This window comes from Hesperophylax consimilis, chromosome 22 (assembly GCF_061612785.1).
Source record: "Hesperophylax consimilis isolate HC1 chromosome 22, BYU_Hcon_1.0, whole genome shotgun sequence".
In the NCBI taxonomy this organism is placed as follows: domain Eukaryota; kingdom Metazoa; phylum Arthropoda; class Insecta; order Trichoptera; family Limnephilidae; genus Hesperophylax; species Hesperophylax consimilis.
Window position 1 is genome coordinate 21,374,559 of NC_142857.1, and position 126,402 is coordinate 21,500,960.

General features: G+C 34.8%; 1 protein-coding gene across 1 annotated transcript; it reads right to left on the minus strand.

Moving 5' to 3' along the window:
- Nucleotides 1-4,229: 4,229 nt before the first annotated feature.
- LOC149413228 (uncharacterized) lies at nt 4,230-87,834 on the minus strand. The gene is made up of 10 exons (XM_089645442.1): nt 87,676-87,834; nt 21,445-21,630; nt 21,147-21,256; nt 19,817-20,038; nt 17,257-17,430; nt 15,020-15,536; nt 13,934-14,187; nt 8,310-8,439; nt 6,846-6,983; nt 4,230-4,408 (listed from the first exon to the last, which is right to left on the minus strand). The coding sequence occupies exons 2-10, from the start codon at nt 21,506-21,508 to the stop codon at nt 4,230-4,232; spliced, it is 1,788 nt and encodes a 595-aa protein (XP_089501568.1). The 5' UTR covers nt 21,509-21,630; nt 87,676-87,834.
- Nucleotides 87,835-126,402: the final 38,568 nt, after the last annotated feature.

Sequence of the window (126,402 nt, forward strand, 5' to 3'; positions counted from 1 at the left end):
CATGCTTACTACTCACGGGCTTGTAGATCACTGAAGTTAGGAATGCAATATCGCATTTATTTTTAACGCCCCACCGAGATATTTTTCTGCATTGAGGTATATAAATAGAGACATAAGCGTTTCAAATTATGCCACAAACATCTGCTAATTGATCTCTTCGAGATATCACAGGTTTTAGTTGTTTTCGAGCGCTAGCCAGGTATGGGTCTCTAGCGATAACTGCAAAATGCCGACATGAACCCTAGGATACTGTAAAAGTCGTTCTGGAAAGATGGGAAAATAATGGTGTAACCTTTTATCGATTAGTAAGGCTTCACCATAACCAATATATGTGTAAATTGGATATTTTAATCTTTAATGTAAAAAAAACTCAAAACAGCGTGAAGGGTTGCGAGTAAAAAAATAGTTCAGGTGTCTCTGGGGACGTTATAAGTGATTTCTTTAACGTGTTCATTCTAGGTACTAGCAGAGCACGTGCAGACATGCTGCGCGTCCTCCATCACTCAACCCCCATCTAACGCCACGTGCTACTGGCACACAAAAAATTGAATTAATTGCAATTGAATAACATACGAGCTATTAGCATGCGAGTTACACCTACCACCTACCAGAGGCACGCTGAAGACGGCTACTGGCATGCTTTTGAGAGAATAACTAGCATGTACATCCGCGGCTTAACGCATAATTAAAATATTTTTTACTAAATTAATTTTATTCACTTCATTTTGTAGTTGTGACTGAATAATTACATTAATATCACCCGGACCAGGATTGGTGGACATGAAACTATTAAGTACTTTAAAAAAAAATCCAAAATTATCAACGGATATGTTGTTATGCTTATATCTTTGTGGATATCCTACACATTTGATATACTTATATTTCATCAAACACACTTTTGAGCTTAAATCAACAATTTGTCAACATATCACACAAAATCTTTTTTATGATTATCGAGTGAGCCCAAAAAGTTTTCAAGGATCATTGCTGTTTTAAAGTTTTGAATGTTCAACATAAAAAACTTTTTGGACACCCATACATAAAATCTAATTCTATACATTTATACATTTCATGTTATTTATTGATAGTTTAAAATAAAAGTCACAATTTATTCTAATAATCACGTGGTGTATGCTTAGCGTGTCGACGAACATTATAACATGCATTTATTGTTGGCTATAGAGTTAAAGAATTTTTAAAATCTCTTCAATATACAAGATTTTCCAATAAGAGGTGTTATTTTGATATTCAATCGTAAAAGATCAATGGTTTCGTTGCTTGTGTGGCACGTAGCGCCGTCTTGTTGAAATTAAAAGTTGTCCAGATCAATACCATCCAATTCCAGCCATAAAAAACATTAATCATCTCTCGATATCGCAATCCATTCACCGTAACTGTTGCTCCAGCCTCATTTTAGAAAAAGTAAGGTTTAATGACTCCGCTGGACCATAAACCGCACCAAACAGTCACACGTTGAGAATAGACAGGCTTTTTAACAATAACTCTTGGGTTTTCCGAGCCCCAAATGCGACAACTTTGCTTGTTGACGAAGCCACCGAGGTGGAAATGGGCCTCATCACTCAAAATGATTTGCATTTGATGCAATCAAGTGAATTTTAATAATTTCAATGTATTGTTGAAGCGTGTATCGTCCCATTTTTATTAATAGCGTAGTTTCTACTTGTCAAATGTCAAAAAATGACAGCTTTAAAAGTAAGATCTACCGAAATAGCGGGCTATTCAAAATAACAACTCTTATTGGAAAACCCTGTATTTATAACGTCAACAGAATATTTCGACTATAATAATCGATATTTGATCGATGAATATAATTCATGGTGTCCCGAAATTAGTGGTGCAAGTGGAGATTAATGAATTTACATCACATTTGGAGTCAGTTTTGTATTATAACTTTTCTTGATTTGACCTTTCGTTTTCGAGTAAATCGAGTACAAAGTTTGAATTGTTTGACCCAGCTCTAAAAGTTTTTTAACCTTTTAGTTGCCGAAAAAAAATTTAAATGCTTAGATCGTAAAAAAAATTGGGTTCTTTATGACGTAGATTTACAAGTTTTCAGCTTGCAATTTCCAGTTTCCGGACACCGTATAAAATATTACAATAAATTGTACATAAAATTACGTAATAAATTTGAAATCATGAACATCTGAAATGTGGAGGTACGAAAAGATGTTAATTTTATGATTAATCACAAATATATACATTTACAGGATCACTTATTTAAGATAATATAGATATAGGGTACACGAGGAAACCATCTATTCAGCTCTAGTCATGATACTTGAAGTATCAGTGACTGTCACAACTGCAAACATTCACAGCCATGATATTTGGCCTAATTTACGAAATATAATTTGTCTGAACTTCTGTTTTTTTAAACCATGCAGACATTAATCCTGAATAATCTGACAATAATTCGAAAATCTCTTACAGTAAGCGGAAAATATTGCTTGTGGCGTGATGGAGGACTTAGCCAGCCGATGAATTGAACTCACGACGTCTGGGTGGGATCCAGACGGCAACTCAGCAACTAAAACGTCTAAAAGTTAGTCCTACGTGTAAACAGGTTGATGTTTAATTTTGCTTTGAATTTAAGGGTCATTTTCAAAATTGGAGTCAGTTGTGTGAAAAATTATGACAAGCGACCTAGCTACAATACAATATTTTATTATTTCATAAATTTGAACTGATTTGTCATTTGTCAGAATATCCCGTGATTTTTCAGAGGTCTGCGCTAAAAGGTCACCATAATAGTATGATCTATGCAGATTTGAAAGAAACTGAAGTGGCCAATTTAGCAAAAGACTTAGGCAGTCAGTTCAATGAAATTGATTTTTTGTTCAAGAAACGAAAATGTTGGGTCATTTAAAGTGGAAGTAATAGAAAATTGAGAGAACTTGGGTCGCACGGTCACGCACATTACAATTCTAACGGTTCATCTCTCACTGTAAAAGTAATCAAGTTAGCCAACATCATCATTAAATACAACATTATTTAGTTGGCAATCAAAATTATAATGTGCGCTCCACGCTCTCGGTGAGACTACCCATAAATAATCTAAGCAACAACTGCGCTATACTTGCTTAAATAGGTAGCATTAGAGATCTCTCGTTTCCCCAGACATCTCACCGAGAATAAAGAGCAGGTATTAGGGCCAATCAATATTTTAAACATGACCAATCAACCAATTTCCCAAACCATTTTCTTTTGTTGACTACACAGATCATAGCTATGATCTGCGTTTGGCCATCAAGATCATCATTAAATACCATTTTCTTTATCTGGCCATCAAGATCATCATTAAATACTACAATTTTTATATCAATATCATCAAATAGCATACCTAATCATCATTAAGCCATTACCAATCAATATCATGTTCTTTAGTTGGTCATCAAGATCATTAATCATCAGTTGACCATCACAAAACAAAACCATTTACTTTAGTTGATCATTGATCATCCATTGGTTGTCCATCACTTACCAATATAATATTCTTTAGTTGGCCGTTAATTTCATTAATAATTAGTTGGTTATCACAAATCAAAAGCATGTTTTTATTTGGCATCAAGTACATTAAACATCAGTTGGTCATAGTAATCAATAACATATCTTTTGATTTGCCTGTATCTTCAGTTGGCCATCAAGATCATTAAACATCAGTTAGCCATCACGAATCAATACCATATTGTTAAGTTAGCCATCTTAAATCAATACCACTTTCTCTAGTTGGCCATCAAAATCATTAATATAATCGGTTGGCCAACACCAATCAACACCATATTTTTTATTTGACTGTCAAGATCATTGATTATCAGTTGGCCATCAATACCATACTGTTTAGTTGGCCATTAAGATTATTAATTATTAGTTGGCCATCACCAATCAATACCATATTAAGATTATTAATTATCAGTTAGCAATCACCAACCAAAACCATATTCTTTAGTTGGCCATTGAGATTATTCATAATCAGTTGGCCATCACCAATCAATAAAAAAATTCTTTAGTTGGCCATCAAAATCATTGATAATCAGTTGGCCATTACCAATTAATACCATACTGTTGATATAGTTAATCGTATGTTGGCTATCACCAATCAATACCATATTGTTTAGTTGGCCATCAAGATCATGAATCATCAGTTGGCTATCACCGATCAATACTATACACTTTATTTGACTACCACAATCATCAGTCGGTAATGACCATCATCGGTCCGGCGCGAAGAGCAGCGGCAGCGCGGCGGCGGGCAGCGCGAGGAAGAGCGCTCGCAGTGCCCAGCGCGCGCACAGCGTGTAGCGCGCCAGGAACGCGATCGACAGGCCGAGTGCTCGGAACGATAGCGCCAGCGCGGCACGCCCGGCCGGCACGGGCTCGTCAACGAGTGCTAAGGAAATAATGTTATATGAAATTAATTCATGTTGAGTTTTGGGTTGTTATGCCGTGTTCCTCCCATTGATGTATTCTTTTTAGATAAGTCGAAAAAATAAGTTTTAAGCTTTTTTACCTCCAATTGATCTTTAACTCTCCCAACGCTCTCACTTAAACTACCGAATCCGGTCCACGCACACCGATTATTGCGTTCTAGTAGACGATTAGATTATTATTTAAATTTACAAATCTGTATAGTACGATTACTGTAAAATAATGACTAGCCATTTAATAAATAAAGATTCGAAATTTTAAAATTTGAAATTAATGTCATATGGCATATATTTTGATCTAGTAATGTGTAATTTCTATCACCTAAGAAATTCTAAAAAAAGTACTATAGGATGCATATGTCTTTTACTGATTTATAAATGTGGAAATTCTAACTATACAATTGTAAATGTTCTCCAAAATGCCCTGGAAAGAATCTCAGACTTGCGATGTCCCGAAAGAAAACAATCATCTATTCTGAATGTAATTACTAATGTATCCAAATTGACCCTGGTAATAAATAATTACATCTTTGCGATTCTTTCAAGGATAAAGAAACCATCCTGTCACTTCGAATGCAATCAACAATGTTCCCAAAATTTGTTTTGACAGCATCGCCATTCCATTGTAAGAATATTATGTACGAAATACACAATTTGGCTGTCCTGAAACGGGAATCCTCCCCAGTTGGACAGACAAAGGTTCATTTTGTTCTGTATTGTTTGTAATTTATATATATAAAATAAATAAATAAATAGTGGAACATGTTTTGACGAGATATTAGTAAGCAGTAGCGCCTCTAATTGTAGCTCTGTGGTTCCTCCTCCTTTGTTTAGCCAACGTTTCAGACAACCTGGAACTATTTATTGGATAAAAAACATGAAGTGGTTCGCCACGTATGGGGACTTAGCAGGTGTGCCCTGTTCGTGGGGTGACATCTGTCCAGGTCTTAGCGGCGGTTGCATCTGCCCACCTACTGCAGGGTGGGCCGGATCGGGAGAGACCGGTTGATATACCTTTTCACCTCTCCAGGAGACCTTTTGCCTTGCATCGCGGTGGGAGGGATGCATATACGTCCGTCACCCCTGGACACAGTGACTCCCAGATTCCTTTCCACCCAGCACAAATTCTTTCTTCCTTGAACTTATTCTCCTCCTTTTCCCCTAAACGACCCTCTTCACAAAGATGACACAGGCTCTGAGAGAAATTATTTTCCTCGTGTGTGAAGCTAATGAATAAAGTTCAATAGCTGTTATTCTTTTGGCCATGATAATCTCTGAAATCTCAAAATCTGAATCAATAATACATTGCTTCAAATGGCAATAGTGATATTTATTGACCAGATATGAATAGTCAGATACTTAACAACCTTCACCCTCCCCATCTCCTTCCCTTTCACACTCCGTTCAATCTTCAACCTGGCAACATAACCCCCCCATCGGGACCAGGGCCGGCTATGGGCCAAACGGCGCCTGTCGCTCGTAAAAACCTCAAGGGCGCTGTGTTAGGTGTTAGGTATTATCAGCTTCTTGGCTCCATGGCGCCTTAGGCCGGGAGTACATGTCCGATTTTACTTTCCGATAGCCTCATTTACATACGCATAAGTTTGCATAGAACTGAAATAAACGTGCTACATTTTCTTCCGAGTCGTCAGAGGGTTGCCAATTCGAGGAGATATCTCCAAATGTGAGGAATTTCTAATATTTTACAAGAATTGTGTATTTTACCCAACACTGGATACTGGACATTTTTTGATTATCCTACCATATTGGAAAAAAAATCAGAATAATTGTGAAAATGTAATATAATTTCGTTTTCTTTATCAGCAAATTTCAAACAGATTTCTATTTTTGAAGCCTGAACGAAAGAGAAAATCTGAATATAATTAGATAATAAAAAATAAATGCTTATATAATTTTGTTTCATTTTGGAAGTAGAATTACATATGAGTATTATTACTCGTGAGGAATTGTTATTTTGTTCTCCCCAATTTAGGGATTTTGCGCACTTATTGCGAGTATTTTGAATGGCAACTCTGCCCACAGGTGAGTGCAACTTCTATGCTGAACGCTAGTCAGTTTGCAAATGAGTATTGTCAATGGATAGGTGACTGTTGTGTTTTGCTAGTTCAGCAACGATTGAGACCAGAACCTGAAACGATTATCGGTGTAATGTCTGTTAGGACCAGAAAGCAAAATCGGAAATCTATTCCCAGCCTTAGCAAGTTGGCACCCGAAGCCTACTAGTCTAATTGCACCTGCCGCAGTCAAGAATTTGGGACAGTAAATTCTTAAGAAATCTTATGGGTAATAGATGATTTAAACGAGGATGGTGGTAATTAGTGACTAAACTACTGTCCTGAAAAAAGTGCCATCCGTAGATGAACTAAATGGTGTACTAACTGGGCAGCAGTAGGTCCCAGACCGCCCCGCAGCCCGCCCAGGCTGCCGCCATGACGGGCGGTAACTGCAGATCAGCACGGGCGGCACGCCATGCGCCCAGCGCTAGCAGCAGGCACGAGTGCCACACCAGACCGCCACCTGGAACAACAATTATATGAGAACATCAATGGGAATCATACAGGGATAGAGTCATTTCATAGGGGGCAGTTGAAAGGAGAAAATTCATTTTTCAAATGTTCATTTTTTAATTCAATTCAATTCAGTTTATTCATTTTACATACTTGTTACTTTTACATATTTGGTAATAAGAATTCTTACATTAATATAAACAGTGTGTATATCAACTTTACCAGTAATAATAGAGCTTGCCTTTTAAAGGAATCTTCATTGATGCTAAAAATGTCTATATCCGAATTGATTCTGTTCAACAGCAAGATTGCTCTCCCCACAGGCATGACCATTGGCAAGTTAGTTCTGCAGGCCGGGAGATTGCCATCGGGAACATAGAAATGAATGCTCTCCATGATGACCGAGTTTTCAAATTATCCACGAATCTGTCTAAAGAAATGTGTAGCAATGCGCACATTCCTCCTGACCCGTAGATAGTTCATTCCGAGCATACCCAAAAGAAAGTCAGTAAGATAGAGCCACGGGCAGTAAGTAAGTAAGTAAGTTAATCAGTAGTTTCGCCAGAAATCAAAAGCATCAATATAATTCTGTATATTATGTCACTGATTAAAACTTTAAAATTCTATTAGGTTAATAAGTATGTTAAAACTATATTTTATAGTATATATGTATTAAATAATTTTATAGTTTTAATCAGTGACATAAATACAAAGATGCGTTACGTTCATACTAATCCAGAAAAAATATTGTATTCCAGTTTCTAGATGCAAAGCGAATAACGAAACGCATAAGAGAAGGAGAGCCAATAATAATGTGTAAACAGATGAAATAGCTATATATAACAGCTTGCCTAGTATGGAACGGAACGCATTAGAAGGGATAGGCATTCAAAGAATATGTGTGTACGGTTGAAACAGCTGTATTATTATGAACGCCCATCGTTTCTCTATGCGTGCACCTCGAAACCAGCAGCGGGCTTGAAAAAAGCTTTTTGATTTTCTGTTGCTATTTTGTAGATAAATTAATAAAAATTTACAAAATAAACAAAACGAATTGTTCATTGAATAGGTCCCTGCCAATCTGCGCTGACAAGAGGCAGGACAAGAGCAGTACGCTTCAGGCACCAAATTTTCAAGACGCCGGCATTGATTATAACCAAAATGGGCTTTGATTTTATTTTTCATAATAAAACGGCAAACGCAAACATACAAATCATCAAAATATAATTGATTACAGTGATCACCTACCGGCTAGTATCTACTGGTTTTTTCAAGGGTCTGACTGGTTTGGTTTTGGGCCAGCGCCAACAAGAAGAAGAAAACAAGGCGGACAAACCTGCGACAAGTCTCCTTCTCCCGTGCGCCAGAAGCATGCTGAGCGTGGCAGACACCAGAGAGCGTAGCACGGCCACCGCTGCCAGCACGCTCCACACTTGGGATCCTCCTGCCACGCAGACCACGTACCACTAGACAAAAGACAGAGCCGTTCGATTGTGAATTAAAGAACTACCCTCTGCCGTGTACACTACATATGCGCAGGCACAACACACCCGGACAAATAATTATATACTCATTGCTTAGTATAACTGCCTTAATTATTTAATTTTAATAAATTAACTTTACTTTATTTATTTTATTACATTTCGTAATATTTCTTTTAAATTTGATTAATTTATCATAATTTCAATACATTTTAGTCCATTTTATTTAATTTAACATAATTTTAATACATTTTAGTCTATTTTATTTAATTTAACATAATTTCAATACATTTTATTTAATTTAACATTATTTCAATACATTTTATTTAATTTAACATAATTTCAATACATTTTATTTAATTTAACATAATTTCAATACATTTTATTTAATTTAATATAATTTTAATACATTTTATTTAATTTGATATAATTTCAATACCTTTTATTTAATTTAACATAATTTCAATACATTTTGGTCCATTTTATTTACATTCACAGTTTGTCACATAAAATCGTAAAATGGTTGCCTCAGCAAGAGTAAAGCACCCATTGAGGCTCACATTAGCAAATAATTATTATTTTTTTATTTTTTTTTATTTAGTAGCTATATTATACATTTTTTTACATTTTTATAAGAATATATATATAAAAAATAGATGTTGATTATATTCATAGTCCTCCTCACTAGGAGATCCTGTGCTGAGGGGGACTAGGTTTTGGATAAGTTATTCAGCGACTTCTATGGTATGACTCCATGTTTTGGGTAAGGGTTTTAATACTTATGAAATATCAATAAATAAATAGGAATGAATGCTTTTGGCTTTTTTGTGCCGTTCCCGTGCCGCTGTAGCCGTCAGAATTATAAAAGCTTCCAATGTCATCCTATTACCCTCATTACCTACATACTCCCAGTATCATCTCCAAACTTACAGTTTTCTATAAATTTTAAATGACTTTGTTGAAAATTTTTTTGAATGTACTTATGTATTTACAAATGTGTTTTTATGAAACTTCTTTTTTCTGAAATTTTTTTTTTCAAAAAAATATCGCGAAATCCTTTTATTCGGGCATTCCAACCCATACTAACCCGTCCATTAATTGTCTCGCCCAGTACGACGCAAATGCCAAAACTCGGTATAAAAAACCCAAACAAATCTTACGTAAATTACTTCCCTAATTGCAGCCATGTTTTCATTGCAATTTTTTTTTCCCAAAAATAAAAAACCAAAAATAATTTTCCAACAACTAATTTAAACTCATGATGAAAGAGAAAGGGGCCTAATTGGCCAGGAGCTCTGTATGCCAGTTATACAAAAGACAAAAGACATCAATATCATACTCCCAATTGTGTTTGACTCAAACACATCTAAATAGAATGTATACCTCGTGTATACCTAAATATTATTTAAGTTTTAAGACCGCCAAGTAGTTTTTAAAAGAAATTTTATAATATATTTGTAAAATCATAACTAACTAACTAACTAACCATCACGCCGTTTCCCCGCAGGGGTAGGCAGAGAGGACGGACCGCCAAACAACTCGGTCTTGGCACACACTCCTTGCCTCATTCACATTCATACATCGTCTCATACATACTCTTCTATTATTCTGACTCTTGACATGGCCCGACTCGAGTATCTGATTCACTTGATCGTGCCATGTCTTCCTCGGGCGTCCCCGACTTCTGCTACCATTCACATTTGCATCATATATCCTCCTTACACTCCTATCTTCGCTCATTCGCTCTACATGCCCAAACCATCTAAGCGTCCCTTTCTTAATCTTACTCATTACGCTTACATCAGCCTTGCACTCTTTGCGGATCTCCACATTCCTCACACGATCAAACATGGTTTTACCACACATACGCCTCAGGGATCTCATTTCAACAGCATTTAATCTACTTTCATCCTTTCTTTGCCAGTTCCATGCCTCACTTCCATACATCAAGGTAGGTACCAGCACTCCGTTGTGGACTGCTAACTTCGCTTCTTTGGACAATTTTTTGTTAGCGCCTACGGCGTTTAGTCCTCCATTAACGGAATTACCTGCATTTACCCTTCTTTCGATATCTCTGTCAGCCTTCCCATCTCTCGTAAACATACTTCCTAAATACACAAACTCATCCACCTGCTCCAAATATTCCCCATTCACAATTATATTGCACACTGTTTTCGTACTCTCTCTTTCAAACACCATTACTTTAGACTTACTTACATTCATCATTAACTCATTCTTCATGCATACTTCGTTCATCCTAGACACGAGAGACTGTAGATCATCTATACTATTAGCAATCAGCACCGCATCATCAGCATACAACAGGCAACATACTTTCAAATTATTCAAATTCGCGCCCAATCCCACCTCTTTCAATTCTTGCATACAATTATCCATGTATAGATTGAATAACCACGGTGACATTACGCAGCCTTGTTTAACACCTTTTGTGATATCAAACCACCCCGTAAAACCACCGTTTACCCTAACACATGCAACGCTTCCCTCATACAGAGACGCAATTGCCTGAATCAGATTCGTATTCACTCCATACTTGGACAACACCTTCCATAGCTTTTTCCTGTCGACTCGGTCGTATGCTTTTTGTAAATCTACAAAGGCACAGAAAAGTTTCTGGTTTTTTGCCAGAAACTTCTCAGTGAGCATACGCAATGAGAAGATCTGGTCCATGCACCCCCTTCCACTCATGAAAGCACCTTGCACATCCCATATTTTATCCTTTGTTTCCTTTCTTACTCTTTCAATCAAAATTCTACCATACAGCTTGCCAACTGAACTAAGCAGGCTAATAGCCCTATGATTCCCACATTCCATACGTGACCCTTTACCTTTGTATAATGGCATGATCACAGCCCTTCTCCAATCTAAAGGCGTGTAACCTTCCTTTAAACATTGGTTAAAAAGATTGCACAACCATGTGAGAATTACACGGCTACCTCCTTTAAAATATTCAGCAGCAATATTGTCAAACCCAACAGCCTTACCATTCTTCATACATTTAATCGAGCTTTCTATCTCATCCATGCTAATTTCGGTAACATTCACTCCATCGTCATTCATATCTGATTCGCCACTGGAATCACTGTCATTCACTTCGCTTTCGAAGACTTCCTCGAAATAATTCATCCATCTCTCTTTTATTTTTTCCTCATTCGTCAACATTTTTCCATCTTTTGATTTTATCACTTTCATGCTTCCGTTTTCTGGGCCACTCCGGGACCTTTTGACTTCTTTCCAAAACAACTTAATGTTTTCTTGGAAATGGTTTGTCATTTTCATTCTTTCTTCCTCTTCCAGGCGTTTCTTTCGTTCTTTCACTCCAACTCTTACTTTTTTCTTACATTCCTTATATACTTCTTTCGCTCGATACTTCTCTTCGCTGGAAGCACTGCCAGCCGCAATCAGACACAACCATGCTTTCTTCTTTTCTGAGACCAGTGCTTTAATCTCATCATCCCACCATGCATCACCTTTCTTCCTACCTTGCGTACTTATTCCACAAACCTCCCTAGCAGATTCACAAAGACACACTTTTATGTGGTTCCATGTTTCGTCTATGCTTAGACCATCCATTTCCTTCGCATTCAATCTTATCTCTGCACAATTCACATACTTACTTCTCACATTATCGTTTTGCAGTTTTTCTATTTTGACTCTTGTCGGAGCTGGTACCGTTTTCACTTTAGAGCGCCAACCGCGAAAGAGGTTTACTCTCGACACTACAAGAAAGTGGTCAGTTTCGACCTCAGCCCCTCTGAAAACTCTTGTGTCCTCGGTAACAGCTCTCAACCTAGAGTCAATTACTACAAAATCAATAATTGACCTCTCATTTCCTCTTTCCCACGTATATTGGTGGATACCTTTATGATCGAAGAAAGTATTCGACACAAACAGGTTCCACTCTAAACATACTTCAAGCATTCTGTTCCCGTTGTCATTCGTTCTTTTATCCCCAAACATACCTAAGACCGAATCAAATCCGTCACGTCTAATTCCCACCCACCCATTCAAATCGCCTGCCATTATAATCCTTTCGTTCATATTTTTTAGTCTCATTACAACATTCACACCAGTCCAAAAATCATCTTTCACTTCATCGCTTTCAGAATTAACAGGGGCGTAGCAAATAACAAGAAACACCCTTGTCAAACCGATTTTAAATCTGATCCACATTATTCTCGGACTTACACATTCATACTGCAACATACATTCAATCATTCTGGGAGACAGTAGCGCTGCAACACCTTGACAAGCCCTCTCCGTATCTGGTCTCCCAGACCAAATGACGAGCCTATCATTATGCTGCATTGTACCGCTACCTTTTTTCATACTCTCTGTTATACAAAGTACGTCCAAACATTTGCTCACCATAGTATCACACAGTTCGTTCATCTTTCTTTCCATTCCTCCTCTAATGTTCCATGTACCAATTCGACATTGATCACGTTCCGTCCTCCTCTTTGCGCCACCGAAGGGTTGGCGATGTGATGGATAGCGAACCTCATCGACATCTTTGTCGGCCATTCCCTTCCAAGTACTACTTAAACATCTTAATTATACAACTTATCATATCGTTACACACATAAAACAAATAATACATATTTATACGCTTAATATAACATTTAACTTAACAAATAAACTACCACTAAAAATAGTTATTTTATCACTATATAATTGTTTTAAAACACTCCATGTAGACAGCAAACCAAAGAGCGCGGGTTCATTCCGATTTCATCCTTCATTTCCGATGTCATTATTCCACGCGCGGAAGGGCACGAGCGGTGGGGAGCGGAGGTTGCGGCAGGGGTTGCATGAGTCGCCAAATGACTCTTTTCTTGTGCGGGTTCAGGGTAGATTCCGAGAAACGATGATTCTGTGGCCTAAGCAATGTCATATGGCCCACATTCTATAACGGCACTGAATAAGCACTGTATGCGTCGGACAGCGGGGTTTGCAGTATTGGTGCGGGTGGACGAGGGGCAAGGGGCAAGGGCCGAAGGGATGATCACATCTGGTGAATGTTCAAAGCACTGATCTCGTATTATAGGCACAGGAATTCACACATCTTAGGATTAACAAAATTATTTGTCACCTTTTCTTAAAGTCGTTATACGTCCACACTGGTCACAGTAAAATTAGTTTTTAGTACACTTAAGCAACTTAAATACAGTAAGGAACATTTATTGACACTTTTAAGGGCGGAATATATGAAATTTCACTTGTAATTGTCGAAGAAAGACGAGACCGACCAAAACGCGTCAGGCTGCTCCGAGAGCCCGACCTATTAAAATCATAAAACCAAATAAATCCCTTGGCCACGCAATCGAAAAAATCTTACCAAGTTTTTTTTATTCATCAAATGTTTCTTTTCTACCCTGCGCATTGACCAGTGGCCAATTATTCTTCTGGATAAAGTAGAGTGGACCATTCACTTTATCGTAAAGACCTTTTATCTTACCTTCAAAAAGTGTGCATAGAGAAACCCCTGCTCCAGCCCGATGAAGAAGGCCAGCGGCCCCGCCAGCCGCATGCGGGGGTCCGTGATGGCCATCAGGGCAGCTCTCCAGGGCAGGGGGCCCCCGGCGGGTGAAGCGCCCCGCCCGCGCCCCTCGGTCCAGCACCACAGCGAGAGTAGCGAGGCCAACAGGCAAAAGAGGCTTAGGCAGTAGGGTATGTCGTCAATCATGGAGATTTCTTCCCGGCAGTCGGAACCTTGAACAAAAGAGACTCGATATGATGAAATTAAATGCAATTTTTACTATGCTATTTTACTAAATCCCTTCTGTTATTTCGTGTTGGCTGGGATGGACTAACTGTCTAAAAAAACTGCCGCTTTCTGATGAAAACCATCAAGAGGAAAACTGGAAACATTCGGAAAGACTTCCAAATCTGGGAAAATGCCAGTGAGAAGAGCGAGGTCAACAGGCAGTAGTGTTAATTGTCGATTGCGGGATATATTTCTTCCCGGCGGGGTGCGACTGTCGGAACCTTTAACAAAACAGACTTATCGTCAGATATGATTAGAGATTTTCACTGCCAAGTATTATCGTGATTATAGGTTACTATGCCGTGTTGCGCTTTTCGCTTCTTCTGCCAAAGTTTCAGAGAGTCTGTCAATATTCTTCGTCAGGGCAAAACAAGGCAAGACAGAGTTTCACAACACATTATAATACGATAAAAATTTCAAACCATATCAGACTATTTTATTGCATAGCATCCTTTCCATTTCTTCGTGCTTGGTTAGAAAGACACGCACAGGTATCGACCTAATAAAGAAAGGTCAGCTTCGAATGGGTGAGAACCGCCAAGAAACTGTAAAGCTGGAAACATTGGAGGAATTTTTATTGCTTTCCGTAGCTAAAAACCAGAATGATGAAGATTATAGGACAGAAACAATTTCGAGAAAAGATTAGGGAATTGACTCATTTCAGGAAGGATGACACCAGAACAAATTACTTAAAACAGCATCAATGGTACAAGAGAAATATAAGTGGCACAACATAAGTAGCATAACATAATAAGAAAAATGTAAAGTCGTAATTACCATCTGGAATATCATTGCCCGGGCACCCCCTCGACCCGCAAGCCTCTTCTCTCCACCCTTCCAATTCCTCTTCAGTTTCAATGGGTATCCAAGTCTTGTCCGTGGCATTTTGTTTCGATTTGGATTCCTCCCAAACAAACACACTTTCAACCAGAATGCTAGCGTTATTCAGTCCATAAAGTTCAGAACTACACGGAGGAGAAAGCAAACAGTTAGTATTGTTGAAGTTGGCTATAATACTTGGACTTGAAACTACTTGACGAGATGGAATCAATGGTAGCATTAATGCTGCGAAGAGTAGACCAATATCCCTGGCTATTCTTGAGGCTCTGGTCAGGCGCCGGAGAAGGGTTCTCCGCTCTGATTGAAGGCCGGAGACTGCTCCGTGGGGGTTGTGAGGAGGAAGGGTCTGGAAGTTTCCCTCGCAAGCCAATTCTCCGAGAATAGAGTCGTGGGCAAGGAGGAGAGGCGTCCAACAGAGTCCGGCGGCCAGGTAGAGAGGGAGCAAGATGTACAACTGCAACAAATAAACTGGATTAACTTACCAAAAACAACTACCGGTTTCTGATTGGGTGAGAACATGTTTGAGAGAGGCCAATGTCCAAAGCAGGATGCTAAAACTCCCACAGCATTAGCAGGCGGTAATAATGATTCTGGGCCTCGGTCAGGGGTTTGCAATCGTATTTATCTAACTCTCAATCCCTGTATTATCGACAGCTTTGTGCCATCTATGGGTAACCTCTTAAACTACTATCTAGAAAGTCACAAATATTATTGGTAACTAATAAATTAAGTTAGTAAAACCTAACAATACCGAAGCAGTATAATATTATGCTAATAAGAAAATAAAGCATTAATACAAAGTTGAAAGCATTTTTTTTTGCTAGTAGTAAAGATATGACCCATAGAGGGAAAAATAAAAAAATAAAAAAATATTTTTAAAATGACTTAGGACGGGTTTTTTCGGAGAATTTCAACAATTCATCAAATTTCAAAGTTCATTTTCGGGTTCAGTGAAAGTCCTATTCTAATTCTGTTATTATATCATACATTATAGGCTAGTTGTTTGACAGAACTGAAAAATAACAGAAATTGAAAAAATCTTTCACAGAACTTGAAAATGAATGTGGAAGTTTGATGAATTGTACAAATTCTCCGAAACAACCCGTCCTTAATATCGTTGTTAGGTTAATAAAATAATAATAAAAAAATAGGTTAATAACTCGGCTATCAATTACATAGAAACCGCACAGAAAACGATCTTAAAGGTAATACTAAAAAACATAGACTGACTGATACAGACCAAATATTCAACAGCTGTGACGTACTAGATATACCTACGCCAATTATTCGTTAAAACACTACTTAACTACATTTTTGACAAAAAAAATAAATTTCAACATACACAAAATAACACTAACAGACCAGTTAGACTAGCCTACAAAGAAAACATAAAAATTCCGACAGTAAATTCAAGTTTTGGACAAAGACACTACCAATACCATGCTATAAAAGCTTTCTACAGTGTAAAACTTGAAATTAAAATTGAGGAAAATAAAAATAAATTCACACACAAAATGGATTAAAGAACAAAAAAGACAATATTACCAAAATGTCATAGCATAAAATAAAAACAAAACCTACACGTAACACACAAAATCAATATAAACACACATCACTCACAAACACACAAGATTATTTTCAATGTATTATTTTTTAATTTTAAATATATTATTATGTATTATGTATTTTTAATTTTAAATGTATTATTTTCTCTTTAAATGTATTATGTAGATTATATTTTCATATTATTTTCGACTACCATAATACGGACATGTGTCTAGTGTGGTAGTCGAAAAGCATGTAAAAAACCTGTATCCAAATATATTTTTATGAATAAAGAAAAAAAAAATTATAAAATGAAGGCGCACGGGCAAGCCACCCAGTGAGGCCAACATTACTGGAAAACTTAAAATGTAAAAAATATTGTACCAAATAAAATAAAATAAATAAATTAAAAAAACACTCCGTTGACTTCACTAAGTTTTAGTTTCATTGGAACAATGATGATTTTAAATATCAACACTAAAGGGGCCCGATGCCTCTTGGTAATCGGAAGGACTTGCTTGCTGTGCGGTTTGTAATGGAGGAAGATAGATTATAGGAAGCACAATAAAACATTAAAAAGTCCTCGATACAAGGATACAGCAGGTGATGCCAAGTAATGGTGAGTGTACCTCCGGAACGAGATGCGCCAGGAAGAACACGGCCAGTAAAAAGTAGATTACGGTGAGCGCCCTGCACGGGGTGGCCGCCCTGAGCAGCGCGGGGGAGGCCAGGGCGGACAGTGAACTCGCCCCGTGTAGGGCGGACAGCAGCACCGGCCCGTTAGACCACGGACTCACGGATCCCTGAAAAAAATGTTCATATTAACTTATGTTTTTTTCACCGCACTGCCAACACGTATGCAGACCTTTTTGATATTTTCAAAACCTCACCGTCTTGCATCAAGGCAAAAATACTTGGTTGTGAATGTAACTGATATGTTTGTGAAATGTTAAATGTCTGTTTGTACTGCATCATACTGACATGTTCTTCTTTATGTGAAACATATATATGGTGTTCTTGTACATATACATTCCACATATATACATACAGGTGTATCGGCACGTACCCGACAAACTTTAACCAGCTATTCCTTAGCATATTTGGAGTAAAAAATCTTAAGTGCACTTTGCTGTCCGGTAACGTTTTTTTTTTAATAAAAAATGTACTATTCACATTTTCACCACATGTCACCACTGTTTTATCCTTTGTCAAAGTTTGAAAACTATCTGGCAATATTTTATTCGAATTCCGTTGAATATAATATGAAAACCATCTGGCAATATTTTATTCGAATTCCGTTGAATAATCTACGCGTGTACCTATATTGGAGCGCTTTTACAATCACAAGGAAATGGCACGACACCATTCGTCGCATTTTTAACTATTATTATTTAGTGTGTGCAAAAGAGCGAAGACGCTTTTCGACATACTTGCTTATAACAGCTGTTGAACACGAAAAGCAATGCCAATGACATTGATGTAGTGTGGAAATTTTTAATTTTTTTGCTTTTAATTGAAAAAAAATGCTACCGGACAGCAAAGTGCCCATAACATTTTTTACTCCAAATGTGCTAAGGAATAGCTGGTTAAAGTTTGTCGGGTACGTGCCGATACACCCTGTATATGTGAAATGTATATGTATAGCATCTATATAAACTGCTTGCTTCAGATGTCTTATAGTGTTGGCTAACGGATGTATTATTTTAATGAAAAATGTTATTTTCAATTGTCAAGTCTCTGATAGTATTGAATTGTTGAAGCTACTTTGCCATACCCGCCGGCCATAGTGGCCAAGTGGAGATAAATTTGATTGTAACAATAAACTCACTACTATTTGCGCTTTTATAACATATTGCTAGAATATATCAGTTGGCAAGTCACCTTTTCTGTATATTTTATCCTGTTTAAATGAAGTGCTTTCTATTATTGTAGCATTCTATATGCCTTAAGAAAATTTCAGCTGTATCACATTCAATGTCGTTTTGTATAGATACATATTGTTGTGTTCTTAAATGTAATAGGTACTAATATTCGCCTATGTACCACTGTTCACTTATAATCTCATGTATCACATTATTGTAAAAGCCTTTTATGGCGTTTAATAAATAAATAAATAAATTTTTGGCAATACAGCTCCCAAATCTCCAAAGAAGGAGGTGTTCCAGTCGGATGCAAGCTTAGGGTTAGTTTATCAAAAATATGGGACAGTGTATTTTCTAAAAAGCCGATCGTTTATTCAATAATCTAGTTTGCATAAAAACTTTTTCGACTGACATTGTATATAATCAAAATCACTCGCTGCCATTGTGCTAATCATATACTTTTCTACTTGAAATTTGCACTTCCAAATTACCCAAGGTTTAAAGAAACAAATGACATAGCGTTTGTGCAACGTTGAAGAAAAATGAGTTATAAAGTAAAATAAAGCGAAACCAAGATAAATGAAGCGGAATGAAGTGAAGTACAATAAAGTGAATTGAATTGAAGTAGAGTGAAGTGAATTGAAATGGATTAAAATGCAGGGAAATGAAATGAAATATAAGTTAAGTGAAGTGAAGTGAATTGAATTGAAATAAAGTGAGATGAAATTAAATCAGGTGACGTATGTTCGGGATGCGCCTGCTCACAAGCTGCGTGAAGTGCCAGATCGGGAGAGGCTAGTTTGGAGAGACCCTTTGAGCTATCCAACTGGTGTCTCGACTCGTCGCCTTGCGCCGCAGTGGGAGGGATATATTCATTCGTCCGTCACTCCTGGACACACACATTCTAGATTTCTACCAACCTCTCATACCTTTTCATACCTTTTCATTCCCAGAACTTCCTCTCCTTCCTTTCCTTAAAAATACCCTCCACATAGCTTCCCCAAAGATGACCCTGATAGGCACTGAGGGATATTATCTTCCTCAGGGCCTCCTGCGTGGGGTTCATGTAAAATATAAAACTGAAGGGAAGTGTAATGAGGTGAAGTGGAGTAAATTGAAGTGAAGTGAAGCGAACGGAAGTGTTGTAAAGTGAAAAAACGAAGTAAAGTAAAGTAAAGTGAAATGAAGTGAATTGAAGTGAAGTGAAGTGAAGTTAAGTTAAGTTAAGTTAAGTGAAGTGAAGTGAAGTGAAGTGAAGTGAATTGAAGTGAAGTAAAGTAAAGTGAAATTTAGTGAAATACAGTAATATCAAGGCAATGAAGGTCACCTGTAACGCCATCAGCGGCAGCAGGGCGGCGGCCGCAAACGCCCTGGCGACGCAGGCGACCGTCGCGCGCCGCACCCAGGCAGCGCGCAGCTCATCCTCCCGCCGCGGGGCTCGCGCGCCCCCACCCCCGCCGCCACCCCCTCCCCGCACGAGGCGGCGCACCGAGGCCGCTCCCACCGAGGACGAGCATGACTCGCGGCGGCGGCCGGCTGCGGCGTGGATCTGGAAAAGTTACGCACCAACCTTGTTGACTAAATAGGACGAAGAGAGTGAGGTTAAGTGTATTATTAGTTGGATATCATCATATATACATCCAACATAGGTCACCCTAAGTTTGACGATGTAGCAGTAGTGTCCATTTTCATGGAAGTAAGATTGGTCCAGGTCGTATCATATTGTAAATTTAAAGAACTTAATCTCCATGTCTCATGAACTGAGGTAAGGGTAAGTACCTGATAGATGGTTTTTTTCTACCCGATGAGTGACCCTATGGCAACTTATAGGGCTGAAATACTATCTTTTTTGTCTGTAAGAATTTTTTTGTAAATTTATATATTATTTTTAACGTTTATTTTAAACATAAATAAAAGTTTTTATTTTTGTGACTTTATACTTTATTTTTTGTATATTTGTTACTTGGGATGGATAGGTGGGATTATCATAGGGACTTGAACGCCCGAGACATGCTATGCTCGGGTTTGAGTGCAAAGGAAGTTTGAATAGAAGGATTTGGCTAATTCTACCATGTGGGTTTTCAATGGGGGGATTTTCGTGCCTGAATTAATTATGCTATTTCGGACGAACCAAGGGCTTTTGGTGTATCTTCTAAGTGTGGCGTTTTGGAATGATGCAAGACGATTTGTGTTCCCCGTTCCCCATATGGGGTATTTTAGAGTAATTTTAATGTGTTTTGTCCATGTAAGTCGTTTATCAAGGATCACTCCAAGATATTTGGCCGATTTTTGCCATGGTATATGGTCGTATACATCGTTATTTCCTCTCTCGGGGCCTGGCCGCTCTTTCTACGGGACAAAAGACAGCCACGCTCTTTGAGGGATTCAGGTCTATACGCCATCTATCGTACCAATCTTGAAGTATGTCAATATATCTTTGTAGTCGGTAAGTAATCATCCTGGGTGAACAGTATCTAACCATAACTGTAGTGTCATCTGCGTACAGAGTCTTATGCGAATTTGAATTCTCAGAGAGGTGTGGTCCAGGTCTTGGTGGCGAATGAGTCAGTCCACCATCTGGATGGCAGGCCTGATCGGGAGAGGCCGGTTGAGGCTTTGAGGGTTAAACATAGTTTTGAGATGATTGAAATGTTTACCTCTAGAAGTGCCGGGGTCAAAGCTTGTCCAGAGTCCAGTCTGAAAGCTCCCCTCTCGTACTTGCCTCCCTTCCCAGCCGGAGGCCGTACCTGTAGGCCAGTGGCTGCGCCTAGGGATGTAAAACAACAAACACATCGTTAAATGAAATGCATATAAACTACCTGTTATTATGCTTGTATCGTGTACAGGGGTAGTTCGGTAGTCGAGTTGGCCGGGGATCGCAAGGAGTTTCAACGAGATCTGACGTGGTTAAGTTATCAATTTGAACAGGTTGACTGAGGATGGTTGGTGCCTTACCAAAAGACCTGCGTGGCGCGTGCCTGGGGCTGTCCAGGTACCGAAGCTCGGGTAGGCTGCCCATGTCCCTGTGGTGTCTGTGACGCGGGAGACTGTGCCCATGTCACTAGGGCTGAGCCCCCCCGGGGGCGGGCCTGGGGCCCATGGGGGCCTGCTACCCGCCGCTGCGACCGCCCATCTCCGCCTCTGCGAATATAACAAATTATTTCTTAGTCATTGGTACAACGAGAACGTAGAGACCCACATTTCCTTCCCCATTGCTTTTCAACCTCACAACTTACCCCATTGGCGTATTTTAACTAGTTATGAAGACCGTTAAAAATGTACGAAATATATAAAATTAAGTTTTCTAAGTCTGATCGTCGTACCAAAAATATCTGTTGTTAATTTTTTCCTTCATAATTATTGACTAAAAAATATCTAAAACCGAACATTCGGAGTCCAAATTTTCGAGTTCACTAGTCAAACTGGCTACAACATCATTTTGACATTGAAAACGCCAATGTCTAGTAAGAGGGCTGTCACCGATGTTGGCCTTTCGTGATATCATTGCCGCCATATTCACGAACAAAAGGAATGTCGTTAGGGTAGAAAATCAAAAATGTCACATCATAAAACGATATTGAAAATTTATTCACAAACGTAAAAATAACCCGAAAACTTATTCGCCAACGTAAAATAAACATAAAACTTATTCACCAACGTAAAAATAATCTGAAAATTTATTCATCAACGTAAAAAAACACTGAAAACTTATTCACCAACGTAAAATAAACTGAAAATTTATTCACCAACGTAAAAATAAACTGAAAACTTATTCACCAACGTAAAATAAACTGAAAATTTATTCACCAACGTAATTTTTTGGAGGATAAAAAAAACAGTGAATATACCCTAGTCGAGATGCCATATCGTCTGCAGCCGTGTCATATGTTATATCGTCATATAGCCGCCTCGAGAAAATTGGGAGCAGTTGGGACACTTGTGCGGTATTTATATAAAAATAATTAATCACCCGCCAGTTGGGGGTGCCACAGTTCCACGGCTCCGGGTAGTTGGGACTCTTACGCGTTATTCAGATAGAAAAACTTGATAACGTGTGTTAATATAGCGTAGAAGATCATATTATAATCAGAAACAAAAAAACTAATGCTCTTTTCAAAATTCAACCAATTTTTATTAAATTTCGGTAGAAATAATTTATTGACCACTCTTAAAAGGAAATAAAGCGACACGGAGAAGTTCAAGGCAATTTAGCTCTTGTGACGGGGTTAAACTGCGACAATTTGTCGGTTAAATAATACCAACAAGACTAGGCTTTTAGCGGCGGGGCAATTAGGCCTGAAATCCCCTGGAGATATGCGAAACTGACTCCACATCGTGCTATGTTATTAGTTTATTAGGCAAGGGTAATTTTTGTGGTTTTCCGTATTTTCTGAAATGGTTTATTTTAGTGATGGACGTACATCCAGATGTTGAATATCGAAACATTATTATAATCGAAACGTTGATACTCAATACATGTTGAAAAACCAAGCTTGCTGGTAATCCAAATTATATGTTGATAACATAATAATGGAAGAAGTACAATACAACAACTCATACCGAAGACTTTTGGGTTGTCCAGGAACTGCAATGCCATTGAGATGTTTAGAGCCCTATCAGAAAACGGATCAGCACTGAATTTCTGACAGGGTCCCATTTACAAGCGATGGAGCCAATTCCTGATGTCATAGATATCCTTAACTTTATACATAGTTTATTTTATTTTATTTTCTATGTATTATCTTACAATATTTTTACTTTTATAATATATTCTATGTATTATATAAAACTCACGAGATTGTAACACCCTCTATGAGATCTGGAATAAGATTTTTGTTACTGAAATAGGTATCTCTACAATCGAAACAATTTGATAATTGCAACTTCACTCGATCGTCCACCTATTTTTTTTTAAATAGATTCCAACCTACTGATGAGATATGTCGAAATAAGCGTGTTGTGGGCGTGCCCGTGTGCCCGAAGTAATGTAAAATTCATCCTGCTTCCAGCGATTTTGATAAAACATTGTCTAATTTCGTAAGTCTTTCTAGAACATCCAATCAAATTGATTATGAATTAAATTATGTCTAGGCAACAGGCTAGAACCTTCTAGCGAGTTGGCGTAATGCGCCAGACCAACTCGCAACGTATTGTCGTAGGTAGTTCTAGACGTCACGAGTGGGTAGTTCACTCGCAAGTAGGTACTCGTAGACAGGTAGCTCGTGTTGTTTACTTTTAGCGAGACAATCTAGATGAATCTACGATCGCTACAGGTCTATCTGTGGTCAGGTAGTCAAAATACCTTATTTAAATGGTCGACACCAGTTTCTTTCATATCGGTATAGATCATACATCTACATAATTTACATTTAGTGACTGGCATCAAAAAATCGTCTTCGAAAGGCTGTAATGTTTAAAATTAAAATAACTAAGGACGGGTTGTTTCGGAGAATTTGAACAATTCATCTAATTTCAACGATCATTTTCGGGTTCTGTGTGTTCTGTGACTCATTCAAGTGCTGTTATTATATCATTAGATAGAACTGAAATAATAACAGAACTTGAAAAAATCTTTCACAGAACTTGAAAATTAACTCTGAAATTGGAAGAATTGTCTAACCTGTCCTAATTGTGTAAACATCCATAATTCAACTTCATATTATGCTATAACTTTTTTCATGATTCTTAAAATGATCCATCATTTCAGGGTGAACACGTAATTTTTTGAATGATTGATCATTTACCGAATTAATATCTCGATTCTAAAAGCATTCGATCATCTCGAAATTATAACTCGATTATGCACACACTCATCCCTAGTTCTATGGCTCTGAATTAATGTTATTTTGGTACAAATTTCCAGAACTGCGCAGAGATTACCACAATATCTTTACATTTAATATTCCGTAATACCAACCATGACACTTCCGTAACATGACTAAACGAGTTATTTTATTAAATTACCAGCGCAGATCCGTGAGAAATTACGAGAATATTAAAAATGAAAATTTAAAATAAATAAAAAAATCTAAAATGAACAAATTGGCACAGCCGAGAATCGAACCTAGATCAACTGCTTGGAAGGCAACTATCCTGACCATTACACCACCAACTATTGTTTTGTAAGAACGGCAGAATAAATTCATTATACAGGGTTTCCGGGGGCAAAGTGCCATAACTTCTTGAGGTAATTCTACACGATGGTAGAAGTAAAAAATGGAAAAAAAACTTTTTTCGATATTACAACTTTATTTATTTCTAAACAAACAATTAGTGCACTTTACCCCCGGACACTTTGTATGTACTTATTTTTTTTTATCCAAAATTATATGGTTTTATTTTAATGATTACTTGTCTGTGACGGAATGTATGGGATTGTATAGCGAGCGATATCATGAGATAAGCCACGCCCACTTATATTTTCATATTATATTTCTCGATTCACAACATATTTCTCTTGAACACTAAAGTCAATAGTTCATTCAAAAACTCATAGTGTATCTTTAAATGAAACATAGCCACTCGTCGAGAGATTTTCGCTATATTTTAAACGAGTCGTGTTTTAACCTTCCAGCGGGCGCGTTGAGAAATTTCCCTTGAGCGGGCGCTTGTCGTAAATTTTACGTCATCAAGTTTTCTCCACGTAAGTGGTGTTTTCTTTATACAAACGTTAGGGAATTTCTTTAAGGATATGAAAAATCATAATAGGCAGTACTTAAAAAAAATATTTGACTTTCTTAAAAAAAACGAAGCAACACTCTAAACATGTTAATATTTCAAAACAAAATATTGTATCGACCTATTTAGTCAGAATCAATATTCTCATCTTTACAATTGTTACAAACCACCTCAACTGAAGAATGGTTCTTGCATGTAAAGGACTGGCAACGGCAACACTTCGTTGATGCTGAGGATCTTTTTTTATCCAGTGCACATAACCGACAAACACCGCATTTTGGAAAGCTTCTTCTATTATCGGTTCAACTGCCCTACCGTAATTCACTTTGAGAAAAGCATTTATATCTTGCGGTAAATGTTTGACATTTGATTTGACTCTAGCATAGCTCGAAGCTTACAACTAAGTCGCAAGAGTGGGGGAAGCGATAAGGCGCATTTGTCGTAAATTTTACGACAGCGCGCCCGCTGGAAGGTTAAATATATTCGTTCTTTTTTAATATTAGCGCGCTTCCTCTAACCTTCGTATTTACATATCTCTCTTTCAAACCATCTTCTTCTTCTTTTTGAACGCTTACTAGTGAGCCCTCTTTAACCTAATGTACTATTTTCGCCTTTTAACCTTTCCCTTTCCCGTAGACTTCGAAGTTTGTTTGAAAGCAATTTCCACCTGCAAATAAGCTATGCCTTTATACTTTAGTAGGTATTAACAACTCAATCAATCTTAGTTAACTTCATCATAGCTATCACACAGATGCATAACTTAGACATTTAAACTTTAATTTTAAAAAATCAACGCGTAAAGTAGTAAGTTTTTAAAGTACATACAGGGTTTTCCAATAAGAGGTGTTATTTTGATATTCAATCGTAAAAGATCAATAGGTTCGTTGTTTGTGTGGCACGTAGCACCGTCTTGTTTAAAGTAAACGTTGTCCAGATCAATACCATCTAATTCCGGCCATAAAAATGTATTAACCATCTCTCGATAGCGCAATCCATTCACCGTAACTGTTGCTTCAGCCTCATTTTCGAAAAAGTAAGGTACAATGACTCCGCCGGACCATAAACCGCACCAAACAGTCACAAGTTGAGGATAGAGAGGCTTTTCAACAATAATTTTTGGGTTTTCCGAGCCCCAGATGCGACAATTTTGCTTGTTGACGAAGCCACCGAGGTGGAAATGGGCCTCATCACTCAAGATGATTTGCATTTGATTCACTCAAGTGAATTTTAATAATTTCAATGCGTTGTTGAGCGTGTATCGTTCCATTTTTATTAATGGCGTAGTTTCTACTTGTCAAATGTCAAAAAATGACAGCTTCAAAAGTATCATCTACCGAAATAGCGGGCTATTCAAAATAACACCTCTTATTGGAAAACCCTGTACTATGCATGTATTTTTATTAATAGAATTAGATGTTGGAGAAAATATATGCATACATAGTTTTTTTGGTTTGACTGAGGATTAAACCTCTGGACTGGAGGCAATCGTAGCAACAACTGAACCAAATCCCGATCGGGTAAAACCGACATTTATTTCTTGTATTAACTGCTGTAGTGTCTTATTTTTAATTTTAGAGAAATGCATGTATGTCCGCGTGTGCATGCGTGATTGTCACCATAAGTTGATGGAATACATTGTCATAACTCATTTTAGGACAGGAGGAACTTACAATTCATATGTAGGACGTAGGAGGTAGTAGGAACAATTTTACAACGGTATTTTGATATCAAATATAAGTTTCACATTCAATACAGCATAAAAATTAAAAATTAAAATAATGACACGTTAAGTAGAACAAACAACAATAGAAAACAAGTACAGAAAGAAAAAAAAAACATGGATAAGATACAACAAGAAATGACAACACAGTTACATATTTTCATTTTTAAATGTAGTTAAAAAATATTCTTTTAAAGCATTGCTTTGCAATTTTTTATTATGGTGGATGTGTTTGTACATATCTGGAAGCGAATTATATAGTGTATAGGCAATATAGTTCAGTGATTTTAACCCATATTTTGTAGTGTGTGTTAATATGTAATTAAAAAACATTTAGGATGGGTTGTTTCGGAGAATTTGAACAATTCATCAAATTTCAACGTTCATTTACAAGTTCTGTGAAAGATTTTTTCAAATTCTGTTTTTATTTCAGTTTTGTCAAGCAATTAACCTACAATGATATAATAAGAAAATTTGAATAGGACTTTCACAGAACCCGAAAAAGAACGTTGAAATTTGATGAATTGTTCAAATTCTCCGAAACAACCCGTCCTAAATGACTATATCATGATTTAGGGTTCGAAACCAATACGCACTGAAGTCGGTTATAAATGTTCTTTGGAATGCCGAATATTTTTTTTATTTAAATTAAATCAAATAACTAATAAACAATGACAAGGTATGCGCTCTTAGAATATTCAAACACAGTGTTTAGTTTAAACTTGCTGTCCCCTTTCCGCTAGACATAATAAGTAGGTGTAAACAGGGAAATTTATTAATATTTTAAAATCATTAGGTTTATGCAAAACCTATATTGATAGATATGTGGGTGTATCATCAGCCATTGTCAATATTATCCTGAATGTAAATTAATATGTTACGTGGGCCAATAAAAAAATTACATGAAAAGTAAGATAAACAAATTGTATCAGCAAAACTGACAAAAATAAAACAGTAAATAACATTGCGGATAATCACGAAAACTGAGATTATTTTACTCACGATATCATATGCACCCGACCTAACTGGAACCGATATGAATAGGACTCGCTGTAAGCTTCCTATAATATTCTTTTACAACCCTCTTGCCAGGCCAAGATGCCAAACAAAACTTCTGTAACCAAGTGGGTCTTCCGACGACCCCATGCATTTTTCCGACTTATGGGCTTTTAAACTATAGAAATCCTAATTTTTCAGTCAATTATTAAAGGTAACTAATGCGCAGAAACACGTAAAATACTAAAATGATATGTAAAGTATTTAAGCTTATATAAGGAGGATAGTAATTTTGGGTACTACCTACTCCCCCACTTGGCTGCGGGATAGATAATATCAACTACCACAACACGGGCATGTGCCTCGTTTGGTGGTCTAAACATTTCTAATAATTATAATTACCATTTCACTGAATAAAGAAAACTTAATATATACATGGTTTTCCAATAAGAGGTGTTATTTTGATATTCAAAGAAAAATGCCATTTTTTAATATAAATGATCGAATGTTTATTTCATTATAAAGAGGAAGATATGCCGTTAATAGTGAAAAATAACATCAGTCAAATGACCACCACGACCACGCCTACAGGACCATATCCTTTTCATGAAATTTTCCATAACTAAATCGCAAAGTGGCTGCCTTATGTCCTCGATAGCCTCACGAATTCCATCTTTGAGGTCTTGAATCGACGCTGGGCTGTTGGCGTAGACCTTTTCTTTCACGTGGCCCCAAAGGAAGAAGTCGCAAGATGTTAAATCACAAGATCTCGGTGGACAATTGACCTCTTCGAGAGATAACACGGTCCGGAAACTTTTCCCGTAAAAGATCAATGATTCCGTTGCTTGTGTGGCAGGTAGCGCCGTCTTGTTGAAAGTAAACGTTGTCCAGATCAATACCATCCAATTCTGGCCATAAAAATAATTAATCATCTCTCGATGATTTGAATATCAAAATAACACCTCTTATTGGAAAACCCTGTATATACTTTCTGTTCCACTTCCGCTAGTGACAACAAGTAGGCGTAAGAAAAATAAAGTGGCTTTCCTCGCCGGTGGAATAGTGTACCCATCCACAATTAAATTGGAGTCAATAATTATTAATTTACAATATATTTAAAAAAAAATAACAAAGTAGTATATACCTAGATATTTGCTATATCGTTTTATTAAAAATATAATTATTCAGTTTGTTGAAGTATTGTATACGTAATTCCTTGTGTATAAAAACATAGCAGTAGATGATACTGTTGACATTTCCCTCCGTGGCATAAATGAATTAAGGTTGTGGCTGTATCGGATTAGGGATGCATGTTCCACCCCCAGTGGCCCTGAGCTCGCCACCCCTCCCCCGCACAAGTGGCGCAACTGGAATAAACAAGTGGGCATCAGGGGGGGATTGGGTAATCACTAATTATTTAGATTGGTTGGGGATTCGCTTGTAGCTATCACAAAATCAACTTATATGGCTTTCAAATTTGAGATATTATACTTTTTTGTACATTTGTAGAACACACAAATATCATAATACCGGATGGGGCAAAAGTAATCATCCTATTAGAAAACGCTATAACTTTTGCAAATGGCGCCAAATTTCAATTTGGTTTTGACATTTATAAAGTAAACAAACGCAGAATATAAATCGACAAGACTTGAATCGGTTTACTACGCAAGAACTCGGAATAACAAGCAGTACCAAAGTTTATCGTAAAAAAATTACAGAAAAAGAACATCGGGTGATTGCTTTTACCCCACCTATATAAAGAAATAACATTAATACTATGCTATGATTAACATAGAATCCAAATAATAACACCTGATATTTTAAATAAAACAAATAATTATATGTAAAAGTAAGGATTTATAAATATGTATTACGTATTTTTGTTGCAAACCAGTAATTATAACAATTATCCAGTTGTATCTATAGAAAAACAAAATAATACATTTTTTTTAGATTTTTATTATGTTTTCCGAACCGCATATAAAACCGCACATTCCGAAACGATTCCAACTGGCTACAACGTCATAATGAAATAGGAAACGCCACTGTCTGGTAAGACGGCAGTCAACGACGATCGGCGTCGTGACGCCAACGCCGCCATATTCACTAACAAAAAGGAACTTTATGGCTGCAAATCAAAAATGCAACATTTTGTCTGCTAAATAAGCAATCTTCACAGTAAAAATAAGACGTAAGAGACTTTTCTAAAGGGTTTTCCAATAAGAGGTGTTATTTTGATATTCAATTGTAAAAGATCAATGGTTTCGTTACTTGTGTGGCACGTAGCGCCGTCTTGTTGAAAGTAAACGTTGTCCAGATTAATACCATCCAATTCCGGCCATAAAAAATCAATAATCATCTCTCGATAGCGCTATCCATTTACCGTAACTGTTGCTGCAGCCTCATTTTAAAAAAAGTAAGGTCCAATGACTCCACCGGACCATACAGTCACACGTTGAGGATAGAGAGGCTTTTCAACAATAACTCTTGGGTTTTCCGAGCCCTAGATGCGACAATTTTGCTTGTTGACGAAGCCACCGAGGTGGAAATAGGCCTCATCACTCAAAATGATTTGCATTTGATTCACTCAAGTGAATTTTAACAATTTCAATACGTTGTTGAAGCGTGTATCGTTCCATTTTTAATAATGGCGTAGTTTTTACTTGTCAAATGTCAAAAAATGAGAACTTCAAAAGTAACATCTACCGAAATTACCGGCTATTCAAAATAAAACCTCTTATTGGAAAATCCTATATAAATAAATACAGTACTATACTTTATACTTTTGAAAATCACAGATAAAATAAATATGTCTACCAGTGACGAAAAGATAAGGTACTAGAATGAGGTAATATTACAAAATATAAATGTGGTTCGAATTAATGAAGTTACTGTTTTTTTATGTTGTGTAACATGTTCAGGGTGTCAAAAAAATCAATATTTTTTTTTATTTCTTCGTGAGGATTATTAAGATATTTTATCTCTTTGTAAATAATTTTGTACATTTGTTGTTTAGCAAATAAAGGAGTTTTGTCGTTATATTTATTTTGTTTTAAGGAAATCTACAGTTTGAAGTGCTTGATTTATACATGCCTAATGATGAATTATTAATTATTATGAATGTATGAACCGCGCGGCCTCTTTCATACAAACTTAAATTTGGATTTGAGGCAAATTGGGTATTGATTTGAGGCCATTTGAGACCCAACCTAACTAAATAAAAATGTTTTAAATCAAAAGGTATGAAAATATCTATTACGAATATGTGTTATTTTATTTATTTGTCTGTTAAATTGCAATATATACGTAATTAAAATTGGCATAATTTTAGAAGGAATTTTGAATTTTTTTTGCGAGTTAATATCATATATATTTATTATCATACCTACTTTCTACAAAAAATATATAAAAAAATTTTAGGCAGAAATTTTAATTTATATACTACAAATTTCGTGTTCCAACGTAAATCGAACGTTTGTAATTTAAGTATATTCCCCTAAAAATGCTTTTTCAATCATTTAATATTTGAACATATTTTTAAGAAAATATTAAAATTGAAAAAATACATTTTCATCAGAAATCTGTCCAGCTTTTTGTTATTTTTCTCTGATATAAATTTATTTTCTAAGGGTAGGCACAGCTTTAAAGCCTTTATTGTTGCACGCCACTGTAGTTCAATGTTATGTATATGGTAATACACTTTTTTACACTAGCTCCACACACGAGGCCCTGAGGAAAATAATTTCTCTAAGCACCTATGCCATCTTTGAGGCTGCTGTGTGTAGGGTATTTTTAGAAAAAGGAAGGAGAGTAAGTTCTGGGAAGGAAAATCTATAAGGGTTGGATAGGAATTAAGGGACAGTGTGTCTAGGGGTGACTGACGTTTGGATACATCCCTCCCAGCGGTGGAAGACGATGGGTCAAGAGAGTCCTGCTGGAGAGGTCAAAAGGTCTCCTTCAACCAGTCTCTAATAATCCGCCGTAGATGGGCAGACGTATCGACCGCTAAGATCTAGACAAACCTCACCCCATGAACCAGAACACCCTCTGCTAAGTCAGCAAAAGTAGCGTATGCACCTATGGCAGGTGGTGGCTGGTTATCTAATAAATGGTTCCCGGGACGGCGGTATCAATACCCGCCTACCAAATATAAAACGTATAAAGTCTTCAAGGATGCCCTAATAATTCTATTTTATTTCATTAGGTTTTACGCCCAGCCGGGCTTTAAAACAGAATATATATGGTAAACTATAGAAAATTATACAAAAAATAATAATTAAAGCTAATGTGATTATAAAATAATATTAGTAAAACATGTAACAGTCACATAAAAATACTATGGAGACTAGAACAATACTACATATAAGACAAATCCATAAAACTACATTACCAAAGCTGCCCTAATTTGTAGGACTCAACAAAGTGCTGGTATAGATTACGCTTGATTCTATAAATGGAGTCCATAAATATACCAATAGTACCCCTATACTTGTTGCCCAGATCACGCATCCTATTGGTCAGTGAGTGTGTCTGATAGTTGGTTGTGTATGTATTGCAGAAGAATGTAATAATAAAAACAAAGTGAGCCAGTGTCGTGATGAAGGCTTAGGATTAGTCCCGCCCTGGGCCAGACCGGGTGGGCGGCAAGTCTGGTCGGCGGAATGGGAGGGCGGTGGTTGGTTCCACCTCGAGTGGCCAAGACGTAGTTCGTTATACCGCATGTTTTATTCAGAAGCTACGCCACGTCTGATATAACTCCAAAACCCAACAAACAAACCAACTAACAACAGACACACGCACACCTTCATTATACTCGGACAACTAACTAAAAAAATAAAACTTAGGAGGAAGCTACAAGCCAAAAATGTGTATATTCTTTGTTTACATTATATCATAGGCAATGGCATTAAAATCGCCTGACAAACGTTCGATTTCAAGCACAAAACTGGTTTTTATTTATTTTGTAAATAATTTTATAAGAAAGCCAAAAAGATAATCAATTGAAACTGTCGCAGATAATCTTAGCTATAATACTTTATTTTTTAAAAGTTGTTTCCTTTAAGCCTTTATACATTTATATTGAAAAAAAATTTTTTTTAGTAGTTTGCATTTATATTTTTTATTGAGTAATTTATTTTTATATTTGTATTCTACTCAAGCGAAGCGATAGGAAAACTTTCAATTTATCTAAAGCATATTTTTTGGTATTCATAATGTACACCAATTCGTTATAAAGATTAATCAAAATAGTGATTTGGCACTAAGCTTCGCCTTAACATCATAATGTGGAGAGGCAGAATCGTCAAGAAAAAGGATCGCATTATTTTTTTATTAGAATTTGAATAATCGAATTGGTTTTAGTTTTTGTTAAAAGAAAGACAAACATTCCCGGTTTACGAATAACCTGAAAATATTCGAAAATCTCCTACTACCACCACAGTAAGCGAAAATATTGCTTGTGTTGTGATGGAGGACACAGCCAGCCGAGGAATTGAACGTGCGCGGCTGGGTGGGACCCAAACGCGATGCCAACTCAGCTACTGACCGGTCATATTTAAAGTAGCTGACGTGAAAGTTTACGTTTTGTATTTAAACTAGTTAACGAGTACCCGGTGTTGCTCGGGATTATGAATGTTTTGGAGTAATTTTTAGGTTGTGAATTCTAGTGTGCTCGAAAACTAGGTCTATTTTTAAGGTGGGGATAATATTATTCTATAGAAATGAAAATGATAACTTTTTATAAATATTGGTTTCACTTGATCATGCCATGTCTTCCTCGGGCGTTACCATTCACTACTGTATACCACATTGTTACTATTAAAAAAAACATTATTTTTGACTCCGCATCTCACTCCCAGTAAGTCCAAATAAAAACGACAAAATCACATGAAAAAGAGATTTTTTTTTATTTTTTTTTTTATAAATTATTTTTTATTTTTAATAATATGTTTACATGGTACATAATTCATTTTACATCTTGGGTCTTTTTACTACTCTTCCATTGAAAGCATTTGCTTGTGTATGGAAGGGGAGTGTACATAAATGTTGTTGTTAGTTAGTACTTAAAATAATTCACTGTACATAAATGTATGTTTGCTGTAGTATTTTTTTTTTTTTATAGTAGTGAAGGATAATATATTAATATAATAAATTTAAAAAGAGAAAGGAAGTTATGGAAAACTAAGGATATTTGTGAGATTAATTAAGTGACAGTAGTTTTTTTTTTCAGAATATTTTTAAAGTGTCTCTTGACAGAGAGCAGTATTCGGGTTTTATCATTAATGCTTCTGATTTCTTCTGGTAGAATCTTCACTGAACATTAAAACGGCCACCATCTTGAAACAGAAAAAAATTTACACACAGACGAAATGAAAAATAGTCGAGTTAAAACAGGACTTCGCTATGCTCAATCAATAATGCGTAAAAAATTACATGTCCTAACTGGGATCTGGGAGATTATATACAAGATCATTTTCCAAAAAGAGGCAAGATAGAAACAAACTAATATGCACGTTTAGTTGTCATCTTTTTCTTAGTTTAAAACTGTATTCAATAGATAGGGAATAAGGAACTATAGTGAAAAGTATTATGGCTTAAAAAAACATAACGATCAATAAACGCTGATTCTGTTCTGAATATATAAGTTTTATTATATACCAGCTGTACCCCGCCACGCATTGCTGTGGTTCAGTCTGTCTGTGCAGATAGAGAAACAATAGAGAGTGTTGCTTTTACGTACAACAGATGGCGCTGTTAAAAAAAACATGTTTGTCCAATAGATGGCGCTGTTTTAAAAAAATCAACATGTTTTTACCTCGCTCAGCTGACATCTTCACAATATAAGTATATAAAAACACACGCGTATTTGAATGCAAAGTTGTGTAAAAATTTCAAAGCAATCTGTGAAGAACTTTTGGAGATTTTTGATTTTGAACAAACGAAGATTTACATTTTAATTATATGGATTATTATACGTACAATTAATATTTAAAAACGAATAAAATACTATCACATTAAAACACACCATTTGGTTGGTACGACTAAATCTGCAAATTCTGTTATGTTCTGATATCACTACAAGTCTACGTGAGTAATATATCAACGGTCTACAAGGTCAAAAATCACATAATTTCTTTCCTTAATTAATGTAGATTTTTAAACACCGGTTAAAATCATTTAATGTTAAGAATAAAAAAACATATCGACTCCCATACAAAATGCAGTACCGGTTGAAAAAAAAGCAGGTTTTTTTTTAAAAAGCGGCGATTTTGAAAGACACGAAAAATTAAAACATTGAAAATTATTAAAACTAGCAATATCAATTCAAAAAAGGATATGATTAAGAAGGTAATTATTGGTAAAAAAGGGGACTGCAGTTCCTTTTTATTGAAGCCTCTATCATGTCTTTGAAAGGTTTAATAAGCTTGCGTTAAAACAAATCACAAATCAGAAGTAACTAGAATCAACAACAATCGCTGCTTTTCGCGAACTGTGGTTGCTCGATGGCACTGACTTAATTACGTGACACTTTAAACTCCGACGTGCACCACGGTACTGTGGTCGGCCTTGTTGTTGATCTCATTTCTCGACTCGTGGAGTTATTACGTAGACGGGAACGTGGCGAGGATTATCATTATTTCAGTGTTTGTTTGTTATTCTATCATAATAAAAATAATGAATCTTGTTTCCATGATGGCCTTTAAAAGCGGTGCAACATAAATTCAGTATTCACTGTCGCGAATTTAATAAAGAAAACACTTTCTGGTACCTACTTAGAAAAAGTACTACTACTTTTTAACCTAATACAATATTTTTGTTTTGTATTACCTTCTAAACATTAGCAAAATTTAAATGATTTAAAGTATTTTACGAAAGTTAAATAAGTTACCATGGATAAATTATATTTTTGATTATTTAGATTGAGATTTTCGCGGCCAAAAGTATTATGGTGATTTATTTTTGGGGTATTACGCCCTGTTGCGCTACCTCCAGCTTTAGCCAACTTTTGAAACAGCATTACAGTGTCCATCATCAAGACAGATGTGTAATTTAACACGGCGTAATAAATACCCCAAAAATAAATCACTGTAAAAGTTACTTAAAAATTAATAAAATAAAATGTGGGGTTTTTATGAGTATGTTTGAACAATAAGAATAATGTACTTTTTCTCGGAAGATTTTTTTAAAATTTGTATGGGCGTTTCAGGCTAATAATTATTGCCTATTATAATAATTTGTTATCCTGTGTGCTATGCACAAAAACTTTGTGAAAAAATATCATTCATAAATAATTGGTTATAGGTAATATGATCGTAATCAAATGATTGTTTACAAAATGATCATAATCAAATGACTGTAATCAAAAGATCGTTTAAAAATGATCGTAATAAATTACTGTAATCAAATTATCGTAATCCAATTACATTTTAGATGATCGTTTCCAAAATAATCGTAATCAAATGACTGTAATCAAAAGATCGTTTACAAAATGATCCTAATCAGATAACTGCAATAATAAAGATCGTTTACAAAATGATCGTAATAAATTACTGTAATCAAAGATCGTAATCAAAATGATCGTAATCAAAATGATGGGAGGCAAATTATAAGCAAATAATCGTGTCTTTGTGTCATGTTAAAGTAAAAAGATTTGTTATAATTTACACGTAATCATTTATTTGATGAGATAATGTGCAGTTTACGATCAAATGAAAATTAATGATCATTTATGATCAAATGATAGTTACGACCTTTTTAATAAGATCTTTTGCATACGATATTTTTGTTTACGATCATTTGATTACGATCAAAACAACGGTTACCTACAAATGACAGTAGAGTTCTATGCGCCTTAATATTTTACCAATGCATTAAAAAGCAGCGTAAAGCTCTACAGATTGCCTGCAAACAGGCGCAGCAATAAATGATACAACTGAAGGTATTAGGTACAATACTAATTATTTTATTTTATAACTACGTATTCTTGCATTCTTTGTTTTACGTATATATTTTCATTTCATGTAATTCGATTTCTTTTCTTATACTCACGACAGTAATATTCGTCAGCATGCACAACACGTTGGAGTCTATAACTGTAAATTCGGGTATATTGTGAAAACTGAAGTGAAGCAAAACATGTGTTTTCTTTATTTAAACATTAATTTTATTTTAAATTTAAATAAAATAAATAACTTTGTACCACATAAAAAAAGATCGACATGTTCCAAAACCAATCGTTTCTTCGTCAGGATAAACGTATATATACAAATAAATTAATGCATTTAATTTTTATTTGGGCAGTGCACAGTGGTTCTTATTTTTCTGTACTGTATTGTAAAAACTAAACGTTATTTTACTAACCATCAAAGAAGAAGACAATACTAGCAAATCCAAATGAAACAAGACACAGAAAAAAAGTAATGGTTGCAAATAAGAATCCAACCCAGGATCTCTGACTTACCGGACAACACCTTTAAACACTCCGCCATTCTTACTTCTTTTTTGTCATTTATTTTATTATTTATTATTTAATTCTTTTACTTCTTTATAATCTTATCAAAATACAAGAACCTTAATTTATACTGCAATGTGTTAAACATGCAACATTTATTTTACATATTATATTATACTTATGATAAAATCAGAATGCTATTGACTTGCCTACCAATGGACAATGGACAATATCAGCGGGAACATAACACGTCAATCGGTTTAATTGTTGGCAGATGAATCATTTAAATGCGCGATCAATTTCATTCATTAATTTCCAGCTAATAATAAAAACTAATTTTAAAAACACCCTAATATAATTTAACGTTCTTATTCAAAATACTTAACTCTAAATTCGACTGTTGTGAACTCCTGCAACTTATAAACATACATACACCCACAGTAACAACACGACAAAATACAATATTCTACAGCAGCACACATAAGCGTAACTACATTGCCCACTCTCCGATACAACGACTTCACACCATGGGAAATCATTACTTGGGTGATGTTGACATATTCAATACCAACTTGGCAAGTTTTGTGGATCATTTAAAACATTTATTTCAACAATACTCCTAAACACATCATGTTAACCTACAAATAGCTGTAGTTTTCTGTTTTTGTTTCTTGTGTTTGTATGACTTGTTGCATAGCTTTTATCAAATGTAATTTTATTCTTATTTTTTATGTTTCAAAGTATTTGTCAAATTAAAATTATACTACCAACCATGTAAAATCCCCTGGGCGTTAAATAAATAAAAAATAAATAAATATAATAGAACTTCCTCCTTCAGATTGTTAATGTTAATTTTAGTTATAAGTTTCTACGTATGTAAATATATATTTTATTAAGATAGTAGTTATAGGCCTTAGTCGTAAGTCACTAGATATAAGTCTTAGATGTAAGACAGTAGTTATAGGCCTTAGTCGTAAGTCTCTAGATATAAGTCTCAGACGCAAGTCACTAGTTTTAAGTCAGTAGTTCTAGTATTAACTATTTAAGAAATATATTTGTACAGCGCCCTTGAGGTGATTTCTCACAAAAACGGCGCTATATAAACTAGCCAAATATTTTTATTATTATTATATACATCACTACCAAATGCAAAATAACTTAAATGAAATAAATCAACGAACAAATTGTTGATTGTCTTCTAAAAGTCATTGTTGAAAAATAAATATTGGAAAAACTAACCCTAAGGTTGCATACAAACTTAATGGAACAATGTTACAACAAGAGCTAGGAGTTACCATATCAGAAGACTTAAAATGGGAACCGCATATCTCTGGGATTGTCAAAAGAGCAAACTCAATAACACATTTAATCGGGAAAGCCTTACTTGGTCGCAGTTAATCGGACTTGATGTTAAACATATATAAAACACAAATAAAGATATATATCTAATAAAGAGAATACAGATATCATTTACAAGAATACTAAGAATTTTAAAACTCTGGCAATATGAAGATAGATTCAAGGAAATAACAACATTAAAAGAAAGAAGAGAAGATAATAATAATAATAATCTTGATTGAGATTTTCAAAATTTTATCTGGAGATTATAGTTGCCCTGGCAACTAAGAAATCTTCACTACCAAAAAAAAAAAAATTTCCGTGGACAACAAAGCAAAGTGGACTAAAAGCAGTGACGTTGCAACAAATCCTAGGAGTTACCATATCACAAGACTTGAAATTGGAACCGCGCATTGCTGGTATTGTCAAAACAGCAAATTCAATAACATATTTAATTTTGAAAGCCTTCCTTAACCTAACATCGGACATGATGTTAAAATTAAACGAAACATATATGCGACCTCTTCTGGAATATGCTTTCTGAGAACATATTTTGTGAAGGTGTAGATCTTATATAAAGAGTACCTACAGAGACGATTTACAAAATATACCAAAATATACGAGTCTTAAAAGATCGGCAATATGTAGATAAACACAAAGAGCTAAAGTTACCAACGTTAAAAGAAAGAAGAGAAGAGGGTGACCCGAGTAAGACTTTTATCTGGACATTGGAGCCTGATTATCTTCTTATTTGAAGAGAGGAATGGATTAACTTATTTGTAAATTTAAAACATCTCAATTACTGTAAAAGTTATTGCGAAAACAGGTATGAAGATATCAAATAATAATCTGCTCATATAGTTAAAAATAAGCTGACGTAGGACAGTGGCTTAGTGCATCTGATCGGCAATCAGAAGGATCCGGGTTCAATTCCCGTCGGCGGCATTTATTTTTTACGGAAGAATTTTTTTAAAACTAAATTTTCTGTTTCAGGCTAATAATTAATGCTTATAATCATTTGTGCTTCGCATAAAAACCTTGTAATGTAAACATAAGTTTATCTTTAATAAAAAAAAAATAATAGGTATATTTGTTAAGCTATTTTCTCGCATGGATGGTTTTACAACTGTTGTACTTGATATAATTTAACAATTTATTTCTAAACGAATAAAACAATTAACTTAATTGGCCATAATTATTCAAAGGTCGAGTTTTATATTTATTAAACATTAGCCGTGACATTGTGAACGTACCCATTTCACGCCATTTGAATTCAACGAAAAAAAAATTGATTTCCTCATTGATGAAAATTTTATTTATGATGCAATTTATATTATTTACTATCACTTATTTAGTGGAGTGCAATTATTTTTTAAATAATTATCATTAACTTACAAATACTTTCCTAACTGAATTGATGAAAAATTTAATTCTAATGGCCTGTATTTTATGAATTAAAACACAAATTTAAAAAATGTTATTTATTTTTGGGGTATTAGGCCCTGTTGCGGTACCTCCTTCTTTGGCCAACGTTTCGGACAGCATTACAGTGTCCGTCATCAGGGCAGATATCTACTGTCCAAACGTTGGTTAAAGAAGGAGGAAGGGTAACGCGGCATAATACCCCAAAAATAATTCACTACAGTACTTTTGGCCGTGAAAATCTCAAAATCATATTTAACAAATAAACAAGCTCATATCCCTACTATTTATTTGCTACAATTTTTGAATTAAAACATTATTTTTCGGTTTCATTTGGTATTTTGTTTAGTTTTTAATAAAAAAAGGCCGCGCAGCCGTTCCTCTTAAGGTAATTGATATTTATTTATTTATTCATTTATTTATTTATTATATAGTGAAATAAAACCAATTATGGATTTCCTCCTTGTGACTTTAACTGAGACAGCATAATATGAAATAAGTTATTTAAATAAAATATATAAAACAAAGATTATATAAAACGAAAAATTTACAAAACAATAGGTACTTTTATAGCCATGGAGAGAGGTTGTAGGTATAAATCAAATCATAATAGAGATATAAACAATAGAGACATAAACATTATTCACATATATATTCAGATATATGTAGTATGCCACTAATTATTAGTATATCGAATACCTGACCGGTTAGTAGCTAAGTTGACAAATGCGTCCGCTTCCCAGCCTGGTCAATGCTCTCCTAGCATTACCGGAAATTTTTACACTTATTACGATGTTAGTAGGAATGTGGGAATATTCAAAGGTTATTTGTAACTTGGGGATGTTTGTCTCTCATAAAAAAAATAGTGAAAATAACTGGAGAGAGACAGCAGGAAACTGGCGTGATTGGAGTGGATTATATCTAACCCGACAGTTGATTGACGCGGTTACCTCTGCAGTCGGTGGCCCGCTATTGTAGATTTTGTGGTTAAAAAAAATATAACGATTAAGAAAAATACTTCTGTATTTCCCCTACCATTGCCGCATACAAATTTAAATGTGTCAATGACGCTGACTAATCATTATCATTATTATATCAATATAATTGATGAAGTAGACCCTTTGATCTCTCCAACTGATATCTCGACCCATCGCCTTGCGCCGCAGTGGGAGAGATATATTCATATGACCGTCACTCCTGGACATACTGATCCCTAGATTCCTTCCCAACCCTTGTACCCTTTTCCTTTCCAGAACTTTATTTCTTTAAGGCGATGCACTACGTCGTGTAATATTTTAAATTGAGCCGCTATCAATAACAACCCTTACGTAGATGGCGATAAGGTTTAAATTCCCGCTTAACACCATCCGCCTGTTTTGATTTATGCAAGAAAAAAACATGGCCAAATAGTGCCTTTTATTTTATTTTGTGGATGTTAAGGCAAAAATATTTTTTTTTCGATTATTTTATAAATAACTTAATTTGCCACATTATACAATAAAATCATAACCGAAAATGGGTTCGTAAGTAGGAGATTTTGAATTTTAAAGCCGTTTTCATAGGCCTTATACATTATTTTTTTCTGGGCTTATAAAAAGACTTATCTAAAAATTACTCGATTGTTTCAAAGGCCAAGATGTATTCTACTCGCAGTATTTAATTAAAGCATCTGAAACATTTCTAGGCGACCAAATTTTCAAAGCAAAAACACATGATTTTGCATTACTACGTATGGCATCGCCTTAAAAAAAATAGCTAGTACCTACCTACACTGGTCAAAAGTGTTTTTCGTACAAAAATACATTTTCCATAGACTATACAATCAAGCTTGAATCTATCAATTGGTGCAGAATTTATAGTTTTGGGTAGCGCATTACAATATTGTAAGGTTTTCCAATAAGAGGTGTAATTTTGATATTTAATCGTAAAAAATCAATGGTTTCTTTGCTTGTGTGGCACGCAGTGCCGTCTTGTTGAAAGTAAATGTTGTCAAAATCAATACCATCCAATTCCGGCCACAAAAAATCATTAATTATCTCTCGATAGCGCAATCCATTCACCGTAACTGTTACTCCAGCCTCATTTTTGAAAAAGTAAGGTCTAATGACTCCGCCGGACCATAAACCACACCAAACAGTCACACGTTAAGCATAAAAAGGCTTTTCAACAATAACTCTTGGGTTTTCCGAGCCCCAGATGCGACAATTTTGCTTGTTGACGAAGCCACCGAGGTGAAAATGGGCCTCATAACTCAAGATGATTTGCATTTGATTCACTCAAGTGAATTTTAATAATTTCAATGCGTTGTTGAAGCGTGTATTATTCCATTTTTATTAATGACGTAGTTTTTACTTGCAAATGTTAAAAAGTGATAGCTTCTAAAGTAACATCTACTGAAATAGCGGGTTATTCAAAATAACACCTCTTATTGGAAAACCCTGTATTAATTTGTACAGAAAACTGCTTTGTGTATTGGCTTTGTCTTTTTTGGGTAGCATAATTTCGTTGCGCATTATTGTGTTTTTTGTGTGAATGTCCTTGTTGTACATAATTTTCTTTGAAAAGTATTTTGGTAATAGGTTATTTATTATTTCATGTATAAATATCATCGTGTTCAAATTAGTTATCCAATTTAGTTCCTTTATCATTTTAGTTAATTTTGAAAAACTATTTGGCTTATTATTCTCATTGCTATATTTTAGACTTAGCAAATTATTTTGTTCTCCGTCATTACATAAGAAAAGAATCGTTGCGTAATAGTTAAAACGTGGAGAAATAATGGAGTTGAATGAAAAAAAAAAGTTTTTTTCAATGTGAAAAACAATTACGCTGGCAACATTGATTTTCATACTATCGCAAAGCTCAGTGACAGGATGAAAACTTTTAATTGGCTTCCTTTGTATGTTGAAACTAACTTACTTACAACGGGAGCTTTATAACTGTGACGTAAGCCACCGGCTTATTTTTGTGTATGGCAGATAATTTTAAAACATCGATTGATATTAAATGTAAAGTAACTACGAAGATTTATTAACAAAAATCTTTAAGAATTCATTTTGTCAAGTTTTTAAAAATGTTTTTTTTTTTTACGGAGAATTGAACCTTCCTCCCCAGGAACTGACTCGAAAGAGTGAACAGGAGACATACCCCAAAAATCACGTCGAAATCTAAACGACGTATGTGAAGAAGCCGTGCACAAAAATATGAGACCCTCGGCCCTACTATTGGATGGACTTACGGTTGAATTTGCTCTAGTTAATCATAAATACAGTTGAAATTTTAACGAAATCAGTGATAAAGTGATGTAAAAGCAATGATCGGCTCGCGGCCCAGCATACCGGACGTACGGTCGAATTAGTTCGAACAGGCATATAAAATTGATCTTTCCGTGGGGTTTATTTTAATTATTTCTGATGAACGTATTACTGAAATCTGAGATGTTTCTAGAGGAATCCCTCGGGAATATACTAATTCATCTTCTTGAAAAATTAAATCTGGTGCTTACCGCTAATTTTATAGTAGAAAAACGTTTTATTGAATTTTAAAACCGTTTACATAAAATATTTTAATGGTAAGGTGTGCTGTTTTAATTATTCTTAAAAATAAATAACGTTAATCAGTAGGGATCGATCTAAAAAAGTATTTGTTATCGTAACCCCCGTTATTGGAGTCTCGTATTTCCTTAAGCTAAATACTAATTGGATGGTACCGAGATATACTTCGTAAACAAATCACTGTCAATTTTTACAATGTCATCTGTGATGTATGGTAATAAGTTGGGTATTCAAGCGATAGATGGCACTAGTCATAAAGCTTACTCCAGAGTCCGTCAGATGTCGCTAGAGTGTAGCAATTGCCTGTGGAATATTATTGACAGACAAAAAGGTTCTAGAAACAGAGAATTACCAACCCTCGGGTAATGAACAGTGTAGCTAAATCCAGACTTATTAAGTAAATAAACACAATTATATTAAAAGAACCTTTTACTTTATCAAAGAGTTCCCAACACAGAAATCTGCAAGTAGAGACATAACAGTCATCCAATTTCAGGGCATCCATGTGTGTGCGTGAATGCATTGTCATCGACAACGAGTATATTTGCCGAGTTAGAGCTTGATCGGAAAAATTAATTCGAGAAGTGGGTTGATTTCCACTTCATTAATTCAATAATTGAATCAAATAATGTTAGTATGTATACTATATAAGGAAATTATTTAATTAAGTTAACAGTTACAGTTTAATTACCCTTGACAGATCCGATAAAAGTTGTTATTTTTCGTATTATGTATTTTTCGTTGCTACAATAAAAATTGACTGTTATTTGAAACTGTTACACTGTTATAATTGTTTAATGAAAGTATAAATACATAAAGCATTTTAGGATTGCGGTGTGACCAATCAATTATTATTGTCATGGAAAGACAGTGTTTAGTTGAGTGGTCGACATTGAACGGAGAAAGTGAAAGGGTGCGGGTTCGTGTCCTTCCCATTGCATTGTTAGTTGATAAGGAAATATTACCAAATCAAGCAGAAACAATCTGACAGCATTTTGGTTGAGATTAAGATATTAGAGTAGTAGTACAAAGCTATGCACTACGTCGTGTAATATTTTAAATCGAGCCGCTATCAATAACACCCCTTACGTAGATGGCGATAAGGTTTAAATTTCCGCTTAACACCATCCGCCTGTTTTGATTTATGCAAGAAAAAAACATGGCCAAAAAGGGACTTTTATTTTATTTTTTGGATGTTCAGGCATAAATATTTAATTTTTTCCAATCATCTTGTAAATACCTTAATTTGCCACAGTATACAATAAAACCATAACCGAAAATGGGTTCGTAAGCAAGATATTTTGAACATTAAAGCAGTTTTCATAGGCCTTATACATTTTTTTTCTGGGCTTATAAAAAGACTTGTAACTGGGCTTTTAAAAAGAGATGTAAAAAATACTCTATTATTTCAAAGGCCAAGATGTATTCTACTCGCAGTATTTAATTAAGGCGATGCCATACGTAGTAATTCAAAATCATGTGTTTTTGGTTTGAAAATTTGGTCGCCTAGAAATGTTTCAGATGCTTTAATTAAATACTGCGAGTAGAATACATCTTGGCCTTTGAAATAATCGAGTATTTTTTAGATAAGTCTTTTTATAAGCCCAGAAAAAAATAATGTAAAGGCCAATGAAAACTGCTTTAAAGTTCAAAATCTCCTACTTAAGAACCCATTTTCGGTTATGATTTTATTGTATAATGTGGCAAATTAAGTTATTTATAAAATGATCGGAAAAAAATAAATATTTATGCCTGAACATCCACAAAATAAAATAAAATTCCCTTTTTGGCCATGTTTTTTCTTGCATAAATCAAAACAGGCGGATGGTGTTAAGCGGGAATTTAAATCTTTTCGCCATCTACGTAAGGGGTGTTATTGATAGCGGCTCGATTTAAAATATTACACGACGTAGTGCATCGCCTTAAAGCATCTGAAACATTCCTAAGCGACAAAATTTTCAAACCAAAAACACATGATTTTACATTACTACGTAGTGCATCGCCTTAAGTATTATACTAGAAATTTGTGTAACTCAATTTGGGTGGCCGGTGTGGGTATCACATTTATTGGATAACCATGTGGTGCCGTAGGTCATTTATGGGTTGGTGATTTGTCAGGAGTGCCCGTGTTCATTTGATGAGTTGTGTTCAGGATGCGTCTGCCCGACAAATGCGTGGTGTGCCAGATCGGAAGCGGCTGGCTTGGTCCAACTGGTCTCTCGACCCATTGCACGCAGTGAGATGGATATATTCATATGTCCGTCACTCTTGAACATACTGATCCCTAGATTCATATACAACCCTAACACCCTTCACCTTCCCAACCGTCTGGAGCCAGTGAGACTGTGGCATCGAAAATTTTTGTTCCTGAATATTCATTTAGACTTTTAAACAAAGTCAATAGGTATCCAGAGATGTGCAAAATGGGTACCCAAAACCATTTGAAATGCAAAATGGAAATGGGTCAAAACTTTTCCATCTGAAAATGCAAAATGCAAAATGGTTTTTAGAAAAGCATTTCAAATGCAAAATACCTATTTTCAAAATGCATTGAAAATTCAAAATGGTTTCTCAGGTCAAACAATTAAAATAATTATAGAATTTTTAAACAATTTTGTCATTTAATAATGGACATCAATGTAGAACAAACATATTACACGATGGTAAATCCAAAAACACCACGACTTCAGATTATGAAACCACAAAAAATTTGAGCGGGACTAATGTTGCCAACGTAAAAACGTAGAAACTGCTATCTAACATTTAATATTACAGCGTCATGGCCCCATGTTCAGTATTTGAATCAGTATTTTTTGTAATTGTATCACTCAATTGCCAGGGCTTCTACCAGGGAGCAACTTGACAAATGTAAATTATCTCTCATAGCGAGGTTGAGGACCGACTGATATTTGGGGCTTATGAAAAAAAGATGAGTGGAGATAGTAGGAAGAATGTACCAAAAAAGCATTTCAAATGCAAAATGCATTGAGAAAAGCATTTAAAATGCAAAATGCAAAATGGTTTTTAGAAAAGCATTTAAAATGCAAAATGGAAAATACCCATTTTGCATATTGAATTTCCATTTGAAATGGATTTATTTGAAATAAAGCACATCTCTGTAGATATTCCATATAAATAAAAATCGGCTATGCTTATCCGAGACACTATTTAGGTTACAAACGGATTTTATACGAAATTTGATATCATTTAAAAAAGGTGGTTGTCAAAATATGTAAAAAATTAATTGCACGTTAATATTGCTAATTCTGAACTTAAAATATGATATTTATAAATGTGACGTTTAACAAATAGGTATCAATGTTGAGTAGTTTAATACGCTTGTCCTTGTAAGACAAGATATCCTGGGTTCGATTCCTAGTTGAGAATGCTGATTTTTTATGTTTCTGTGTATTGTTCTATTTCTTGTTTCATTTAGATTCATTTGTATTATTTTCTTCTTCAATAAAATAAATATTCGCTTCCAAAATTGCATTACTTTAATTGTTTTAAGCTTTTAAATGATAAATCTTTACTAGGAGAATAATAAAAAAGTGCTGATGTATCAATTTTAATTTGGAAGAGAATAAGGGGGTATTTCACTATGTCGGGCTAAATATCTGACTAGCTATCCGTTGGCTGGCTTTAAAGATCAGAATAACTTCGTTATTCAATGGCTACCGTTTCACCATTGTTTCCGAGCTTCCGGATAGATAACACTCGTAATAGTCTGGCAACATCGCAAAATGTTTGCAGTTACTCCATCTACTGCCACGGCTGTCATGCGTCACAGTCCGCACACCGCAAAGTGTGCATTTTTTTGGTTATGTTATGTTGATTATCAGGTCATTTTAGATAGATTCGTGTCGAATTAATACATTGTTTCTTATTTTGAATACAATCAAATAATTCAGGATGGATCATACAAGCATTCAAATTCATTCTACAAAATTCGACTCACTTCTCAGCTGTTAAACTCGGAATGTTTTGAGGCCATCTTTGATTCGAGGAATAGCGCCTAACGTGAAGTTCGAGCACTGATTAGTCAAATCTAACTTTAACCCGAGCGTTAGCGTTATTCAGATATAGTGAAAACGAAAAAATGACTAATCCGCGGATTAGTGCTTAGTCAGAACATAATCAGAGATAGTGAAATACCCCCTAACTAGTCCCGACTAACTAGTCCCGACTAACTAGTCCCAACTAACTACTCCTGACTAACTAGTCCCGACTAACTAGTCTCGACTAACTACTCCTGACTAACTAGTCCCGACTAACTAGTCCCGACTAACTAGTCCCGACTAACTAGTCCCGACTAACTAGTCCCAACTAGCTATTAATTTTAGGATTTTTATGTTCCGACATCGTTACAAACCATTGCTATTTTATTAAAAGTAGGAAACCCATCGGTTCATTCGTTAATGGCCTGCAATCCCATTTTTAACCGGATTACGAATAATCTGAAGATTATTCGTAAAAACTTACCCAATCTGAAGATAATTTTTTAATACATTAGTAATATTGTTAATCAGTAAATTTTCTCCGAACATCCCCAACTGGGGTAAGTTATGAGGATGATGGATATGGAGAGGTGAAGAGATGAAGAAGAGAAAGGTGGGGATATACCTGGCTATTCATATCTGGTCACAAATGCATAAGCCATTTCAAGCATCGTTTCAATTCTGAATAGTGATCTTTCACCAGGGCAATACTAAGAGTACATATCTACTCGACTGTTATGTAATCAATTAAAAATTTACTTGCGCACGCCGGGATTCGAGGCCGTGACATCTTGATTCATAGTCAATAGCCTCACACCCCAACCGAGGAGACCGTCAAAATGTCAAAGATCGTCTGATGTCTTTTACATATATGATTTTTATGTAAAAGTTTAACAAGCACTATTTACAGGTGTCCGGGGGTAAAGTGAGCTAACTTCGGGGGGTGATTCCAAATGATTTTAGAAGTAAAAAAGAAACGCAACATTTTTTGAAATTAATTTGTTTCAAGGTAGTTTTTTAGGTTAAAAAAGTTGAATTGTTTTTATTGGTAAATAAACATTGGAATTTCAAATAAAATGTATTTATCTTTTTTATTTCTACCATTATGTAAAATTACCTCCCAAAGTTAACGCACTTTATCCCCGGACACCCTGTATATCACGTGACAAAAAAATACCCAGAAAACATAAAATCTTTTCCGTATCTCTAACCATTACGTATTGAATACAATATGTACGCCGAACATAAGATTCTACGTTATTCCAGTCACATAACATTACACTATCACTGACTGAATCCAGCGAGCCTTTGTTCCGGTTCGGGAAACGTATAACGTAGATATAGCGTAGGTCGTAACGTATAAGGTGTCGCGTAACTACGTCAACAACGTTGATAGGTTGGTTCTACGCTACAGACTCTACGTTACCTGGTACCTGCTATTTCCTGTTCCTGTTTCAACAGGGTTGAATTGGAAATTATTTTTAAGGGTACCTCATTCGGGCGGTAATATTAAAATTATCATAGTAAATTCACCATTGTTGTATTTTCTGTTAACGTTTAAACTAGTACAGGGTTTTCCAATAAGAGGTGTTATTTTGAATAGCCCGCTATTTCGGTAGATGTTACTTTTGAAGCTGACAATTTTTTGATATTTGACAAGTAAAAACTACGTTTTTAATAAAAATGGAACGATACACGCTTCAACAATGCATTGAAATTATTAAAATTCACTTGAGTGAATCAAATGCAAATCATCTTGAGTGATGAGGCCCATTTCCACCTCGGTGGCTTCGTCAACAAGCAAAATTGTCGCATCTGGGGCTCGGACAACCCAAGAGTTATTGTTGAAAAACCTCTCTATCCTCAACGTGTGACTGTTTGGTGCGGTTTATGGTCCGGCGGAGTCATTGGACCTCATTTTTTTCGAAAAGAGGCTGGAGCAACAGTTACGGTGAATGGATTGCGCTATAGAGAAATGATTAATGATTTTTCATAGCCGAAATTGAATCGTATTGATTTGGACAACGTTTACTTTCAACAAAACGGCGCTAAGTGCCTCACAAGCAACGAAACCATTGATCTTTTACGATTGAATATCAAAATAACACCTCTTATTGGAAAACCCTGTAGTAGGATTTAGTAGGATCTTCGTGCGAACTATGTAGGTATAAAAGGGTAGTATCCAACATGGCCACCATTTTGAACCAGAGATGTAACATACAAACAAGACTGACAGATAAAATGCCAAGCGGTCAAGTTGAAACAGGACTTCACTGCGCTGAGTCAATAAAAAAATGTAACATATCATCAAATGAAGAAAACAAGAAATGCCCAATGGGCGAAAATATAAAGATTTCCTCTTTTCAGTTTACCTAAAAAAGTGACCTATTAGTAGCTAAGTTAATAAATACGTCAGGTCTCAAGTCATCACTGCAAAACCCTAATTTTCCAAGTAGAAAGAATTCAAATATTTGTCAGATTATTCCTAATAAGAGAATGTTTATCTTTTAAAAATAGAAACATCTAAATTCTTTCATCAACAAAAATACTATAATATAACTTCATTGGTTTGTGTGGGACATTAATTATTTTGAAATCAGTAGAGATTACACTTCTATTACTTATATCTTCAGTGGGACCATCGGAACATTTTCTGATATACCTTATGGCCATAGAATAAAGAAGACCGAAAAAAGGCATTGGGAGAAAAGCCAAGACTGCTAAAAAAAACTAAATGGGCTTGAAGGACCTTACGATAGAGTACCTTCTATTGATGGCTCGTCCACCAATAGCGGACGTGACGATTGGCGTTATGTCTTCTGCACCGCGACGCATAGTGGGCTGAAAATCGCCTTTCATAGACATAGAGACTTGAATTTTCAAGGGTATTTTTTTTGGCTAGAAATGGATTCTGCTGATCATTACTATTCTATAAAATTTCGTACGAAGCAATTGCGTGAAGGAAGGAGTTGTCATTTTTTTATCACTTTTAGGCTTGCAGTGTAGATAAAATATTGTAAACTAGACAAAGCATACTCATATGAAAGTATTTAAGCATTAAAATGAATCATCAACATTAAAAAGTGTTTTTTTCAACTTTGAGGATTTAAAAAAAAAAATCACAAGTTGCGCCACAATACGAAGTATTTCAAAAAAATACAAATAAATAGTAGTATATCTATGTGTAAGGATAAAATGGCCAACCTTATGATTCCAGAGATAGCCTCATTTTTAATGTCAGTGCCATACAAATTTTTCTTTAAAAAATGATAACTCCTTCATTTGTACACGCAATTGCTTCGTACGAAATTTTATAGCATAGTAATGATCAGCAGAATCCATTTCTAGCCAAAAAAAATACCCTTGAAAATTCAAGTCTCTATGTCTATGAAAGGCGATTTTCAGCCCACTATGCGACGGGCCGAGCTAGCCGGAACCAAAACATTCCATTCCTGGTTGCCGAGATTACAAGTCACGAAGTGCTTCCGTATTTGCTCTCCACCTTCTCGTTAAAATATAAAAAAAATAATTATGAGTGTCAATTGATTGTAAATAACTTTATAAGTGTTCTTATATGAAATAGTATTCCACCCCTAGCACACTATAGGTTATTAGAGCCAAAAGATTCTAAGTCAGTAACGAACAACATTGCTCTCCATTCAGATATAGATTATGGAAGGCATTTCCAGTGTTTTTATTTATTTTTCTTCTTTCTTATTGACTTAGGCCCAGCTATCTAGTTCTCTTCTGCCCGCCACCTGTTCACAATTTCCTACTACGTAGTGTCAGAATTTGTTGCCGCTATGTGGTAAGATAAGCAGATACCACCAGATACCGGATAACTGATTTATTACTGCTACTAAATATATCTATATACAGAACTACTCGATCGAAAATTCTTTTTATTTACAACAACAATATCAGGACTGAGTCATAGATACTCACGTGTAACTAGATTACAATCATATAAATATTGAATACATTTACGAGTCGATATAGACAATACGGCATTGGAACCCCGATAATGATAAAAGCATGCTCTATTTTTAAGCTGTAGATATTCAAGGATTCTTTTAGTATATTATCTTGTTAGCTTATCCGGCACTTTTATTGTGAGGTCAATTTAACCTTTAAATATAATATATGTCAAGTATTTGTGCATAACTGGTGTGCACTGCTCTTTGACCAAGGTAAGCTGTTTCTTATCAAAGGTTAATTTAAATAAGGTGTTTTTTTGTAGACAATAGAGGCAGTTGAATTATTTATATTTTTGAAGTGAAACTTCTTTAGGCGCTTAATGAATTTTCGGGGACGGAGTAAAACCGAGTCACGATCGAAACGAAAATGCGGGTACCCCCACCACCGATTAAAGTTCATTTGATCTAGTCAAAGTTTTGAAGTAACATATAAATGCTTCTTAGCTCATCCCGACAACTGGCGTTGGTGGTGTAATGGTCAGCATAGTTGCCTTCCAAGCAGTTGATCCGAGTTCGATTCTCGGCCATCGCACATTATTTTTTTGTTTTTAACGCCTTTTTCATTCAATATCTTATTTTTTAGTAGGTCAGAACATTTTTTAAAAGAAAATAATATTGCAAAATAATAAAAACACTTATCTCACTGTGATAAAACATTACTCCGCTAGAGCGCGCTTTGCGTTATTGTGTTGGATTAAAATTATTATCTAATCCGTATATTATGATAATTGTATTACATTTATTTAATTAATTTATTTATTTTGATAATATGTAATAATTTTCAAAGTTTTGAAGTAACATATAAATGCTTCTTAGCTCATCCCGACAACTGGCGTTGGTGGTGTAATGGTCAGCATAGTTGCCTTCCAAGCAGTTGATCCGAGTTCGATTCTCGGCCATCGCACATTATTTTTTTGTTTTTAACGCCTTTTTCATTCAATATCTTATTTTTTAGTAGGTCAGAACATTTTTTAAAAGAAAATAATATTGCAAAATAATAAAAACACTTATCTCACTGTGATAAAACATTACTCCGCTAGAGCGCGCTTTGCGTTATTGTGTTGGATTAAAATTATTATCTAATCCGTATATTATGATAATTGTATTACATTTATTTAATTAATTTATTTATTTTGATAATATGTAATAATTTACAGAAAAAAAAATTTTTGGAACTATACATTAATCGAACGTCATTCATCTATAAGAAAATATTAGAAAAAGCAAATCCATGCTTCGTCGTTGAATTATTTAACCTCTAATTTTCAAACTAACCTAAGAGAGAAAATAGAGATGATGAAATGAAAATAGAGAGAGAGGAATACTAGAAGTTTCACTTCTGTCTTGCGTAGGCTTGACACACCCAGTTTTTTTTTTCTATTTCTAATTAAAAACACATGTATGTTTTTTTCTTCTTTTTTTACATTAGCTCTACATATTTCCCTCAGGGCCTATGTCACCTTAAGGCGATGCACTACGTCATGTAATATTTTGAATCCGCTATCATTAACACAGCTTACGTAGATGGCAATAAGGCTTAAATTCCCGCTTAACATCATCCACCTGTTTTGATTTATGCAAGAAAAAAACATGGCCAAAAAGTGCCATATATTTTATTTTGTGGATGATCATGCACAAATATTTAAATGTTTTTCGATCATTTTATAAATAACTTAATTTTCCACATTATAAAATAAAACCTTAACCGAAAATGGGTTAGTAAGTAAGTACTTTAAAGCAGTTTTCATAGGCCTTATACATTATTTTTTTCTGGGCTTATAAAAAGACTTATCTAAAAAATACTCGATTATTTTAAAGGCCAAGATGTATTCTACTCGCAGTATTTCATTAAAGCATCTGAAACGTTTCTAGACGACCAAATTTTCAAACCAAAAACACATGATTTTGCATTGCTACGTATTGTATCGCCTTAATGGATGAGAATTTTTTTAAAGGAAAGGAAGGGAGATCTGGAATGGAAAAAGGTATAAGGGATGGGAAAGAATCTGAGAATCAGTGTGACGAGAGTTACAAACGTATGAATCCATCCCTCCCATTGCAAGGCGATGCGTTGAGAGAGTCTTGCTGGAGAGTTGATCTCCCTCAACCAGTCTCTTCAAATCTCACTCGCCACACGGTAGGTGAGCAAACGCATCTAGTCAATCCTTACCACACGAACTAGGGCACCCCTGCTAAATGACCAAACGTAGCCAAACCACTTGGGGTGACCTAAGGCAAAGGTGTTGGTTATCCACTAAATAGTTCGCGGGTCAGCGGTACCCATACCCGCCTCCCTTGTAATAAATTGTATCAAGACTACAAACGATTAAAAATATCCAATATACAGGGTGTATCGGCACGTACCCAACAAACTTTAACCAGCTATTCCTTGCTGTCCGGTAACATTTTTTTTCAATTAAAAACAAAAAATTATAAAAAAATCCACACTCCGTCACTGCCATTGGCATTGTCAACACGTGTGTTCTCGTGTTCAACAGCTGTTATTAGCAAGTGTGTCAAAAAACGTCCTCGCTCTTTCATACACACTAAATAATAATAGTTAAAAATGAGACGAATGGTGGCATCCCATTTCGTTGTGATTGTAATAGCGCGCCAATGTAGGTACGTTCGTACATTATTCAACGAAACTCGAATAAAATATGGCCAGATGGGTTTTCAAAGTTTGACAAATGATAAAACATTGGTGACATGTGGTGAAAGTATGAATGATATTTTTTTTGTTAAAAAAAAATGTTACCGGACAGCAAAGTGCCCATAGCATTTTTTACTCCAAATGTGCTAAGGAATAGCTGGTTAAAGTTTGTCGGGTTAGTGCCGATACATCCTGTATAGTACGGCTTAGGTAGGTACGTACATTTTCTAACTATTATCAACATTTATTTTATGCATCGTTGCTTAGGTTGGGGAATTTCAAACTTCATTCAATTCAATTCATGTAATGGATATCCAAGGGGTTTTTCAATAAATTGCATTAATATACCTACATATAGCAAACATTATCCTATAAATGCAGGTATCATATAAAGAAGAAGCATTTATATGCATTCTTTTTATATAAAGGAGAGTGTTTGTGTGTGGAAACCCTGTGGATTTGATTTTTATACAAATCTTCAGTTTCATTTCATGATTTATGAAATGTCGCATACTACTTGACCTTCAAAGCAAGAGGAAGGTCACTATCTATGTGAGATTTCGTAAAACTATCTCCTCCCCTTTTCCAGCCCCTTAAGCAAATTAAAGCCCGGGCAACATCGGGTGCTTCAGCTAGTAAATAAATTTAAAAAGGAGTTACCCACTATTTGAACAAGCAGCAAACAAATGCTATATATGTCCGTATCTGATAGTATTATTATCTTAACGACTGTACAGTTTAGGATTGTTGTAAACGGAAGTGGCGCCCTCTGTTATTTTCAAAAAGAACCGTAGACGTTTTCAAACCGCGGCAGCGTGTTTTATCTGCTAGTTTGGATTGATTCTGTTCAACAACAAGATGGCTCCCCCAACCGGCATGACCATTGGCAAGTTAGTCCTGCAGGCCAGGAGATAGAACAGTCTATGCTGTCGGTGACGGAGATAACTATCGGGAACATAAAAATGAATACTCTCCATGATAGTCGAGTTTCCCAAACATCCTCGAATCAGTCTGAAGAAATGTAACCATACGCACGTCCCTTCTGACTTGTAAATGGTTTGTTCCGAGCATACCCAAGAGAAAGTCAGTAAGATACCGCCTCGGGTAGTAAGCCTTCAATCACATTTTATTACCCACCATCAAATCGACTGCCCCCATGCAATTTTAAGATGGCTGGAACATGTATAGCGGATGGACGGATAAAGGATTGCCAATGGAATAACAATTTGATGCGCAAGTGGACGGAAAGAGGGGACAACTCACGAAATCATGGTACAGTGAAATACTTGAGTCGGGTCGTGTCAAGTGTCGAAATATTAATATTAGGTACCTACGCAGTCAAGAACCAATTTTCCGCTTCAGATAATTAAAAATATATTGGCTAACTAACGTATTAATCATCACGCCGGGGTAGGCAGAGAGGATTGACCGCCAAACAATCGGTCTCGGCGCAAACTCATTGCTTTATCCAATTTTTAAGACGTATAAATAACCAGCTGACGTATATCCGTACTTGCTCGGGGCTATGAACGGTTTGGAGTGATGTTTTGAGGTTTTTATTTCTAGTGTACCTGCAAACTTAGTGCAATTTTAAGGTGGAAGTAATTGTATTTGTTTCATCGTATTAAGAACAACTAAAAACTTTAATTCTTTACAAGCTATTAAATTATTATACGTATCTCTAGTAAGAAGACTAATTGAATATAACTCAGTAGTTTGGTCTCCATCTTACAAAATTCACATTAACAACATTGAGCGAATACAAAAAAAATTCTACTTTTTATAAATTTTAAATTAAATATCCCTGTCGAAGACTTAAAATACAATTTCTTATTAAATACTCTAAAAATACATACACTAGAAGATAGACGTAAAATAAACGATTTAACGTTCTTATTCAAAATACTTAACTTTAAATTCGACTGTTGTGAACTCCTGCAACTTATAAACTGTTGTTACCCACAGTAACAACACCAACCACCAGTAATACACCAACATACAACACGACAAAATACAATATTCTACAGCAGCACACATAAGCGTAACTACATTGCCCACTCTCCGATACAACGACTTCACACCATGGGAAATCATTACTTGGGTGATGTTGACATATTCAATACCAACTTGGCAAGTTTTGTGGATCATTTAAAACATTTATTTCAACAATACTCCTAAACACATCATGTAAACCTACAAATAGCTGTAGTTTTCTGTTTTTGTTTCTTGTGTTTGTATGACTTGTTGCATAGCTTTTATCAAATGTAATTTTATTCTTATTTTTTATGTTTCAAAGTATCTGTCAAATTAAAATTATACTACCAACCATGTAAAAGCCCTCTGGGCGTTAAATAAATAAATAAATTTGATTGTGCCATGTATTTCTCGGGCGTCCTTAACTTCTTCTACCGTACACTTCCAAGTTATACATTCTTCGTTCATCAGGTGCGCCACATTCTACCATGCATAAGTATTTAATTAATTTGATCGTGCTGTGTCTTCCTTAGGAGTTCCCGACTACTTCAACCATTCACTTCCAATTCATACATTCTCCTTACACACCTTTCTTCGTTCATGACTTCCGCCTCATTTACTTAACATCTGTCTCATGCCTTTGATTCATGCTTTCCTCGGGCGTCCACGACTATTTCTTTCATTGACTTATGTAGTGATGAAAACCACATTGTTACTTTTGAAAAACAACATTATATCAACGTTTATTCGATTCCGTATCTCATTCCAGCCAAGAGACAAATCTTTCTCTACCATTCTAAACACTCTCTAAACATACCTGGCACTAATAAGAACAAAGTTTGAAATTTTCAGCGAAATGAGTTTTTATATATATTAAAAATTAATAAAATACTTCGTTTTAACCACTTTTATTGTTTATTACCAACATGTTTCATGAGCAACGCTCACTTCTTCAGGGTTTTTGATAAAACTAATTATAAATAATAGACATAAACAATGGTGTCAATAGATAAAAAATAGACATAGACAATGGTGTCATTAAAAAATAATAGACAAAAACAATGACAACAATGAAAAGATAAAACGGATAGGGGAAAGAGAGGCAATATGGAACAATTTACAAAGGGAATAAGTTTAATATTGGGTCATTTAAAAATAATTTTTGATTGTTAATAATATTCAATTTTGCGTTCACACTCTTTCTAATCTCTAAAATTTCTAGTTTAGTAAATTTCAGTTAGATAAACTAGAAATTTTAGAGATTAGAAAGAGTGTGAACGCAAAATTGAATATTATTAACAATCAAAAATTATTTTTAAATGACCCAATATTAAACTTATTCCCTTTGTAAATTGTTCCATATTGCCTCTCTTTCCCCTATCCGTTTTATCTTTTCATTGTTGTCATTGTTTTTGTCTATTATTTTTTAATGACACCATTGTCTATGTCTATTTTTTATCTATTGACACCATTGTTTATGTCTATTATTTATAATTAGTTTTATCAAAAACCCTGAAGAAGTGAGCGTTGCTCATGAAACATGTTGGTAATAAACAATAAAAGTGGTTAAAACGAAGTATTTTATTAATTTTTAATTAAAATGGTGCCACAAAATAAGTTTGCTGAGTTAGAAGAAGTTTTATATATATATTATGTATAATATTATATTATCGTTATTTTCTTTATTGACAGCCCTACATTATTGCAATTGATTTCAATACATATTCCTAGAGTCAAATGAACTAAAATATCTCTCACATCAATAATAATAAGCCAAAGATGTTTTTATTATCCAAAAGAGGCGCCTACGAAAAACTAAAAACTCTGATCACCGGGATTCATTTAGACCAGTTTTTAAAAATCTCAAAACTTCTGACAGTGACGGACATATATATAATAGAGTTATGCCTGTTAGTTCGATCAACTCCAGAAAAGTTCCCATAAAAAAACTCAACACATAAACACGCTACAAGGTTCACAGAAAACTTATTAGTCCCAAAATCAAACGAAAATATATTTCAAAAAGGACCACACTACATGGCCATTAAAGTATATAACAACCTTCCACGTAGCATCAAACAAATAACCGACATACTTAAATTTAAATCATCACTAAAATCATTTCTTTTAAACCAATGTCACTACACCAAATGAATACCTTACATAAATTAAATACCTCTGTTTTTATTTTTATTTTTTATTAACATACATTTGTTAGCATGTAATTGTTGGGTTATGTAATATAATGTGTACTTGATGGGTTAGCTGGAAGAAATAGAATGTAACCTATAAGCTATACCCTTTGTACTCTGTATTTTTGTGCAATAAATTATATATTTTTTTAATTTTTTGAATAATTTCAATACCAATTCAACTCCCACGTAAACACAGGCTAAGTAACCAATATTCAAAAGTAGTGGATATTTTTAACAGCACTGAAAGAAATTAAAAAAAATAATTTACCTTTTTTTAAAACAGTTATCAATTTACATTTTGTTCGCCTGATTGTAAATTTTAGTTAATTTAAACCGTATTATATGTTTAATCCTGTCTTGAATGTTTTATTTCGTATAAATGAATTTACTTCCGTTATTATGGACTCTCGAAATGGCCCGACTCAAGTATTTAGTTCACTTGATCCTGCCATGTCTTCCTCGGGCGTCCCTGATTTTTTTTTTATATGAATACCGCACAAGAGTCCCAACTGCTCGCAACCGCCTGGAGTGAGACTGTGGCAACAATCCATCCATGACAATGACAACCAATGCGACTATGGCGTCCCCTATAATTGTGGTATGTTGTGCGGCTGAAAGCTGTGAGAAGGGGAAGGAGATGGACAAGAGGAAGGTGTGGTATTACCTGGCTATACAGATCTAGTCACTAAACACTGCTCAATAAAGTTTTATTGACAAGATCAGTATTTAAAAGCTTCAATTTTTATAATTTAACTTTTACGAAAAACGTCTGTTTTTTGGCTAGATTCGCGTATTATTAATTTTTTTAAATTGGATTCGAGGGCTAATCAAGTCCCCAGGGGATATGGCACTCTGAATTTTATATAATAATTAAGACGTCTCTCGCCCGGGGCAAGCAAAGTTAGACAGAAATATTAATTAAGCATTAACGGTAAATAAATTAAAATTAAATGGTAAGATATTAACGAGGGGCGACTGTGGGGTCTTATTTCATATCAAATATTAGAAAGACCAAAGTAAACTAAATGGGTTTTTTAATCAAAAGGTATGGCATAATACAGGGTTTTACAATAAGAGGTGTTATTTTGATATTCAAAGAAACTTTTCCCGTAAAAGATCAATGGTTTCGTTGCTTGTGTGGCACGTAGCGCCATCTTGTTGAAAGTAAACGTTGTCCAGATCAATACCATCCAATTCCGGCCATAAAATCATTAATCATCTTTCGATAGCGCAATCCATTCACCGTAACTGTTTCTACAGCCTCATTTTCGTAAAAGTAAGGTCCAAAGACTCCGCCGGACCATAAACCGCACCAAACAGTCACACGTTGAGAATAGAAAGGCTTTTCAACAATAACTCTTGGGTTTTCCGAGCCCCAGATGCGACAATTTTGCTTGTTGACGAAGCCACCGAGGTGGAAATGTGCCTCATCAAGATGATTTGCATTTGATTCACTCAAGTGAATTTTAATAATTTCAATGCGTTGTTGAAGCGTGTATTGTTCCATTTTTATTAATGGCGTAGTTTCTACTTGTCAAATGTCAAACAATGATAGCTTCAAAAGTAACATCTACCGAAATAGCGGGCTATTCAAAATAACACCTCTTATTGGAAAACCTGTATATTCTATCCACCGAAGCGGCAAATCGACAAAAAAATGTGTCTTGGACACAGTATAAAGAAAACACACAAGAAATGCAATGTGGGGATTGTTTTGTGAATGAAAGTCTGGTCAATTGAGCCTTAAATTTCCAATACAAACTGTTTTTCACCATCATTGCAGTCTTGATCCCATACCGACATGGTTATTAAAACAATGTTCTACTGTTTTAGCTCCATTCCTAGTTCACGTTTTTAATAAATCACTTAGCACGGGTGACTTTCCTGAACCACTCAAGTCAGCTGTAGTTACACCAATCCTGAAAAATTCACAACTAGACGCCGATAACTTAGGTAATTATCGGCCCGTTTCAAACTTACCATTTATTTCAAAAATCCTGGAGAAAATTGCTGCTGCAAAAATAACCAGTCACTTGAATTCAAATAAATTATTCGCAAAACGTCAATCTGCGTACAGAAAGTTCCACTCAACTGAAACCGGACTACTTCTTATGCTATCAGACATAACTCTGGCCGTAGAGTCAGGTAAGTTATCACTTATCTCACTCCTAGACATGAGTGCAGCGTTTGACACGATTGATCATGAATTTCTCATTAGGAGATTAGAGGAAACATTTGGTTTGAATTCCGACATAAAAAATTGGCTGGTATCCTACTTATCCAATCGCTTACAAGCCGTGAGGGTTGGAAATAAATTGTCCAACTTCGCAACACTTTCTTCAGGGGTACCACAGGGATCCGTTTTGGGTCCACTTCTCTTCATCCTTTTTACAAATGATGTCGCAAAAAAAAAATCGAGTCATTTGATCTCTTGTCTCACTGCTACGCTGACGATCAGCAAGTTTATTTTTACTGCGCTCCAAATTAAATCAATAGTCTCAAAATCCGTATAACTGAATGTCTAGAAGCAATAACTCGTTGGATGTCTTCAAACAAGCTGAAGCTCAATCCATCTAAGACTGAGTTTCTCTGGGTAGCCACAAACAAACGTCGACATTTCATAGACAATTCACCTATTACTATTTCCGGCAGCGATATCATCCCAAAAACAACAGTCAAACTTCTCGGTGTCAATTTAGATTCAGACTTTTCGTTTAAAAGTCAAATAAATAGGACTGTAAGCACCGGTTTTTTTCACCTAAGACAACTCAAGTCTGTCCGAAGAAACCTTCCTTCAGAAGCAACAAAACTACTTATCAACTCTTACGTAGTCTCACGTCTCGATTACTGCAACGGCATTTATGCCAGCCTTCCAAAATATCAAATTGACAAACTTCAATCAGTGTTTAATGCAGCAGCACGGCTCATAACCGGGGTTTCAAAATATTCGCACATTTCAGAACACCTTCGTAACCTTCACTGGCTCAAGTGCCCTGAAAGAATCCAGTACAAACTGAGCTATCTCTGAACTATGCTTCCCGGAAAACACTGGTCTGAGGCAGTCAACGCTTAGATCAGCAACATCAGCAGCTGTAGGCAGACTGATAGAACCTATGCGCAAGCCAAATACTAAGTTTGGTGATCGCGCTTTCGGAGTATCTGGGCCGAAGGTTTGGAATAAACTCCCTCCGGAACTAAGATCCATAACAAGTCCAATAGAATTCAGGTCTAAACTAAAAACTTACATTTTTAAGCTGTAGTACCCTTAAATTAAATATACCAATCCTAAGAGAAAGTCCAGTTATATTCATTTTTTCAATTAAGTCCTAAATCCTGTATCTAAATTTCGCCAATAAACAATTAGATAATGTTAATTAAGTGTTAATCTCAAGTGACCTACCAGGTAAGTATTGTACTGTATATTTTCTCCATAAATAGTTAAGTAATAACATAGATCACTGTAGAAATGTATTATAAATTTGTACAGCTCCCTTGAGTTGTTTTTGCACAAAAACGGCGCTATACAAGTCATCCAAGTATTATTATTATTATTATGGCGATTCACGATGCCAGAGACTGAGAGACAGAGCGCGTGCTAAATGGGCTAGAACCAAAAGGATGTACATCGGTATGGATCACATCAGTGGATAACATCAAAAACGTAGAAAATTGGTATTTTTGTGAACTCTTTGCTTTTTATATCCTTTTTTGTTTTCTATTTGTCATAAATATGAAACCTCTATCATATACTCTAATTATCCAACTAAAAAAAAATCAATTTTTTAAAACATTTTTTATGCAAATTATGATAATATTAATATATTGATGTATAATTGTTTTAGAGAAATTTGCAGAAAAACATTTAAAATCACTATTTTACTATATCTGTGGTTGAGTGGCATAATCCTAGGCTCTGGCCCTAGAGTTAGTGGTTTCGAAACCAATTATAAATCAATGTTTTTATCAGTCAACGACATAATGTAGGTCACTAGACTCTCTTTGTCGTCAGGATTTTTGACCTTCGTACCATTGACCTAATATAAATTTGATGTACCTACATTATCGTACTCCTGAACAACTTACCTACAATAATGTTTGCCTTCAAGACGTGAATAAATAAATAAATATTTAATATTTAATGAAAGAATTAAAATTCTCCGACTTAATATTTGTGTTCAAAATCGTAATTGGTAGTATAGGCAGCCCTAATTTAATATAATATCATATCATATATATATCTATAATATCATATATTTTCAATAAATATTAATTAAACCTAGAAAGTCTACTTAGAAGTTTTGCGTGTACCTGCATCTCTTACTTTAATATCATTATAGGATAGTTGCGCGTGAGGTTTAAAATTGAATAGCCTTAAATGTGTACCCTTCACCCCCCTTTGCCCCTTGTCCCCTTTCCTTGATCCGGGCCCAGAGACAAGGAGTATTGTTATCAGTTGTTATCGTTGCATCTTACCCGCGAACATTTCGTGTCATATTGAAACCCGCATATGTTTGAACTCGGCTGTGATTATTTTGGAGCACAATCGTCCAGTGAAACGTTTTTACCCGCCGCAGTGAATTTCACTGTGTTTTTGTTTGTGTTAAGTGAGTGAATGTTAATTGTATGCAAACTGATAAGAGAACAGAACCAGCGGCTTAAGGAGAACGAGACCAGGGTAAGTCTTTGGCCTTTCCTACCCATTTTCCTCTTGCAAAACACTAAGGCAATTCAATTCGTTTTTATTTGTCTTAGTCTATATCGCATCCGCAATACCGCAACCCCCCGCACAATTGCGTACGAAAGATTTGCGCATAACCATCAAATTGGTCCTTCGAGCCGGATTATATTGTATTACTTTCGTCCGCAATTGCAATCTATAATCATTATTTGTACCAAAATCATGGCATTTGCATTATAAATGAGTTAAAATTTAGTTCGTCAAATAGCTATATTAAAAACGAATTACATTTAATTCCTCGTGGCAAATTATAGGTTGACAATAATTTAATCGTGTATGTAGGTACCTGGTTTAACGCAAGGAATCGTATTGTGTAAGTAGGTACTTGTATTCAATACTGAATTCTAATAATACGAGTACATACTTCGCTAGCGTTAAGTACGTAGGTATGTATTAACGACCGCTAATAATAGTTAGTAAACAAAAATAATAATTCAGTTGTTATTGAGTTTAATTTGGAAACACTTATCAGAAGAATTGTTTACTTTGATCAATTACGCTAGCGTTAATTAAATTATAGCGTTATTTAAATTATAATTAATTATTTGGGTTAATTATTTATTGCTAAATACATAATGGCCACTAAAGAAAAAAGGTTGAGATTACTGACGGCTCAGCGAGATGCGTTAGATGCAAGTCTTACTAAGTTATTTGAACTATCAAATAAAATTTCCGACTTGAGTATTCTAGAGGAGTTTCTTTCGTTAGTTGAAACTCTAGACTTGACTAGAAGTAAGTATGAGGACATATCTCAACAAATAAATATATTAAATTTGGAAATCGATTCAAACTTTGAACCTGATTTTGAAAGATGGTTCAAGTTCGACGATATGTACGGACATATCAAAAGAAAAATATCGTTAAATCGGGAAAACACTTCGCGGGTGGTTAGTGAACAGAAAAAATGTAGTGTAAAACTCCCACCGATTGAATTGGCATATTTCGATGGGGAAATAAAAAATTGGCCCATATTTTATTCAAGTTTTATTAACACCGTACACAATAACGATACACTTGCGAATTCAGAAAAGTTATATTATTTGTTGGGAAAAATTAGTAACCGTGTTAAATCAACGTTCGCCGGGATCATTTTATCGCCGGAAAATTACGAAATTATTTTTAACTCGTTGATCGATAAATATAACGACAAAAGAGTAATATCTTCTGCATACATCGATCAAATTTTGGATTTTAAATCCTTTGCTGTTGCAAATATTAATAATCTGGAATCCTTCATTGATCATTTTGCGTCAGCTGTGGCAGCCGTTAAAAATGTAAATTTAGATAATTTGTGTGACTTTATTTTCTTACACATTGCATTGAAAAAACTTGATATGGACTCGGTGAAAGGATTCGAAACATACAATCGGGAAAATGAATTCCCCTCGTTTGAAGACTTGGTGAAATTTGTGCGTGAACAAGTTAAGATCTTGCAAAGAACCGGTTCTTCAAGGAAATCGGGGGAAAATAAAAGTGAAACGTTAAAACGGTCACGAAGATCGACGTAAGCCTATATGAGTGCTGGTAGTGAGGAAAATCGTCAGCCTATTAAATGTTTACTTTGCAATAATCTATCGCATGGAAATTTGTTTAAATGTTCAGAATTTAAAAAATTGACTGTAAGGGAACGGTTCAATTTTATCAAAAGCAAGGGATTCTGTTTTAGGTGCCTTAGTGATAGACATAAGGCTAGGACTTCATTCAAATTCAAATCAAAATTGTCATAAGTGTAATGACAAGTTTCATCATACAATGTTACATTTTGAAGAACAGGGTGCATCACACAAGGGGCAGTCAGACTCTCAAAATGCCCAAAGAATTGAAAACCAGAAAGCTGATCAATTGAATGATCCGAAACCGGGCTGCTCCAATTCTGATGTAGCTTTGTGTACTTTTTCAACTGTTCGATCTCATAATCTAAAGACTCATTGTACTGTATTGCTGGCTACCGCACGAGTGGGAATAATAGACGCACAGGGAAATGAACATCTCGTTAGGTGTTTATTGGACAGCGCATCTCAGAGCAATTTTATTACTCGGGATTGTTGTAGAAAATTAGGATTTTTTGAATATCAACGCCCGTCTTGTTCCACCGTTAAGGGTATTGGAGGATCGTCTAAGCCCATTACAGGCTCCATACAGACCGAAATTTACTCTCGTTTCAATCGAGCAATAGATTATAATAATACTTCATTGATTGTGAATAAAGTTACAGAGCGCTTACCTACCGCCAAAGTTGATGTTCCTTCATTGTCATATTTGAATGACTTACCGTTGGCGGATGAGTCATATGGAGAACCAGGAGAAATTGACATGTTGCTAGGAGCCCAGCTCTTCCCGCATCTCCTGTTGTCAAAAAGGGTTCAAGACCCTTTTCAGAGGCATAATCTGCATGCTTTAGAAACAGTTCTAGGATACGTTATTTTGGGATCAGCACCAACTCGGGTTGAGGATAATGTTAGCGTATCTTGTTGTGCCATGCTAGAAGAACCAGATGATATTTGTCTCAAAAGATTTTGGGAATTAGAAGAGGTAAACGTACCGTCTATTAAAAGTCCTGAAGATCGTGAATGTGAGGAAATATATCAAAGAACAACCACAAGAGATCCTGAAAATGGAAGATATATAGTAACTTTGCCATTTAAAGGGGATGTTTCAACCCTTGGGGATTCATTTGCAATGGCAAAGAAACGTTTTTTATGCCTTGAACGTAAATTGGAAGCCTCTCCAAAATTAAGAGAAGCTTATAATAATATTATCAATGAATATTTAGAGAAGGATTATTTGACTCTCAGCACTTCAAATTAAGGAAATGAGATGCCTTCATACATAATTCCGCACCATGGAGTTGTACGAGAGGATAAAATCACGACCAGTTTGAGAATAGTCCTGGACGCTAGCGCAAAAACAAGCACTTCCGTGTCATTGAATAATATTTTATATAGTGGGGAAAATTTACAGGGAAATTTATTTAATATAATTATGAATTTTCGTGTATTCCCAATAGCTCTTTCAGCTGATATACGCAAAATGTTTTTGTGTATAGGAGTGAAAGATAGTGATCGGAGATATCAACGAATCTTGTATCGCTTCTCGCCCAGCGAAGATATTAAAACTTATGAGTTTAACCGCGTTTGTTTTGGTCTTACATCCAGCCCATTTCAAGCTTTACGCACTATCAGGCAATTGGCCTCCGATGAAGGAGAAGCTTTTCCTGAGGCTAAGAAAATTATTGAAGAATTTTTATATATGGATGATTTTGTATATAGTATGGAAACTGAAGAGGGTGCAAAGGAAACGTCCTCTCAGTTAATCGCATTATTGAAGACTGGCCAATTGGACCTTGTCAAGTGGACCAGCAATTCGCAAAATGTTCTGGAATCTATTCCAGATTCGCATCGCTTATCAGCGATAAAGGAATTTGATGAAGTAAGCATGCATAAAATATTGGGCTTATACTGGTCACCAAATTCCGATTTATTCTCGTTCGTCACTTCTACACCTAAAACAGGTTGTACAAAACGAAATATATTGTCTTGTGTCGCAAAAATATGGGATATTATGGGCTTCATCGCGCCTGTCGTTTTATATGCCAAGCTTTTAATTAAACAATTGTGGCTACACAAATGCGATTGGGATGATGAGCCTCCCGACGATATTGTAAGGATATGGACGCAATTCTGTGAGGAACTTTCCTCACTGAATAGAATACAAATTCCGCGTCATACTGGCATCACGTCCAGTAGCATCGTAACCATTGTTGGTTTCGCAGATGCCAGCGAAAAGGCATATGGAGGTATAGTGTATTTCCATGTCCAAAATCATGAAGCAATTTCAGTACATGTTGCTTGTGCAAAATCGAAGGTTTCTCCTGTGAAAATTGTTTCTCTCGCACGATTAGAACTTTGCGCTGCATTAATACTTGCAAAATTAATGCATAACGTAATAGAAACCTTAGAAAAACGCTTGAAAATTGAAAATATATACGCATTTACTGATTCCACTGTAGCACTTTGTTGGATTCAGTCTTCTCCGCACCGTTGGGGGACATTCGTGGCTAATAGAGTTGCTAAAATTCAATCTGAATTATCAGCTACCTGTTTTAATCATATCGCAGGCACAGATAATCCCGCTGATTGTCTGTCACGAGGGCTTACCCCCAATCAGATTTTAGATCACCCGCTATGGTTTCATGGCCCACCGTGGATGAAATTTAGGCCTGAACGGTGGCCCATTACCACATTTGATGTCAACATGGTCACAGAACCACCCGAACAGAAGTCTATTTCGTTAGTAATGACTTCTGGTTTAGAAGAATATGATATTCTAACCCTGTCAAAGCGCTTTTCCTCGTGGAATAAATTATTACGATGTTTGGTTTACGTATTTCGTTTTCTTAAGGTGTTGCCATATCGAAAATATATACGTTGGTCAGATTTAGAGTTCGTTGAGCTTAAAATATTGCGCGAAATACAACGAGCGTACTTTCCCGGGGAATTGATAAATCTACAACAAGGAAAGACGTGTAAACCCGTATTTCAACGTTTGAGACCGTTCTTGAATGACGGAATCATAAGGTTGGGAGGTCGTTTAGTTAATTCGGATTTAAATTATGATCAAAAGCACCCCATAGTTCTCCCGCGAAAGGATCACGTTTTAAATTTGTTGGTTGATCATTATCATAAAATTCATTGTCACTCGGGTCCCGCATTATTAATGTCTATTTTGAGGCAAAAATATTGGATACTGTCAGCCCGTAGTTTAATTCGAAATCGAGTACATAAATGCAATTCGTGTTTTCGGCTACGCCCTAAAACAATTGCACCTTTAATGGCGGATCATAGAGATTGTCGTGTCATTCAGTCTATAAAACGATTTACGCATGTGGGTATAGACTTTGCCGGGCCTTTAAGGGTAACTGTATCACGCGGACGTGGAATTCGTTCTCAAAAGGCGTATATTTGTTTATTTGTGTGTTTGACAACAAGAGCTATACACCTTGAATTGGCATCAAGTTTGAGCACCGAATGTTTTCTGAACGCATTCAAACGATTTCTTTCTAGGCGTGGTCCTGTGTCAAATTTATACTCAGACAACGGAACTAACTTTGTAGGAGCCAAGAGAAAATTGAATGAATTGCACGCATTTTCGTCATCTTCACATTTTGGTGAAGAATTCGCAAGTATTTTGGCCAATAATAGAATAAGCTGGCATTTGAATGCGCCAATAGCACCCCACTTTGGAGGAAATTGGGAATCCAATATTAAAAGTATGAAGACTCATCTTTTTCGGGTAATAGGAGATCAGATTCTATCGTTTGAAGAGGCAACTACAGTACTTGCACAAGTAGAAACCATTCTGAATACGAGGCCATTGTGTAGAACGCTCTCTTCAGACCCCTCCGAGCCCCTTGCGTTAACGCCAGCTCACTTCTTGACGACAACTCCCTTAAAACACCTGCCCGCCATGGAAATCGAGAAGGATAATTTTAACCTTCTATCGCGTCATGATTTACTCGATAAATTAATTCAATCATTCTGGAAGCGATGGAGATTAGATTACTTGCATACTTTGCAAGTACGTCCAAAATGGAATACTCCTACTAATCCAGTAAAGGTCGGCTTAGTAGTAATAGTGGGAACTGAAAACGCCCCACCATTACATTGGCCGTTAGCTATTATTGATGAAGTTTTCCCCGCAAAAGATGGAGTAATTCGTGTTGCTCGTGTCAGAACAGTGCTGGGATCTTATATTCGCCCAGTAATACGGCTATACCCTTTGCCAACTCAATAGTAGTCTAGTAGCATTAGGTTTAGTCAATGTAGGTTAGGAAATTTAGGATAACTGTAGGTTATGTTAATTTGTTTATATGATAAATGCCATGACAATGCGGTTTTAAAAGGGGTGATTTCGCACCCTTTCAAGGCGGGGGGGATAGTTGCGCGTGAGGTTTAAAATTGAATAGCCTTAAATGTGTACCCTTCACCCCCCTTTGCCCCTTGTCCCCTTTCCTTGATCCGGGCCCAGAGACAAGGAGTATTGTTATCAGTTGTTATCGTTGCATCTTACCCGCGAACATTTCGTGTCATATTGAAACCCGCATATGTTTGAACTCGGCTGTGATTATTTTGGAGCACAATCGTCCAGTGAAACGTTTTTACCCGCCGCAGTGAATTTCTCTGTGTTTTTGTTTGTGTTAAGTGAGTGAATGTTAATTGTATGCAAACTGATAAGAGAACAGATCCAGCGGCTTAAGGAGAACGAGACCAGGGTAAGTCTTTGGCCTTTCCTACTCATTTTCCTCTTGCAAAACACTAAGGCAATTCAATTCGTTTTTATTTGTCTTAGTCTATATCGCATCCGCAATACCGCAACCCCCCGCACAATTGCGTATGAAAGATTTGCGCATAACCATAGAGTTTCTGATCATTTTATACTTTCTGATGTCATTGCATTTGATTTATTGTTTTTGGTATATTTATACCGTTGTTATTAAATAAACAAAAATATACGATTGTTTTTATTGTACCGGAATACCTATACACACAAACACTTTTACTTTTTTGTTATTTCGATAAAGAAATGTTGAAAGGCGTGATTTTTAATACTATTTTTTTGTATATATTATGCCGTATTGCCATTCCTCCATCTTTAGCCAACGTTTAAGAGATGTATCACATTTGTCACATCTGTCACAGTAGTCGCTGCTGTCACATATATCACAACTGCCATATATGTCACGGCTTTTATTCTGCCATACCTGACACATCTATTACTCCTTTAATATTTCTCACATGTGTCACACCTGCCACATCTGTCACATCCCTCCCATCTGTCAGATGTAGCACATGTGACAAATCTACCCTGATGGACACTATAAAGCTGTTCCAAATTTGACTAAAGAATGAGGAAATGTAACACGGCATATTAACCCAAGAACAATAATAGGTACTTAAGACGATGACATACGTAGTAATGCAAAATCATGCGTTTTTGGTTTGAAAATTTGGTCGCTTAGAAATGTTTCAGATGCTTTAATTAAATACTGCGAGTAGAATACATCTTGGCCTTTGAAATAATCGAGTATTTTTTAGATAAGTCTTTTTATAAACCTAGAAAAAAATCATGTAAAGGCCTATGAAAACTGCTTTAAAGTTCAAAATCTCCTACTTACGAACCCATTTTCGGTTATGATTTTATTGTATAATGTAGCAAATTAAGTTATTTATAAAATGATCGAAAAAAATTAAATATTTATGCCTGAACATCCACAAAATAAAACAACTTTATAATAAGTCACTTTTTGGACATGTATTTTTCTTGCATAAATCAAAACAGGCGGATGGTGTTAAGCGGGAATTTAAACCTTATCGCCATCTACGTAAGGGTTGTTATTGATAGCGGCTCAATTTAAAATATTAAACGACGTAGTGCATCGCCTTAATAATCTATATTTTTTTAATCAAAATTTTAATCATCTACAGTTATACCGGTTTTCTGAAGGTTCGTGCCCTATCTGCACCTGGCCCATTGACTCGAGAGTCAAGGTTTTTATAGACTTCAAAGTCTAAAGACAACAGGTAGCAAGTCCCACTCTACCGGTTCTTGAATCTCGAAGACAACCTGTCACGAACTTCCAACTCGTAACGTAAAAATATCGGAACACGCGAACATCGATCTTGTGATATTATTATACTGTCCGTTGCTTAGCCGATCCTTGGCTTAAGCAGTATAAAGCCTCATTCACTAAATAAATCTTTAAACGCGATCCTATTTTGTATAATTCTTTTTAAGATGAATACCCCACAAGACTCCCATTGCTCTCAGCTATCTGAAGCTGGAACTGTTGTATTGCCACTTCAGTACGTTGTGAAGCTGATGGCAGTGGGAGGGGAAGAAAATCGAGAATAAGATGGTTGGGAAGTAGGTACCTGGCTGTTCAGATCTAGTCGCCAAACATAGCTAAAGCCACTTCAAATAACGATTCTGTGCAATTATGTGGTCTTTCACTAGGGGGATTCTGAGAGTGCATCCCACGAATCTCGCGATTCCATAAATTGGCGATTCGTACACAGATCATTTCATTTAAAATTCTTATACTTTCGTATGGTAAGGGGGTCAGAGGGAACATCTAGATCAGTGAACCAGTCTAAGGTCTCAGACGTCACCCTGTGAACCTCATCGATCCCGCCAGGGAATGAATGTAGCGGGCATTCTTTGACCAAAAGTTAGATAGTCTGCACCGTACCCCGTAACACATTGCCTGACTCTTCAAGGCAGCTGTGGGAGGACCTTATCCTATTGATCACGGACCAGAGTTTACGAAGCAGTGAGAATCCAGGCTGTCTCTCAGCGCGATCGGGCGCGAGATGGGCATTTTTCAGATCGGCACCTAGTTTCCACCTATCTTCTGAAGTGAGAGGTTAATAGGAGGATTCTCTTTCATTTCAAATAATATAATGTCAAAGTCCATGTTGGTGGCTTTCTACGAAAACATTGAATTTATAATTATGATCTTTACCCACTTAAGTGATGAAGTGTTTCTTGTATTACATTCTCTTTTGGTTAGCGCCTACATTAATGCGTCAATATCTTTCCTTCGGCGGCAATTAATTTAGGAAAAAAATCTCACATTCATTTTGTTGATTTCAAGGTAAAAATTTAAGCCAATAAATTATCAGCCAAACGCTTCGGTTTTCCCCAGAAGACTGAAAAAAAAATCCTTTCCTGGAAACCATAAATCTTTTTTGTTGGGGGTGCTTCAAGGATCGTAGGCCCACACGCCAATGACTGATGGAAATGTAATTTTTACAGTACAAAAGAAACTACATTTTACAAACGAAACATACAAAAAAGGGCGTATGTATTGTACGAATATCTATATATGGATTCTGTCAAGGCTTTCGAAATTTCGTTCTTCGAAAACCGGAATAAAAACATCAACAAATAATGTGTTATTCCTTCTACAAAAATTCTCAAATAATTTGTGAAGCCGAAGAAAATGAAGCAGAGAAAAGAAAAAAAAGGAAGTGAATGTTTGGAGAGTACTTGGCTATCCAAATCTAGTATTACAAGTAGTGATTTAAAGAACGATGTTTTAATGTTATTGTGCGCATTGAAAAAAAAAATATGCGTAATATTTTTTTTAGAGACTTAGGTTGTTGACCAGTAACCTCTGATCTCTAGAGCCAAGGAACCTGCCGTTCTGTCAAAGAGCTTTGTATACATTTTGTAGATTAATGCACAAATACTATTTTACTAGATTACTCTGCTTTATATATGGGTGGTAAAGTTCGTTTCTAATCAATACTGGATTGCAAAAAATAAAATAAAATCAATTTGTAAAACTGCATTTTTATTTTATTTATTTATTTTAATATATTCAACTAATATCGCGTCGATACTTGTTCCACTATTATAACGCGATTAGCGGTGCGCGTAGACCGGATTCGGTAGTTTTAGTTAGTTAGATCATTGAAAGAGTTTGAGGTAAAAAGCGGAACCTATTTTTTCGCTTCATGCCTCAACTAAATTATAATACATCAATGTATATGAACCGATTTTTATAAATAAATTGAATTCGAGTATATAAAAGAAAAACCAAAAATTAAAAACATATCATATTTTTTATTTTTTTATTTTTCAAAAAATAAATAAATAATATATTATATTGTTAACTTATAAAAAAATAGTATTATTTATTTAAATTTGTATTTACTTAATTATAATATAATGTTTTTGGGTTAATTAATATCGCCCTAAATGAGAAAAACTTCATTATGCAATTATTTTCTCTAGTTTTCGTTCAAATTAAAAAAAATATATATTCGACATCTTCAAAAACTTTTTCTCTTAACGAGAGCGTTTAGTTTTTTGCAGTTAAATTGAATATTTCATAGATCCCTAATCGAAAATATATTCGCTCATCTAAAAATACTAAGCAAATTCCATGACGCCATAGCTCACCGCTATGATTTTATTTACTGATTTAGATAGGTACATTTAGCTTCTTATTTTAAAAAATCGACTGACCAAAAATATTTATAATTTTTGTTGTTGTTCGAATAACATTAAGAAAATATCTCATAAAAAACGCATACAAAAAATAGACACCAAACCATCGAGTGTCTATACGAATGAAGTACGAAGATCACCTTGCCATTAGTGCGACATTTTTCTCAATAACAGTATATTGAATAATGTTTTAATGTCACAAGTATGTTCTTGATATGAAATATCGTATCAGTGACATTGTCACAAATCGTTAATTATTTATAATGTGTTTATAATATATCAATATTGACCACTATAATTATTTCGTATTCAAAATTTTACTTTGGACAGATTAATAATATTAATTATTTTCAGGTAATTGATATACTTATTAGATATATTCATGATTTATAGCAATGTGTATTTTATATAACCTCGATGGTGTTTATAACGACCGGTGAGTAACTAAGAAGGCAAATGCGTATGGTTCCCACCCACGCATCGTTGTGGTAATGCAAGATAGGGATAATTGCACCAAAACCATCCGAATCACAAAACCATAAGCAAAACATCAAAAGAAACTCAATCAAAGCAGCCTCTTAACTTGTATGGGATTTTACAAAAAAAAATCGTTTTAATATTTTTTCAAAAGAGGCTGATTTGATTCAGCGTCTTGGCGTTGTGATCTAGGAGGTTTTGGTAAGTGGTTTTGCTTGAAAGCGCTTTATCGACCTAACTACAAAAAATGTAGAAAAATACAATAAATGTAACTAACTAACTAACCATCACGCCGTTTCCCCGCAGGGGTAGGCAGAGAGGACGGACCGCCAAACAACTCGGTCATGGCACACACTTCTTGCCTCATTCACATTCATACATACTCTTCTATTATTCTGACTCTTGACATGGCCCGACTCGAGTATCTGATTCACTTGATCGTGCCATGTCTTCCTCGGGCCTCCCCGACTTCTGCTACCATTCGCATTTGCATCATACAATAAATGTAATGAATTTATATTTTTAATTCTTTAATATATCTATTAACTTTGTGAAAGTTAATATATTAGTCGTCGCCAAGACTTGTTCAAGATACCACACGGCAGAATAGATGTTCTGTCACAGCATAGCTTGACAATAGGAATGGTGTTAAGGAATGAAAATTCTTAGTTACAAACACTTGTTTTAAATTTACCCCACATTAATTGTTATTTTATCAGTTGCGTAAAATTTAAAACACGTCTAATTAGTAAGGCATATAGTAAGATATATAACCAAGGCGAAACATAATGTTAAATTACTATTTTTGTTTACTACGAATCGGTTTACATTACAAATACCAAAAAATATGTTTTGGATAAGTTGAAGCTTTTGATATCGTTTCCTTTTAGTGGAATTAAAATAAAATTACTTTACAAAAAATATAAGTGTAGACTACTAAAAAAATATACTCATTAGAAATATAACAAAGCAATATAAGAAATAACTTAAAAAAATACAGTATTATAGCTAAGATTATCTGTGACATTTTCCCTTCATTAACTTTTTCTTTCTTATAAAATTTTTCACAAAATAAATAAGAATCACGTTTACGCAAAAATCGAGCGTTTCCTCACTGAATTTTAAAAACTTACGTATATTTTATAAGAATATACAAATTTATGACTTGTATACATATATTGACTTTCCTCTTAAAAGTGTTTTGTATACCCGTCTTCCCAAATGTTAAGAATGCTAAAATAACAAATCATGTAGTTTTAACGTATAATATTAATCTGTCTTGTTTGTCTAGAATTATTTGTTTTATCACTGTTAAATTAACCACATTGTATTGTTCACGCTTATCTTAACTGAAGCTCTGTTCATTACTTGTGGGAAATTAAACCTCACAATAAAATAACAAACATTCTGTTCTTATTAGATAATTAGTTATTTTATGTTTTTAGTTTATTGATGTAATAACAATTCAGATATAAAATTAGTTTTCATTTTTCATCAATTTAAAATATATTCTTTCGGTTTTTGTAATGGTTAGTGCACTTGAATAGTAAATTCGCATTGTAGCATAAATATAGCATTGGTGTTACACATATTTAACTAATTTATAATAATTAATAAATATTTATCTACAAACACGTTGTAATACACTAAAGAAAATTGATTTTTAACGCCTGAAACACCTATATAAATTGAAAAAATACATGCCGCCGACGGGAATTGAACCCGCAGCCTTCTGATTGCCAGTCAGCTGCTATACCAACTGCGCTATGTTGGCTTATTCAAAACACGCCAAATTATTCAATAAGTACTGGTATTTTTCATTCAACAATTATTGCTCATTAGATTTTGCACAAGAAAACAACCAATTTTATTTTTGTAGGAAAAGTATTGATAATGCCAAATCTCCTACTAGATGGCGTCGACCACAGACATAGGAATTAATAGACGAGAAGATAATGGCGAGGGGTAAAATCAACTGTTGAAGAACGAAGGGAGTGAAGCTGACTGTGATTCGTCAATAAATCAATCTGACAGTAAATAGGCATCTCGCATTATAATATCACCATTTACTTCTTAAAAGTAAAATCTGCTTTTGAATGAATAGACATTTTTACATGGGAGCGCAAATTACTCGCTACGTTATGAACAAATTTGCGAAGTCCAAATTCGGCAAAAAAATTCGGTTCTATTTTCAGAGTCGAATATTTCGTTTAAGTATTTAGTTAAGACACTTTTATAAATGTTCATAATTTACTTCCCAGCAACCAACCAGCTTTGTGTTTCGCGTCCAGACGTTTCTCGATGTGATAGTAACAACTGATTCATATTATACGATGTGAATATGCTTAAAATAAAGTAAAATAATGCTTACCTATATATGGAATGTAATACGAAAATTGGGTTTATTCTCTTTTTCACATCTATTTTTACAAGTTTTCATAGTACAAGTCAACATTTTGCCGTGTTATTTCGTAAAATGAACGATGATGCCTCGACCATAGTTCGCACAAGAATGATGACGTCACGTTTTCAAATTTCACTTGAGGCCATACGCGAGCACAGCCGGCTCCAAAGGAACCGGTATGGGGAGTGGGGATAATACTCTTTTAATCACTTAGGGCAGGTCTACTAATATTCATATGTCTATGGCGTCGACACATATTATATCTCAATTTATTGGTGAAATATTTTGACTAATACCAAATCTGGACGCCATCCAGTAGGATATTTAGAATTATCAATACCTTTCCTATGAAAATAAAGTTAATTGTTGTCTAGTGAAAAATCTTATAACGAAAATACAAATATTAAACCTCTGATGAGAAAAATTATTACCTATCGAAGAAAATTGTGATGGGATTGGATATATAGGAATACACTTAGCACACATAGTAGATTTTGAAATTAACCACGAATTATAAAAGTACAAAGACAAGTGAAGTCAAACATTTGAATTGGGTCAGTGTCAAGAGTCGGGATAACATAAGATCAAATAATATGAAGGTGACTGGAGCAAGAAGTGCTTTTCTAGACAGATTGGTTTGACGATCTATCCTCATCGCCAACCCCACGCGGGGAATATTGAAACTCTTAAGGCCCCGTAGTAAGCGTTCAAAGATGGTTTAAAAGGGAGATATTTAAATACGAAGTTAGAAGGAGCGCGCTAATATAAAAAAAACGATAATAATATTTAATAAACACGACACGTTTGATATAGAGCAAATCTCTTGACAAATACTTTAGTTACATTTAAATATATACTGTGAATTTTTTCATGCCTATAACATAATAAATGACAGAAAAAAATATGTTTTTAATAATTTTTGGGTAATTTCATATAATTTACATTTAACAAATGTATAGATATTATCTTAAAAATAACATAACAAGTAAATTATTTTCTTGTTTTCAGTCTTACTGGTTGGCAACAAACATGAATAATTGTATACATATACGAATTTACAGTATATACATACTTACTTAATATTTGATACTTAGCTTTATTTACAATATCAGGTGTTTTTATTTAAATTTGACGTTAATCTTAGTATAAGCATTTGATTTTTATTTATTTTGTATATGGTTATGTATTATGTTACATTTAAGATACAAAATTTGTCAATTTCCTCTATAAAAGCCCGTTAGGGCGTTAATGAATAATAAATAAATAAATACATTATTTTTGGAACTTAAAAACTTAAAGTGTTAAAGAGAAACTAGATATAAATCAGTAGAAATGCGGGGGCTTAAGTCGGCTGACTTCTGGAGTTAGACTCTCTCATCGAAAGTTTTAAGTTTAAGAAGGATACAAAGTTGATTAGAGTTCTAAGAAGAAATGGGAAAAGACCTTGAAAGAAAAAGGAAAAAAACGCTTTAAGACAAGACGTGTAACATTTTGAATCGGCCTGCCAACAACAACACACCTTATGTAGATGACAATAAAGTGTGTAGGTGATAAATTCTGCTTAACACCAGTCGTCTATTTTGATTGTGCAATAAAAAAACATAGCTAAAAGTGTGTTTTTTATTTAAATGCTTTACGATAATTTCTCTAAAGAACTTAATTTGCCACATTATGCAATAAAACCATAAACGAAAATGGGTTCTAAGTAGAAGATTTTGAACTTTAAAGCAGTTTTTACGTGCATGATACTTTTTTTGGGCCTAAAAAAGACTCAAAACAATGAAATGCTCGATCGTTTCAAAGGACAAGATGCGTTTTACTCGCTGTATTAATTTAAAGCATCTGAAATATTTCTAAACGATCAAAATTTCAAACATCGAGGAAACCCATTTGGACTGAAGGCAAGACTACACTGGTGGTGGACTCGTTTATTAAACTGTCGGAGATCCTGTTACATATAAAATATGCAACTATAAAGGGTACCTACATTCCCAGACAATAATTTGTATTTGATGCTTTTATGCACTGGTATTCAAATATTTGTCTATGATTATGATAGAAGAAAAATATAACTCTTTAACAAAACACGAGACAAACAAACTGTTGTGTTGCTGGCGAATCAAGATCGTACGAGACTTATTTTTTAAAAGTGAGGAACAATGTGAATCCGAAGTAATCGGAGTATCTTTTAGCCCGGCAAGGCAAACTTCTACCCGGAATGATTGGATAGTCACCAACCATACTAAAAAAATGTCGTATTTTTATATCCTCTTGCTAAATTTTGGTGAAATGGATGTTGTTAATGTCCATGCCGCTATGGACATGCAGCATTACTGTAAAGAGGTTCTGGCCAATTGACCAAAGACAATTGACTGCTTTAATCTTGGATCAAGGATCGCCAAGATCATTTGTCAAAGACTGTCGCACCACCAGATGTGTCATTCGAGAAGGAACCAGAAGTACCCCGTTTGCTGCTTGGTGTTAGTGAATTAATCCAGATTGGAAGATGCTTTCAGTATCGCCCTGGTGTAAGACCACCATTCAGAATTGGGTTGCATGAAATGGCTTTAGCCATGTTTGGTTACCAAGTGTGAATAGCCAGATAATTCCCGACTTTCATTCTTCCCTGTTATGTTCGCACAAACAGTTCTCCAACTCGTCGTGGAAGGAGTTTTATAAATAATTGGTTCTTTATATTAATCAGCGATTTATTAATACTCCGCGTATTATATTGGTGACTCGATAGTCGACCTAGCTAGAAGCTGGCTAATTGGAATCTGAAACAGTTAGTTTCTCTGGGAGCCTTCCCACTGGCCCTGGCGACTACTGGCCACTGTCTCCATCTTGCGGACTTCCCCGCAAGCTCTATGCACTGCCATCTGTGCGTGCATCTATAAAGCTTCCTAACATTCCCCATCTCATTCCCCTCCCCACTACCTTCACCATCAAGATATATCCCAATTGGCGATGCCATAGTCTCTCTGGCTCCAGATGTTTAGTAGCATTTGGAACTCTTGTGTAAAAAGGAAATCTGGTAAAAAAAACTTTAAACGTTTTAATAACAACTTAAAACAAGTTAATCACAGAAAAAAATACAATTCCGTGCAAAATTGATGTCAAAAAATCTCTCATAGTCGCTGCGCACTCGCATAGCTAACAAATTCCTAAGGTTTGCGTACTCGCACGGTTTACTTCTGAAGCGTGACGAGTAAGTTTTGTGTGAATTATTTCTTAGGACAGAAAAACCCCATGGTCGCAAATTTTAACGCACGTATGGGATTCATTTCGTACTTACCCTCTGGGCGGATTTTTTTACTTCTCGACATGTTATCCTCTGGGATATGTTTGTATTATGCAATTTAAGAAATTTCTGATTCTTGGTTGTATTCCATTGTAATAATATTATGATTTCAAAATGAATGTAATACGAGTTCGTTCCATTTATTTATTTATATGAGACTGATTTAATACCGCTACGGGCATAACTAGGACAAAGTTTTGAAGTTTTTCAATCAATCCTATTATTTGTTTGTTGTTTGTCAAAAAGCTAGCTTGCTTTCACTACAAATGGTGCTTAGCTGTCCTGTTCAATTCCGTTTGTTTGCTTTGTAAAATAAATTAGAGAAATGTTGAAAACTCATCAAATAAGCTGGCGGCTTTAGTCAAACGGCCTCTCGGAGGCCTTTGTCTTGTTTTCCCTTAGCATTAATACGACAACCATTCAGATTGATGAATTATAGAACGGTATGGGGTGTCCTTAGACCGTATACTGTAGAATTTAGAAGTTACGAAGGATGCCTGATGGAAAATGAGACTAGAGAAGCATTTTTCGCTATTCTGAAACAACTGTTTCAAACTGTTCATGGATCGATAGTGAACTACTCGCTCATTGTAATCACGAATAAGCGATGAGTGATCGGGTTACTTTAAAAAAAAGATTCGGTCATCAGCTCTCATATTTCGTGAAGGGTGCCGGTGCGGAGACCGACCACACAGATCAAAATGGACTAATATTGAATATCACTTATTTATTAAGAATTTCATAGAATTATTCGTGATCCGGTTGGAGAGGCACCCCTTGTAGACCGTAGATCGAAGCCTCTAGTGTCGTTTGATGCGTGCTACGAAGCATCTACGTATTTTTGAAGTAGTGGTTTGTTTACAGCGGGTAGGAGAGAAAGCAGGCAGTCTATCTTATACGTTTACTTATTAAATTATTAAGTCATCAAGTTGTTTAGTTGGGTGTCGGCGCTTGCCGCATATGCCAAAGTCATTTTTTTCAGGACAAAATACATATACCTACCTCTACCTATTCTTAAATAAATAAAAGTTATTCAATAACGTTCTAAATTGAACGTTATTGAATAGTAAACATTTTAAGAGAATAAAAATTCGGGTATCAACCGTAAATAATTTGTATTGTTTGCACTGTCAAACGCATCAAATACTACAATTAGAATTTCTTATAATTTTTAATTAAGGAATCCCTTACTGATACGAGTCCATTATCAATAAACAAAAAAATATTGTCATAAAGTCCCATCTTAGATATGTTCCCATTCACTGTCCCTTCTATCTCCTCCCCCCACTCTTTATTAATCCCTAGCCACGCCTCCACCCCCACTTCAACACTTACTAATAATACATATTCACTCGTTTTTTTAGTATAGTTATACAGCTGCACAACACCATTATGAATATCCAGGCCTATTTTGCCCTTAAGAAGAAATGGTTTTTCCGAAACCGGTCGGCTTTGATATAAAAAATATAGTATTTCAAACAAGTTATATTGTTTAATTTATTTATAATGGATAACACAAGTTATAGCTACATTTAAAAGTATGGAATATTTAATCATCGAAGACAATGTTTATCAAAGACACTATCTTGATTACAATATAATTCGGATTGAGTTAAGAAAATCAAGATCATTTTGGTAGTTCTCAGTCGAAGTATGGATACAGTTAAAAATGACGAAATCATTTTGTGTCTTTTCTCTTTCAAATTTTTCATTTGAGGCATTGTAATATTTGAGCTGCTCGGGTGTAGACCATGTTAACTGACAAAAACAAGTTTTGAGATATAGAATTTTCAATGATTGGATGCATTGAAATAAGATAATTCGTAAAAAATTAAGGGTAGTTTTTGTTCCGTCACGCCGATTTGCTTTTGACAGGCCATGTGCTGACAAATAGTATGGTCAGAATTCGAACTGTACAGTTTGAATTCACACACGTCAACTATAATCACGGAGTGCCGTGAGCCGTGCAATCGCATCGAAACGTTCGTCTTGTCAAAACTAATGGGTGTACTATCGCCGGTTATTTATCGGAATAGTCTCTTAAACGTATTTTATCGCAACTATCGCAATCCAATTCAACATAACGAGTGCTACCGTACAACGATCACCGTTCCAGTGCTGACAGATAATTCTCGAGATGCAGATTTCGTTCGCCACCCGGTAAGCTGACTGTGAATTAACCTTACAAATTGTGTTATCGCATTCGCCTGTCATAAGCCATAGGCTTTATCCATGCTTTATCTGTGTGGAATAGCCCTTCGAAATACGGCTATCCCAACCCTTGTTCGTTCCTCGAATAGTTTTATTTTTAATAAACTTTTATTATAAGACAAAGCAAAGTAATGTTCATTGCAGTATGATTTGCAACAAAATAAATAAACTTGAAAAATTGTAAAAATGTTGGTTACCATCCTTTATATTCAATTCACGAAATTCTCCTCTAGAGATCTTTCAAAAGATATGTAATTACAATGATAGAAAAACTACACAAAAGCCACTTATTGTCACAAGTTAACTTGAAATATAACCATAGGCTGGGTTATTTCAAACTCTCGACAGTTTTCATAAAGATCAAGTTGAAGTCAGCCGTTTTGAAATTTTGGCATTTGAAAGGTCCCGGTTAAACCCTGATTCTTGGTCCGTTTTAGCTTTCGAAGCAAATTGAGATCAACTGAGAAGTATGACAACATCGACAGCTGTATAAAGCAACAAAACTCTCGAGCGGGAGCTCTGGCGACATCAAATTTGCACGGCTATTCTGTCTAGAATGTAAGGGCTGTCTATGATAAAAGGCAAGGCTTTTATACAAGGTTTTCCAATAAGAGGTGTTATTTTGAATAGCCCGCTATTTCAGTAGATGTTACTTTTGAATCTGTCATTTTTTTACAATTGACAAGTAAAAACTACGCCATTAATAAAAATGGAACGATACACGCTTCGACAACGCATTGAAATTATTAAAATTCACTTGAGTGAATCAAATGCAAATCATCTTGAGTGATTACCTTACTTTTTCGAAAATGAGGCTGGAGCAACAGTTACGGTGAGTTACGGATTGCGCTATCGAGAGATGATTAATGATTTTTTATGGCCGGAATTGGATGGTATTCATCTGAACAACGTTTACTTTTAACAAGACGGCGCTACGTGCCACACAAGCAACGAAACCATTGATCTTTTACGATTGAATATCAAAATAACATCTCTTATTGGAAAACCCTGTATCTTGCAATCTTGTTTCCATCACGAACTTTTTTGAAATCCCCACTGTCCTAACTGTCTGGAGCCGGTGAGACTAAGGCATCCCCGATCGGGGAATGTTATGAAGCTGAGGGTATTGGAGAGGAGGGAGGGGAATGAAATGGGGAATAGGAAGGTGGAGGAATACCTGGCTATTCCGATTTGGTCACCAAACACAGCTAAAGCCATTTCAAGTAACGTTTCAATTATTAATGGTTGTCTTCTTACACCAGGGCGACACTAAGGGTATCATCCACTCTTAATATTAAAACTAAAGAGCTTTGGAATAGTTAATTAACTGTCAAAAAATTATATGACGCCACACTGTTTATTTGAAATCTACACATTAACCTCTAATTCATCATTCATCACATTCTCTACGGACTTATTATACAAAAAATCTAAATTAGTTAATATTCGTAAAAATTAATGCAGACACATAGCAGTTTCATTGGTCCTCGTACATTTAACCTTCTACCACTACAAACTCAAATGATAAATAAAATGATAAAATATGTAAAAGAGGTAAAATTATGGCTGAATGACGCAGATATTGAAACGCTTTTTCTATAAATTTATCTATCCTTAGCTGTAACTTTCTAAACTGTAGTACATTATGTTTTCTCTTAACCTTTTTACGTATTCTACTTATGTATTTTATACTTTAGGTACTTGGAAATATAGTAATCGTATTTTATTACCCACACTCAGGCAGTGCTTTAGTGAGTTTTCATTTATTTTTTAAACTATTTGTTATTATGTATCATATGTCTAAAGAAATGAGAATAAATAAACTAAAAAAAACCCTTCAGACCTGAATTAAAAATTAAAGTATTAGAAAATATTTTATGTTTGACAACAGTGAGTTGAGTTATTTGAAAAATTTTAACGTTTTTTTTCCTCTCAATAGTTTAGAGGTTATTGCTACTTTCGTTTGAAAAACCTTTCGGTCTCAGAGGGCGAGCTTCAGATAAAATTGCAAATCTTACTCAGTGTACCAAACACAGAACATTTAATTTTTTTTTAAATTACTTAAAAATAAACAATGAAAAAAAATTGGTATAACTTAATGAGTAAAACCTCAAATTGTAATACTTAATTATTGAAGACGATTCCTGAACCAAAATTTGAAAAAGAAAAATTATAAAAAAGATACGGTCCTAGATGTGACCGAATCTTTTCTGTTTCAAATTTTCATTTAGGAATCGCTAATATTGTTTTCAATAGCGATAAATATAATTTCAACTTTCGGTTGAGATTAAACACACATATCACGTTTCAAAATATGAAAATTGCTACCGCGTAAATTGGTAGCTAAAATCCAATAAGCCAGTTATACCAATTGGAAAACGAAAACAGTCAATTTGTATTCGCTCTAGATAATGACGGCGTCCGTGGTCGCCGGGTAAGGCTCTCGACTAGCAAGCTGGAGGTCGCGGTTTCAAATCCCGGTGTGTGTGTTATTTCACAAATTACTAATTAAAAATAATATATAGTATATTTGTGGCATGTTACAGAGTGGAATATACTCTCAGTATCGCCCTGGTGTAAGACCACCATTCAGAATTGAAACGTAGCTTTAAATGACTTTGGACGTGTTTGGTGACTAGATCTGAATATCCAGGTACTTCACCACCTTCCTCTTTCCCATCTCCTTCCCATCCCCAGTACCTTCAGCCTCAAAACATACCCCAATGATTTTTTTGTTCTAAATGACGAAATAATTCTGAAAACCATGTAATTACAATCACACGCTCGGTCTGAAAGTGTTAAAAAAATACGAAAAAATATTACTGAAAATTCGGGCAAAGCCGGGTGATGGTTGGGAGGATTGTATTATTATCATGAATATTTAGTGATACAAATAAACTCAATTACGTTTGTAATTAATACGGAAACCAATAATTAAATTATAGCCTGATCAAATAATTACCCTATCAGTTTCACTTAATTTTATATAATTACATAACTCTGTACATTGAATATTTAGTGTACCGTGTTCCTTCTTGAAATTCGATACTTCTATGGCTACATCTTCACAGCACCCACGCAACGCACCTAGCCGATACCAACTTAAAAATAAATAATTAATTAATTTAACTATCCCATAATGATAAAATTATTATTATTTACGTTTAGTTACCGTGTTTAGTTTAGCTGCGTTATTATTAATAATAAAAATCCCTGCGCCAAGCAATTATTGCACATTTATAAAAAAGCAAAACGAATATACTATCATTCGCGAATCACCTCATACAATCCTTTGACCCTTTGCCGCAAACGAGTTACAACGTGGACTCGAACCCATACCCTCTAGACCAAGGCTGCCCAACCCCAGGCCCGCGGGCCACAATGTGGCCCGCGAACGAATTATAAGTGGCCCGCGTGAACCATTTTCAAAAAACCCGCCAATCCGCCAATTTGAAATTTTGGGTGCGCGGAATTTTTTCTCAGCGAAGTTCCGTAACAACCCCCCCCCCCATGGATTTCAAATATTTTGTGGGGAGCACTCATTTGAATTTTTTTTGTGGGGAATTATGTTTTATAGAAATTCTCTAACAACCCCCCCACCCCCATGGAAATAGGAACCGTCAGGTATTCAGTGGCCCGCCAGTGATTCAAAATCGTCAATTTGGCCCAACTGTTAAAAAGGTTGGGCAGTCTTGCTCTAGACTTACCGGGGCCGATCTTTGAACTCAATCGTGCTATTGAGAACTAATTAAATTCGGTCATTTTTAACAATCACATATTTCAATTAATGAATTATTACCAAAAATATCGTCAAGTAATTCCAACATTTTTTGGCTGTCATCTTTTTTTAGAATGTTTGCAAAGATCTACTCGAATATATTTACTATCTAGATCTACTCTCGGATAGACTTGTCCAATTTTAGTTATTCCTAATAAATTGAGTTATCTCTAATAATTTAAGAAAGTGCCACACGAACACTGTGTATAACATATCACTCAACACTCGTAGATATATCTAGCATTTTTTTTAATCTTTGGTTTGAAATAGGTTATTTAGCAGAGATAAGTGTTTTTTTTACCCAATTTTTTCACTGTTCGCTTAAAACGAAGCTCACGATCTTCCAAAGGGCGGGTTATTTTTTCGTCAGCACCCGGGTCTCGCGACCCACTCATTAGACCTACTTTTGCGACCCGGGTGCCGGGTGACGGATGGTAAAGCGAGCGCACATAGATTGTCAGCACCCGGGTCTCGCGACCCGCTCTCACTTTGTAGTGGTTGCCGGTGCCGGGTGTCAGTGAGGCGAGGCGAACGCCATAGATCGTCAGCACCCGGGTATCGCGACCCAGATGCCGGTGTGGCGTGGCAAAATGCTATATACAATAGAAGATACATGAGTATAAATTTTGTAGACCGGGCATCATATCTCGAATCACTTTCTCGCGACAGACTAATAAAGATGGTAGGTTCCAGAAATTCATAATAGGCTATCATTGTGGTTTCAGTTTCCTGTTACTGGAGACCTATGTAAAAAATAGAACCACTTCTTCTTTCAGATACTTTTGGAACTGGTTCCCTGACGGGAAGATTGATCTCTAATAGGCTTGATAAAAAAAATCATACTATGAATGTGTTACCTACCCACGTTAAACGAAAGTGAACGTAGCCAGGTGACGGGTGATCGGGTTTCGGGTCTTGTATGACCTGATACGGCGTACGGCGGACCTGTTCACGACGCTGGTAAAATGATCGATTGACCCAGCTCTACTTATATCCTCTCTCACCCTATCCCGAATAAATTGAATTTTCCTTTAAAAAAATTGATTAATTTCCACGGACATGCCCACAACGTAATTCCAGGTATATAGCTTCGTTGTGAAAAACGTTTACATTATTAATATGTATTGATTAGTCAGTATAGACAGTATCTGGTATTGAACGATTTGTTTTACTGCCCATATTTCAGAGTAAGTAAAGGTACCTTCGTAGTAAAACATTAAATATTTATTACCTCCGTAGTAGAACGGTAAGTTCATTTGCTGGGTAAATGACGCGTTATTGTTTAGGATGGTGGCTACAAATAAACTGGATTAAAATATGTACATGAAATATTTACAATTCGCTTCAGATAAAAGACACAATCATAAAATTTTAGTGACCAGATCTAATTTAGCCAGCTTTTCTAGCTTTAGACTTTCCTTCGCAATCATGTTGGCATAACAGCCCCAAATACTCGCCACTCTTCAGAGCCAGTGGGACTAAGGCATCTCCAAGGCTGAAGGGAGTGGGGAAGGGATGGAGATGGGGAAGAGAAAGGTCTTTAAGTACCTGCACAGAATCCTCAAAGGTGGTGTAGACCGTAAGGAAAATTATTTTTCTCGTGGCCTCCTGTGCGGAATTATTGTAAAAGAAATCAAAATTCATACAAACAAAATTACGTATATTTCCACATCGTCCCCAATCATAGTTAGAATCCAATTCCTGCTTAAAAATGTTTAGTTACTCGATCTGAACAGGGGTAATTACTTACCTCGTACCTTGTTGGCAACAATTTGCGATAACATTGCCCGACGCTGAGAAAATTAACGTTAATATAATGTTCCGCGAAAAAAATAATTTCCATTTGAAAATATATATCATTACTGAAAAATTCGCATATTAAATTTTCAATTGTTTTCACACTCGTTACTTAGTTATGTTTCCCATTCGTGTTTGAAATTTTATACATATATATTATTTCATCGTGTTTGGCCTCGTCCAAGAAAAAAAGTCCGAATCGATAAAAAGAGATTTTTTTTTCAAAGAAAAACGCTCTTAAATCCAACTACAACAAAAACACTGTTTTAATTTTCTTTCAATTTTCCAAAACACGTGTTGGAAATCGTGAAATAATTTATGCATGCAATTAAGAAAACATTAGTTTCACGATGTAGTTGTCAAATCAATGTAATAGCACGTATTTTAGACATGAATTTGGTGAAAATAGCGTGTTTTTGGTAGTTTTTCGTGCGTTTAAAAGCGACTACGTACACAACAAAAATACCTTGATTCCCTTGCATATTATAATATATGAGCATCTCTCACCTGAGAACAAAGTAAGAAATCCAAAACCGAATTCCCGGGGCTTTTGTGAGAGAAACCAAACTTTAAATCACTTTATAACTTCAATTATATATGTCCGAAATTGTCAGAAGTCAGCAAAAATATATGCTGGCCTGTTTATTATGATTTTTACTGAGAGAAAGGTCCAGCAGACAACAACGGCGCGCGTCAGATCAATCTGTTTTGGTGAGAGGATGCGCATGTGCGAGATTAGCACCGCTGCGGTGAAACTTCGCACTAAAAGTCATTCCCAAAGGAAATATAATTTTCCAGCGGGGTATTTGAATTTTATTGTTTATTTTGGTTTGTTTTATGTATTTCTACTCTGTGCGAAGAATTTTGGTTGGTTCAATTTGGGAGGCGGGCGTAGGTACCGCCTCCCGGGAACTATTTATTTGATAACCAACACCTCTACCCTCTACCTCAAGTGGTTCGCTATGTTCGGTGTGTTCAGGATGCGCCTGCCCGTCACCTGCGTGGCGTGCCAGATCGGGAGAGGCTGGTTTGGGAAGACTCCAACTGGTCTCTTGACTCATCGCCTTGCGCTGCAGTGGGAGGGATATATCCATGTGTCTGCACTCATGAACACACTCCCTAGATTCTTACCCAAACCTCATACCTTTTACCTTCTCAGAACTTCCTCTCCTTCCTTCCCTTAAAAACATCCCCAAAGATAACATCCTGTGTGGTGTTAATATGAAGAAAAAAAATGCAAATAATTTATTTTTATTTTTTGGGAATGTTTTTTTTTAATATTTACTCTACACAGGAGGCCCTGAAGAAAATAATTTCCCTCAGGGCCTATGTCATCTTTGGGGATGCTGTGTGGAGGGTCTTTTTGTGGAGAGGAAGGAGTGAACATGGGTCTTGAAGAGTCCCATGTTCTAGGAGGGAGGAAACACAGAGGCCGGCAGTTCGTTCCACAGCCGAGCTGTTGAACTCAAGAACGAATCGTAGAAGCGACCCGTTCTCATGTGACAAATGTCAACCATGTACAAATGTTGGGCGCGCGTTTGGCGTGTATCCTGACTACGCACCGGTGCCGAAGGGATCAATGACGCTAGTTCCTAAGAGCATCTTCCATTGTAATACCGATATAACAAAGACAGCATACCTACCTGACGCCTGTGCTCTAAAGATTGCAGTCCGTTTGTTAAGATTGGGGAATCTATCAAACGGACCGCCCGTTTTTGCACAGAGTCAAGGGTTTTTTTCAGATATTTAGGGGCTCCGGACCAGAGATGGCTGCCAAATTCGACAGTAGCTGCCAAATTCACTTGCGATTTGTACAGGGTCAGCAGTTGTGTACTATTAAAGTATCTGCGGGCCGTGTACAGTACGCCCAGCTTCTGAGAGGCCAACTTTACTCTGGCTTCGATGGAGCCCCCGTACCTGAGCTGGTCACTTATAGTTACACCAAGCATATCAATGGAAGGCCTGTTCGGAAGATTGCTTCCGTTGAAGGAGACTAGATTATCATTTGGATCCCTTTTAGACGTAATCAGACAGGATTGGGTCTTTGAAACATTAAATTCGACGAGATTAAATGTAACCCCTTAAAAGTAGGTACTTTTTTTTTCTAACAGAATTCCGAGGTCGATGGGGAGGTTTGAACCCCCCTTTACCCCCCTTCCCCCTGGTCGGGGAATCAACTGTCTGGAAAAGAGTTGAGTCACCATAAATTTAGTATAAGAATAATTTTCAAAGATGTGTTGACAATTTTTTTGATGAAATTAGTCGAAACGTAGTTTTGGTGGAATATCTCTTTGAATGAAGTCAAAATGAGCTCTGTTGAGAAACATCCGGTTTTTTCGGTGCGAATATTTGTTAGCTTCAAAGGCAACGGAGTCCAAAGCCGCGAACAGTTGGCAGTAATAAAATGGTTCCACCTTTTTTCAATTTTATATCATAGCAGTGACGGACTTGCTGCCAAATAAACTTTTTTTATCGGATATAGGAGTTATTTATCAATTTATCTCCTTTGTCGAGAGGTGAGGCTCTCAACTAACAATCCGGAGTACGCGGATTAAAATCCCTGCGTGTGCAAATAAATTTTATTTGATGCGTTACTAAACAATTAATTTATTACAAATATATCATTAATTCACAATTAATTAATGATAAATTTGGTGACCACATATGAATAGCCAATGAATCCGACGATAGGTCGAGAGTCCGGCTGGAGAGGACAAACGGTCTCTCCCAATCGGCATCTCCGGATCCGACCCGCTACGCAGCTGTTGGAAAACGGGTTCTTTGCCTAAATTTGAACAAACCTCAACGCATGAACCCTGGCGCCCTTGCTAAGTCAACAAATGCAGCTAACCACTCGGGGTGACGCATGGTATAGCTGTGTGTTTTGAATTTGATGGTTCCCGGGGCGGCGGTACACATACACGCCTTCCAAAGCTGTCTCAAAGCTTCATCCACATAACGCACGTGAGCCATTCCCAACTAGTAAATAAATAATCAAGCTGTCGAAACGGCAAAATAAAATGTGTGAAATCGTTTTATTGGATATGATTAAATTTTTGGGTTATTATGCCGTGATTAGCTTTCTCTGGCTATTCAGACCTGGTCACCAAACAAGGATAAAGCCATTTCTAGCAACGTTTTAATTCTGAATGGTTGTCTTACACCAGGGCGATACTGAGAGTATCTTCCACTCTGGAACGTGTCGCAAATATACTAAATATTATTTTTAGGGCGATGCACTACGTCGTGTAATATTTTAAATTGAGCCGTTATCAATAACAACCCTTACATAGATGGCGATAAGGTTTAAAATCCCGCTTAACATCATCCGCCTGTTTTGATTTATGCAAGTAAAAAACATGGTTAACAAGTGCCTTTTATTATATTTTGTGGATGTTCAGGCATAAATATTGATTTTTTTTAGATTATTTTATAAATAACTTAATTTTCCACATTATACAATAAAATCATAACCGAAAATGGGTTCGTAACTTTAAAGCAGTTTTCAGAGGCCTTATACATTATTTTTTTCCGGGCTTAAAAAAAGGACTTATCTAAAAAATACTCGATTTCTTCAAAGGCCAAGATGTATTCTACTCGCAGTATTTAATTAAAGCATCTGAAACATTTATAGGCGACCAAATTTTCAAACCAAAAACACATGATTTTGCATTACTACGTATGGCATCGACTCAATGAATAATTTTGAAAATAATACAAATACATCAAATAAAATTGGTTCCATGATAACTCAACACAATGATAATTCAACACACCTTAAATTCATATAAAGTCATAAAAGGCGATAAAAACTAACCTATTTAACCTAGTTTTTGTTTCATCGCTTTTCATGATTTTATATCACAATTTAAAGGTTTTTTGAATTGTCGTTGTGTTGAGGTGTGCGGTTACCAAAATAAATAGAAGTTTCGCACATAACGACGGACATTACATGAAGTTTAAAAAGATACATTTAAGAATCGCAACCTCCCGGCACAAACGCATAGACCATTACAATAATCATTGAAGGTCGTCATACTTGAATAAACAAAACATATCCGATTGATTTTTTTTGGTCAGGTGGATAGAGTATATATCAAATTATGCCTCTCGAAGATAAACTGAGCCTATGAGGTAGGTACCTATCTACCGGACGTCAGAAATAAAATCCAAGTTTTTCCTACTTGTCAGTTAACAGTTGTAGGTACTAAGTATCATTTTCCTTCACTTCAATCCAAAGGTCGCTTGAGCATATAAATTTTTATTTTATTTATTTATTTATCAGAGGGCTTTTACATGTAGTTAGTTCAACTTCAACATGACTAATAATTTTTAATTATAAGAAATAAATTTAAAAAATAGAAAAACAATAGATAAAAATGGTTCCATGATAACTCCTCAAAATCACAATTCAACACACTTTTAAAAAGTGCTATAAAGTTATGAAAAGTGATGAAACAAACAATAGATTAAATACATGTTTTCCAATAAGAGGTGTTATTTGGATATTCAAAGAAACTTTTCCAGAAAAAAATCAATTGTTTCGTTGCTTGTGTGGCACGTAGCGCCGTTTCGTTGAAATTAAACGTTGTCCAGATCAATACCATCCAATTTCGGCCATAAAAAATCATTAATTATCTCTCGGTAGCGCAATCCATTCACCGTAACTGTTGGTCCAGCCTCATTTTCAAAAAAGTAAGGTCCAAATGACTCCGCCGGACCATAAACCGCACCAAACAGTCACACTTTGAGGAAAGAGAGGCTTTTCAACAATAATTCTTCGGTTTTCAGAGCCCCAGATGCGACAATTTTGCTTGTTGACGAAGCCGCCGAGGTGGAAATGGGCCTCATCACTCAAGATGATTTGCATTTGATTCACTCAAGTGAATTTTAATAATTTCAATGCGTTGTTGAAGCGTGTATCGTTCCATTTGTATTAATGGCGCAGTTTTTACTTGTCTAATGTCAAAAAATACCAGCTTCAAAAGTATCATCTACCGAAATAGCGGGATATTCAAAATAACACCTCTTATTGGAAAACCCTGTAGTTACATATGTAATCTAGTAGTTTTTTATCACTTTTCATAACTTTGTGGTCTCTCAGTATCGCCCTGGTGAAAAACACCACCAATTAATTGTTGTTTGAAATGGCTTTAGCCGTGTTTTTGGATATCTAAAATTTTTTTTTAACGACTTAATTTGATTAACGCATTTAAAAATAGGTCAAACTTTAATCTCATATAAATTACAAAATCCTCGAATCAACAGCCTCCAAAAACATAATTTTTTGCAAATTTTGCGTATTTAAAATATATATATACCAATTTCATGTTCGGTTTCTTTCAAAATGGCGTGCACGGGGAAAAATGAGTATTGTTAATTTATAAAAAAAATCTCTTCAAATTATTGGTAATCCAGTTAAAAACGAAATTGAAGGCCGTTTCCTGAATAGCTTTTATTAAATTCCTAACACGTATTCATGCACCTACATTTTTCTTGATAATATACAAATAAGACATGCTGAAATATTATGAACACGTGTTAAAACATCGTGATAATACGTTCGTGATGCACATTTTACATGACAAAATACAGTGCCAACAGAAAGTTTTTATTTTTAAAACAACAACAATAAAATAAATAACCAAAAACATAACATAACATAACATAACAAACATTGATACAAGTAATTTACAATAAATTAAAAAGAAAAAAAAATGTAATCGCTCTTTCGCGATACTCCTAAATAATAATATACGCTACATAAACAAATAATTCAGGTATTTCTTATATAATGATAAACTTATATTAAATATCACGCCCGATTGGGTGTTTTATGGAACTTTATCTTCATATAAATCTAAAAAATATTTATACAGATAAAGTGTGCAAGTAAGTAGGTAATAAGTTATTAAAAATATTATATGGTAATAAGTTGGGTTTTCAAGCGATACATGGCACTAGTCATAAAGCTTACTCCAGAGCCCGACAGATGTCGCTAGAGTGTAGCAATTGCCTGTGGGGTATCCTTGTCAGACTTCAAGCTTCTAGAAACAGAGAATTACCAACCCTCGGGTAATGAACAGTGTAGATAAATCCAGACTTATATTTATTGTAACGTAAATATACGCAATTATTGTAAAGAACCTTTTACTTTATCAAGAGTTCCCAACACACTAAATCTGCAAGTAAAGGCAGAGATATAACAGTAAGAAAAAATATATTTTGTGGATCTTAATTGGACTCTTAATTAGCGAATTTTCCAAATAATTATTAGCAGACTGTGGATCATTATATATAGAGAGCAGCATGTCTTGTCTTACGCGTAAGACAAGACCTTACACGAAAAGTAATAAGGTTCGTAAGTAAGTAAGTAATAATGATATTCAATCTGCCGTTCTCTACTTTGATAAGACAAATTAAATCTATCATTGTGCGCCTTGATGATAAGTCATGTTTAGTAAGTCCATTAAAAAATGTGTAATTTAGACCTTCGACTGGAATTCCTAATTCATAATTAATAAATCTTAGAAATTTATGCTGCATTCTCTCGATTTTAGTAAAAGTTTATTAGGAAACCTATCAACTCATTCGTTAACGGCCTGCAATCTCGTATTTAACCGGATTACGATTAAATTGAAGAGATTCTTAGTAAATTAGAAATATTCTTTAACAGTAATTTTTTATGTGTTGCGGGCATTTCAATATATATATATTTTTTTAATTCGTTTATTTAACGCCCAGAGGGCTTTTACATGTATGTGGTGCAATTTTAAAGTCAGTTTTGAAACACGAGAAAGAAATATTAAAAATAAAAGAACATAAATTAAAAAATACAGCGATTTGAATGGCTTAAAAAAATATAACTTCCATTTAGGAATAGTGTTTAAATAAGTCTTTTACGTAATCCACAAAATTCGCAAAGTTAATATTAAATATATCGACATCACCTAAGTATTGGTTTCCCATAGTGTGAAACCGTTGTATTGGGGAGTTCGCAATGTAATTGCGCTTATGTGTGTTGCATTGGAATAGTGTATTTTGTCGTGTTGTTATTGTAGGTATTCGTAAGTTTATGAGTTACAGAAGTTCGCAACAGTCGAATTTAGAGTTTAGAATCTTGAATAAAAAAGTTAAGACGTTTATTTTACGCCTGTCTTCCAATGTGTGTATTTTTAAAGTATTTAATAAAAAATGATATTGTAAGTCTTCTAGTGGGATATTTAATTTAAAATTTATAAAACGTAGAATTTTTTTTTATTCGTTCAATCTTGTATTATCTAAGGTTTTTACACATAAAACCCACCTCTCCAATCCTCCCCTGCTGTGGGGTTGCTAACCCTTTACCGGGAGACTGGATAAAACTCGAGGAAACTACCAGTTTTATTGCGCACTTTAAGCGCTTACCCTTTAAACAGGTACGCAGTAAGACGCTCAACAATTTATGTGCTTGCTTAGATAAAATGTATTGCCCAGTAAAATTGTAAAAATACAGTGTTACCTCTTCGTATGGGCTTAATTGAATAAAATATCAGTTCAATTTGTAATGAGACACATGAAGTTCAACTCTTACATTGTTAATTGAAATTTGTTTATTGATTACGCACCTATTTATCCACGAAAATATATTCTTTTTTATACTATCATATATCCATTTCAAAATGACTTAGTCTGTGAATTGAACCTTCCTATCCAGGAACAGGAGTCGACAACTATACCTACCTCGCCGATCGGATAGAACCAACATTTATTTCGTATATGTCATCCGATTTCTAAGAAATGCGTACATTTCTACGCGTGCGTATGTGCTTGCCACAAAAAGTTGACAAAATGCATTGCCATCGACAACGAGTCTATTTGCCGAGTTTCAGCTTGATCGGATGTCGGGAAGTGTGTTAATTTTCGATTCCGAGATTTGCATTCATTCATCCCCTAAAACATAGGTGAAATTCAAATAGAAGTATGTAATAATAATTAAAAAGATTAACTAACATTCCCAGGTGGTGAATAGGTAATCTGACAACATTTGAATTACTCCTACTACCGTCATTATGGAAAAATGTTGCTTGTGCAATGATGGAGAATTATCTAGCAGAGAATTGAACCCGGAACACGTGGGTGGGAACACGGCGCTTTGGACCGCTCGACCATCTGACTTAGATGACACGACTATGTTTCATAGCATATTTTATTTATTGCTTTACGTTTTTTATCACATCAATTTTGTAAAGAGAAATCGTTAAATATTGTACATTGATTAATTTCTCTCCAGTAACAAGCGATTTTCATGCGTGCTTGATGTTTCCTTGAAGGATTAAGCGATATGAATTTTCTCTAAATCAACAATTGACTGGAAAAAGCATTTTTTTAAGTTTAAATGTATAGGCAACTTGCACGCTATAAAATATCTTACTACATATTTAAAAAAAATCGTATCGGATAGATATTTCTACTAAGATTACGAAAATGTTACTAAATAAATTAGAATCGTCTAGTTTTTTAACGATAAAAAACCAATTAGTTTTATTAACTCGTGACGTACTATATGAAAATTTCCAGCTTACGATTTTCATTATTTATTTTTATTAAATTCCACACTGTTTTTTTTTAAGGCGATGCACTATGTCGTGTAATATTTTGAATTGAGCCGCTATCAATAACACACCTTACGTAGATGGCGATAAGGCTTAAATTCCCGCTTCACACCATCCACCTATTTGATTTATGCAAGAAAAAAAATGGGCAAAAAGTGCCTTTTATTTTATTTTGTGGATGTTCAGGCACAAATATTTAAATGTTTTTCGATCATTTAATAAATAACTTAATTTTCCACATTATACAATAAAACCATAACCGAAAATGGGTTCGTAAGTAGGAGATTTAGAACTTTAAAGCAGTTTTCATAGGCCTATAATTTTTTTTTTCTGGGCTTATAAAAAGACTTATCTAAAAAATACTCGATTATTTCAAAGGCCAGGATGTATTCTACTCGCAGTATTTAATTAAAGCATCTGAAACATTTCTAGGCGACCAAATTTTCAAACCAAAAACACGTGATTTTAAATTACTACTTAGTGCATCGCCTTAATAAAGCAACACTGAAACTTCCGATGACTGTTGATCGTGTTATGTTTTGCCTATAACATCTTTTTACTTTACTTATCTAGCCTGCGAACGGTGTTTTTTGAAATGATAGTAATATTTTGATTTGATAAACGGTTGAAATTAGTTTTGTTGAGGGTCAGTCTGACAATTTGGTGAGAATAGATTCATTCATGATGGCAGATGTAACTTAATCTACGAATAGCCTCTAGTATTGTAGCAGAAGTATTTTTGCACAATGGAACGATACAATAATTATAATAATTTTTGCGATATCTGACCCTACGCTAGTTAATGAATCCATATTTAAACAATAAAACACAACACAGAGTCTGCTCTTTGCTCGGAATTTTGTATTTTGACAAAATAACGTGAAGTTCGTCCGTTTATTTGATTTCCGATTTACGGCTTACAAGCAGAGATGTGCAAAATGGGTACCCAAAACCATTTGAAATGCAAAATGGAAATGGGTCAAAACTTTTCCATTTGAAAATGCAAAATGCAAAATGGTTTTTAGAAAAGCATTTCAAATGCAAAATGCAAAATACCTATTTTCAAAATGCATTGAAAATGCAAAATGGTTTCTCAGGTCAAACAATCAAAATAATTATAGAATTTTTAAACAATTTTGTCATTTAATAATGGACATCAATGTAGAACAACATATATTACATGATGGTAAATCCAAAAACACCACGACTACAGATTATGAAACCACAAAAAATTTTCGCGGGACTAATGTTGCCAACGTAAAAACATAGAAACTGCTATCTAACATTTAATATTACAGCGTCATGGCCCCATGTTCAGTGTTTGAATCAGTATGTTTTGTAATGGTATCACTCAATTGCCAGGGCTCCTACCATGGAGCAACTTGACAAATGTAAATTATCTCTCATAGCGAGGTTGAGGACCGGCTGATATTTGGAGCTTATGAAAAAAAGATGAGAGGAGATAGTAGGAAGAATGTTGCAAAAAAGCATTTAAAATGGAAAATGCATTGAGAAAAGCATTTAAAATGCAAAATGCAAAATGGTTTTTAGAAAAGCATTTAAAATGCAAAATGGAAAATACCCATTTTGCATTTTGCATTTCCATTTGAAATGGATTTATTTGAAATAAAGCACATCTCTGCTTACAAGCTTAACGGGTTGGGTGGCAAACTTTAACAAAATAAAACTATATGATTATGTACCTGAAATTTAAATCCGAAAAGAAACAAAAACATCCAACAAGAGGTTAATAGTAATAATAATAATGTTTGTTTATTTTAGCTGAACAGAGCGGTAAGTGCAATACTCTGTTTGCCAGTCATTTTCAAAATTGGAAATATCCCGTTATTTTTCTCTGGTCCACGCCGGTTGATGACGTAAAGGGTGATGACGATTTTTAAGTGTTTCGTATTTTATCCACAATAGATAGATTGAGGAAGAAATCATTTTCAAACTAATTTATTTCCACGTACTGCGAACTGGTTTTTCCAGGAATTTGGATCTCTTTACTGGGTTTCCTTCCACTGATCAAGAATGATAAACCAGTTTAGTTTAATATTGGGTTTTAACATAGTGTTAGCAAAAACACGTCAGAGTGAAAGTGATATTATTTTTCCATACTAGCTTTTATTATGGTATTATCGTCACCACAGTTTATTAGAAATATTTTCTTTTTTTTTTTGTTTTAAAATTAGATTATTTCTATTGCACCGTTTTCGTGAAAATTGATCTTAAGTGCTCTGCGAAATTATTACTTTAATGCAATTTTAAGTTTTCGGTTTCATAAAACTCCGAAATATTTAGTGACAATTATTTTGTTCGGAATCCGACATTCCGGAACAATAAGAATCAACAATATTTATTGGTTGATCTTTGGGGCTAATAACATTTGACGGGGGGGGGGGAATGCTGAGTAAAATTATTCATGAAAACTGGGCAATGAAATTTGGGAACTGATGAAAAAAATACCATGTTACTCATGACAACTAAAATGCATAATTCCTCCAACGAAAAGAGCTTTCGGCCACAATTCTCTTATGTTGCGGATAAACAGGAGAAAAAAACCGCTAGCCGAACCACGAATTATGTGAAAGGAACAAAGCAATCGCAAGCGGCATGTCGCGCCGTTAAATGCATTCAGTCTTACTTAAAACAATCACCTTTCAAACCTTTAAACGTTTTTTATAGAAAAGACCAACCTAGGATTTTTTCATATATCTAAGGGAATTTTCTTCATTTTTAATCTCCGATTGAACTCCCACTGATATAGGCCACAAACCGTCACTGATTATAACAGTAAACTAAACAGCAAGCCATGGGTATAGGCCATTGATATCAAACTCAACTTAACATGAAATCTGGGTATCATTTCGATGAGCTGAAGGCAAACCTAGTGATCAAATTTTTGGCCCCAGGAAGGCGTAAGAATGTTTCAAATAAACTTTGACATCAGTCGTACATTGACCACCGAAGAGCTCACATTGAAACAACCATACCATGCGAAGAAAATTAAAGTTCGCTGAAGTAAGGCAACGGTTTTCAGCGCAGTCCATTGTGGGACTTTTCTGGGCAGGATCGGAATGTAAAAACGGTTAAAACGAACCGTGTTCAAGTCGTGTTGCGTAGCAACGCCAAAAATGAGTGATGTAGATAAATTACAACACATTAATAAAGTGTTTCACTGTATTCAGTAACACTATTGTGTAAAAAATATATAATTTTGGAAACAAACTATTTTTGTTTATTGGATTTGTGACTTGTAGTTAAGTTTTTACGCAGCCAGCAATTTGCGCGCCACTGTAAAAAGGAATCTCGAAATTCATAAGCAGATTTTATTTGCGAGAACCAAATGGCGATATTAAAATGCGGGTTGTCTGTAAACATATGTCAGATTCATTTGTTGAACGGTCACGCAGCCCCCTGCGCTCCTTGCAAGCTGGTTTGTAACTTTCCCTGATTATCTATTAATTTTAATGTCCATGGACAGCAGAATAAAGCTCGGGCAACGTTGCATACTTCAGCTAGTCAACGACAAAATAATAATTAATTAAAGCATTGATTAACAGAGTCAGTCAGTTAATTAGTTATTGGTGTTTGTTCTATCGGAACTTTGCTGATATGTAAATAAGTAGATATGTAATTAGGCAAGCGAATGATTGTCCAATTAAAGAACCAACCACAATAATGACTGGGCTTAGTTATTCACTCGTATAGAAGCTAATCAACTGATTTGCTGCTCAGGGCTGACTTTGTGGGACTCTAGTCTAGGTTACGAAGGTCAGTAATTCTATAATCTGGGAGCATTTTTTTCATTAGCTCCACACGGAAGGACCTGGGGAAGATAATTTCCCCCAGGGCATGCATTATCTTTGAGGATAAAGTGTGGAAAAGAAAAAATGAAGATTTGGGAAGGAAAAAGGTATGAGGGGTGGGTATTAATATGGGAGTCAGAGTGTCCAGAAGTGATGAACGTTTGAATTCATTCCTCCCACTGCGGTGCAAGGCAATGCGTTGAGAGGTAAAAAGATCTCCCTCAGCCAGTTTATAAATCCGCCAAGACCTAGACAACTGCTAAGTCCGAAAACGTAGCGAACCTCTTGGGGTGACTTGTGGAAGAGGTGTTGGTTATCCATCGGCCGTACCCATACCCGCCTCCCAAATTGAGGTCCCAACTGCGACAAACCGTCTGAAGCCAGTGAGACTATAGCATCACCAATTGGGTAAGGTTAAGAAGAAGATAGGGAAGTATTGGAAGTGGTTATTCAAATCTGGTCACCAAAAACGGCTAAAGTCGTATCAAGCAACGTTTCGATGATGAGTGGTGGTCTTTCACCAGGGCGATACTAAAATCTATCACTTCGGAATAACGAAATAAAATTTACACACGTACCCTGAGATTTCTAAACGAAAATCTGAAACAGAAAAATCAGAAAAGGAAACGGTCACATCTGGGACTCGAACCCAGGACCCTTGTCTTTGGTCGTTAAAAGTGACCGAGGGGAATAGGGTAGAGCACTGTCCCGGAAAGACAAGGGTCCTGGGTTCGAGTCCCAGATGTGACCGTTTCCTTTTCTGATTTTTCTGTTTCAGATTTTCGTTTGAAAAAATCACTAATATTATCTTCAATATTTAAATATTACAATTTAAGGTTACTCAATAAAGTTATTCCGAAAAATAAATATTCATTCTAGACTTGTAGAAAAGTCAACAGATGTCGCACATTAAAAATAAAAAAATAAGATAGGTTTATCCAAAAAGACGCTGTCTGGATTGCATTTAGTTCGGGTTGAATCTTGCGATCATACATAAAGATAGTTGCCAATAAAAATGTGCGGTGAAAAAATGAGGACAATGTTAGTGGTTCTTATTCGAAGTATGATACAGTTAAAAGTGACCGAGGGGAATAGGGTCCCATTAGCTCAGTTGGTAGAGCACTGTCCCGGAAAAACAAGGGTCCTGGGTTCGAGTCCCAGATGTGACCGTTTCCTTTTCTGTTTCAGATTTTCGTTTAGAAATCACTAATATTGTCTTCAATATTTAAAAATATAAAGTTATGTAGTTTGTTCTCAGTCCTCCTCACTAGGTATTCCTGTTCCGAGGCGGACTGTAGGTTGTTGTATGTGTGTTGATCATGATTTTTTCATCTTCTAATTAGTTGGTTCCCACAAAATATAAAATAAATTAAGCAAAAAGTATTTATGTTTGTTGTCTGTAGGTTGCGTTGGAGTTACTTCATAAATTTAATGATTTCCTCATCTTCGTGTTTAGTTAGCCATAATTTGATGTTTTTTTAAAACTTTTCTATATCCATAGTTTTTTAATTTCAATAGGAAGGGCATTGTATAATTTTATAGCATGGAAGTAGTGGTTTTTCTGGCCGAAAGGTGTATTTAATTTTGGAATGTTTAGTAGATTTGAGGATTTCGTCCTTGTAGTGTAGGTGTGTTGTTCAGCAAGGTACTCATATTTTTCTTTAAAATTGAGTATTGCATTTTCATATATTTTAATAGAATTTGTAAATCATCAAAATTTGTATTTATGCTTCCTATATTTGTAAGTAAAATTTTGAAATAATTATTTAAATTCGTTAAAACCTTTGATTCAGAGGTAATTATTGTAGTATTCATTTTAGCAAACTAAATTCTTAGTGGATGGAAAAGTTTATTTATTTATTTTAAATTAAATTATTCTCACGAATGTAAATTATTCTTATGAATGGAAATGATTTTTTCATGTTGCTGTTTCCTTAGCATAACTTTTCCTTGTTTATACAATACAAATTGGTAATTTTTTCCTTGTCTATTTGTTTAGCTTTCCATAGGATCTCTTTGTGATAGGGGCTTAGTTCTTCGCCGATGAAAATTGGAGATGTTGTTAGATCCTTTATTTCTTCGTAATTTATGTCTTTCTTTTTTTCAAGGAGGGAATCTCTTTGTCTTTTTTCTGAGAAAGTGACAAGTAGTTTAGGTGGAGCTCCATTTAGTCTATCTGGGACTTGGATGATCTATTAATCGGTCCGATTAATCGGTCGGATGATCTATTAACTCGGATGAATTATTAATCGGTTTTACGGATTTTAGATTATTTACCCTAGATCAAATCACATTTACTTAAAAAAAATATTCCAAGTCATAAAACCACTATAGACAAATAGACAAAGATACTACATTAATTTTGCGACATAACTCCAAAACATCCTGCCCCCAGATATAGGTAAAGCGAATAGAACAGTTTAATGATTTACAAATCAAGAATAAAAATCTGGCTGAATGAGGTCAGTAAAAACATTAAAAATGACATAAAACTGAATAACTGTAGTCTGTTTCAGCACAGGTCACCTTGGTGAGGAGGACTAAGAAATACAATTTACTATATAGACGTATGCTGTCCTTGTTCCAATGGTATTTCAATGGAAGATACTCCGAAGAATTGCTGCCATGATCTTTTCGGCACTGGTGCACAGAATGTTTGTGAATTGATGACATTTTTCAAATGAGAACGGGTCTGAATAATTGGTCTGTGTCTGTATATCCTCCCTCCTACAGTATGGACCCCTTCATAACCCAGGTTCACTCCTTCCTTTCCTCAAAAAGACACACCACACATCATCTCAAAAAATGACATGGACTCCTATGTGGAGTTCATTTAAAATATTATATTGTAGGAATATTTGCGGCACGTTCCAGATACTCTCAGTACAAACATGGTGAAAGACCATCATTCAGAAATGAAACGTTGTTCGAAATATTTGTTTGACCTTCCAGTTACATATCTTTCCTCTCTCCACTACCTTCAGCCTCACGATGCACCTTGATTGAGGATGCCGTAGTCTCACTGGCTCCAGACAGTTGGGAGCAATTAGTACAATTGTCAGGTATTCACGTAGGAAATGTGGATGTTTTCCACATCTCCAACAACAAATTCAAGCACGAAGTATCATTTAATCTTTAACTGTACGATTTTACCTAAAAGGTATACCTTTTAAAGGGCAGCTAGAAATTTCAATAGCAACATTCTGATGTAATTTTTAGTATAATAGGTCGATAAACATGAAAGAATATGTACATCGGAATGGGACCATTGAAAATGTCAATATGACAACAGTAGCTGTACAAATAGTAGACCGCATTATCTGCCAAATATGGAAGGTAGTACCTACCTACAGTAGAGGAAACAGGGTGCAATCGACGTGTTCATTCACACTACAGGTAACATCGACCGCGGTAAATGAGGCAGGAGATCATTATGTTACGATGTGCGATGGTTCTGACTGTTTCTCGTTTCACTAACTTCGCAAACATTTTAAAAACTAACTGACCATCGCAGGGATAGATTTCACCGCAATGGTAGACAGAGAGCATGGACTGTCAAACAAATCAGTCTTTGGCTCAATATCCTTGCTTTATTCACATGCATACATCGTCTCAACCTTATAACCATCTGCAATTCGGAAGTATTTTTAGATTTAATTTAAATTATGATACGATAATGCAAGATGCAAGTACGTTACCCGTCTCACTAGACGATGTCTGTTCTGAAACAGCTAGCTTCTAAAACAACATTGGTAAAAATATTGGAGTCGGAGTACATAAAAATTACACAAAATAAACACTTAAATTCAAAAGCTCGTAAATCTAGAGTACACGAAATACACAAAAATACAGGGTGCAACAAAACAGTGACAGCGCAGTTTTGAAGGGCCGGTACATCCCGTGTGGTTGGGGTAGGAATCTGGAAGGAGTCTCATTGTGTCGGGGGGGTCGTGCTGTTTTCAGTCGTTACCATAGTTTGGTCCGGATAACACCGGAACTTCGTCGTCCGCACGTTTCTTGAAAATGGCTGTTCTTTCGTCGCCACCCAGCGGGCCTTCCGGCTGCACTTCAATTTCAATCTTGCACGTCGTGATACCGTCTCTCACCGTAATTTAATCGCGAGTTGGCTGCGTACATTAAAAAAAACTGGTTCCACACTAAGACCTAGAATTTTAAAAAGACCCAAAACGGTAAGAATACCAGAAAATTAAAAATTTTGAATAGTTGAATTCCTAAAATATCTTTTTTACAAGTCATTTGTAAAATTTAATAATTATGCAGAGGCAGCTTTATACTTTAAAATTGATTTACTGAGTATACGGAGGCATCATAAGGATGCACCATTCCTGTATAAAATAGTCAACAATAATATTCAATGCCCAGAGTTGCTAAATAAGATTCAATTCAATGTACCTGCGCTTTGCACACACTCTTCTGGTCTGTTCAGGGTGGATCAATGCAAAACGAAGTCTAAGCAGAATTCTTGCCTGAACAGACTATGCAATAATTACAATAGCGAATTATCCAAGGTGGATATTTTCAATTGCGAACTTACCAAATACAAGAGGTCCATAAAATAATATTTCTCTGATGGTTTGTTAATAAAGTTATGTCTCTATTGTTTATATTTCTATTATGATTTGATTTTTATCTACAACCTCTCTCAATGGCTATAAATTTATTGATAAATGTTTTTTTTGTATTTTTTAGTTTTATATAATCTTTTGTTTTGTATAAATTTTTGAATTCATATTCCTTTCTTACAAATTTTATTTACTTTTTCTGCTGTCTCAGTAGAGATAAAGTCACAAGGAGGAAATCCATAATTGGTTTTATTATACTATATAATATTTATGTACAAATTGAAATAAATGTAAACTGTTGATTTTCCAAAAATTAATAAATAAAATTTAACGAGAGTGAGAAAAGCTATCAAACGGTCACCCAGGCGCACTGCCTTGAATCATGCAATTGCATGGGGCATTGTTGACCGCTCACTAAGGAGGATTTTGAATCAAGACTTATCATTCCATCCCTGCAAGATTAAGATTGTCCAAGACATGTTGCACCGGATCCATGCGAGGTCAATTTTTTGTCAACAATCTCTGTGGAGCGGTGGATAAACAAAGCATTAACTCACATTATCTCGGAACCTTTGCAACTATGGCATATCCAATTAAGGCGAAGCTTTATGCTAAATCACTATTTTTTTATCTTTATAACGAAGTGGTGTACATTATAAATACCAAAAAATATGCTTTAGATAAATTGAAGGTTTTCCTATCGTTTCGCTTGGGTAGAATACAAATAAAAAAATAAATTTCTCAGTAAAAAATATAAATGTAAGCTATTAAAAATTAAATTTTTTCAATAGAAATGTATGAACGCGTAAAGGAAACAACTTAAAAAAATACAGTATTATCTGCGAGAGTTTCACTAGATTAAATGTTTTGCTTTCTTATAAAATAATTTACAAAATAAATAAAAACCATTTTTTTGTTTCAAATCGAACGTTTCTAGACTTCGTTTGTCAAGTGATTTTAATGCCTATTACCTACAATATAAGGTATACCAAGAATATACACATTTTTGGCTTGTAGCTTCCTCTTAAGGCGATGCACTACGTCGTGTAATATTTTGAATCGAGCCGCCATCAATAACACTCCTTACGTAGATGGCGATAAGGCTTAAATTCCCGCTTAACACTATCCAGCTGTTTTGATTTAGGCAAGAAAAAAACATGGCCAAAAAGTGCCTTTTATTTTATTTTGTGGATGTTCACGAATAAATATTTAAATGTTTTCCGATCATTTTATAAATAACTTAATTTGCCACATTATACAATAAAACCGCAACCGAAAATGGGTTCGTAAGTAGGAAATTTTGAACTTTAAAGCAGTTTTAATAGGCCTTATAAATTTTTTTTCTGGGCTTATAAAAAGACTTATGTAAAAAATACTCGATTATTTCAAAGGCCAAGAAGTATTATTTTCTTGGTATTTATTTAAAGCATCTGAAACATTTCTAGGCGACCAAATTTTCAAACCAAAAACACCTGATTGTGCGTTACTTGGTATTGGATCGTCTTAAGGAAATAAACTGTAAACCACGGGTATAAGCACTTTTTTCAACACGGAAATAATAAAAGGCCAATTCAACCATAAAAGACAATACTAATAAGCACAAACATAAAGCTTGGTTTTATTGTCTTGTTAGTCCGAAGGCCAATGACCGATAGAGGTGGTGATATTTTGCAACAGTATCTCCCGACCAGCTGACCGGTTAACCTCACTTTTGCTAACAGTTGGATTTCCTTGACTTTCTTAAATCCAATAAAAAATATTGTAACTTGATGTCGCAACTTCTACGGTATTGTTTGTCGTTGAAAGGAACTATTGTTTAAGAATGTGTATACATTGTATAAACGTCAGCAGTCAAAAATAAATAATGAAAATCTATTTTACATCACGAGAACTTATTTACTTTGATTGTGTTTAGTACCTACGTAGAACTACATTTAATTTTTAAATTTAAAGTAAACACAATTCAATAATATTTAATTATCCTGACGGCGTTTAAGGCCTTTTCCACATTATGGTTATGCCACATTGAAATGACTTGTTTTATCTTTATTTACTGTACATCAATTTATTATGGTAAATTATATTATACTATTATAATTTACCATAATAAAAAAAAGAATATACTTAATTGAAATATATCAATGAACAAATGATTGGCTTCTAAAACTCAATGTTAAAAATGCACAGTCCTACATATTGGAAAAACTAACTCTTAGCTTGTACATAAATGTAATGGAACACCTCTAAAAGCAGTGACGTTAAAACAAGACCTAGGAGTTACCATATCACAAGACTTGAAATGGGAACTGCATATCGCTGGTATTGTTTATTATAACAATCAGCAAACCCTTCCTAGACCTAACACCGGACTTGATGTTAAACATATACACAACATATGTGCGATCTCCCCTCGAATATGCCTTTCAAATATGGAGTCTTTCTCTGATAGAGAGAGTAGCCAGACGATTTTCGAAAATACATACCAAGAGCTTTGAAAGACTTGCAATGTTAGAAGAAAGAAGAGAAAGGGGTGACTTGATTGAGACATCCAAAATTTTGGTCTAACTTTGACATCCAATAAATCTTGGTCTAAACATTGTTGTTGCTCTGATATCCAAGAAATTTTGGTCTACACATTGTAGTTGCTCTGATATCAAAGAAATCTTGGTCTAAACATTGTAGTTGCTCTGACATTCAAGAAATCTTGGTCTAAACATTGTAGTTGCTCTGACATCCAAGAAATCTTGGTCTAAACATTGTAGTTGCTCTGACATCCAAGAAATCCAAACGACCAACAAAAAAATAAATTTCCGTGGGCACAAAAAAAAAATAATAAAACAGCTTTTGAATACAATCCTAGGAAGCACTTACTTGTAAATAGAGTAGAGGATGCATGGAACAAACTTACACAACATGTCATCGATGCTACCACATAATATAAGCCGTTCGGTGGCTGAGTTGACATCGTGTTTGGGTCCCACCCAGGATGTGTTCAATTTCTCCATCACAACACAAGCAATATTTTCTGCTTACCGTGGCGGTAGTAGAAGATTTTCAAACATTGTCAGGTAATTCGTATCCCGGAAATGTTTGTCTTTCTTACAAAATTCTAAAGCTCGATTAGATTCTTATTTGGAGAGAAGAAAGAGTTAACTGATTTTAAATTTAAAACAACTCAATTACTGTAAAATTTATTGATACCTCAGATATGAGGGAATTATCAGAATGCTGCATGCTCAGTAAATAATAATAATTTGTCAGAATTTATTCAGTGATTTATCAAGATTTTCGGTAAAAACTATTTTACTTAGAAAATTAATTGTCTGAGGCACTTGAGTCACTTACCGCTGTTTAAGTATGACGTGTGCACTGTGTATAATTATAGGTTTTTTGGACCACTTTCAAATGAGTTTTGTGACATGTTTTGTGACCAGATCTGATATTTCGGAAGCCAATAAAACACATTTTCAAAACATTTTCACATTAATCTTTTTACAAACTCGAAGAAAAGACAATTTTAAATGTAACAATAAACTCAATACTAATTATTCTTATAAAATATTAAATATTCACCAATTCCAAGAATTCATCACCTTCCAAACAAACGCTATGAACTTATTGATATATTTGTTGTTAATAATTTTACAAAGATTTTTCAAACACAAATATTGCCGAATACTATTTTGTACTTAAAAATAATTGCTAAGCCCCAGCATACCCAATTTCTACCGATTTATAACAAGTGTCTCGTTTACTCTTTAAGTTTTTAAGTTCCAAAAAAAAGTTATATTTGAAGACAATATCTACATATAACATTTGTTATGTTGAAACGTTAATTATATGAAATTCCATCAATAGAAAAAAATCGCAATGTAAGCTCCGAAAATTATTAAAAATACGTTTTGTTCTGTGATTTAATATGTTATAGGCATGAAAAAATTTACAATGTAACTTTAAATGTAACTAAAGCATTTGTCGAGAGATTTTTGCTGTATTTTAAATGAGTCGTGTTTTATTACATATTTTCACTATTTTCGCTTAATTATTATCATTTTCTTTATATTCGCGCGTTCCCTCCAAGATTCGTATTTATATATCTCCCTTTCAAACTATCTTTTAAGGCGAAGCTAAATGCCAAATCACTATTTTGATTAATCTTTCGAATTGGTGTACATTATGAATACAAAAATATGCTTTAGATAAATTGAAGGTTTCCCTATCACTTCGTTTGAGTAGAATACAAATAAATCTATAAATTACTCAATAAAAAATATAAATGCAAACTACTAAAAAAATTTTTTTTTCCGCAGAAATGTATGAACGTATAAAGGTAAAAACTTTTTAAAAATACAGCATTAAAGCAAAGATTATCTGTGACATTTGATTTACTTTTTTGCTTTCTTATAAAATTATTCAAAAAAATAAATAAAAACCATTTTTTGCTTGAAATCGAACGTTTTTCCGTTTGTCAAGCGATTTGAATGCCTATCACCTACGATATAAGGTATACCAAGAATATGCACATTTTTGGCTTGTAGCTTTTTCATAACGCTTACTAGGGGTGGGCATTCATCTTGCCTAGGGTTGACTTGTATTTACCTAGGCTCGTAAACGATCATTGCAGGAGCTCAAACCGAAAATCAATTCTTGCAAAATTGCTAAACCCGCCACTGTTATACACAATCTACAACATAAATATTATTGGTAAGTAGGTAGGTACCCACTAATTAATCATCTTAAAATCAATCGATCAAATCTCAAGAATACGAACTTAGAATTATTGACATGAATGAATGTTGATACAGCAGGCAACAAAGTACTTAAGTTAATTATTAATAACTTCAGTTAATTCCCTGCTCTTTGTATGTATTAATCTCTTACTGAGTTCTTGACCTTCGTGTTACTATTATGACTCTTGCGGTATCATGTGCGCCTGGTCCATTGTTGCATCTGAAACACGTTTTTTATGGTCTCAGAGAACACTTTTCAGGACAAGGTTTTTGTGTTCTGGGTCATTTAAAATGCAAAATAATTGTCACATTATTTCATGGTGCTGCAGCATGGGTGGTTTTGCAAAAAAATAAGTGCCTGTGTATGTAATATACAATATATATATATATATATATATTGTAGGGTAAAATATAGGGAATCTACATCTCCCAAAAATGATAACAACGTTACTTTTACCTACATTTATGTGAGACTGGTATCACTGTAAACTCGCGCGTTACAATAATTTTATAAACAAAACAGATCGCTTACGTTAGAGGAGATTTAGGGCTAAACCGGCCGAGAAACAGGGCGAGACCACTGGAGAGAGAATGAAATATTTGCCGCGAGAGTTTACAGTGATACCAGTCTCACATAAATGTAAGTAAAAGTAACTTTGTTATTATTTTCGGGAGATGTAAACTCCCTACAATTTAACCTACAATATATTTTTTGAGGTACCGCACAAAACTCCCAAACGTCTGGAACCATCGAGCCTATGACATCCACATCGGGGTATGTTGAGAAGCTGAAGGTAGCGGAAAGGGGAAGGAGATGGGGAAAAGGAAGGTGGGGAAGTACGGATAAAGCCATTTCAAGCAACGCTTCAATTCTGAATGGTGGTCTTGCACCAGGGTGATTCTGAAAGTATCCTCCACTCTGGAACGTGTAACTTATATTATTTTAATTATTATGACTTAACTGTGAAATAACGCAAATCAATCAAATAAAATTTATTTGCTTACGCCGAGATTTGAACCCGTGACCTGTGGATTGCCTTACTCCTCGACCGCGGAGGTCGTCAATTTTGTATGTCTTGAAAAACTTACATGGTATTAACATGATTATATTAATTTAATTAGCATTGGGAAGTAGTAACACATTGGTGTTAACAATTCAATTCACAGGGTACATCGTTTATGGTTTAGCTGTCACTATATTAGTCATGCTTTACAATAAAGAGAAGAAAAAATAAATACAACGATCTAAGATATAAAAAGAGGAAACATTTATAATAACAAAACCATTCTTCATGATACTCGTATGTTATGCGCAGAATGCAAACACGGATCCACCGGGCAGATCCGTCCGCCGAGCAAATACGCCAATGACAATCACACACGCGGACATCCGGACGATCAGACCTTCGAGCGGCGAGCATCTCATATTTCAGTGATGATCAGGTCATACCTTCACTGAATTATGTTATGCTCATCGACTGCGAATGTGATGATACTCAGCGAGCAGATCCGTTGCGTACATTCACACAAGGATCGGTTGGTGACGGACAGACCGATAGCGGACCGATGGACCGAGCAGTTCTATCCGACGAAGAAATACAAGATGGATCCGTGTGTGAATTTTGCGCCTAAGTAATTTTCTTTTTAAAATATACGAGATTGTTTGTATATGATATCTAAATAGTCACATTAAATATCTTTGAGTTCTACATCAAACAGCCTCATAACGCTGCCTAACCGGGTGACGATTTAGTTCCCCTCTTTACACTGCACAGACAGAGGCAACCATTCGAGTTATCACATAAAAAATCGAATCTTTTACAAACGACATAATCGAGACGGTGGATTGAAGTAGACAATATTATTATTACATTATTCAAGGTGTAATCTATTCCGAATCATTATAATTAAGGCAGAAATTCACGTGTGCCCAAGTCATCAATTGGTCATTCATCGCCATTTTGTTTTTTTGACAGTTCTAAGGTTGTCGTTAAATGCCAGTTCTAAGGATGAGTTGTTTCACAGAATTTGAACAGTTCATCAAATTTCAACGTTCATTTTCGGGTTCTGTGAAAGTCCTGTTCAAGTTGTGTTATTATATCATTAAAGGCTAGTGGCCTGACAGAACTGAAATTGTATCAGAACTTGAAAAAATATTTCACACACTTGAAAATTAACTTTGAAATTTTGAATAATTGTTAAATTCTCTGAAACAATCCGTCCTAAGTGAGTTTCAGCTTTTCAACAAATTCTGAACTGCAGAATAGGACAACCATCCTGATGTTGTTAAGATTGTCGGCTTATTACAATTTGATGGACATTTTGAGAAGCACTTCGAATCAGCGTTTAACGGGGACCTTTTAAACATCAAAAACAAAAATGGCGCTGAATTTCTACGAAACAACTCAGTCTTTAGTAACTTTAATGTGAGTATTGCTCATACAATGCGTAGTTTCTACGAGTATTTGTCTGCCTTTTAAAAGAATTGAGTTGTATACAGACAAAATAATTTATTCATATTCGTATTGCGTGTGTACGAATTACAAATAACTCATCTTGGAATTTGAAAGCATAACTTGCAAAATATGTTTCCAAAATAATTAAATTTACGCCATCTTTGAAAGAGTACACTATGCATTATTTTAAGAATAACTTTATGACAGCCAATTTTCACCTTTTTTCCAGAATAGTAAAAATTAAGTTTTCCAAAACATACTCACCCCAAACCAAACATAACACAATTTAATAAGCATGTATATTATGTTTTTGGCAATGCCTTGAGATCTAATGCAAGGACGATGATGTGTTTATACTTATGACGGCATAAACACACTTTCCTGAAACATACAATCACCTTAGGTTTTCCTATTGATGTTAGGGGTTCACAAAACACTCGTAAACGACTAACCCATACAGATACTAATTTTTAATATTCTCGTTTAACTGGTACTCACTGTGTAAACTGTATGTAAAATAATAGCAATGAATTAATAAAATAAAAATTGTAGTCGTTCCTCATAAGACAAGATTTAATCCAAATCCAAATCAATTTGTATAAAAAATCAGTAGCTTTTTTTGTTGTTATATGCACCCTTAAAAATATCTACATCGAGTCAGTAATCACCGCATACTATGGATACGTATACTCAATGATAAAATACGGAATAGTTTTTTGGGGAAACTCAGTAAACACCAAAGATGTTTTATTATCCAAAAGAGGTGCCTACGAAATATTACAAACTCTGATAACCTGGATTCATGTAGACCAATTTTTAAAAATCTCAAACTTCTGACAGTGACGGACATATATATAATGGAGTTATGCCTGTTAGTTCGATCATCTCCAGAAAAGTTCACACAAAAAAACTCAACACATAAACACGCTACAAGGTTCACAGAAAACTTATTAATCCCAAAAGCAAACAAAACTATATTTCAAAAAGGGCCACACTAAATGGCCATTAAAGTATATAACAACCTTCCACGTAGCAACAAACAAATAACCGACATACTTAAATTTCAATCACCACTAAAAACTATTCTTTTAAACAAATGTCACTACACCTTAAATGAATACATACTACCTAATAGTATACTACCTGCGTTAGAAAAAATTCTCGAAAATTTTTTATCAAATAAATTAAATAATTACATTGAAAAATTCGCTATCATAGATCCAAATCAATATGGCTTTCAAAGAAAAAAAATACTGAAAAATTGCTGCAAGATTTTTCCAATTACATAAATAATCAATTAAATAATAAATTACATGTTATTGTGTTATTTATTGATAACTCTAAAGCTTTTGACACAATTAACTCTGAAAAACTGCTAGAAACCTTAGAAAAAATTGGAATAAGAGGAAATGTGTTAAATTTATTTAAAGATTATCTTGGAAATAGAAAAATATGTACCAAAATAAATAATACTTTTAGTAAAACAAAGAATGTATCTGCAGGAGTTCCACAAGGTTCCATATTGGGACCTACACTATATATAATTTATGTAACTATAATGAAAAAACTTTTCTCTTTTGTTAAACATTTTGTATTGGCAGATGATACGGCATTGTTCATATCACATAAAGATCTAAAAATTGCAATTGAACTCATGCAAATTGACTTTAATCAACTTTGTAAATGGTCACATGATGCAGGACTATTAAAAAATGCTAAAAAAACCAAGTTATGCATATAAGATCACCTAATGCCAGATTTCAATTTAATCCTAATATTATTTCTCATAATTTTAATTGCATCCATAAAAATATCCCGACTAATTGTAAATGTGAAAGCTTAGAATTAGTTACAGAATATGTCTATCTTGGTGTTACAGTAGATTGCTGTTTCAAATGGGACAAACATATTAAAAAAACCTGTAAAAGACTCAGATCAATTGCTGGCAGAATGTACACATTAAATTTTTTCCTATCAATTGAAACACTTAAAATAATTTATATGTCAATGGCAGAATCTATTATAAGATATGGATTAACCATATGGGGAAATACTAGTATAACCAATCTGAAACAAGTCCAAGTTGTACAAAACGCAATTGTAAAATTACTAGTCGTCCCTAATATTTTTAAACAGAGACATAATACACCGTTGCTGTTTCAGAGTGCCAAAATTTTACCTGTTAAGGCTATTCTATGGCAAAAAATCATAATTCAATATATATTTACCCCGCAGCATAAACAAAAATTAGAACATAAATACAGTACTAGATTCACGCGCAATGACGGGTTAATAGTTCCGAAATTTAATAATAAATACGGACAGAGAACGTTTGAATACAACATACCGAAGATATTTAATTTATTACCTGACACTATAAAGCACTGTAAATCTATGAATAAGGTTAAATATATGGTGAAAAATTGGCTATCGGAAAAAAAATATTTACTTTAATATGTATGAAAAATTGTATGAAAAAATTGTTGATTCTGTAGATATAAGATGTAAATTATAACTTATAAAAATGTATATGAAACTAAACTTTAAGCACCTGTTGACAAGCCAATTCAATTGGCTTAGCAGGACTTGTTTGTTGATATGTATTAACTATTTATTCAATAAAAAAATAAAAAATAAAAAAATAAATACCTTACATAAATGAAATACCTCTGTTTTTTTTATTTTTTATTTACATACATTTGTTAACATGTAATTGTTGGGTTATGTAGTATAATGTGTCTCTGTTGGGTTAGCTGGAAGAAATAGGATGTAACCTATAAAGCTATACCCTTTGTACTCTGTATTTTTGTGCAATAAATTTTTTTTTGAATTTTGAACATCCAATTCCAAGTCCAAGTCCAAATCCAAAATTCGCATTTAATCCAAATTTGAATGATTTAGGTTTTTTTCTACAGATTAAATAGTTTTACAATATTACTGAGGATTCTAGGCAGCATATAATTCCAATTTACTTCTAACAAGTTGTACAAGGTAATAATGAATTGGGGATTTTTCAATGGTTTTGATAAACTGTTTTTTAAATTAGATTGATACAACTGTTATTTTGCGACGTTATGTTAAAATATAAACACAATCTGGTGTATTGTAAGTTAACTATTATTATTCATAGGTACACACAGCTTACGGGCAAGTGTATCGAGATAAAAACCGCGGAGAATGTGTTTTTACATGTTTTTTTGTGTGTAAGGAATAATTTGAAACGTTCATAAATTATTATTTTGGCGCTAAGGTATGCAAATGAATGCAGTGTCGGACGATGGGGCCTTTGCAGATTGAATAGTCATGTAACTTAGAATTTGTTTTAAATCACAGCGGTATTCCGATTACAAAAAAGAAAGGAAAATATTGTTACAAATAAACCGACAATTTTTGAATTCCTCGTACTACTATCATTATGAACGGAAAACTGTAAAATTATTGGGTTCCTAAGCTACGAGAACCTGGGTATCTAAACAAACCCTCCCTAGGACGTTTTGATCAACGAATTCGATCGATAAAATCCTATATCAATACGATATGGACTAAATCTGTCATCTATGGTCAGTTAGTGATATTTGCAAGCACGGTCACCATATTTAATCAGTAATGAAAATCGACATTGTCAATTTTTTTTTTTAAATTTCTTTATTAAATATTAAATTTACAATTACATGTTATTACATTACATTGAGTTTGTTTTCTTTTTAGTACATCGTGATATGCCTTTTTTAGAGCAAATGCTCGTGTTAAAAAGGCGGAGAAACGCGTGTTAATAATAATTTAACATGTTTTTTTTTTTTTTTTTTTTATATTTACTCCACACAGGAGGCCCTGAAGAAAATAATTTCCCTCGGGGCCTATGTCATCTTTGGGGATGCTGTGTGGAGGGTCTTTTTTTTGAAGAGGAAGGAGTGAACATGGGTCTTGAAGAGTCCCATGTTGTAGGAGGGAGGAAACACAGAGGCCGGCAGTTCGTTCCACAGCCGAGCTGTTGAACTTAAGAACGAATCGTAGAAGCGACCCGTTCTCATGTGACAAGTGTCAACTGTGTACAAATGTTGGGCGCGCGTTTGGCGTGTATCCCGACTACGCACCGGTGCCGAAGGGATCAATGACGCTAGTTCCTCAGAGCATCTTCCATTGTAATACCGATAGAACAAGGACAGCATACCTACTTGACGCCTGTGCTCTAAAGATTGCAGTCCGTTTGTTAAGATTGGGGAATCTATCAAACGGACCGCCCGTTTCTGCACAGAGTCAAGGGTTTTTTTCAGGTATTTTGGGGCTCCAGACCAGAGATGGCTGCCAAATTCGACAGTAGGGCGCACTTGCGATTTGTACAGGGTGAGCAGTTGTGTACTATTAAAGTATCTGCGGGCCCTGTACAGTACGCCCAGCTTCTGAGAGGCCAACTTTACTCTGGCTTCGATGGAGCCCCCGTACCTGAGCTGGTCACTTATAGTTACACCAAGCATATCAATGGAAGGCCTGTTCGGAAGATTGCTTCCGTTGAAGGAGACTAGATTATCATTTGGATCCCTTTTAGACGTAATCAGACAGGATTGGGTCTTTGAAACATTAAATTCGACGAGATTATTTTTACCCCAGGAGGAAATACTCTCGAGATAACCGTCCATTCTCTGCTTCAAAGCCCTCCGAGCCGTTGGAGTTTGTGTGCCCTTTGGGGGCTTGTCAAACAAAAAGCTATCATGAACTGTACTGTCATCCGCGTAACAATGAATCGGTGCACATGTCAAAAGGTCATTGATGTGCAACAAAAACAAAGTCGGATACAGAACCGATCCCTGTGGGACGCCAGCATTTATGGAGTGCGAGGAAGAGGTGAAACCGTCAGCAACCGCCTGAATCGACCTATCCCTTAAAAAGTCAGCAATCCACGTACACAGGGATGCGGGAAGTCCGTAAGAATGCAATTTGTTGACAAGTCCTCGGTGCCAGACCCGGTCAAAGGCCTTGGATATGTCTAGTGCGACCGTTTGGGTCTCACCGTGACGTTCCAGGCACCGCCCCCAAACATGCGTCACATACGCGAGAAGATCACCGCACGAGCGGTTCCGCCGGAATCCGTATTGACGGTCGTTGATAATTTTGTTCTTCTCGAGGTATGTGAGCAGTTTGTCGTTTATCACACGTTCCATCACTTTGGACAGAACTGATGTGATCGCTATGGGGCGGTAGTTGGCCGGGTTGGAGCGGTCACCTTTCTTGGGAATAGGGTGAATGACCGCTTTTTTCCAACCAGAGGGCACAGTGCCACACTCCAGGGACATTTTGAAGAGCTTTGTCAAAACTGGAACTATTTCCGCAGCACACCTCTGCAATACCAGGGCAGGTATTCCATCAGGTCCACTAGCTTTGTTAACATCGAGCCCCCGTATGACGTGGAGTACATCCCGATGCCGGATCCTCAGCTTTTTCATATAGAAGCCGCAGTGAGGAACCGACGGCGGAACAGCACCCCCGTCGTCGAGGGTCGAGTTTTCCGCAAACATTTTCCCTAATAAGTTAGCCTTTTCGGTGGCGGTGTTTGCTAGTGAGCCGTCAGGTCTGGTAAGAGGTGGCAAACTGGGTTTGCAAAAATTTCGACCTATTGAGCCCGCAAGCGACCAGAATGCTCTGCTGCCATGCGGGCAGGCAGCCAGCTTTTTGCTGATCTGCAGGTCGTGTTCGAATTTTGACCTATTGATGATTCTCTTGCATTCCTTTCATTCATGTTATGTATATATATAACAAAATTATATCAAATTGAAATGTGAAAAGGGTGTAAAAGAAGGAAAGAGATAAGAGAAAAGGATTTCAATATAATAATAATTGAGAGATTATATTGTATTTTTAAGTATAAACGATTTTGATATGCTATTGATATAGTGTTTTTATTGAGCTTTTGAATTTTTTATAATTCGTTTCCAATCTTAAGTTAAGAGGTAATTGATTAAACCATTTGACACCAAAGTATTTATAAAATTGTTGGGCTGTGGTGGTGTTACAGCGTGGGATAGTTATAGAGCCAATAATACTATGTCTATTGCTGTTCGAAAAAGTTATTAAGTTGTCATTGTTGAAACAATCTTTATGTATTTGAAAAAGAGTTATTTTTTATAAATAATATGAAGTGAAGGGACTTTAAATTCTTGAAATAATCTAATTGTGGGGTAATCGTACGGTTTTTTCAAAATTATTTTTATTAATATTCTTTGGATAATTTCTAAAGGTAAGAGAGAAGTTTTGAATGCTCCACCCCAACCAACAATTCCATATTGTAATACAGATTGAATTAGTGAAAAATAGATGGTTCTTAATAATTTAAAATTTAGTATGTTTCGTATTCTAAGAAAAATGTACAATAATTTTCTTAACCTTTCTACTATTGCATTAATTTGTAATTTCCACTTTATGTTACTATCTATAATTACACCTAGATATTTTACATTAGTTTTAACAGTAAGTACAGAGCAGTCAGGTTTACATAAATTTGAAATTCTATAACAATTATATGAGTGTATACTTATGTTTAAATTATCAGGGATTGAATTTTTATTAATGGTGAAAGGTATAAAAAAAGTTTTTTCAGTATTAAGTGTTAAAAAATTTTTATCGAACCATTTTTTTAGTATGTTTATGTCTAACTCTGCTGTTCTTTGGGTTTCATTCCAAGTTAATCCCTCAGTTAAAATTGCTGTGTCGTCAGCGTATGAAATAAGTTTAGACATAATTGAGAGTTTAAACATATCGTTGACATAAATGATGAAAAGAATTGGACCTAGAACAGTTCCCTGCGGGATGCCAAAATTTGTGGTCTGCGAATCACTCAGAGAGCCATTTAACTTTACAAATTGCTCTCTATTAAATAGGTAATTTTCGATCCACGTTAAAGCATTGTTAGTTATACCAATTTTCGCTAGTTTCGAGATAAGATTAGAGTGTGATATACTATCAAATGCTTTTCTTAAGTCGACAAATGTTACAATGCATTTTTTTACTATCTAAAGATTTATATATTTCAGATGTTAAGTCAACGATAGCATCTCGAGTGCTCATATTTTCTCTAAAACCATACTGATGTGGTTAAGTTAACACCCCAAAAACAAACAATAAAAACATACTGATGTGCATTTAAAATATTATTATTTTCTTTTACAAATTTAAATATATGTTTTTTTACAATTTTTTCAAATATTTTGGCAATGTTTGAGGTGAGAGAAATCGGCCTATAGTTACTACTTAGATTGGGGTCCCCAGATTTAAAAATTGGGGAAATAATAGTTTTTTTGTAGTTAAAGGGAAAGTTGCCATTTTCAAAACTTGTATTTATGATGTGAGCCAAAGGTTTACAGAGTCAGATTTTTTTTAAAGTATTTCTACAGAAATGTTGTCAAAACCAGGGGAAGAATTACCTTTTAATTCATTAACAATTTTTTAATTTCATCAACATTAGTTCGTTGAAATTGGCTCAAGGTGTTACAATTATTGGATGGTGATGGTAGATCTTTATTATCAGTGTTATTTATTTTAAGTGCTAATTTTTCATTATTATCAGTGTTTTTTTATTTTCAGTACTAATTTTTCACCAACTGACCCAAAATAACTGTTAAAAATATTTGCACATTTTGTTGGATCCGTGTTTACATCGTAAAGTTTGTTATCAATATCTGTGATTTTGTTTATGTTAGATTTTTTTGGTTTTTTATTGATAATTTCATTTATAGTTTGCCATATCTTTTTATTATTGTTGCCAGCAATATTGTTTTTTTCTATATAGAAATCTTCTTTGGTTTTCCGAATAATGTGTATCTATATATCTATAAAATTCCAAATAATAATATTTATTAGTATCTTTAATTTTACGTAGCCGTTTGACGTTTGGGAATGGTCCATAAACAGATCCGCCAGTGTTGCCATCGTATAAAGATTTATTAATAATAATAATAATATCATATATTATTTTTCGATTTTTATAGCGCCGTTTTTGTGCAAAATCACCTAAAGGGCGCTTATTCCTTATTAATTTCGTGTCAATATCGGTCCAGCTATTGACGGCGCAACCATGCTAGCTAAATCGATTTAAAATCGTCGGAAGTTAAGCCTATCGATCTGGTATTGTTAAGTTATTAATTTGATTATGATTTATCCCCATGACCACTCGAACAACCAACCGATCATAAATAATATTTCAGTTAACAGCAATGTGTTAACGAATTGTATTGGTGTAGACTTAATGCAGTTAAAAGCGAAACAATCGATCTAATAAGTCCTAGGTCGAATCATTATTTTAACCTAGCCGGGTCGATCACTACCCACTGGCGAATGGACAAGGTTAAAAGTGCCAGATATTAGATCATAGATAAACAGATCAATAAACAGATCAAGCCACCGTGTTGACGTAGATCATAGGAGGTTGCGAGTCTTCACTCTTGCGACGCTGAAATAGACATGGTCAATCTAAATCGGACTGTCACTGCGGTTGTAGGTTGACTGAGCTGACAACTTATCGATCAAATATTTTTTTTATAAGTGACCCGATCGATCACTGGTGGTTTGTGATCGGGTCGAAATGATTGGATCGATAATGATCGATCCAGGACCAGAAAGAAAGAATTTAGTATTTTTTTATTTTTTATTTTATCTTGCCCAACGAGAACAAAAACCAACATAATCCGAAAAAAATTCATAACATTCTAAAAATATTTTAATATTCCGACCCTAACTGTCCTATACCTACTGTTTTTTGTTTCCTTTTAAGTTCGTATTAAAAAAAAATCAATTTTATCAGCAGAGATAAAAATTTTCGTTTGCATTTTTTACTCCAAATAATGGTCAGAAATCAATGGGCAGAGTAAGTCAAGTACGTCTTGTATACATACGTTCCTCAAATAGAAGACCCAATATTTAAAAAAAGAAATTTGAACTTGGTTTCTGTCGCCCACCACGACCGGCCGCCCTGATGCATGGAATGCAATAGTTTATACGTAAATTCGCTCCTGTAAAGTGTAGGAACTTACTTGTCTGTCGATTTGTTATAACACAACGTGAAGAATGCCATATTGCCTTGAAAATTGGTACTGAACATACTGTACATTTACAATGCGCACAATAGGTTAAGAGTTTTACAAAGCTAGATATATTTTTTTACTTATTTAAATATTGGATAGTTATTGAAATAAAGTTACAATATAGTGTGTATCGAAAAATCCCACAAAAGCGCCTGTGCGTGGGTATTATAATTCCAATTATCACGATTGTATAGTAAGAATAAAACATTAAATTAAGGTGTACGTTTTCTTTTATGGTAAATAATATAAAATTAACTTATAAAAGTAGAAACAATAGACGAAATGAAAAGAAAAAAATAACATAAAATTCGACAGTATCAGTGGAAGTTTTAAGCTAGATATAAAAATGATGTACCTACCTACAAATTTTTTTCATAAAGAAGAATTTGTTTTTAAAATGAAAGTATATAAAAATTGTGCTATGTTTACAATAAAAAAAAGTACACTGAGTAGGTACTACTACAGATGACTGTTGACTTAAAAATAGATGTATTTCGTGTACGTTATCTAATATTTCATGGGTTTTTTCTAATAGTTAATATTCTGCTGTAAAAATGTCTCATCAAAAGTTGTAATTAGTGTGTTGTACATTTAAGGGGCAAAACTAATATGCTTTTTGTTCTTGTAATATAATGTTTACTCGGGTGAACAAATAATTTAATTTTTATAAATAAATTGATTTGTAAAGTAATACAATGTAGGTTTAATGACGACATAAGAGTCCCAGAGCCTGTGGTACCCAATTGGTGTATGTCATGTGGCTGAAGGGAATGGGAAGAGAGAAGAAATGGGAAGAGGGAGTATGTGAAATACAAATATTATTATTAAATACGGATAAATCTATTTACCGGAACGCGAAGTATCGATTAATATTGATTCTTACGATTCGATACTGAGAGTAATTACCGCTCTGGAATGAAGAATTTACAAATAAATCCATTACACTCTAATTTTAATTAAAGGAGAATTGAAGCGTTTGGCTCCAACTAAAAATTATCCAAAGAAGCGAAGCTAGCAGTTCACAATGGAGTGCTGGTACCTACCCTGGTGTACGGCAGTGAGGCATGGAACTGACAGAGGAAGGATGCAAGTATACTGAATGATGTAGAAGTAAGATCCCTAAGGCGTATGTGTTGCACGACGAAAAATGAGTATTGATAATTTATTAAGAATTTATCATAATTTATTATTTATAAAAACTGGAATGCAGACCGTTTTTTAGTAAATTCCTAATATACCTTCATTTGCCTTGATAATATGTAATAACGAAATGCAAAAATATAATAGATTTATGAAAACGTGTCCGACATCGTGAATTATCACGATATTATCACGTATTTTACTTATCTCCGTGTAACATTAAGAAAGGGACGCATAGATGGTTTAGTATATAAATTTACTGAATGTGGTAGTGAGATCTTTGAGGCGTATGTGTAGTAAGATCATGTGAGATCATATGAGAAATGCGGAGATTCGCGACGAATATAAGGCTGATGTAAGCGGTGACTGGATAAATCATTAAAATGATAATTCATCACATCTTTAAGAAGTTATATAAAGTCATGGAAAGTGATGAAACAAAAAATTAACTGGGTTAAGTAGGTTAGGTTAGGTTAGGTTTAATTTTTTTCTTCATCGTTTCTAATGACTTTATATCACTTTTTAAAGATGTGTTGAATTGTCTATGTGTTGATTTATCATGGAACCGATGTAAGCGTAGTGAGTAAGATTAAGAAAGGCACACATAGAATTTAATGGAATGTGAATGATAATTCAAACACTTGAGTGGGGTCATATCAAGGATTAGAACAACGGAAGGATATTTAGTGAAAGGATGTATGATGTTTGAATGAAGCAGGGAGTGTGTACCAAGATAGAGTTGTTTGGCGGTCCTAACTCTCTGGCTAACACTGTGGAGAAACGGCATTATGGTTAACTAGTTTTTAGTTTTATATTTTATTTAAAATTAATGCGAAATAACTCAACAATAAATTGTATTAACCCAAATCGACCAATGACCACTGAACGGAGAAAACTCTCTTATACAAAATTGTGCATATTTATTAAAAATCTATTTCGCGGATAAAAGATAAGCCGCCATAGCTCAGTGGTCAGAGCTGTCGACAGGAAATCGAAAGGACACGGGTTCATGTCCCGTTGGCGTCATGTATCTTTTATCAGGAGATTTTTCAATGTGGATGAGTGTTTCAGGATAATAATTATTGCTTATAAAATAATTGTTACCCTTTGTGCTATGCAAAAAAAATCTTGTCTTAAACATTAGTTTACCAAAAAAATAATAATTAATATTTGACAAGTTCTAGTATTTTCACCAAAAAATGTAGACAATTTGTCTCGACGCCATCTAGTGAGAGAGTTAGCACTTACAATGCCTTTCTAATATAAAATAAAGTTGGTTGTTTTCAGGTGAAAAAATGTAATAAGCAGTAATTGTTGAATGAAACACTAGTATATATTGAATTATTTCGCGAAAAAAAGATAAGCCGCCATAGCTCAGTGGTCAGAGCTGTCGGCCGGAAATCGAAAGGACACGGGTTCATGTCCCGTTGGCGTCACGTATCTTTTATCAGGAGATTTTTCAATGTGGATGAGTGTTTCAGGCAAATAATTATTGCTTATAAAATAATTGTTACCCTTTGTGCTATGCATAAAAAATCTTGTCTTAAACATTAGTTTACCAAAAAAATAATAAAAATCTTTTGTTATTATTAGTTATTAGAATACGTGTTCATAAAAGTCGTAAAATTTTTGCATTTCGTCTTGTTATTAAGACAAAAGCAGGTGAATGAAAACGTGTTCCGATAGTATTACGAATTTACCAACACTTTATCAGGAAGTGGCCTTCGGTTCCATTTTCAACGGGATGACTAATAAGTTGACTAGTTTTTAGATAAGTCAGTATTACTGATTTTTCTCCGCATGGATCCGGAGCCAATGAGCTTGCCACCCTACCACAGAGAGAATTTCTGAAGTCTGTAGAAACTAAACAGACCTAAAGGCGATATCTTATACGTGTATATATTACTATAAGTAAAACGATCAAAATCATAATTTAAACTAACAAAAACTATTTTCTTTATCCGACGGTAATGAACCTTGAACTCTTTATAATAATAGCATTATCTTCAAACGCGATCCAATATGATGAATCTGGGATTCTATAAATCATAAGCCCAATTATCCTCTAAGAATTGCCTCGGAGGCGAATGCTATTAGCCAAGATGCACGCAGCATCGCGTTTTCTCTATGATAATATGTTTTATTTCTGATATTGACAACAAAGGTACGTGTGAGACTTATTGGGTCAAGGACGATTATTATTACAGATTGACATTCAATCCATCTATCTTCTATATGTATATTTTTTTTTTTTTGTAATTATTTTTTATTTTTAATAATATGTTTACATGGTGCTATGTTTCATTTTACATCTTGTATTTTTTTACTACTCTTCCATTGAAAGCATTTGCTTGTGTATGGAAGGGGAGTGTACAAAAATGTTGTTGTTAGTTGGTACTTAAATAATTCTTTTTACATAAATGTATGTTTGCTGTAGTATTTTTTTTGATAGTAGTGAAGGATAATATATTAATTTATTAAATTTAAAAAAGAAAGGAAGTTATGGAAAACTAAGGATATTTGTGAGATTAATTAAGTGACAGTAGTTTTTTTTTTCAGAATATTTTTAAAATGTCTCTTGACAGAGAGCAGTATTCGGGTTTTATCATTAATGCTTCTGATTTCTTCTGGTAGACGATTGAAAAAAGTTCTTCCCTGGTAAGTATAATGATGTTGTGCAAAAGACGTATTTAGTTTTGGGCATAGAAAAACATGTCTAAGTCGCGTTCTGTTTTCATTTAAAAATTGATATTTATCTTTTTCTTTTATAATTTGGATTAATGAGTTTTTAATATATAGGTCTTTAAATGTAGGTACTTGAAATTCTTCAAACAGGCGTTCTGTTGGGTAGTCAAAGGATTTTTTTAATATAATTTTAATAATTGTTCTTTGTATAATTTCAATTGGAAGAAGGTTACATTTATACGCGGATCCCCAACTAATAATAGCGTATTGTAAAGTGGATTGAACTAAGGCATAGTAAATTAAATATAGATTTTTTATCGACAGAAAGTTTCTAATTCTTAAAAATATATATATTAATTTTCTAATTTTGTTTACTACTTGACATATTTGTTCCTTCCATTTCAGATTTTTATCAATAATTACTCCTAGATATTTAATTTTATTTGTTGTTTTTAGTACTGTACAGTTTGATTTGCAATAGTTTTGGCTGTGAATTTTAGTATTATTATGTATGACAATGTTAAAATTTTTAGGAGTATCATTTGTATGGATTGCAAATGGAATTACAAATGTCTTTTCTTTATTAAGTGACAGTAAATTAGTGTCGAAAAAATTCTTGAGCGTGTTGATGTCTTCTGTGGCCTTTAATTCTACATTTTCCCAATTCGTATCACTTATTATTAATACTGTATCATCGGCGTATGACGTAATTTGACCATGTAAGGGTTGAAAAAAAATATCGTTTACATATATAGTAAATAGAATTGGTCCAAGCACTGTACCTTGGGGGATTCCAAAGCTTGTAATCTCTTGATCACTATTAACACGATTGATTTTTACTACTTGAGGACGGTTTTTTAAGTAGTCGGTGATCCATTTAATTGCGTTGCCTTTTATGCCAATATTATTCAATTTTTTTAATAACATCTCATGGGATATGCTATCGAATGCCTTTCTAAGGTCAATAAATATACCCGCACATTTTTTACCTTTATCTAATGATTCGTAAATGTATGAAGTTACGTTAGCAATAGCATCTTGTGTGCTGAGTGATTTTATAAAGCCAAACTGGTTTTTGTGTAATATTTTATTATTATCTAGAAAATTTACCAATTGTTTTTTTACTATTTTTTCAAAGATCTTTCCTATATTAGAAATTAGACATATTGGGCGATAATTCGTTGCTTGATGTGGATCTCCAGATTTGTAAATAGGTGAGATTATTGTGGTTTTGTAGTTCATTGGAAAAATTCCATTTGTTAAACTTAAGTTTATTAAATGAGTGATAGGTTTTATTAAGTGAGGTTTCATAGTTTTTAACATGTGTGTCGTAATAGAATCAAAACCGGGGGACGAACCTCCTTTCATATTTTCTATTATTTTCGAGATTTCACATTCTGTTGTTGTTTCAAACATTGAAAGTATATTACGTTTCTGTATATTTTTATGGTTTTCTTGGTTTGAAGGCTTATGAATATTTTTCGCAAGATTTTTCCCAACATTTGCAAAGAAGGAATTAAATATGTTTGCACATTGTTTAGGCTGTATATTGGCATCTATAATTTTTTTATCGTGTTCAATGTACTTAATGTTTTCTGTTTTTTTTGTATTTTCTATGGCGAAATTAACAGTTTTCCACATTTGTTTATGGTTATTTTCTGAAGATAATATTTTATTTTTAAAATACTCTTCTTTACTTTTTTTAATATAAGATGTTAATTTATTTTTATATTTTTTATAGAAAATATATGCTTTTTCATCTCGGGGATTTTTTAAAGTTATTTTGTAAAGTTTTTCTTTATTTCTGATAGATATAATAAGTCCTTTGGTAATCCAAGGTTTTAAACATCTTAATTTTGATTTTATGTATGTTGTTATCTCAGTTGTCGAATTTTTAATGTGTTGTGACATAATATTTTCGAAGTTAGTCGAACAAATTTCAGTATCATCACTGTTTAAAACATTATTCCAATCTTCCTTTTTTAATTTTTCAGAGAGAATAGTCATATCTATTGTTGATTTTTTGGTTATTAAATTATGTTTTTTATGTTTAATATTATTATTATACAGAAGTAAGCATGAGTGATGATCAGTTATGTTAGTTTTCCAAACAATTGATTTTATTTTGTGAAGATCTTTAATGTTTACATTTGTCCAAATGTG

What these genes read in the sequence shown, in the direction of transcription:
- LOC149413228 (XM_089645442.1), bottom strand. Translation starts at nt 21,508, where the DNA reads ATGGGCAGCCTACCCGAGCTTCGGTACCTGGACAGCCCCAGGCACGCG. An exon ending in TGCCGCTGATGGCGTTACAG is followed by an intron (nt 17,431 to 19,816) that starts GTGACCTTCATT and finishes CATTTTTTTCAG; the next exon opens with GGATCCGTGAGTCCGTGGTC. An exon ending in GAGAAGGAGACTTGTCGCAG is followed by an intron (nt 6,984 to 8,309) that starts GTTTGTCCGCCT and finishes TTGTTGTTCCAG; the next exon opens with GTGGCGGTCTGGTGTGGCAC.